General features: G+C 46.4%; 4 protein-coding genes across 4 annotated transcripts; 2 read left to right on the top strand and 2 right to left on the bottom strand.

Annotated features, from left to right (window-relative positions):
* The first annotated feature begins 454 nt into the window (after positions 1–454).
* Positions 455–47,618, top strand: LOC8029827 (beta-glucuronidase). The gene is made up of 9 exons (XM_042293891.1): positions 455–693; positions 12,144–12,386; positions 22,587–22,702; positions 23,059–23,204; positions 33,420–33,610; positions 35,355–35,495; positions 37,916–38,088; positions 44,292–44,520; positions 46,528–47,618. The coding sequence occupies exons 1-9, from the start codon at positions 490–492 to the stop codon at positions 46,993–46,995; spliced, it is 1,911 nt and encodes a 636-aa protein (XP_042149825.1). The 5' UTR covers positions 455–489; the 3' UTR covers positions 46,996–47,618.
* Positions 47,038–73,651, bottom strand: LOC8032759 (polypeptide N-acetylgalactosaminyltransferase 1). Its single transcript, XM_029984715.4, has 8 exons — positions 73,016–73,651; positions 72,655–72,824; positions 72,149–72,329; positions 68,977–69,304; positions 58,673–58,858; positions 57,070–57,204; positions 54,341–54,454; positions 47,038–48,176 (listed from the first exon to the last, which is right to left on the bottom strand). Exons 1-8 carry the CDS (start codon positions 73,444–73,446, stop codon positions 47,859–47,861), a joined length of 1,863 nt encoding a protein of 620 aa, XP_029840575.2. The 5' UTR covers positions 73,447–73,651; the 3' UTR covers positions 47,038–47,858.
* A 2,924-nt stretch (positions 73,652–76,575) lies between these two features.
* On the bottom strand, positions 76,576–78,122 carry LOC115308575. Its single transcript, XM_040217742.1, has one exon. The coding sequence runs from the start codon at positions 78,120–78,122 to the stop codon at positions 76,965–76,967; it is 1,158 nt and encodes a 385-aa protein (XP_040073676.1). The 3' UTR covers positions 76,576–76,964.
* Positions 78,123–95,215: 17,093 nt separating this feature from the next.
* LOC8032760 (bestrophin-3-like) lies at positions 95,216–108,602 on the top strand. The gene is made up of 3 exons (XM_002400257.3): positions 95,216–95,929; positions 106,530–106,682; positions 108,366–108,602. Exons 1-3 carry the CDS (start codon positions 95,216–95,218, stop codon positions 108,600–108,602), a joined length of 1,104 nt encoding a protein of 367 aa, XP_002400301.1.
* Positions 108,603–114,978: the final 6,376 nt, after the last annotated feature.

Raw genomic sequence — 114,978 nt, 5'->3', positions numbered from 1 at the left:
CTTTTTTTTTTTCTTTTTTCGCGCCATTGCGTTGCGTTGTTTTAGCTACGGAGCCTTCTTACCCTGTCATAGCGAATTTCTGGATGTTTGACGTTCACTCGACATCCGACCCTTTGTCCTTGAGATAACTCATACCACTGCCATTTACCGTCATAACTCAAAATATCGCTTTTCTAACGGCGGTTGTTCCGCCGCCACCTGTCTTTCCAACTGTTCCCGACAGGCACCCTTGCGTGGCCGGCATGGAAGCGTGCAATCTCGATGGTAAAGTGTGAAGACGCGGAGCGATAGGCAAGTGCAGAGGCGATCGAAGAGATTGCAGAAGAACCCGATCCGAAACTAGACCAGGCCAAGAGGCAGCTGCTGAGATAGCAGAGTCCCCGTGGCTATTTATCGAAAGAGCGCTATCAGCGGATACGAGAGTTCGCGTAGAATTTCTTGTGGCTCCCTCGCAGACGCCTCCACAGCAACAACGCGCGAGGAACCGCGATGCAGCGACAGCACGGTGTCCTGCCAGCGCTGTGCGTCATCGGGGCCACCGTCCTGGGTTGCGGTGGGTCCCTGCTCTACCCTCGCGAGTCTGAGAGTCGTGAGGTGAAACTCCTGGACGGTGTCTGGAAGTTCCGCGTCTGCACCCAGGAAGACCAGGATGCCGGATTTCGGGAGAAATGGTTCGCTCGTCCGCTCGAGAAGGTGCGTATACTGGCTACAGGTTCCGCTAAACCCACCAAACTATCTTCAGAGAAACAGAAAATCAAGTGATCCACGCTACATAATAGGAAGGTGCCAGTGTGCCAGTCTGTCCTCTCGTCGTAGGCTTCTAAGCCGTAGCATAGCCTCCTCTATACTCACAAAAACCTGGCAGTTCAACGACGGGGCCATTAGACTGCCCGGTCGCAAATTTGGAGCGCGAGGATCTAGTAGCACAGAGCACTTCTCGGGGAAGCTGGACGTCAACGCACAGCTTTTGGCAGCGGCAAGGACCCGAAACACACTTGTTCGCTCGCGAGAAGTGTGTTTCGGCGTCTCGCCGCTGCGGGGCGCCAGTCACGTGTCTCTCCTCTCATCCGTTGTCTGCCTCTCCACCTTTTCAATTTCGGCAACCGCTTCTCGTGGCGATCTGCTAGGCTTTATGGGTATATACGAGGCTATGCCTTAAGCCGCATTGCTCATATATCACAAAAGAGACGCGGTGTTCGCTTCGGACATGACGAGAGAATTATCCACAGACACACCTTACGAATTTTCGAAACATGTTTGCTTCATGTGTATAAAACATGTCTGCAGACAGTTTTTTTTTTTTGTATGACCAACATGACAGGGCCGTCGTGCAAGGAAGAAACACGCCTTAGAAAGAGTCTTTAGAGTGCCTTTTGTACAATGTGTCATCAGTGTTACCGCGGCTTGACAAGTGTACACAACGGATTTGGTCAAACTCAAACGGAAGTGTGTGAACGAGCATGCATTCCAGGCTCATCCATGCTCTCCATCCTTTGCCTCGTAGTCTGCTCCTTACCCTAAGCTGCAAGAACAGGCAAAACATTTTGAGGACTTGCGCGATGCCGCAGGCTCCATTGACTCGAAACTCGGGAGAAAAACGCGGAAGATGATGGCTTCCGCGTTTCCCTCCCGAGTTTCGAGCGGCAGCCCAGACGCTGAGAGAGCCAAGTCAGCGAGTGCGTGCAAAAGAACGGTCGAAGTTGCTCCGCCGTGCAAAAGGGAACTGGCAGATTTGTGCATGATATATGAAGTAACGGTGAAGACTACGTCACGACTTTGTAAGCATGGTGGCATCTCATGGTGGGCAAATTCAAACGTTCCGCGATCTTTCAAAAGAAAAAGAAGTCAGTTCGGTGAATCAACAATGCAGTATATGACTACCAGACAGAACCCTTTCTTAATATACTCAACCTTATTCCAGCCATGTTTACCTATAATTACACCTAAGACAAGCGACGAAAATAAAAATTAATATTCATTAATGGATCAGATAGTTGATTTCACACAAAATTCAAATTTTTATATCGTTCGCGATACAAATGTCTTGGGAAATACCCACACAGCAGAACAAATCACGGTACCTAGATGCTGACACAAAGATTTCCATCATTACTAAATAATTGAACGAGAAGCAACATCACTGTTGAAACGCTGACGCCACATTCCATCAAATTATGTTTGTGGAACATATCGATACGTGTATAGATTGTAACAATGCGTCTTTTCGCATATTTGTGCGTTTTATGTATTCTTTGTTTTGTTCTTTCGTTGTACGATCGTATCTTTTTATCGTCTGTCCGCCTCTGCCGAGAAAACGGGGATTGGCCTCGTTAAGCTAACATTTGTTGTATTCCTGTTTAAGACACGTTTACACGCTTGCAACCGGCTACGACCGACTGGGACAAGTCTCTTGCTACCGCTTATGACCGGATGAGCTGATGCGTGGCAGGTCGAAAGTTGTCGCAGGAGGCTTAACCCCTTAAGTTATTCCGTTCACACTCTTGCGACCGAGTTGTTCCGTTCACGCTCTTGCGACCGAGTAAGACCGAGAGAGACCAGACCGGTTTTTAAGTCTTTTGCGACTTCCTAGGACCGGATGCGCTGCCGCGGAGCTGGTCCTAAAAGATCGCAAGAGGTTTAAAGACCGGTCTGGTCCCTCTCGGCCTTACTCGATCGCAAAAGTGTGAACGGGCCTTTACGCTTCCGTCGTCCGCACAAATGTAAAGACAGATATGGACTGAACATAAATTTAAAAAAACATAAATTTGAATAGATTTGTATTACCAGACTGCACGTTGTCTACAAAACAAATGTATCACAAATACTGTAATATCTAGTGCGTTCTAACAATTATCATACATAGTTATATTAGATGTTAGTTTTGATGTGTCTAGAGCCTGTCAAAGGCGGCACCGGCACTGTTGTAAGAGAAAACGATAACCTACTGAGAGCGGTGAGCGCACGAACTGTCCTCCACTGCGGACTGATACGCCGTGCCGACAGTAGCGCATCGCGTTGAGAGAGAACCAATCTCACGAGCCCAGTCCCTTTGTAATTCTTTCCCTTCTGTTCACTCACACTCGTCATATATTGATTCGATTCGCTACAAAGGCATCAATATAAGCGCAGCAAATATAATGCCTAGCAATTCGCAAAAACAAAAATTTGAAGATGTGGATTTTGTTGAAGACAAATTAAATGTCCTATTCCGCTTTGATCAAGGAAATGACGCTACAAGGGTCGTTCAAGGTTGACTGGGGTAATTCTTGCTACAGAAGGAATGAAAAACCCGAAGAGCACTAAACTATATCACGTTTTTTAAAGTGTTCCTAGTGGACAACTGGGCACCGCTGCCATTGTTCTGGCAGCTTCCCGATTCTTTTGGCGTAGAAATAAATGTATAGCGGCTCCCATGCAGTCCCGGGCAGTTCATTTGTTACCGGCTGTCGTCCTTCGGAAAAATGTTGGCACCAACCGTACATTCTTAGTCGTGACATAGTTTTCTAACCCTACTCTGCTTCCAATCTTTTAAAAATTTCAGCTGGTTTTATTTTTTTTTTTTTGTCAAATACTTTAACATGCGCCATTTCTTCACACTTATAAAAGACGTTTCTCGCCACCATGATAGCTAGAATACCTGCGCAAACTACAAATACGTCGTTCAGGGAGCGGAATATTCAAGAAGGGTTACCCTAATGTCCTCCCCAAGTTTAACTATGCTACACTTTTTTGAGCGATTAATTATAGAGTAGAGTTTTAGTGAATTGTGGGTTGCATTTCATTGTATTTTGGCAGTCCTCAACATTATCGTTGATATTGAGGGTTACACATGAACACACGTGTAAAAAGCCGACCAAAAAACGCGCAAATATTGAAAGTGAAAAACATATTGCAAGAAAAAGACACCATATTTTTAAGCGTATTTGGCTGATTTCGCAATCATAACAGGAGCTTATTATTTTTATACACGAAATATGAAAATTGAAAGATAGAAAATCAGCATAAAACCCAAAATCTTTTTGTTTTGCAGAATACTGTCGTTTTTCGACTTGCATCGCCCGACAAGTCCTATTCGTCGTTGTAGTTTGTAAAGTGTTTCCCCAATTTCCTGAAAAGTCCACGAAGACCAATAATAAAGACTTGCAAAAAAAGAAGTCGACGAAGGTCAAAACAGAGATAGAGTTTAGAGTAATATATATATATATATATATATATATATATATATATATATATATATATATATATATATATATATATATATATATATATATATATATATATATATATATACATATATATATTCTATTTTCTGCGGTCCGACGTTATTGGTGCCTCGTCATTCATCGGGCCTCTTCTGTGAATAGCAATGATTGGCTCTTCTTGAACGTTGCAGAAGAAGAATACACGCGCAGGCATTGTTCATAATGATGTCGACCTATTTTCGAATAAATATTGTAGCTTGTTTAAGCAAGTTATTTTTAATTTCAGTAAATATAGTCGATTTTTAATGTCCGTTATTAAAGCGTGTATAGGAAACGCAACTCCTTACTTTGGAAACACATTTCTAATGAAAATAATATCCGAGAAAAGGACTCCATAAATTCCTGTTGCATCATCAAGAAGCAACCTTCTGGAAGCCTCAAGCCGGATGGTCTAAGGCTTCCAGGAGTGTTGGTATGGTAAGCAGTAAGACAGTAAACCCTAGCTCCTTGTTCAAATTTAAGCAACAAGCCCCTAAACTGCGGGAGAGAAAAAAAAAAAAAAAAAAAAATCTGTCTTACATTATAAAACATCCTGTGCGCCTACTTTCTCTCAAGCACGAAGTAAAAAAGCCAATCGCTGCGATGTAAAGGGGGCCTCGACAAATGAAGGAGCTGTAAATAAATTTGGGCCTAGATACAGAGTCTGCGATGTTGTACTCAGCATAACGTAAGCAAGCTGAAACGTCATGCTCTATATGTCAAAACACACTTTTTTTTTTTTAGGACTGAAAAAATTTTAGGGTCGCCATTTTGCCGAGCTTCGTCTGTAGACTGCAGCGATTGGATTTCCTTCGTGCTTTGCGAGAAAACAGACGCACTAGAAATCTCAGTGTAGAGACCTTTACATCGCTTATCCCCGGGGCGAAAAATGCTGAGTCACTGATCTGTGGACGCATGCGCAGCGTCTGATATGTCGCACAACAGAGCAATCGCACATGCTCATAAGGCGGTCCGCAGCCCAGCAGACAAAGATGGCAGCGCGCAGAAGACGATTTTTGCGAACTCTGGCGTCACGGCCCAGCGGTGGCGCCACTGTCGGCACTGCGCATCCGCAAACGCGTACTTCGAGTGAATCTGGTGTTTGGGCTCGCACAGTGCCCACTCCCGGTGTGAGGCAAAGGTGGACTTGTTTGTAAACTCTATGAATTGGTCTATAACATAGTAGTAACAAGTTCACCTATATGTCCTATACCAAGAAGACAAAGCTACGCATCGGACGTGTGTTCTAGTCTCCTCTATTTTGATTGAATATTTTGCTTACGTCGACTCTATATCAGCAAGTAGCTTCACAACGTCATCGGGAGGTCCCTATAGTCCCCTCCAGGGCCTTCTGACCCTTCGATCCGGTTTTTAAACCGGCGAGGTATGGACACCACGACCGCCCCTGCAACTGCCATGGATGAAACACCCGACCCGACCGCGCAGGATGACGCCGCAAGCCTGTCCGACTCGCTGATTGAAGACACTGAAGGTCCCTTCCAGGAAGTGACATGCAGAAAGAAGAGACGCTGCAGCAGTCACAACTCTGGCTCCAGCGACGCGACCATCGTCACCCTCCCAGAGCCGACAGTTGGTCTGGTGGTTCTGTTCACGCCACTGGATTTAGACGTGAGCATCGACTTCATTGATTCGGTCCGCGTCTCTTATACCCTGGAGACGCTGGTGCCCTCATGCGTCATTGAGGCTCGATTCAACAGGCGAAAAAATCTTCTCGCGGTTGACACCCGGAATGGCCAGACAACGCGGGTGCTTCTAGGCTTGACCACGCTTTGCGGCATGAAAGTTCGAGCCTTTGAGCCCCGTGGAAAAGTTTCCAGTGTAGGCATCGTGCGCAACGTTGACATCGCTCTCTCAGACACCGAGATCGTCGCAGCGCTACGGTCAAGTGTAAGCATCCGTTGTGTTCGTCGGCTTGGAAAATCAAGCACAGTTCGCATTGAGTTTGCATCTGCCACACTTCCCCAACACATCTACGTTGGCTTGGTCCGGCATGAAGTCGACCTGTACGTTAACAACCCTCTGCAATGCCACCGATGCGGGCTCTTCGGTCACGTTGCGGCTGGCTGCAAGAGGAAGTTGGCTTGCCTCCGCTGTGCGCAGCCCCACGCAACTGCGCAGTGTGACGCCTCTGACCTCCACTGCGTAAACTGCAACAAGTCGCATGAAGCAACGTCTCACATATGCCCGTTCTGGCAGGCCGAGCGCACCGTGTGCCGCTATCGCTGCGAGAACAACGTGCCGTTTGCGCAAGCACGAGCAGCATTTGACAAGCCTACTGATGCACAGGCTGTGCCGGAAGCACAAGCTGCACCAGAAGTCGTCGGCTCTTCCCCGGAACATCCACAAAGGCGAAGACATTCGCGACGACGCCAGGTGCAACAAAATTGCGCTGATAAATCGACCTCTTCACCTCTCCCCGAGACATCAAGTGCAGTAAACATCGATCCAGGTACCACGTCGGTCCCCGTGTCCACCGTCAACGAAAACGAGAAACGAAGCTTCAAAGACGTACTGTGCAGCAGCTCTAGAACGTCGGCTCCTCAATTGCAAATGCGGCCTACACCAAAGCCTGCACAGAAACTCCCAGACACCGCACCGAAAATCGCAGATTCATGTCCGCCTCAAATTTTCTCCGGCTCCTCTTCGTTCTCTAGCATCGTTCGCCAGATATTCATTGCAGTACGAGAATTTTTACCATTCATAAAGTACTCATGGGCAGGCAAGTTACTGCATTTCATTGGACTGATAGAACCTTTAATCGAAAGCTTCCTGCGATGAAGGTCCTTATCATGCTTAGCATTATCTATATGGCAGTCTGTCCCTTAATTTTACAATGGAACGCCCGCAGCATCGCCTCTAAACTACCTGAGTTGCAATATTATCTTGCCTCTACGCCAGTGCCTATACTTGCAATCTCGGAAGGCCGGCTCCCACCTGCATCTCGAATTCAGCCATATGTTCATTATGGAAGTGCCGTATCTGACCCAAACAGCCTGTCGCGAGCTTCGGTTTTTGTTCACTCCACCATTCAACAAGCTGCAGAAGATGTGTCACATCTGTGTACCGAAACAGCAGAGTTCGCGGCTTGCACTGTCATATTTGGTTCTTTTAGGATGACTATTGTATCCGTTTATATATCTCCTGCGGGTCGCTTCGATGCGAAGAGCATTCGAATTTTACGTCGACAGTTCCCCGGTTCTCTGCTTCTATGTGGAGTCTTTAACGCGCATCACCCTTTGTGGGGTAGTGAACGCACGACGCCGCGGGGCACATCTCTTGCAGACGCCATTGAATCTACAGACTTGGTGCTCTTTAATGATGGCTCTCCAACATTTTTCGGCCATCGCGGGAAGCCTAGCGTCCTCGACCTTAGTTTCGCCTCGCCCGATCTTGACGTATATTGGTCGCTGGACATGGACACGCGCGGAAGCGATATCATCTCCCAGTCTTGATGAGTATACCCAGGGTAGGCCGCTTGCCGCGTCGTCTGTACCATGTAACCAATTGGGACCTGTTTCGGAAAAGTCTTCTGTCTCTCGATCCGTCAGAGGATATCCTAAAAGCCATTCCAAGCTGCCTCGTCCAATCTACAATAAAAATCACACTCAGAGTATCGCAACCTAGCCCGGACTTGAAATTTCTTCGTCTTCGGGCAGCTCGCCGTCGTGCCCAGCGCCGTGCGCTCCGCTCTGGCAAGATCGCCGATTGGGTGGAGTGTCGCCGTATAACTTCAGCCTTACGCCGGCACACCCAAATACTTCGTCGCAGACAATTTCGCCAGTTCTGCTCGTCGCTGACCCCATGTACACCGAAGCCGAAGATCTATAAAGTGCTCAGAGGTATGAGTGGATCTCCGACACCTCGAGACGTGTTCGTTGCTCTTAGTTTAAAAACTGGCTTGGCATTATGTCAACTTGCCGACGAATTTGCGATACGCTTTGTCGTTGCTCCACGCTCTGTAAGGTCATCGCGGCCCCTATCGCTGACTGGCCCATCGCGAAGTCCGCAGAATCTAGACCACCCCCTTACCATGTCAGAACTGGAAGCTGCTCTTCGAAGATGCAAGCGTCACAGCGCTCCCGGGCCTGATCACATAACATATCAAGCATTACAAAATCTCAGCTATCAGTCACGCAGCTCCTTACTCGAACGTCTAAATTCAGTTTGGTCGTCGGGTGTGATCCCTCAAGAATGGAAACACGCATTAGTTACACCCCTTTTAAAGCGCGGCAAGCCCTCCTCGGAGTTGTCATCCTATCGCCCGATATCTTTGACATCATGCGTTGGCAAGCTTTTAGAGCGCCTGGTCCTTACACGCCTTCAGTGGTTCCTCGACGATACTGAAGCTCTTCCCCCTGAGCTCGCAGAATTCAGAAACGAACTTTGCACCGCTGACTGCATTGCGACTCTCACGTCAGCATTGGAAGACGCCCGTTCCCAGGGACATACAGGCTTGGCAGTATTTTTAGACGTGGAACGCGCATTTGACTTTGTTCCCCATGATGTTGTTCTTGCGTGCTTGAGACATCTTGGCGTAACGGGAAGGATGTTAAGATATTTCGAAGACTTCCTGAACGGCAGGACTATCAGTGTCCGCCTGGGAACGTTTCAAGGTGCTGATCGCCCACTGCTGCGGGGACTACCTCAAGGTAGCTGTCTAAGCCCGACACTCTTCAACGTCGTAATGGCAACGCTACCACTGTGCATGGACTCATCACCTCATCCTAGTGGTATGATAATTTATGCTGACGACATTTGTTTGTGGGCTTCCCATTCCGATCGCCGTATACTTCGCCCTTTTATGCAAACCTGCCTTAAGCGAGTTGCAAACATGCTGGAAGACCTCGGCCTCTCCATCTCGGCAGAAAAGACGGCTGTGCTCGCATGTTCCCGCCGTCCTCTTCGCCACGGGTTTCCACGTTTAACTTTATCTAGGATCCGATTGCCACGTGTGCGAAACTACCGTTATCTGGGCGTTGATCTCGACTCGCGGCTCTGCTTTCGTCGCCACGTAACTACTCTTGTACGGCAGAGCACGATGACAACCTCTCTTATTCGTAGGCTTCGTGGCCTTGATTGGGGACCAACTCCTCGAGCCCTAACTAACGTGCATCTAGCGCTGAACCTGTCTCGGATTCCTTATGTCGCGCCGTACTTGCCCCCTACTCGCTCTCTGTGGGATCAGCTGGAACGACGTCATCGCGCTGGACTAAGGATGGCCCTAGGACTCCCCTCTTACTCTCGAATAGAGGCAACGTGGATTGAGGCCCAGGAAATGCCAGTATCTTTGCACGCTAAGGAACGGGCTCTTCGCCATCTGGTTCGACTCGCCCAGTCGAGCAGCGGTGGTTCTCTTTACGAGGATATCCAACGGCGGCATTGTTCTCATTATGGAAGACGCTGCAACACTTTGATAGAGGCGCTCGGATCTACACCAGCTGTTCAGCGTTCTCCAGCTGATTCACCGTGGAGTGAGCATCTATTCACCGTATATGATGACATCCCTGGCTTTCATGGAAAATCACAGCATTCCTCGCTGGTCAGCCGCGCCTTGACGGAAGACGTCCTGGCGTCCCGCCACGCTTCATTTAAGATCATATTCACTGATGGCTCTGTTAATCTCATTAACGATTCCGCGTCTGCGGCATACCATGTCCCATCAGAACACCATTCTTGGTCAGGACGGCTTGATCACGCTGTTTCATCGACTACGGCCGAGCTTTGTGGAATTCACGCAGCTCTTCTTTATATCTCGAAAAGGCCACCAGAAAACTGGCTGCTCGCAACGGACTCCCAGTGTGCAGTGCGAAGCATTCGAAGTGGCAGAGGCGTTAATGCCAACATGACTCGTGAGATATTTAACTTGGGACGTCTACTTGTTTTCCGAGGCTGTAACATTCGAGTGCAATGGATACCTTCACATGTTGGCATTCTTGGCAATGAAAAGGCAGATCAACTGGCTTCCAACGCTCTGCTCCTACCTACTGCTACTTTACAGCTTCCGACCCAGACTGACTCAAAAATAGCAATCCAAACCTGGATACAGCAGAGACATCCGGTTTCAAGAATTGCAGCGCATGACCCGCCTCCCCCGGCATGTACGCGGGGCTTAACACGCAAGTTTGCTTCCCTTCTTCACCGTCTTAGATCAGATTCCGCTTATACAAACGTTAACTTGTACCGGGTTGGAAAAGCGGTCAGCCCTAATTGCCAACACTGTGACCAACAAGAGACAATTGAACACATATTTTGTTAAGTGCGAACACTACGCATCCGAACGAATTGAATTCTTGAACTGCCTGAGAGGGCTGGACATTCCTTTCACGCTCGAAGCTACATTATTTCCGAAGGGACCAACTTCCACGTGCATACGGCTGAGAAAATTTGTGTTTTGTTTTTTGGGCGCGTGCGAACTACTCTCAAGACTGTGACTGTGACGTGTAAGAAACTTTAGAACGGTAGCCTATACTTCGTTTCGCCTTATCTGCGGGCGGGGCCGGGGCTGAGAGCGCGGGACCAGCGCTTTTAGCGCTTCTCCCCAGCTCGCGTGCTCGAGCAGAGCCTGAGCGCGCGGAGCTTTCGTGCTCGCGCTTCCAACTTTGCCTTGGCTCGCACGTGGGGTGAAACGAAGTATAGTTAGGTCGATATAGACAATTGCAAGCATGGCGCCACAAGTGGTGCCCCATGCGTGCAAGCGCGTGCAACGCGCGGGTGAACGTAGCTTTGACAAGCTCGTAATCGCACGGGCGTGCCTGCTCGAGCAGAGACATGGCGGCGGCCAGTCGCCCAGCTTGCAATCGTCTATAAGTACTCTGATTATTTATTTTGTGCTTGCCGTTAAGACGAACTGTGACCAAAGTCACAGTTCGTCTTAACGGCCCTAATCATTTTTTTTTCGCCCGCGAAACGTGTTTAGTCATTATTTTGCTAACGCTTCCCTCGTCACCCCCGACCCCTTCATCACCATATTTTCCCTTCCCTCTCCCCGCATTCACCCTCATCAACCTACAATAACCCAGGCCCGTGAAACGTGCCCACCGTGAGTGAGGCAAATGTCACGTCTGGCAAACAATACAACCAACCAACCAACCAACCAACCTATACCAAACCACTATTCGCAAAGTTCAAAGCCATCGAAGACATTTACATTGCGTGGTGACTCTGAGAATCCTAAAGCCCATGCGGTACTCGGAACTCGCTAGACTGAGGCCAGCTTCCGCTGAACATTTCAACAACCTCAAAAATAATTCTTTTCATCACCTTTTTTTTTTTTTTTTTTTTTGCTGATTGTTGTCGTTTTTTATGTTATGAATATCAAAAGTGCAGACATTCAGACCTTCAATTGCCTTGTGATTGATAGAGAACTCTTTCTCTTTTATAAGAAACAGTGAATAAACGAAAGCAAGTATCCAGATAATAGCACTCTGTGGGTCTGGTCAATAGTCGCGCGCCAAAATGTTTTTTTCGGATTAGCTTAGAATTAATCAATGACTCTTTTTTTACGATGTGTCCCTTACGGGAGACAAAATAAACATAAACAAACGCTGGTTGCGCAAACGGCAGCAAAGCCCTAGTTACGCGCATGCTGACACATGAGCGAATAAGCAAAACCGTACGTTATTCTCTTTTTGGTGGCACTTATTCGGAGCCGAAAGCAAGATTCCTAACCGTACCCTTGCGTACATGCAATTCTCTTCAATTCGCGCTGTAAATGGCACTCTCTACGCTGTTGAAAATGTTTGCTCGGAAAGGCAAGATGCCGACAAATAAACTGACATCACTTCGAACGTCGTAATGCCACAGTTCCACTTAGCACAACCGACGATTGCGAGAAAAAAAAAAAAAAAAAAAAATCTCGCATCGCTTTTGGGAAATTTGCAGTCCGGACGGGTGATTCCGATGCCCGTTCCTGCGAGTTTCAACGACATCACCCAGAACGCGACCCTGAGGGACTACGTGGGCTGGGCCTGGTACCAGACAGAGTTCTTCGCGCCGAGCGGCTGGTTGAATGGCGAGGGCCGCGTGTTCCTGAGGTTCGGGAGCGTCCACTACACGGCCGTGGTCTACCTCAACAACCAGCAAGTCGCCAAGCACGTGGGCGGACACCTGCCCTTCGGCGCTGAGGTGGGTGCATTGCGGTAGCACTTGACGTCAAACTTCTTGCACGTACGAGATGATTCTACGGACGAGAACGTCCCTATAATCATGTGTGCCGTTATAGTCGTTGGAGACTTTTAGCAAACCGTTACCGTGTCCTGCGTACCGCACCACCGGAGCCTTTGAAGCACGCTTTTGAGCGCGCGCCCCGCGGTCACGGTATCACCCGGTCGCGCGCCTACAAGCAGGCTTCAAAGGATCCGGTATAGTGGGGTACGCGGATTACAGTAACCGTTTGCTAAAAGTCTCTATTTACAAGGTTAAAATACGGAGGAACTTCGATTGTCCCAACCCCGGCACGAGCCTCCAACCTTCGACAGCGCTTCCGCGTCTCGTGCACTCCGAGCGTACCCGCGCATTCAAAGCACTGCGGAAGGCCAGGCATTCGAAAGACGGGCCCTGCCGTTCTCACTCCGTCAGTGACCATATACGGATGGAAAGTGAGGGAGAGGAGGAAATGGAGTGCGCGAAGGGACGTCAGTACGCCGAGCTTTGATTGGAAATATTAATGAGTATAAACCCAAAGCAAGCTGCCTTTTTCTCTATACTGACTGTTCGGACAGTGCGTATAGGGACAAAAGCAGCTTTGCGTCTGCCACTATAATCATCCCAACCAGTGCTCTGCGCTCTGACGTCCCCGCGTGCTCTCGTCTCCTCCTCTCCCTCGGTTTCTATCATTAGAGCGGAAGTTTTCTGGTTGCTCGGGCGCCTGCACCTTTTCGTGTGATGGACTTCCCAGTCCAGCTGCCAGCACACGGAACCGCTTGCAGATGTTGGAACTTAGAGGATCTTATTACGTATCATGGGGGATTCGTGAACCATTGTGTATCCCGAGGGCCTCAGAAAGAGAATGTACTCGCTGTAATAGAAGAGTCCGGTTGCTCGTGCATGGTCCTCCGTATTTTTGTGTACTAGACGAGTTAGTATTTCAGGGTGAAGTGCAGTTTGAAACCGTAAACCCGGGGTTACACTGCTCGCATATCATACGAAATTCAGTCTGAAAATACGAGTCACCGCAATATCCATGGTTCGAACACGGCGCATCAAGTTTCGCCTTGAACTCATTGTCATGCGGCAGTCGAAGCACGGATCTCGCGTTGAGTCGCATTCGAGTCTGTACACAGGCTATCTTTTGTATGATGTACACAGGGTTTCCGAGAAACGATAACCGTGTTCTCCGGTCCGGGTAAATAAGCTATGCATTGCAGAAAGCTCAAACTTCGTGAGAATCTGACGCTAGCGGGGGATAGAACGCGAACATTTGAGAACATGAAGTTACCTCGATCAAAACATAAATTAGAAAAACAAAATTTCTCTAAGATCCTACGTCCACCTAAGCCTAATATCGATAGAACAAGAAATGACACGGTGGGAGCATGTAGCATCTATTTCAGTGAGAAAAAAATAAATGCTCAGCAAGAAAGAGCTGACATTGTTTTCTTTCTTGCAAACAAGTATTTTTTTTTCACTAACATAGATATTACAGGCACCCACAGTTTCATTTCTTGTTTTGACCATATTAGGCTTAGGTGGACGTCGGCTCATAGTAAAATTTTTATAAAGTAGTGAGTGCGCAGGCGAGCTGGTGGATGTTAACCATTTTGTTCTTAGCCCGAGACTGAGGCTCGGGCTAAGAACAAAATGAGTAAAATTTTGTTTTTCTTGATTATATTTGCATCCAAGTGACGTCACGTTCTCAAACTTCTGCGTTCTATACCCAACCTCCACCGTCACATTCTCACGAAGTTTGAGCTTTCCGCGATGAATAGATTTTTTTTTTTTTTTTTTTTTGTATAAGTTTATTTGAGACAGAACTTACAGAATGTCTCGGGGGACATGGCTAAAGGCACTTTGAAGTGCCTGACGAGGCCACGCCGCCCTTTTTGGCAACAGCGGTAGCAAAACAAAACAAGAGTGACATGCTTTCACTGCTATACAATAAAAAACAAACAGAAAAGAAGACAAATAACAAACAACCAGGGGTGTGCGAACACAGGTGGGCCAATTATCTATAATATTGCATTTTGCTACAACAGGTCAAAAAAAAAAAAAAACATTTTTGTGCTATTACATGCATTTATCATTCAAGAAGTTTAGGACATATTTTTCGTTGTTTTATTCATCCGTAAATAAAATTCCTTTCACACTTTTCTTATAACTAAGGAGTGACCTGGCGCTATTTAGAAAGTCTAAAATAGTTGGGTGTTTGTTCAAAAAATCTGGTATCTGAAAACTTAGCTTCTGATCTCCATAATTTGTCCGTGAACGAGATTTCATTATTACATTCTTTCTTAAATTGTACGGCCCAATTTTCACGGGGTACTTTGTATGGAACAGCCATTTGTCAGCATGAAATTGCCGCCAAATCTCGAGGGACAGTTTATATTTGTGTAGATCTCTTAAGTTTAATATTTGGTATGTTCTAAAGTATGGTGTGGCATTCCTAAAAAAATTTATGTTTCCAATTGCTCGTAATGCTCGCTTTTGTATAGATAAGAGACGATCTAAGTTTGTTTGGGACGTACTTGACCACACTAATAGACAATAACTTATACGGGAGTGTATGAGGGCGAAATAAATTTGACGTTTAGCTTTTTGGGGGAGATAATACCTTAATCTATTCGAAAGACCAACAGCTCGACAAAGATTTCCTATGATCGAATCAATATGGGGTGCCCATGATAAGTTTTCGTGGAATACAACTCCCAAGAAACGAATAGTTGAAGACTGCTGAATGAAAGAGTCCTGGAATTCTAATTTAAAATTTGACGGTAATGTCATTCCTTTCGGTTTAAATAGTAAGTACTTAGTTTTGTCTACGTTTAAATAAAGTTTATTTGATTTAAGCCACATGTCTAACCCCCTTAACCATTCGTTTGCCCTACCAAAGAGATCGTGTATGTCTACACCGGAGAAGAAAATATTGGTATCATCTGCATATAATACTATATTTGAACTACCATGTATGTTTACAATGTCATTGATATATACCAAAAATAGTATAGGTCCAAGAATAGATCCCTGGGGAACTCCATATCTGATGCGTTGAAAGTCTGACTTCACTCCGTTTATGGTTACATACTGAGTTCTGGACGCGAGATAGTTTTTAAATAATAATAACGCAACACCACGGACTCCATACAACTGAAGTTTCTTTAAGAGTATGTCATGTTGAACGCAATCGAATGCTTTTCTAAGGTCAAGGAATATGCCTAGCGTGTATACTTTTTGTTCTATGTTCTCAAGGATTTGTTCTTTTATTCCAAGCAGTGCAACTTCTGGTGACTTATTTTTCTGAAAACCGAATTGCTCCTTTACTAGAATATTATTTGAGGTCAAAAATTTAACAAGTCGTTTATTTATAATATTTTCAGCTAGCTTCGAAAAAACTGAAAGCACAGAAATAGGTCTATAGTTGTTTAAATCATTAACTGGTCCACCTTTGTGTATAACAGCCACACGTGCATGTTTCATTTTGTCCGGGAAGACGCCTGTAGATAGAATGAGGTTACAAACGTGAGCCAATGGAAAGCTGATTTCTTCACAAACGGCCTTTAAAGGTCTAGGCTTGATGTCATCAGTACCGGAAGCGCAGTCATCTTTTAGTGCCCTAATTAGGTCTATAATTTCACACTGATCAGTCGGATATAAGAAAAGAGAATCTAGGCAATTTGTCCTTATGAACTGTTCACATGGTAAATCTACGCGGTCATTTGAAGGAGCACCAGCAGTAACAAAGTGGGCGTTAAACCGGTTTGCTATCTGCTCTTCCGATAGCGCCTCATCGTAAAATGGCACTTTTCTAGGCGAGACGTTTTTAGAAGTTAACTCGTTTACTGTTTCCCACATCAAGCGGGGATTCCCCATAACTTCCGAAAACTTTTGCATGTAGTATTCACATTTTGCTTTTTTAATATCAGTGTTTAGTTTATTCCGTACTTTTTTAAACATGCGAAGGTCAGTTTCACTCCTTGTTTTTAAAAATATCTGATACAGCTTGTTCCGGTTTTTAATCCTTTGATATAATTCGCTAGATATCCATGGCTTGCGAGTTTTCTTATGTTTTTTTCGCACCTTTAAGGGAAAAAACGTGTTATACGCGGAAATAAAATGGGATAGAAAAACGTCATATGCCCTGTCTGCATCGTTTTCTCTCAAAACAATACTCCAATCTTGACACGAGATAAAATCCTTAAACCGCTGAATATTTCGTTTAGAACAATCCCTGAATAACGCTTCTTGTTTATAGCCGCGTGGCTGCTTACAAGGCAGAAGACAGTATATTGGTAAATGGTCACTTAGATCGCACATCAATGTGCCTGATCTCAAATCATCAGAAGGAAGATTTGTTATACAAAGGTCAAGAGTGGTTTCTGTTGTCGAAGTAATCCTAGTTGGTACATTTATTGTGTTTGTGCAGCCATACGATTCAAATATTTCTTGTAAACGCGTGTAAGATACATTGTCCGTGCCAGCATTAATGTTTAGATCTCCAACCAAGACAGCTTGTAACTTCATCGATACGCTTTGATCAAGTAACGTTTCTGAAAAATGAAGGAAATCACTCACGGATCCTGATGGAGGGCGGTACAAAAGAGCAAACAAGATGTCACAGCATTGTAATGCAATGCACTCAAAGTTGTCATCTACAATTTCGTATTCGGAAATTATGTTATATGAGAGCTCTGAACGAATATAAATGGCAACCCCACCACCACTCTTGAGCGGCATGCAGACACACAATCGTAGCCATCTAGCGCAACACAATCATCAGATAAGAACCACGTCTCACTAAAACAGATAATGTCAAAATGATGGTTGAGTTCGGATAAGAACAAGTTCACCTCATCGATTTTATTTCGTAAGCTTCTGGCGTTTAAGTGAAAAAGTGAAAGGTACGGCCTTTTCAAAGATGCAATGTCACGAGAAAAGTTTGACATAGAAGGTAACAGTGTTCAAATGATACGTCCTGCGATTTATTTCAGCCTGGCAAGATCCTCCTCACCGCGAACGACAACTGCTCGGTCACCGCTTTGTTTTCGAACTAACACTTTCCCATTCGCGTGCCAAACAAACGCGTAGCCTGACTTCTGCGCCCATTCCTTTGTTGCTGACAGAAGAGTGCGGGTGAGCCGTGTCATATTTTCACAAATGTATATGTTGTCTTTTCCTTTCTTGAGTGCCTGTTTTTTTCGGAGCCAAGAATCGCGAAGCTCCTGACTTGTAAAACGAACAATGACTCCTCGATTTTCGCCCGGTTTTGCTGGAAGTCTATGCAAAGCTGAAATGTCATTTTGGGCCACAGGCGGCACCTCCAGTTTTTTTGCCAGTTCATTTATTTTGTTCATCAAATCCTCGTTTTGTGTTTCTGGGATGCCATGAATTTCGACGTTCAAGCGACGACTATGCCACTCAAGATTATCCAAATCTTGCCTAATTTGAGCAAGTTTATTGGGTGAACCAACGCTCTCCAGCAGATTTACTCGTTTCGTCAGCTCCTTAGTGGCTTTTTCCTGTTCAAGTAACCGCCGTTGGAAGTCGTCAAACGTATCCGAGAGTACCTGTACAGACCTCTCAATAGCTCCGATCACACTGGGCGAGGTCATGAGCGAGTCAAGCTTGTTACTTATTCCCAGCAGCAGTAATGAGAAGTCTACCTCCGATTTCTGCGCTTTTGTTTCATTGCACCTTCCTTTGACCCCCCTGCACGCCTCACATTTCCACGTTTTCCCAACATCCTCAGGTTTTAGTTTCAGCGCTTCTTCGGTTTCACCAGAACAAGTGCCGAAATGAAACGTAAATTTACATTCAGAGCAACTGATCGATGGGCCATTATCGGGAACAGATAACCGGCATACGCAGCACCGTGACATGACAAATGCACAAACCGAGGGTACACTATCAGGCACCGCACTTTGGCAGCAGCGGCAGAGAGAGTAAAGCTAACATAAAATTATAAAAAATATTTCAACCAACCTGCAAAATACAGAAGCAGAGATTCAGCAGACGTGTCGACAGTTCGCTGCCGCTGCCGCCAAATGCGAAGAAACGCCCCGTAGAAACTTTTAGCGATGAGTGATGTCACTGGCGTCGCTGATGTCTTGGGCGATTTTGCTGCACAGAACAGCCTGACCTCTTGGCTCCCGCGATGAAAACTAAAAATCTTCGGTTTGACTTGACAACTTGAAAAGATGTCACACTGTTAACCAGGCCCTGGAGAACTTATAACTTGTGGGCCACCAGGCTTTGGCAGCTGCAAAATACAGAAGCAGAGATTCAGCAGACGTGTCGACAGTTCGCTGCCGCTGCCGCCAAATGCGAAGAAACGCCCCGTAGAAACTTTTAGCGATGAGTGATGTCACTGGCGCCGCTGATGTCTTGGGCGATTTTGCTGCACAGAACAGCCTGACCTCTTGGCTCCCGCGATGAAAACTAAAAATCTTCGGTTTGATTTCACAACTTGAAAAGATGTCACACTGGTAACCAGGCCCTGGAGAACTTATAACTTGTGGGCCACCAGGCTTTGGCAGCTGCAAAATACAGAAGCAGAGATTCAGCAGACGTGTCGACAGTTCGCTGCCGCTGCCGCCCACCTGGACCCCAAAAAAAAAAACGGTTCTTGTTTCTTGGAAACTCTCTGCATAAAAAGTACCCGCAATTCGCTCCCCCGCTGCAGACTAACCTCCCTGGATAAAGGGACTTTACTGCAGACGTGATGACAGAGGCATCTGGCGTGCACGCCTCAAGCACGTTCGAAGCACCTGTTTGCTTCACTGTCTCAAAGAACATGTCTGCAGACGGTCTTTTGTACGACCAATGTGAAAGGACTGCCACCTCAGCCAGTGTCTCTGCACACGGACTTTCGTATGATGTATGCTTGTTCTCTTCAGCGCATCGAGCTTTCAAACAACTGGACCAACTGGCCTCTCTAAAAGTAGCGCCATTGCCTTCACTGCCTGCTAGCCGGACACAAACGGATACAGACCAACATACCACTAGAAGCACTTCGTGTACCAGTTACGGAGCTTCCTATCTCGCCAAGGCTTTGTGCCCGAGTCAAAAACTTTCTGGCGCCAGCCCAATAGACGACGCGAGCGCCACGCGTGGCTGGCATGGGCGCTGAGAGCGCCGCGGGAGCCTCTGGTTTTTGTCAGCTCCGAGTTTTATCCTGATGCATGTTCTAGAACTGTAACAATTGCGACCTTGACCCGCGAGCGGGCGCAGACAGGAAAAGTTGTAGTTTTGGAATTTCCACATCACTTACGGAACCAGCTCCTATCTTCCTCGTTGTACCTCCAAAATGTCATTGACTTTTTTTTTTTTTTTAGCTGTCAAAACATCGCCGCTGTTTCAGTGAAGATCACACACATGATAACTTGCCGAGATGTGTTTAGTTTGTTTCGTCTTCTTTATTTTTTCGACGTCTGCCGGTTGTTTAAAGAAGTGCTATTTTTCTTTGTTGCTCCTGTAACCGCTCGTGCACCCGGGTACACAGCTCGTCGACACGGATGGTTCTACTTTTTTCGAGGGAATTTGGAGTCACGGAAGGGATGTGCTGACGCATGGAGGGTGGCATCATTAAATGTCGGTTGCTTGTCAAAAGAACTGTACTGCCTGTCTTCGTGCCTATCTGTTTCATAATTTCGTGTTTTCGATATTCAAGAATGTTTTACTGAACCGTACTTCCCTAGCTGTACATTATCGATCGATGCGAAGATGAACATGCGCGATATCGCTCGCAAGCATCCACGGCCGCCTCTGCATGACGCTGTTAGTACCAACGTACATAACCGTAACATGCAAAGGTTTGGAGCTGAGCTGACGGAGCCAGGTGGAGGCAGCGTCGCTCTTAATGCCCAGCCAGCCACTCCAAGCGCTAGCGTCGACTGTATAGGGTTCAACCCTAAAACATTTTGGTTTGGCCGCAAAGCGCGAGGATACAGACGACCAAACTTCACAGGTTGTTTGGTTGATCGGTTCGAGTTGCTATGGCCAATCGCCATTTCGGTCCATTCAAATCTTCGACGCTTCGAAAGGGTTGAAAGCATTCCTCGCCGATATAGGCGTTTATGCCGCTGTGCATGCAATTCATTTATCAATCATGATTATCTCCTCAGATATCTTACAATTGCATTGCTATCCTTGCGTATTTAAAGGCAGCAAATTTATTTTTTCAGTGCTGCCAAGCACCGGCGCCGCATATCGTAGCAGCGAGAAGATGTGCGCTTGTTTCGCCGGTGTGTGGATAACGAAATCTCGGCATTCAAGAAACGTCTATATAAAGCTACGCGTCACCAGCGAATCTAAATCGGCTCGAGGTCAAAGAAAACCTGCTCGTTCCATGAACCAAAATGGCAACCACACAGGGATCTTGGCTCTACTTTCCTAGGATCCAGTGACATTACCCTGGATTAAACCTTGGACGAGTGGTTCTAGACGAAACTGTACATTCCGTATTTCACTGAAGAAAGGAGCGATCCATCTCGGCACAGACAACGCCTTCAAGATAGCAATGCCATATAATGCCGGATGCAGAACTTCACATACCGAGGGCCACTGATCTGATCGAGGCAGGGACACGTGTCCTTGTTGACTGCACACGCGTGCTCCAGTCCCACGCTGACGAAGCAGCCTCCGGTTGGTGACGTAAAATTCTATAGCACTATACGGCCTTGCCATGTAGGAGGTGGTGGCAGAGCCGACTCTCTAGAGGTGTAGGCCAATTCGTATATTATTACGCGCGTAACACGCCCGGATAGAGTATATTTATCGATATGAGCGTGTTTTACGTGAAGTGCGTAAGCGATCGATGCGAAGCGTGGATAATGTGCCGTGACGTAGTGCTTCATTTACCTGCCTCTCTTTCTTTGTGATTTTCCAATTATCCCCTTACAGCTCATTATCGCAGACAAGCTGTTTTTCTTTCAGTTTCTACATATCGTTTCACAGAGAGTTACCCTTTCACTCAGTTTTGAACCAACACGCCGCTCCACCGAAAGACCAAACGTGCAAAGCAAAGTAAAAAAAAAAAGAAAAAAAGTGTTGTTGTTTAATGAAATAAATCAAATTTATTTTATCTCATTTATTAATTTGTTCTAAATCACTGTAGCACGAAAATAGAGAATTTTTATCACAAATTCACCAATCCCTCTTATCGCTGATACTATTGCGGAAGAAAAAATTCCTGTAAATTTCAAGTAGTTTAATAAACAACATTTTATTGATGTAAACTAGTCGCATTAAAACAAAAACTTATTTTTCCTTGTTTAAATAGTTTTAATAAGACATTACTCTCTAGTTTTCGTTTCTTCTTTCAGTGTTCTGATTTTCTTTACGCAACTAACGAACGCAGTGAAATATATAAAAAGGGCTGAACAAATGTCGGATTGCTCGGACGAGCACTGCTTTTTGCTCTTGTTTAGCCGGATATAAATACTTCTTCCCTTAGTGATTATTTGATTTAAATATAAAAAACCGCACAGAAAGAAACCATTAAATGATAAATAGACGGTAACTAAAAATATTTGCGCGATAATTCTTGAGCGAAAGCTTGAATTTAAATCATCTTGCACCCTGGTACAGGGTACAACGTCAAAACAAACCCAAAACACATTTTTATCTCCCAACATTCGTAACGTGGCACTAACAATTAATTAATCACCAAGTGGAATGCATTTCTCGAGTTTGCCATTATTAATATTACCATGGGACCGCTTGTTTTCGGGCAGTGATCCTGACCTTTAAGTTGCATGTTTGTAGCTTAACTTTGTGCGTTTTTTACCAGACTTTGCTGACATGTTACCCGTTCATATTTCACAGTCACACCCGAGTCCTTTTTATCTCTATTATTATGCCATAGCTGTTACATCATTTCGACAATGCAGGACGTTTCTGTAAATAGAAAATAGAGTTGGCATCTGCGCATTGTAACCTAACATCCAGCCAGGTCACAACCTGATTTGTGGTGGAACTGATCAGCAAAATACCTAACCATGTGCATGCATGTGTAAGGTCCGAGGAAGGAGGTGGTAACAGAGACCCCCACGAACTGCGACCTCTTTGACCCACAGCATCTACGTGGCACGATCATCTGAGCGACAAACTGCATAATTGTTGACGTCGGTCAAGCCTATGTCGTGGACTGCATGCCCTCCCCTGAACGTGCAGGTGACGAAGGCCCTGCTGTACGGCGGCAAAAACAGAGTCACGGTTGCCGTGAACAACACGCTGACCGAGAGCACCATTCCCCAGGGCTCCGTGTTCCGACCCCGGGACCCCAAGAGGTGCGTATACATAGCATCGGCGAAATGCGCGAATGGAGCTGACGAGACAAAAACAAAACATCCTTTTCAGTCATAATATATTTATGTTTCCCCCGTGTCACTCTTGCACACCGACTATAAAAGGATTTTACCATCGAAAAAAGCACTTTGTTTTTATATATAACATCGATTCTACGCTGCAACGCAAGTAATCTAAGATGTTTCGCGTGCTGAAGGATGAAAACTACCTCCTTTTGTCCGCAATTTTGCCTGACCAGCGGGCCCCCAATACTTCGCTGAAGTCATAAAACAGGTCCGTTACATGCGAGCGAGTAAACCCTTGCCTTTGGGCGTGTGTGTCTGGCCGGCGGCTGCAGATACCCTCCGGACTACTGCAAACAGAACGTGCCGTTCGACTTCTTCAACTACGCGGGCATCCACCGGAGCGTGGCCCTGTTCACCACGCCGAAGCACTACATCCGGGACATCACGCTGGTGACGACGAAAGTCTCAAACAGCAGCGGTACGTGCGCAACTTAAGACACACTATGATTTCTCTGATGATGTAGCTTCGATAAACATCGAGGACCAAAAGCAAACAGATGAGAAAACTACATCGGGACGCAGTTCACATCCAACGGACGATATCTTTCACACAAAAAAAAAAAAAAAAAAGTACTTTGGGGTGCTTGATGATAATGCAATTTATACAAGGGTGCAAGCGAGCTGAACAAGAATGACGATAATAATCCTTGGAGAAAGGAAACAAGGGGGAAAAAGGACAAACACAAAGCTCCAAACACAACTAGGTGACTGGTGAGCGATCGAAAAAATCCGCCTGGTTTTGGAATCGGTCGAGCACCAGTCACCTAGCTGTGTTTGGAGCTTTGTGTTTGTTCTTTGTCCCCCTTGTTCCCCTTCTCCAGGGATTATTGTAATCAACTCTGGGGTGTTTAATGGTTTAGTAATCTTTTTTTTTTTTTAAATCTCGATTTGTCCGTGCCGTCTACATTGTCTTCTATGACCTTCTTTCGTTTTCGTAAGAGGTCTCGCAGTGTTGTAAAACTGTTCTTCATCAACGCGGATTCGGTAAATTGTTTGCTGCCCAGCAACTTTTTATGTGTCTCGTTGCCTTCAAAATATTCATGATTACAGGCAACTGGAAGGGGAATTTCAGTTTAATACAATGGAAGTGACCGCATCCCCGCTTCGCTATTGATACAAATATGCAGAGAAACTGCTACATCCTGTGCGTGACGTCACCATCAAAAGTTGAGCCAGCATCTAAACCGGAGGTAGGAAAGCTCCTGGAGGCGACATGACGCCACCAAAGGTGAAGCCCGAGGAGACTTCCGGTTTGGAGGGACACGCCCCCAACGATGACCACAACCAAAAGACGCTATTGGACGGGCTTGGGCACCCTTGGGGCCGTTCCCACCGATCGTGATCTTTACTTCCGGCTTCACTCGGGATTTTCTCGCATTCCTCGTTTGGCTGGCGCAAGCCGCTATGTCGCCTCCTCTTATTCCGACCTCCATGATCTAAATCTATGTAAATCACTTCCAGAATTAATTTTAATTTTTACAGCATGGTTGACGCAATAGACCCTTTCCGAAATTCAGTCTGGCCACATTGATCACTATCATCATCTGTGGAACGGCATCGGTGTCCTACCAATGGCGGCCTTCTAGTGAGTGATAAAGGAAGACGTTGAAGATGCTCCTAAGCAGATGATGCGAGGCCTGTACATTCGTGGGGTTAGTACAACACGGCATAGGAATGGAACACAAGAGCTACGTAAGCGTTCATTTCTAACTTAGATTCAGTCAATTTGTGGGCGGCACACAATCGGCTTTAAGCCCCTTTGGTGGATAGAAATTTATCGAGGCATCTGTGTGGGTTGGACCTTTGTTCTGCAAGTTCTTGGTCACCATTGAACTGAAAGTGGTCGAGAAAGAACTCACAGTGAACAATTCCTCGCGTGCCCTTGACTTGCGAAAGTGACGGTGTCCGATGAAATACAAGTTCATTACCGCCATTGTTATGGCAAAAGCTAAACTCCTATACGAACCACGAGATGGCACTGAATTTCGGGAAGGGTCTATTCCTACCAAAAAAAAAAATCTCTATTTTATTATTTGTTTTTGTCGGGTGTATCTCAAAACGTCCCATTCGCATTTGAACCTTGCACATTTCCACCCATTCTCATTTGGTCCTTCTCATTTGGTCCTTCTCGTTTGAACAATCTCATAAGATCCGAATCGTGTTTTTTGCAAATGGACCCATTCTCATTTTGCCCGTTATCCCAAAACGTTCCATTCGCATTTTGACCGTGCGCATTTCGTCCCATTCTCGTTTGGTCCGCCTTGTTTGAACCCTCTCATAAGATCCAAATTGTATTTTTCGACTCTTGACCTATTCTCATTTCGCCCGTTCGTGCTACGACCGAATGGCACTAGTTCGGCAAGCCTCATAACGTCATTATACCTTCGCGGCTTCTTAGTGAGCCTTACCTTGCTTGGGCGCCCAACATACCATCAGATACATGTTATGTGTAGAGGTGCGCACTGAGAACCGTACAATGACGCCTGCTTCCCTTCCTCTAAACAAACGAAAAAAACAAAAACGATGAACATTTAATTTGGAAACTTCGTTTGAACAGAAATAGCATACAAAATAGCAGTGGTTCTCAACCATTGATGTTTCGCGGACCTCTTGTAGAAAGGCGGAGATGGTGGCGAACCCCGTTTGGGGTAAGGGTAATAGAAAGGTATAGGTTATGATGATAATGATTTAATAAATGGATATAACTAATTGCTAGTGTGAAGTAGACTTATCTTATTGACATACGCATGACAGTACTCACCCGAAAATTGGAACGCTCTTTCTCAGCGTGAAGAAAGACAACTAATAATGCCGTGCGTGACTGATGAGCTTCGCGGACCCCTAGGATGCCTTCACAGACCCCCATTTGAACACTGAATTATAGAAGGGGTGGCATTGTCCCAAGTCGAGAGACCTCAAACAACGTGACATTTCGGAATATGACCTGACTGCGATAAATAGTTGCTCTGTTTTATTGCCAGCTAGTAGCTTTTCACGACGACCTCGACGCACTGCTAAAATTCTTAGCAGAGAGAGTATGCCGGTAGCGTGGCGCATACAGACACACGCACGAAATATATCAATGCATTTATTAATATTACCCTAAAAAACGATTTTGGTATGGAACGAGTCAGGTGCGACGGGTCAAAGCGAGATATTTTGTGAGAATGGCTGCTTTGCAAAGGGTCAGGTGAGAAGGGCGAAACGAGAACGGGCCCAAATGAGGAGGGCAGGATTGCCGAAAGAGGAAACGGGAAAGGGCCAAATGCGACAGGTCCAAGAAAGAAGATATTTTTTTGAGAATGGTTGTTTTGAGAAGGGCCAAGTGAGAAGGACGAAACGAGAACGGACTTAAATAAGGAGGGTTGAAATGAGAAGGACGAAACGGGAAAGGACCAAATGCGACAGGTCCAAGAGAGAAGATCTTTTTGAGAAAGGTTGTTTTGAGAAGGGCCAAGTGAGAAGGTCGAAACGAGAACGGGCTCAAACGATAACCACCCGTTTTTGTCCAAAACGAATGGTTACAAGACATGCCGTAACAATACATGCCGGTACAAGACATGCCGTTACATCCGAGACTGCAGCCATGCAGTGCCACAAGCACGAGAGCTCGAGGTCGCTGCTTTGAAGCGTTCTGCCGCAGAAAGAACGCTCGCGCTAGAAATGCATGCCTCAAAGCCAGGAGAGGTGATTGTGGCTTTGGCTGCGGTCTCAGCTTAAAGGCCGACGATCAGTTCGCGCTTTCCACTTTTCTCTCGCTTCCTCCTCTCCCTTTCTACCCTGTCCACCATTGCCTTGTCCTCCTCCCCCATGGAGAGGAGGATCTTCTGCCGTGCAGAATCTCGAGTCTGGTCGTCGGCATTTAAGGGTGAACGGAGGCTAGGAGACATCTGGGCTGTATTCACGGCGTCCTTGACCCATCACAACGAGCAGTGAGGTTCACCGGGCATGCTTTAAAGCCAATGCACTTTATATATATATATATATATATATATATATATATATATATATATATATATATATATATATATATAAAAAACTGCTTTCTTTTTGTCTTTCGTGTTTTTTTTTTTTCGCTTTTATTTTCTACAATGTTCAACCAACTCGCCTAAGTACATACCCTTCTGAGGTTCACCCCTAAAGGCCGGCGCATACTAACCCGGATTCCAAACTGCTAACAACAACAAACGCTTTCTTTTTCTTTTTTTTTCTTCTTCTTTTAGAGGTGATATGACGTAGCTGGTGATGCTTTGCGGCTTACGCTCCCCGCATCCAGACTTGAATATTTTTCAACTTTCCGGGTCCCACAACGCATGGGCGAGAGCGACGATGCTAATGAAGGTAGAGGGACAGTTTCCGGGAGGGGGAAGGAGAAATTTCCCTTTTATCCAATTTTCTTTTATGTACTCAAACTGACCGCAAAACGTGCTTTCTACCCTTTCCCACGCCGCAATCCGGTTTGGTTTAAACCGGCCTTTACTCAGTTATTTTTTTTACTTATATTTTTATTAGATTTCGTCTGTAATGATTATCTATCTTTATCGTGCGAATAAAGCACAAATCCGTATATAAAGAAACTAATCTGTCCCTACAAAATAGGACACCTGGCAAAACGGTCAAATTTAAAATAAACGCTAAGAGCAGGAAGTCCTATTGCACGTAGGCTTGTAGACATTTGGCCTTTTTATGAGATATAATGAATGGAGGGGCTGATTGTAATATTAGGTGAAAAAATCGGTGCCTGCACGGAACGAGCTCCAATACTAAAGTGGCGAAGCGGGCGAGTTGGTTCATGATATAAAATTTAAAAGCGCTAACAAAGACGAGGACAAAAAGGAAGGCGAACAGGACGAGCGCTTACTCTTAACTGAACATTTATTTAAAAAACAGCTAAAGCAAACAACCTCCGACAAAAATACACTGAATCATTCAGTGGCGTCAGTCATCACCACGTGTCAATACAATCACTCTCTTTTGCTTGAAGCGCATGCAGTGCTTGAAGGAGGGCACTGAAGGCTGCGTCAGCCAGCCGTCAATTTTTCTGCACCAAAAAGAGAGTGATTTTATTGACACGTGGTGATGACTGACGCCACTGAATAATTCAGTGTATTTTTGTCGGAGGTTGTTTGCTTTAGCTGTTTTTAAATAAATGTTCAATTGAGAGTAAGCGCTCGTCCTGTTCGCCTTCCTTTTTGTCCTCGTCTTTGTTAGCGCTTTTAAATTTTATATCGAGCTCCAATGTTTTTCAAATGTCGATTTTAGCGGTGGATTTAACCTCATGAAATCTCAAAGCGCTCCTGTAAGAAAATAGAACATTCTTGACATTTAAAACGACGGTGTCAATGTAGATGACCAAGTCGCCCGACAGTAAGTCATGCTTACGGCGGCATCTACTGATAGGCACATAATAGACCCTTCCGCAAATTTGGCGCCCCGCCATTGGTATGGCTAGAGTGTCGGAAGCACTTGTGTTTCCGCCGCCGCTCCAAGGTTACTCGTAGACACCTCTTCGTTTATTAGTGTCATATTATTGCAACCACACAGGGGTAGCTGATAATAATAAAAAAAATACAATGTAAGGAATCATAGCTCTTGAATTAGTGTAAACAGCACGATCGTACTGCTTTAAGCTGCAGGAAGGAAATGCGCACGCGAACCTGGCGACGTACACGCGGAAATCTAAAATCCGCTACTTGGAAAGGGCAGATGTTCGTGGGATGCTGTTTGCATGACCGAAAATATGCTCTGGGCAGCAGTGGCGTAGCAGGAATTTTTTTCGGGGGAGGGAAAGGGGGGGGGGGGGGGGGGGCTGAGGTGGCTGGAATGTCAATGACACTTAGGGTGCGGAGAGGAGGGGGGGAAGCTGAAGCCCCATAAGCCACCCCCCCCCCCCCCCCCCCCCCCCCCCCGGTACGCCCCTTCTGGGCAGAACAAGATAGCGTAGCTGTAAAACCCTGCCAGTGCTGTAACAGCCAGGGCTGTAGGATTGTACGTAGACCTTTTGCGAAATCCCCCAAGTGCCCTGGCCCGCGCGCGAGGAATTGCAGGAGAGACTGTCCCTCGCCTGGCCGCTCTGCCTTGAGATCGCATTGCCTTGTCACTTGCCTCCTCTTAATCCTCTGTTTTTCTATTCCATTACCTGTTTTTATCTGTTCAAGTGCATTTTTTATTGTTTCTAAGTGCTTCTATTCTCTTCTCCGCGCAATATTTCTTGCATATATATAGTATTTGTGTCTTTATTTTGCCTTTTTCGACGGGAGTGCCGACGGACAACACGCCGCTTCGCGCGTCGTTCCCCGGGTGACTACTACCGTTGTCCGTTGCTACTGATTCCTATCGCGCTGTTAGCTGTTAATTTTGGTTCAATTTGACCCGCTTGCAGTCGAGAGGAGCCATTTATGAGCACCCGCGCACATGTCACAGGGGTATGCAGAGCTCTGAATCAACAATCGCGACGAGAGAGCCGAGTGCACTGTGATTTGACCGCCAGCGCTCGCTCCGTTGACTCGCGCTGCAGCGTGTGCCTTCGAGTGCCGCTCACTTGACCAAGATACAGCACGCCACTTTGCCGCCGCGAACTATTTGTCCGAATGTTTGCGAAGCTGAGGCATATGCAACGCTGCGGCGTCTGACAACTCCGCGCTGCGGCGCGAGCCCTTCGCAAGCACCGGTGGCCCAACGCCGCGGCTTGTATGCGCTTATGGTATGCCTTCTTAATCTATCTGCTAGGCGGTTGTCAGTTGCAAGCACCCTTTTCAAGTGCAGAAATGTGCTGTCACCCAGGCAGTTATCTTGAAACTCGTAGTTCTTTCGATAATTTTATTTCTCTAGTCAGGACGTCAGCTCAAAGTACTCAAAGTATTTTATTTCGTTAGGTCACCTTCAGCAGCAACATGCCCGGTGGTACAGTTTGCTGTGTACCAGGCTGTGCAAACAATACTGCCAGCGCACAGCACGTTTCCTGGCACCGCTTTCCAAAAGACAGCGTCCTGCGAAGCGTTTGGGTGAAGACAACTGCGTGCTGTTGTCAGGTGCCGCAGCGCAAACATTCGGACAAATGGTTCGCGGCGACAAAGCGGCGTACTGTATCTTCGTCAAGTGGAACTCGAAGGCATACGCTGCAGTGCGAGTCAACGGAGCGAGCGCTGGCGGTCAAATAACAGTGCACTCGGCTCTCTCGTCGCGATTGTTGATTCAGAGATTCAGAGCATAAACGGCTCCTCTCGACTGCACGCGGGTCAAATTGACAAAAATGAACAGTTAACAGCGCGATAGGAACCGGTAGCAACGGTAGTACTCACCAAGGGAACGACGCGCGAAGCAGCGTGTTGCCCGTCGGCACTCCCGTTGAAAAAGGCGAAATAAAGACACGATTACTATATATATATACAAGAAATATTGCGCGCAGGAGAGAATAGAAACATTTAGAAGCAATAAAAAATACACCTGAACAGATAAGAATAGGTAATGGAATGCGAGAAGGCAATGCGATCTCAAGGCAAGGCGGCCAGGCGAGGGACAGTCTCTCCCACAATTCCTCGCGCGCGGGCCGGGGCGCTTGGGAAAATAGCAAATCGTCTATTCGTTGCAGGTCAATTGGTAGCAGAGCAATTCGTCACATAGGGCATTTCGTCATAGGGACTTTTCCGCAGTGACAGTTCGTCAGGCTATTGAAAGAACTTTGATTTTCCGTTTCATTTTTCTAGTGTCGAGCATACTGCTTCCAAATAAAAAAAACCTCGGGTGAGGTACCATTAACACAAATGTTTGGAGTATCTTAAAATAGCTAGTGGAATCTATGTTACTTTTGCAATAGACGCTGTCTGATTGCCCGGCACTCCAGCACAAGCCGGGTACGAGTCGTCCCTTTAACTAATCGTAAGACAGCGGCAAATATGTAAGTTTCCTAAAACAAATTTATTTCGAGATGGTCACTCTACCCTATAGATACATCTATTCATTGTTAAATGTCTCGAGCGCAAGCCTCGAGGATGTCTGTGCTGTTGGTTCCGTTGTAGCGTTGAAGAACTGCTTGAAGGCGCTTGTCCCTGCTTTCTCCGACATCATTGCCGAGACGACTCCGCTTGGGACTTGGCTTCGCTTCCTCTCGGCCAGGGCCTACACTTTCTTGAGCGACTCCAGCTACATCCAGATATTCAGTGATGCAGAACCGACCTTGCTCTGCAAAATTATATTAGGACCATATACACCTTCCACGCTCTACAATTCCGTTCTTCAGTGCGTGGATGGTGCATATGATCCCAATACAATTTTGCAGAGCAACGTCTTTTGTTAATCACCGAACATCTCGATGCTCCTGGAGTCGCTAAAGAAAGATCAGGCGCTGGCCCAAATGAAGTTAGACCAAGCCACAAGCGGAGTCGTCTCGACAATGGTGTCGAGGAAGCAAGAAGCATGGGACAAGCGTCTTCAAGCAATTCTTCGACGCTACAACGGAACCGACAGCACAGGCATTCTCGAGGCGTGCGCCCGAAACATTTAACTATGAATAGATGTATCTACAAGGTAGAGTGACAATCTCTAAATAAAATCGTTTTGGGGAATTTGCATATTTGCCGCTGTCTTCCGATTAGTTACCGGGCCGACTCGAACCGGGATTGAGTTGGAGTCCCGAAAAATCAGGCAGCGCCTATTGCGAAAGCAACAGCGATTCCAGCAGCTATTGTAAGCGACTCCAAAGATTTGTGTCAAAGGCGCCTCACCCAAGGTTTTTCATTTGGGAGCAATGTTTTAGGCGCTAGAAAAATGGCACTGGAAAACAAAAGTCTTCGAGTGGTCTGATGAACTGCCACCGCGACGAATTACCCTATGACGAAATGCCCTATGTGACGACCTGCCCTGCCACCAATTCACATGCTACGAAGTGTCTTTCGAAGAACGGACCGTAGCCCCACACCCAGAACTTTGAAAGATGCTTGCACGCACGCGCTCCTTGTGCTGCAACGACAATATTTTCCAGGCCTATGAATAATCTCATTAACATCAGAACACTTTAGCATGGGCTCAATTCTGGTGAACTCTGCTCTTTTAAGGTATCCTCTTTTGTTTTTTGAGATTCGGTTGCGCGCAAGAAACTGATGATTGCCGTAAAACGTGACAAGGACAAGCATGTTACAAAAGTCATATATATTGGATACACAATCTATGAACATTAATATGGAGTACGCAACTCACGGTGATCGCTAGCGCAGAATTGGCATTTATCCGCGAAGAAATGTCGCTGTTTCAACCAATGGCAGCTCGAGGAAGTTTTTGGTGACGAATTCGTACTACGCCACTGTTTACAGTCCCTCATCTTCAGGGCGGCATGGTACTCGTTAACTTCGCCGATTATGAAATCATCCGTAATCGCAGCCAAGCTCCTACTCGGTAGGAGATCGACGGCAGCGGCGTTACCCGCACTCGCTGCGGTGACGGCCGTCATAGTCATGGCGGTCCACCCCGTAAACAGTATTGCCAGTTGTAGTCTTTAGCCTAGTTACACTTGCGTTGAGTCCGACCATGTGCGAGGGCTGCTATGGCAACAGTTGCGTCGGCTCTAACAAAACGGAGTCAAACCCGGTTTGGATGGAGCCGACGCAACTCTTGCCATAGCAACCCCCGCACCCGGCGGGACTCAATGCAAGTGTGTGAATCACATACCCCTTAGGAAATGTCTATTGCACTCGATCGAAAGCAGACGATGGTTACCGCGTTTTCTGCTTTTAACCTAGTGTTTGCAGCACCTATAACGAGGTTGCGCCATAAGCACGACACTTATGCGGCTCGGTCGTTTTCGTCGGCAGCTGTCATTAAAAACATCAAAACAAAAGTCAGATGGAGGGTGAGTTAGTTGTCCGAATGAGTCAAGAAACTGTATTGGTTTTGTTCTGCCGTGATATACAGACTAAAAGCCAGCCACAATCGGGGTGGCGACTGCCGTTCGACGTGGCGAGTTCGTTTGACGCGGAGATTTCCAAGTGAGCCTAATACACTATAGATAAAGTTACAATTGTTGCTCGCTAAAATAGTGCGGCGATCGGTTTTTAATGCGGATTTATTGGTGTGGGAAGTTGCTTTCGTAGACGCGGAAGATAAGCAAAACTACAGCCTACAATTTAAAGTGACGTTATCACCATAATTTGTTAATTAATACGTGTTCCCAATGTTTTCCAAGGATTGGTCGTTTTAGTAACCACATTTGACAAGGCGTGGGGAAATTATTCAGCCGTGCCATGCGACTTATTGAACAATATAAATTAAAATGAAATTGGTGCAACAGATTTTAAGGGGTATTTTATTTGTGTTTGTGCAAATGTTATATTCAGTGGCAGAAGTTAAAAACAGCACTGCGGGAATTCCGCTATAATCAAAATTGGCTTTTACGTAACGAGTATAAACCGATGATGTGCATCCAGGCAAACGGAAAGGGACACTGCTTTCGCAAAACATGCTTCTCGACATGCAGCATACACCTAACCTGCTAGTCAGTTTGGCAGTTAGAGAACTTGCGAGCGCAGCAAGCATCAATTAATTGGTAAGCCCGTAGTTACCGGATCACTCTCAACTGTGAACTGCCTATTACATAAGCTCGCGACCTCACAACCTCCGCGTCTCTAACCTTCGCATGCAGCCGCCGTGAACTACCAAATCGACGCGGTGCCACCCAGTCCCGAGATGACATGTCTGCTCACGCTGCTGGACGACCAGGGACAGCAAGTCCTCGAGGTGGGGGATTGCTCGGGGAACTTCACCCTAGTCAACCCCAGGCTCTGGTGGCCCCAGGGGACGCACCCGAACCCAGGATACCAGTACACAGTCAAGGCAAGCAGCAACGATTCTATACGCCTCCTCTACCCTATAAAGCCACAGTCAGATTGCTAACATAATACGTATCATACAAAAGACACTTTGCAGACGCTATCCGAGGCGTGTTTCTTGCTTCTATAGACCTGTAGCACTTAAGTTTTGAGCAGTGTCCCTGGCGAGGAAAGTCGGATAATTTTAGGTCGCGTTTCCGTTCTGCGTCGCATTGCGTCATTTCAAACACCCTGTTAGCGCCCGTGACGGGACGCCGAAGGACGCCGACCAGACGCTTGTATACGCAGATCGTACACTATTTGAACGCTAGGACACCGCTTCATGACAGCATTAAATGGTCGCGTCTAGTGGACGCTACATCGCCCCCTGTCCGAGAGAAACAAGTCTATGACGACCCTGAAACATTAGTCGTACAAAAACTATCTTTAGACATGTTCCAATCACATTTATGTATGAAGCAAACATGATTCGAGTATATGTGAGGCTTGTCCACATATTATTATGTTATCATGTCTGCAGACCGTGTCTTTTGTGCGATGTACGAGCAGTGCGACTGCAGCTTTAGCGTTTAAGTATAGAACTACGGCGCCTGGAACGCGTCTTCAAGTAGTGTGAGTGCCGTTTTACCCCGCTAACAAACTGCGTCACAGCATTGACCGACACGCGGCGCTGCTCTGTTTGCGAACACGGCCGGAAAGCCGCGCATGCGCAGAAGCTGTGTGGAAGAAGCGACCAGGATCTCCGTGTTTTCATCATAGCGGTTCCGGTTCACACAGAACCGTTTGCTTACGTTGCGTTTTGTTATGTAAGCTTACGTCTGCTTACATCGAAATACACCGGGGCATCTGTGCTTCGTATATCACGTGCAGAGCTACTTCTTCAATTGATTGCCACCCTTCATGCGAATTACGAATGTCCAGGTGACTCTGGACGTAAGCATGCCTAACATCTCGTAATAACGTTGCACAAACAGATGGAGCTGTGTCGACTGGCCTTCACCGGTTTGCTAAGAAACATATTTGTACACATATCGCGGGAGCGCTGATGAAGACTGGAAAATCGCAGCGGTTGACTGTGTTGCAGATCCGAGAAACCAGGACATCCCTGCTTCTCATGTCGCGTGCTATTCCTTGAATTGGATTCCACGCTTCTTAAGAAGCACAGATGTGCCGGTTACTCGCTTTCGCTTCTCGACGCAAAGCAGTCAAACGCGCTCAAACGCAACTGTATACGTAGGGGCCTCCAGAATTTTGGAAAATTTTGCGATGCGGCGCTTTGACGTCAGCTAAGCCGCGGAGGGGAGGGTGGGATGCTCGAGCGGCACAAACGGTTTGGCGGCGGATTTTGTTTTCAATACAATTTTGTCCTTAAACTACTTTGTGTCAAATGCAAAGCTCGCTAAACTCGTGTGCGGCGGTGTCAAGTGTGGAAACCGCTAAATTAGACTGCAAAAGCTGACCCTCACCCTTCCCTCCCCCCCCCCCCCCCCCCCCCCCCCGGCACTTGGCGGAGTGAACGGCGAAGCTGAAGAGGAAATTGCGCTCACCGTCGGCGTCACGCACATCTCTGCGCGGATTTCTCCCCCGTGTGAATACCGCTTTAGAAACTCCATCGAAGCTTACGCAACGCTCAATCACTTTACAGGTTCGAAGCTAGTGCGGTGTTGCAATATGACCGAATTTTTTAATAAACCATCATCCGCGCAGACACCCTCCCAGGTCAACAGATCGACTTCCCGTTCTCGCAGGTGGAGGCCACGCTCGACGGCGTCACTGACGTCTACTACCAGAAATTCGGGCTGCGCACTGTGCGGGCCACGAAGACGCAGCTGCTGCTCAACGAGCGTCCTCTCTACTTGACGGGCTTCGGCAAGCACGAGGACGCCGACGTGAGTCGATGCTATCCAGGCAGCGCCGCCTAGCTCGCGTCAGCATCGCCGCCAGCGTGTCTCGAAACGTCTCACAACACGCGGGACGCCAGCACGCGGCGACCACGGCTGTTGGCGGCGACGCCAAGGCCGTGCTCCAAAATTTACTCGACTTTGCTCCAGGGTAAAGGTTTTTTCGTACAGTGGGGCTCCAAAACCTACCCGCGTCCAGCGTTTTTCAATATGTGTCTCCTTGGTGCCTCGTCTCCTTACGTGAACCCGCCACATTGTTTATGTTTCAACAAGTTGTGGGATCTTCTCGCAGTACAGAGGGGATTGGCCTCGCGTTATAAAATTATTATGCTCTGCTGCGTGCATTCTCAAACGGTTTCCATGAACTTGGGAAACCTATATCGCTAAATACCGGATGTTTGGGGAAAAAAATAACCGTGCTTCGAATACACTATGTATCATTTATTGCCGAAATGTATGCAGCCGTCTTTCGTTTGGACGGCCGTGGTTTGGTTTGGACTGGATTGGGGTACACTGGTTTCGTCACGCCGTGGCGCGGTACACGGTTTTCGTCGCGCTCTTTCACTCCCTTCGTTAGGTCGTTACGTCCACTTTCCCTCTTGCGAGAGGAAAATATTTTTCTGGCACGCTTCCAATGACACGCCGCGGGAGCGAAAGACAGAGGAAGCTGTGGCGGCAGCATCTGAAACCTGCCAAAGCACTGGCTCTCCAAGGTTAGAATTCCCATCCTTCGCGGAGTCGGAACCCCTGCGCTAAATGCTACCCCATGTCGTCGGGAATCAGTGTAAGCGACATTAGCGATTCCGGCGTCATTGTTTCTTGCCGCAAAAATAAACAATAGCGCTAGTGGATCGGAACAGATGCCAAAGTTTCAGAACTAATCCTTATCTCATTCAAGAGTTATAAGTGACTTTTGAAATTTTTTAATGAACGAATGGGGCATGTTTCTGGTAGCGTTCGCCATTCATCCTCGTGTATTCGCGGGCTACGTTGATCAATATTTCCTCATTGAAAATTGCTTATAGCGTATAATTTTAAACGGTTGCTTACATTTGTTTTTAAGGCGAAAGCCTTATATGCCTCATCGTTCAGTCCTTGAGCGAAAACACGTCGGCGACACGAAAGGTACCAAAACCCACGGTTCGCCACTGGACCACGAGATGGCGTTACTTCCGCCAGAATCGGCGGAGGCGCGCGCGTGGCGCAAACCCAGCAGGAGAGGAGGACTGTGGAAATCCTCGCTCGGGCAGCGGTGAAGAGCGGGCGTGCGACATAGCGCGAGATTAACGGCGCCAGAAGTGCGTCGTTAGAGAGCGCGTTGCCTTCGGATATTTGTTGTTTACCAGGATCGGCGCTTGGGCTTTCGCCTTCAAGTCGTCTTAGAGATATCATAAGAGACCCCTGTGAGTTTTTAAATTATTTGTTTTTGCTTATTTTAAATAAATCTCAAAAATCAGCTGCATTCTGTAATTCGTCATGAAAGTGTCTTGGTGATGTATGACATTGTTTTTTTTTTTTAATATTTAAGTAAAAACTTGACTTAATCAGAATTTACCAATAAAAAGCAAAATTTTCCAATTACTTTATGAGGACTTAAGCTTTTGTCAACTCAAAGTGAAAAAAAAAAGTTGTTGTGGGCCATTAGGACGTTTGATTTAACGAAAACAAAAAGAAAGAGCAAGAAAACCGATCTGACATTAAACATTCCTTCTTTTGCTCAGTCAAATGCCAAACGGTCCACAAAAAGATTGATTTTCACATTAATTTGTCAAAATGCTTACCTCCAAATTTTGGTCTTGATTTCTGCTCAGTGAAATAATTGTTCCCTCCTTCAATATATCAACACAACGAATCCACGCCTAGCCTCCTTTTCATATGGAAAGTGATAGTGTCGTAGCATGCAAAGCAAATAGTTTCGAGAAATTTAAAGTTGGTTAAACTCATTGGGCCCACGCTGTAGAATGCAAGGTATCTATGAAGGCAAAACATTATGGCACATGGGTATAACGAGGAATTGAGGGACGGTAATTTATCCGCGTAAAATTCACAGCACGCACATGAATGTTCTTTAGAGCTCTTCTTCAACAACAGCACACGTTTAGTTTGTTTTCGCCGGCTAGTGATGCTCACGAGTATACAGCAAGGCGCACTTGGAATGTCTGAGAGCGTGTGTTGTAGATTCTCCTCGAGATTGCTAATAGGAGCTCGCGGTTGCTCAACATTTGTTCCTTCATCGGGATTTTCTTAATTTTGCGATTATTTCTAATACAACTAAAGGAGTTGAAATCATGTCCAAAAAGCGTCCCTGTTGGTTTGATAAAACAACGAATACAAGCAATTAATTATCTTGTAAAATAACCAAACTTCCATCGTGTACGTAAACTCCAAGGAGAAAAAAATCCACGCAGATCCGAGGCAAAGGCCTGGACTTGGCGCTCATTGTGAAGGACTTCAACCTGATTCGGTGGATCGGGGCCAACTCTTTCCGCACGTCCCACTACCCGTACACCGAAGAGCTCATGGACCAGGCCGACGCTCAGGGCATCGCTGTCATCGACGAGAGTCCCGCTGTTGCCCTAGGGTACGTTGCTAGTGGGCAAGAAAAGACACCATCATAAAATAGAGAGGAGGGGCGAACGTCAGACGATACGAGAACTATAGCCCGTTTTCGTGTGACAGTTGTCATCTTGTAATATGACTGACTGGGCAACAAGAACTAAAGCAGATATTTATGCACAACTAAAATAAATAAAAAAGTATAACCAGAAAAAAAAAAAAAAAGCAGCACTCTTGGCACGAATCCCTTGAACTCTAACGTCTTCGAATCGGCAAATAAAGTGATCACTGATTTGCTATTTTCCTCAGCTCAGCTTAGAGCATTACACGGGCCCGGGCCAGCCCGAAGGGCCGAGCCCGGCCCGGCCCGCGGGCCTGACTCGGGCCGGGTAGGACGCATTTACTCGGGGGCCCGGGCCGGGATCGGGCTCGAACTAAATATTTTTCGGGCTGGGCCGGCCCGGGCCATGGCTGAGCAGTCGTGTGCCGCAAATTTTAAATTGTAGACAACAAAAAGTGTGCTCATTGCTCTTTTAGGTTCAATAAAAACACTATGGCGCCGTTAAAAAAAAGTTTTGCCCTTGGAGCTTTTACATGGATAAAAAGAGAGGTATGGATTCCACCAGCATAGTGGAAAAGTGCGGTCAAGGAAAGGAGGGCACTCCAGTCGCAAGGTACACCATGAGTGTTTTTGTTTTCTTTGCATTTCAAATTAAAACAAAAAAAAAACGTGAGCTTGATTTTGTACTTTGTGCAGGGGGCCTTACTATGTCACCAAAGATAAGCTAACTACCAAATATAATTTCATGCTGATACAGCCTTTTGAAGATGCACTAGCGTGATTCTGACTGTTTATTCACAAAAAACATGTAGAGAGGAAAGTTCTCTGTGAAACGAATTGAACAACGAAAAGTCAATTATATCACTTCAAGAAACGCATAAATAAAATATTGCACACTTCTTTTTTTTTTTTCAAGATCACTTATCAAGTACATATTTCACCCATATTTTCGAAAATACATCGTCTAACTCGGGATATTTATCGTGTCAAAAAAACTCGGTCCAAGTCTAAAAGAAATTTAAATTAAAATCTTGGAAGACGGGCTTTGCGACATTTGCAAGCTAAAATGACGTGCCACGTCATTGCCGCAAGTCAGAACTAGCACGAGCCTTAAAATCAGCCACGGCTGTCGTCTATCCAGTAAAGCGAATTCGAAAACTAACAGTACACAAAGAGCCGGTCATAAATTGAGTCCGCCGAAACCAGTGGCCGGGTTCGATCCCCACTTCTGGCCAAATTTGTTGCCAGCTCTCTTTCCCTTCCCTACCATTAATGATATAAATTCAATAGTAACTCTCTCCACTCTTCGTTTACAATATTACTACGGCTGCACTTGTAAATTTTCGCTCACTCGCATTATATATATATATATATATATATACACACATCACGGGCATTTTTCATAAGCGTACGGCGATCTCCTAAGAGGAAATAATCAAAAATATGATGATGATGATTGAACCGTACCCGTACTTGATCGAATGAATCAATGTCTTACGAAACCCCCGAAAGCAAAAATACACGGCTGAGTCAGCACGCCGGTGTCCTGCGTTTGGTTTTCGCATTCAAACGCGTCTGACGAGAGCAGTGCAAACAAAGGCAGCCTTTATGTCTATTGCACTCGTCGAACGGGTTAAAACGCAGAACGCCGGCGTTTGGTTCTCGCATTCGACCGCGTTCGACTATTGCAGACAAAGGCAGCTGGCTTTAGGTCTACCCACCGATCATTCGAACCAAAGCTCGGTGTTCTGACGTCCCTGCAAACTCTCGTCAAATTTTGCCAGTGCTGTACCACTTTCACGTTCACCACGGAGTAGCGATACACAACTGCACGCATGCCAGAAAAATATATCTAGTATGTGCATGATAATGTCTGAATCGATCATCATGTGCATACGTTATCTTGCAGCGACATTGCGTTAATTCGAAATTATAAGAAATACTGTTGGATTTTCTTAAATTTTCTTCAGGCGCCTATGCGGAGAGCAGGTCGTCTGCTTCTATAGCGCAGGAGTTGCGGTGACGTCAGAAAAACGAGCTCTGATTGGCTCTGAATAAAGGATAGTGAATATACCTCAAAGCAATCTGCCCTGAGGTCTCCATTATCCCTCAATCAGAACCAATAAGAGCTCAGCGTTCTGACGTCACCGCAACTCCTGCGCTATAGAAGCAGACGAAGTTGCGCTCCGCATAGCTAGTCACAATGCAGCCGACGCTAGAAGCTGATAAGACCAATCAAACGGCGCTGAAAACAAAACAAACTAATGTCGTTTGTCGACTTAAAGTTCTTTAAAAGTTCAAAGAGCGCCCAAATTATCAACGAGTCACTTAGGACCATTTCGCCCGGGTTTGCGCTTGGAACCATTCTGTCCGGGACCATTTTGACTGGCCGGACCATTTTTTTTTTTTTTTTCGGGCCCGTTTTGTCCTACACCGATGTCAGCATCCCTGCAGCGTAGCCTAAAATTGTTTGCAGGAAAGGGACTATATACAGGGTGATCTTTTTTTAGCTGCATCAAATTTTCAAAAAAAAAAAAAAGAAGAGCTGCGTTATAGGGCACTTTTAGTAATGCCATTAGCATACCCGACCTGGGGCCCACTAGGAACAAAGTATTTCTGGCAACTAGGCGGCTAATTAACGGAGATCTCTTAATTAACTTTTTAATTATTGTTTTTAGAGGGCCTATTGCATTTAGGAAATTGAAGCCAAACCTTAATATGCTCCAACCCCACAGCGAAATAAAGGCACAAAAAATTGCTTCGCGCGTTTCTGGCTAAATTATTTCATTCCCGCATGCTCTTTCAAACCGAAACTGACCAGAACAAGAGCGTCAATGGCGTCGATATCTTCGTCCTCGTTTGGCATCACAGCAGTGACGTCACCTGTGATGCAGGCACTGCCGTCAGCGCTATTGCAATACGTTGCTCTCTCCTTGGTGTTTTGCTTACCGCGGCAGGTGTAAATCACGCTGTCCCAGCGGGCATCGTGACGCTACCCTTTCCTTTCGTTCATATGATAGAAGGTGCTTTGAAGACTTGTGCCAATGGTGCTACAAAGCGACGAACGCTGCGTCACATGCTTCTCTGTTGTCAAAGACACAGGTTTGCACCCATATCTTTGGAAGGACGAAGACTACAAATAACACAGGCGCTATGCGATTCATAGTGCTGTGCCTTTCTTTCTCTGACTGTGGCAGGAAACACATCTGAATGGTGTCGCTCATTGCGACAAGGCTTTTGGTTGAAGAAAAAACAGACATGGTGATCGCATATTTAACTATGCAAAAGAATGCTCGTCATGCTGCGCAACTTTATGCCGCTCAGCACCCAGGTCGCTTCGTTCTTGCCCACACTTCCTTCATACGCGTCTTCAACAAGTTTGCATCAAGCGGCACGGTGGCGAGTGGGAGAAGACAGAAAAAATATGTCCTTAGCCGCGAATTTGAGATTGACGTTCTCGCGCACGTAACAGCTAAGCCTGAAGCAAGCGTGCGCGATATAGCGAGGTCTTCTGGGACAACGAACTCTACAGTGTGGAAAGTGCTTGTGAAGCATCGCATGCATCCGTTTCACGTTAGCCTGCACCAAGAGCTGCATGGCGGTGACATCCAACGACGACTGGACTTTTGCTATTGGGCCCTGATTGAAATGGACCGGGATCCTGGATTCTTGAAAAAAAATAATTTGGAGTGATGAGGCTCGATTCTGCAGAAATTCAACGGTGAACCTCCACAATGCCCATTACTGGGCAAACGTAAATCCTCGTTGGCTCCGTCAGCAGAAACATCAAGTGGGGTGGTCTATTAACGTATGGTGTGGAATAGTTAATGATAAAATCATTGACCCATATTTCTTTGACGGCACACTGAACGGAAATCTTTACACGGAGAGAATCCTTGAGGGAGTCGTTGAAGAGTTTGTTGCCGGCCCGCCTCTCAGCGTGCTGAAGGAGACATGGTTTCAACAGGACGGCGCTCCAGCGCATTCTTCTTCGCGTGCTGTTCGATTTCTACACCGAACTTTTCCAGAGCAGTGGATTGGACGCAGTGGTCCAGTTTCGTGGCCGGTACGATCACCAGATCTGAGCCCGTTAGATTTTTTTTAGAGTGCAGCTCTTAGGGGCCCGTTCCCGGCTTGAGCGGCGTCGGCGTCGGCGTAACCAAGGTCACCCCAAGGTCACCTGACCCCCAGGGGTCACGTGACCCCTCTCCCCCAGGGTCACGTGACCCCCAAAGTCATGTGACACCCAAAGTCGCGTGACCCCCCGAAGTCGCGTTACACCCCCCGAGGTCACGTGACCACCCCCCAGGGTCACGTGACCTCCCCGATGACGTCATCGTCACTGATGACGTCACCGGTATCCGCATCGTCATCATCGCTGATGACGTCATCGGAGTCCGCATCGTCATCGTCACTGATGACATCATCAGCTTCGTCACGTGACCCCCCAAGGTCACGTGACCCCCCCCCCCAGGTCACTTCACCCCCCCCCGCAGTACCCTTCCCTCCTCCTCCTCAAGAGCTGCGCTCTAATTCGGTGTTACAGGGAGTTGCAAACGGCTTTCACTTTTTTCTTTTGGGGTTATGTGAAGAATGAAGTCTACGCCACGGAACCCACCAGCGTGGACAACCTGAAACAAAGAATCGTCGCCGCCTGTGCCGCAGTTCAGCCTGAAATGCTCGAGCGCGTGTTGTGTTCCATGCGGAGCCGACTGTTGATGTGCGTTTCTGTAGATGGACTCCAATTCTAGCACTTGCTTTGAACGCAACTGTTTCCAACTTCATAAAGCGGCCAGGCGGCGGCAAACGCTGGGCGGCTTCTTGTCACACGCCCAAATCCTTTGGCTGCCGAGCTTTCTTTTTTTTTTTTTTTTCTTTTTTACGTACCAAGATGCGCTAAGCCATATTTTTGCCTGCTTTTCTCGACGAACTAAAAGGTTTCCGAAGAAAATACTGGTGTTGTGAAAAGTGCTAATTTGGGACTCTAAGTTAGACGTCAGCGTGTTTGTAAACTAAATAATACTGAAATAATAAGCAGAGGGACGGACAGTGGAATAAACAGAGAGCTGGACGGACAGAGGCACGAAAGCACGAAAGATGCGTTGTTCTGTCCGTCCCTCTGTTTATTATTTAAGTATTATTTGGGGCTCTAAGTGAAGCAGTAAAACTTAGTTCTCAACAGTGCGCTGTTTGAGCTACACTTGAAAAAGCGCCGATGCCATGTTCACACTGTGCCGAGCACAGCACATGACTACCGTAAATAAGCCAGGACGCCGGTGCAAGGCTCCTTCCTCATTTATTAAGAGCTCATAAAACATAGAACAAAGAAAGATTATTTTGTTACACGCTGCAATAGTTTAACTGCCAGAGGGACCAACGAGTGATATTACACAAGCATGATTACTTTGTTCTTTGAAAAAAAAAAACTGGCTAGTTTAATGCATCAAAAAGCAAGAACTTAGAAATAAAGCAGCGGTGGCAAATAATAGGTAGCAGAAGTCTCCAGAATTAAAAAAAAAAAAAAATATTTTTCCCAAATAAAACGCAGGAAGCTCGTCTAACGTTGCCGGCCGTTGGCAATGCATGCAACAGCATTTATCGTACCAACAAAAGCGTCGCGTCGCCCACAGGTCAAGAGAGGGATGACACAGCACAGTTGACGCCGACCGGAGACGCTTAAATTACACCTGCCGCGGTAAGCAAAACACTAAGGAGAGCGCAACGTATTGCAAAAGTGCTGACGGCAGTGCTGTGACTTTAAGCGAGGGCGAAGATATCGACGCTATTGTTCTAGTCCGTTTCGGTTTGAAAGAGCCTGCGGGAATTAAATACTTTAGCCAGAAACGCGCGCAAAAATTGTTTGTGTCTTTACTTCACTGTGGGGTTGGAGCATATTAAGATTGGGCTTCAATTTCGTAAATGCAATAGGCCGTTTCAAAAACAATAATTAAAAAGTTAATTAAGAGATCTCCGTTAATTAGTCGCCCAGTTGCACAAAATAGGTTTCTAGTGGGCGCCAGGTCGGGTATGCTAATGGCATAACTAAAAGTGCCCTAACGCAGCTCTTCTGTTTTTGTTTTTTTTTGAAAATTTGATGCAGCTAAAAAAAAAGCACCCTGTATATATGCTAACGATCTTACAGTCGAACGCGTGCAACCTCCTCGCAGTTCCTTCGATTCGGCCCTGCTGTCCGCGCACAAGGAGCGCATGACGGAGATGATCCAGAGGGACAAGAACCGACCATCGGTGATCATGTGGTCCGTGGCCAACGAGCCGGAGTCCGCCAAGAAGCAGGCAGACAGCTACTTCGGCGAGCTGGTGGCCCATGTCAAGAGGCTAGACACCACCAGGCCCGTGACCGCTGCACTCAACGCACCCTACAGCAAAGATTTGGCGGTAGGAACTGGGACTTGAGGCAACGCCGATGCACTTGCTTCTGAGGCAAATGTGGTTCTACAGCACGGTTCGGTAAACTCAGGTTCGTGCGGGCTGCATGCAGCACGATCAAGAATCTTCGAGCAAACGTTTTCTCGCCTTTTCATCAACGGTGACTTTTTCTCGAACTGATAGTAATAGTTTTTGAAGCATGAAATATGCTTTCTTGCTTCCTTACTGCATTCACCTCAGCCTTCGGCGTCGAAGAAGGCGTTCCAAAAAGCATTAGAAAATTCACAATCCTTTGAGCGTTCCGAACTTGGAAGCTGCCACAGAGTTGGCCAGATGCCAAGTTCAGTGATGGAAGCGGCATTTGACCTTTTGTAGCTGGTTCTTTAGCAGGCACAATATTGGTTTCGTGGGGCCACTGACACACTTAGAGCAGATGCCAACATCTGTTTGCACGTCACTTGAGAATGAAAAACTGATTGCATCCCCAAATGAGTTCATTCATAATAGTGATCAAAAGTTCCTCTTTGATAGTAATAGAGCATATTATTAATTACCGTTGGTGATGAGACTAGAAAAGACGTAAAAAGAACAGTCTTCTTAAATAAGGCTCTAGTCAGAATAGGTTTAATTTATAATGGGTATTAAAATATGGTTGGAAAGTGTATTATAGCGCAACACTTCACTGAACTAAATCCTCTCTTCCCTCCCCATTTTACACTCGGTAGTTTGTTTAGCCTATGAATATAATTTCAGTAAAATGCCAGCAAGAACCAGCATATCCGCTAACACGTCTAACAATAAAAATTCGTCCTGTATCATTTTAATGAACCTAACAAACTCAAGACCCTACTCTCATAAACTGCAAAAACAACCACCCAAAAATTTAAAAGCTACACTTGCGCTTTAAAGGTGACACTGCGCTTTAGCGGCGTATGAACCAGAGTTATGTCAAAGTTCGCTGATCTTTCGATCGACAGCCGCAAGGGAATTACCGCGACTACCGTATTTATTCAAGTAAACATAGACCCGTGTTTTCCTCTCTCTCTCTTCCTGTTTCTTTTTTTTTTTGTTAGAGATAATTTACAATTAGGACAAAGGTCGACCTGTAATCATCCTGAGAATAATGTGCGTGTCTATCGCACTAAGCCAGGCGCTCCACCACGTCAGCCGCTGCTCCTAGCACTCCGGTGCAAAGCGGCAAAGCTCGACGCGCGCACGCTGATGAGAGGCGAAAGTCGACGGTTCACGGCGAAAGTTCACGGAACGAAGGCACGTGGCAGACACAATAATCAAGTGATCTTGTCAGGAGTACAAGATCCTGGTTCTGTTTTATCACAGTAGCTGCAATCTGCCGCCCTACTATTTTGCTAACTTTTCTCGGGACTATTAGTTCCTGACATCGACGATGTCGGCGATCAACCAGCATCATCGACTCTGGCCAGTTAATTCGCAGCATCAAAGCGCGACATCATGGCATTCGTCATCTCCTTCTACATGTTCTTTCATTGGCTAACCTAGTCAAGTGCAGCGAATGTCCCGTGACTCGCGCTTTTAGTACGTGTGTTTGTGGTTGTATGTGTTCGAGCATTCGACTGCCCTGACAAAATTTTTTTAAAGTAAACTCCATGGTTAACTACAGATATGCAAAGAAATACAATTTACAAAGAGGCATAAACAAACTTTCTGGAAATTCGAATGTGCAGTCATTTGACACCAACATCTTCTCAGCTTCCCAATAATGCAGAACTCCCCGTTTCTTTATGAGAATCCTATAGAAAACCCTGGATCACTCTTCATCCACACAGCGAAGTCCAAATATTGAGAAAAGCATGCGCGCAAAGCCGCCAGACCTGTACACCCTTGCCTCGAGCATTTTGATGTTGACACTGCGGAGTTAGCCAGAGATTTTCACGCAACGCCACTGATATCGAGAGCTCACGCTACCTCTTTGAAGCTCGCCGTCAAGTGTACACGCCCAGAGTGCACTTGACTAAGCCTTCCACCACTCGATTGCAGGGCCAGTACATGGACGTCATCATGCACAACAACTACGTGGCCTGGTACGGCGACCCTGGCTCGCTGCAAGTGATTGAGCCGCAGACGATCAGCGAATATGAGGCCATGTATGCCCACTACCGCAAGCCCATCATGATTAGCGAGTATGGAGCCGGTGCAGTGGCCGGGCTGCACGCCGATCCCGCCTTTGTGTACAGCGAAGACTTCCAGGCGCAGCTGCTCTTTCACCACCACAGCGCGTTTGACAAGCTGCGCAGCAAGGGATACTTTGTGGGAGAGCACGTCTGGAACTTTGCAGACTTCATGACCGACCAGAAGTCTAACCGCGTCTTGGGAAACCGCAAGGGAATCTTCACCAGGAACCGGCAGCCCAAGGCTGCGGCAAAGGTGCTCCGCTGCCGATACCACAGGCTCTCCGGGAGAAAAATAATGGACTACGATGTTTACTGTCCTCCGAGTGTTAAATAGATCTTTCTTGAAAAAAAATATCACCCGCCGTTGTAACCAAGGTAGAAAAAAAAATTACTTTATTGTGAAAATAGTGATATGTACAGCTCTGAATAATAACTAAAAAAAAAAAATGATTCCACGCAGTACAACTTGTAGTGTGACGCCGTGTACAAGAGTTGCGGAACCGATATTGAGGCAGTGAAACAGATTCTGTATGCGAGATTCTCTTCCCGTCTATGCCCAAGGTAGAGGAACTCGAGACATCAAAACAAACCCAATCGCAAGCACCTTTGTGACGCCTTGTGTGGCTGCTGGGGAGTAAGTCCAGCAGCCAAAAACAAGGTTGTAAAAGCACCGCAAGACATGCTAAAAGCACTTTCGTATGAAAAGCCTCAGCCAACCCCTTTCAATTCCACGCATGCAACACAGAAGCACTCTGCAAGCAAATGCCAGGTATGTCATATGCACACCCATTAACGAAGCCTTTGTAATCGGGGCTAGTTCGCACCCTCGTCAGCAGAGAATCACTCCAGTCTCTTGGAATGCCCCACTTTTGAAAACCGCCCAAAGAAATGTCTCCTTGGTGTTCCCAAAGTTTACAACAAATGCTGTCTGCATTAATAAAAAAAATTTACCCCCTTCTTAAGTAACAGAAGGTATTACGGAAGGCAAGATGGTCTTTCGGTTCTCCTCATATCTGAGAGGCATGACCGGAATTAACGGGAAACTTTTCCTGGCCATGCTTCTCACATAAGAGCCGATAAACGTTAACCAGGTAGTTGTCCCTCTCCCAGTGTAAAAGTCCCAAACTTGTACTTTAGCGCAGAAGGCAACCACGGCCGTCCCGACGTACTCGGCGAGACCGGTTTGCGGAGGGAACCTCAAATGCTACGCTCCACTTTCACTTTGGGATTGGCGTAGTGCTGGAACCACCAGACTTGGTTGTGACCCTTGGTGCAGGTCCGCACATACGCAGCATCCTGCTCCGAAGAGGCAGACTCGAGGCACAGTCCCGTCTGGCGGTTGACAATGGTGCCCCCCGCACTGTGGTCCCACACTTGGCCGGGATCCGGCCTGTCCTCTCCACACGGCGCCATCATTACTTTGCGGCGGGTCCCGGACTCCGAATGCTCCTCGGCACCCAACTGGGCGCAACTGTCCTCCTTGCGAAGCTCTCCTTTCCAGGTGTAAGACACGAGCTGCAAAGAGAGTGCCACAGCGGTTGGAGAGTACAGTCATGTCTTCTTCTTTACAGACACCTCCATTCCCACAAAATAATTGCCCATAATGCGAGCTGTACATATTATGCATGTACTTACCCAATTCGTCCCAGAAAATGCTGTCTATAAAGCAGGGTATTCGCATCAATGGGGTCCATATTAACAAAGCATGAAAGTATTCCCGTCACACCTGTGCACTGCTGCTGCCCTAAACAATACTGACTACTATTGGTGAGGGGACAAACTATAGGGGGTGCCTTGTCCAGCTTTTTTTTCTATAGAGCTTGGTTTCTAGAGAACCCAACACAAGGCCCTCGTCAAGTGACCTTTTTCAGAGATCACTGGGTGCATATGCCAACTCAGAGGGGAGGAAAGGGAAAGCCGCCATTTTGGGGGGCTCTCTTGTCGTCTCAGTCGCTCAGACAGTGCTGATTCGGCTTGACTCCCTCCGCTATTCTCGCGGCTTGGCTTCATAGTCGTTATGCCCCCCACTGTGCAGCTGTAGGTAGTACAAACAACAGCAAAAATGGCTCAAATTCAAGATTTTATAGAATTCCAGCAGCCTTTCGCACGTGGTGCACGAAAGCATGCAATGTCAAACACCCCAGTCTTTTCGCCCTGCTTTAAAAAAAAAATCCGTCTCGGAAGCCTATGATGAGAATCCCCCGTGTCAGGTGGCCGGGTCCTCAATGTGACGGCGGGACATTCTGCTTTTAACTAAAAGGTAGTAAGTGTGCATGAGAGGTTGTGTAACGTAATCATGTTGTACCTGGTACTCAAGTAAAGAATAACTGGATAAAGCATTTCGTTCTTCAGCCGTGCGCTATACACATTTGCATCTTGCCACGTTAAAAGTGAAAAAAAAAAGAAACAACACAAAAATTATAAGTCACTGGCAAAACATTTAAGGCGTGTGAAATGGATTCAAGCCCTACGGCAACAGAACCCTGACAGAACGCCTTGGCAATCAATTGCGAACTCCCGTTTGCCGAGTCCACTTCGTCGAAAGTTTGTTAACGTGCTGAATTCAAAGGAAGATTGTTTCTTACATACCTAACTTACTTTTTGATGGTGCAGGCAAACCTTCGCGATATCAAGACCGCCCAAATTTTACCCCACCCAAGTTTATTTACATGTTCCCGGGTGCAATGTTTGTAGTGACCGGGCCTCATAAACGGAGATCACTAGCTCCGCACAAGTTTGATAGTTGGGTCGGGATCGAAACTGGTCACCATTACTTTTCCTACATAACACTCTGCCTTGAAAGCCTTTTCAGTCACTTGCACGACGCGATACCGAACTGACGATTGAGTGACTCTGAGTTGACAATAGGAACCGATGCACTATCAGCGGAATATCAATCTTCAAAAGTATAAACACTAATAAGGTCATCTGTATTGTAAACAGTAGCTTTCGTTAATCCTCCAGGGTTATCCTCGGCCATTTCGAAGGAAAGATGCACGCAAAGCGACCACAGAAAGACTCGTTCGGAATGGTGAAAGACGGAACAGCACCACCAGAGAACACACATAGACACGTGGACCGGGAGACATGCCAGGCGCAGGCACGGACGACAGAGCTACGGTCCCAGAGCCCCCTAAAGTGTTTTGAGCGATTCCCGCAAGGGTGCGCCACGGTTGTGGCCAAACTTTGAAAAAGGCCCATTGAGAGTAGGGCACGGATTAGACACGCGTGCTGCAACGGCATTTGATTGAAACCCGTCTTCAATCACAACTTCACTTTCTAACACGAACCTTAGTCAAATGCTGACGCAGCGACAGACCTTTTGCCAAATTACCCAAGTACCAAGGAACATGGTGCAAGTATAGTTACACGCACTGCACATGCTGGTGTCTGCAGCAGTAACTGTTCTAAAGCAAAAACCTAAAACAAATGACATCTTGCATGTGCGTTCGTCAACGCTTTATTCAGGTTATTTACTTTGAAATGTTTATATGAAGGCAAGCATGTGCGGCATATGTACTTACATTCTCAGCATTCTCTTTTATGCTTGGGTGCTTTAGCAATAGATCTATTGACAGCGTCAGCCGAGCGACGCGTCACAAATATAAACTAATAGTACGTGTTGTCCCCCCGCGCGTTCAGTTCTCAACTTAGCCGCGAGGAGCGCGACTTTCGGATGTTCTTGCCCGTAGTCTGTTGAAGCATTCAAAATGCATGAGAAGCCCATCCCACAAAGCCCTCCACTCTTTCCACTTTAGCCAAATACTTCTCAATACAGGCGGGCCATAGTGCAGGGTTTTCTACGTCACCTACGGAAGGCCAGCACAGGGCACGGAATGGACTCGAGTGCTGCGTCGGCGGTCGGCTGAGACCTGACTCAAGTGAGTAAACCCTGGGAAAGTAGCGACATTGCCTTCCCTGCCTGCTAGCTGGACACAAACAAACACCAACAAACAGATGACTGTAGTGATGTGTAAAAGAGAAAGTTACGTCACATCACATCACGCGAGTTCACTGATTGGGTAGCAGTTCCCATTGTTATAAAATCAATAAAAGGCGAGCGATCCGGCCAATCGCTCGAGGACACGCTTAGACCACAACCAGAACAAACGTGTCTGTTGGTTTCGTCCTGCGGGATCTGATGTCGTAGGAGGAATCGCCGCTCCAAAATGACCAGCCGTTTCCCGGAACTCACACAGCAGCCCGGTGAGTCGGACCTTACGCATCCAGCGATGTCCCGGCGAACCTGCCTTTAGGTCAATGGCACCTCATCCAGCTACACCCCGCAGAATAGTTGGCCAGCGCGTGGTCTTATAATACTGCAATGACCAAAACCTCGCAAGGTGATTGGCTGATCAGTCTCTGTTGTTGTGACGATCGCCATTTCGGTCTTTTAAAATCTTCGAAGCTTCGAAAGGGTCGTCCTGAACCAGCCAAGCAATGAACGCTACGTAGCTTCATCTTACTAGCAGCTTTCCCCGCCAATACAAGCGCCGTTGGCACTTTGTACTGTGGGGACCGGATGTTCCTCGCATCACTGTCTGGGCTTAGCTGAGGCAGGCCGTGGGACGTCACTGTGTCAGGGTGTGTCTCAGATGCGAGGCTGCATTTCCTTGTGGACTCCCTCGTCTTTCTCGGGTGACCTGCCACTGGCACACCCTTTGCGACCATTCACACTTGGACACGTCTGCCCCTTCGGGGAGTGAACCTACTACAGGCAACCCCGGGCGCGTCCATTTCTGCAGGCTTTTAGCCCCGAGCGGGAGCGATTGAAGCACTGCGATCGCTCGATGGTGACGTAGTAACAAATATCACGTGACGATGCTAGGTATTTTCTCCGCTTTGCTTTGCTTTAGCTGTGTGCTTCAGCGCAAAGCAACAGAAACTATTTGCCAAGTGTATTTTGTTTTTGCTATCACGCAAAACGTGCATGGGACAAAACCTAAAAAGAAATCCGAATACTGTAAACGGCTTAATTTTCATGAGGACCTAATTTTCGAACATTTGCGAATGGCCTACGATTCGGGAAAGAAATAGGTCTCGCGAACAATTCCGGTAAAATGTAAACACATTGGAATCTATATTGAGATCCCGCCACGTCGCGAAAATTAGAACCCGCAAATTATTCCAAAACTTCAGCTTTGAACTAAATTGTGAAAGATTGAACCCGCAAAAAATAAGTTGTTTACAGTACGCCAAATGAAACAATTGGAAGTTGTGTGAAAGTTACGATGGAATTCTACAATAGCTTCATGGCCGCCAACGTCGCTCGGATACTTCGCCATGGAGACAAACAAGCATACTTCTAAGGCCCACTACGTGCGCTTCCCGACTTCAAGGAGCAAACGAAAACAAGTACGTACTCGAAACTACAATTCTCGGTAAAGACAGCTCGATTTATGGGTTCTGTAAGCAACGACAACAATCCCAACGACTTCAGCGGCAACTGAAGTTGATGGGAAAAACTAGCAAGGTGCTCGTCATTCACTGCCTACAACCAGCGGCCTCGTTAAATTATAATTGCGCAACCCCAATTTTTTTTTTTTTTAATGAATTTGTTTAGCATAAATAGTTTGAACATTGACCTATATCTTTAGGTTAGAAGGTCAGTGTTATCTCTTCGTCGTCCCCTCCTAATTTTCGGAGTGTTGTGCGGTGGTGGAGGATGGTCTCGTTGAAGTGACACACTCGTCAATTCTATTTGCTGCTTTCTTTGATGTAAAGCTCAAATAAACACGCTACAGATTACCCTCGTATCATCTGGTACATACAATTTATTTCTCATCTGTCCTTCTAAAACCGTGCGAGAAACCTAAGAAAGAAAACGCCGATTGGAATGCCAAGTTTAACGCCTGCACGGCAATCGTCGCGATTGGTTTCTATTTCCTCTGCCTGCTTGTTTCCAACAGGCCGAGAAAAAAAAAAGAAAAATAAAAGAAAACTCACTCCGGAAATTTATGTTGTCCCAGAATCTACCTGTTTGGTCGCTTGACAAACCTCCAAAACCACGATGACGACCCATCTGGTCAAAGTCCGTACGATAACACGAAACTGGATCCTGTTCCGTACCTCGCGATGCCACTGTTGCTGCACTGCTTGAGCTGGATTTTGACGAGAAGTTCAACAAAAGAACTAGGTCACCCGTAACCCCAAATTTTAGCCCAAATTAATAAATCAAACATGAATTATCAATGATACACCTCAACCTGCATGCTACCAACGAAGCGATCAAGCGGTCACGTAATACTTGGTACTACGTCACGACGACAAGCCGCCAGGTGGCGCTACTCCATCTTTCTTACGTCATTTGAAAGCACGGAAGCGGTGAGCAAGATAGAATTTGAGGATAGGTTGAGGCAAATGGATGGGGAGCATTGGGCACGAAAGGTTTTCAGCTATTTATACATGAGGAGTGTAGACACAAAGTGGAGACAGCGCACTAGGAAATTAAGAGGAAAGTTTTTGGGCTATAGCGAAGATACGGAAGAGCAAGTCTCAGTTAAGAAGAAAGTTAAGGCCACAGAAAGAGATCGGTGGCTAGAGGGAATGCAGACAAAGACGGCTCTGGAAAGCTATAGATTAAACAAAACAGTTATTGCCAAAGAAAGCATTTATGAGAATTCTAGGGGAAGCTCATTGTTGTTTGAGGCGAGGACGAATGTTCTGTGGAACAGAACATACAGAGTGAAGTACCAGGAAATGGATACAGTGTGCACTGCTTGTGGAGAGGAGGACGAGACGGCTGAGCACTTGATACTCTACTGTAAAGGGCTTCACCCTATGCCTACCGAAGATAACATAAATTTAATAAAGTCATTGGGTTTTAGAGACAGCGAAGGGAGAGTGGATTTCAAAGCCGTAGAGATTACCAAGCAAAGATTAAGTGAATGGTGGCAGAAATCGAGAGAAAACTAGGTATTTTCTTATTCATTGATGGCAAGGGGGTTTCATAGCCTCACTTTCTTTGCACTGCGGAGTGAATATAGATTTCACATTTAAATATTCTAAGCTTAAATGGTAAAACAAAATGGCTTGGTGGCGTAAGCTACCGCCCGATCCAAAGGGCTCAGCCGTATTCATCCATCCATCCATCCATCCACGAAAAGTATAGACTCTGCACGAGCTGGTTGCCTGTCCACCCATTATGGCAGGCGACACGGTCATATTGTTTGATCCAGCCCTCAACGTTTTCATACACCTTGTGTAAAATGGCGTCGGAGTGTGAGGTGCGACAGGCATGCAAGCAATGGTGGGAGCGGACGCGGTTTGCTGCTACACGTTTGTCATTGTTGGCTTAGTCAGCTTCGGTTTTTTTGGCAGGAGACTGATTACCGGTGGTTCTTCCAGGTAGCAGGGACTGGCTCGGGGGTCACTTTCGAGTGCAGACCGGAACCCCGGTTTATCACTCTAAGCCCCTGTACTTCGTTGCCCCGAACTCAATACGTATATGTGTCATGGCTTATATACACTTATTTCAACCAAATTTCCTTTCTTGAAAGATACTTATGCATTTTGTGACATAAATCGCCTATCCAGGCAGTTTACTTTTTTTTTTTTTAATATGTAGTGTTTTTTTAATAGTAACGCGCTCATGGTGTTGTGTAACCGAAAGTGAGGGTTAGTGGCTCGTTCCACGCACCCAATTCTCACTTCAAGTCGGCCATGGAGAAATCTTTTACCTGGTTGCCGCCGACATTGTCCTCCTTGTGACACGGGTACAGTCCCAGTGGTTCCACGTTGTCGTAGTTATGGCTCATGGAATCCAAGCACATGCCAGTCCAGGCATTCTTCACCTGTGCACGGAGGCAGAACCCTCTCAGACGCTAATGATGCAGCCGTCCACTCGGAAAGGAGCCACATAGGCCAAATGTAGAGCTGCAAATTAAGCTACGCTGCGAGCATCAACACTCCACTTCCCGAAGTCTCATTTGCACCGCCATTTTGTTGCTGGGTGCAGAGCAGGCGCAGTCGGCAACCGTTACAATTCGAAAATGCGACTTCATGAGCTTTCAGATGCGGTGCCGAAGCTCGGACTGTACCGCGTTTCTCTGTTACAGACTGTTTCGACATTTCTGGAGGACAGAAAAGCGCCTCCTGCGATTTCAATTCAAGTTTCAAATGACCGGCAATAACGATTTCAGGCAAAAAGATGGCTCGAGTGTTGTTACAACGAAGCGTAGCATATTTTGTGGCCCTAGGTCACGGTGTAACATATATGTAGGTGTGGACATCGCGCACGTCGAAGCTGCAACATAAAGACTTCTCTTCACCTTCATTACAAGCGGCGTCACCCATGTGGCGTACCAACCGGGGGGGCAAGGGGGACGCTCGCCCCCCAAGTTCTCAGAGTGTGTTTTGCCCCCCCTGAAACAGCCGCTACTGGGCAGGGCAAACTCTGGCTGGAGGTGCCCAAGGGATACCAAGGGCACCGACCCCCCCCCCCCCCCCCCCCCCCACCCCCCCGGCCCTGGGGGGTGTCTGGTTTGCACCCCCCCCCTCCCCCTCAAAAACAAGTTGATACGCCACTGGCGCCACCAGATGGCCCCTCGATGTGCGGAAAATCAGAACCGCATATGGGGAGAGTTTGGCTGGTCTATGATCTCGCCAATGTAACGCCCCTCTCCCGAGTGAGCCAGACAGCCCCAGGCGGAGAGCGAGAAGCGTGAGCATGAACTCTTGGCTGCTCCCAGCTGAGCGGGGAGGGCCGCCATTTTCATTCATTCGCCCGGCCGAATGCGAGGGATCGACATCCAAATTTCGGTTTTCTCTTTTCATTTGGCAGGCTCTGGCAAGAAAATGATATAGTGTTATTCCTCGGTGGCTTAAAAAGCTAACGATTAAAGTTTCTCCATGTTTGAATGATTAAGGCGAAAAAGAAATAAGCCCGTAACAGACGACGCATAGCCTCAACAGTGCTCGGCATGCTGACAGCGCTGCGTCAAAATGGCAGCTGTCTCCTCTTTGCTCCCTTCGTTCTCTCTCGCTCCTTTGGCGCCTCTTTTCCCTTCACTTTTCTCCTCTCCAGCGCCTTCGTCACTACACCCACTGGCCAGACTCTCCCCATATACGGCTCTGCGGCAAATGGCAGCCTGTCGCGGGCCCTGTTTCCCTTACTTCTCTGTAGGACACATGATTGTTTTTGCAGTTGTTTTCTGACTGCGCCACATCATGTAGAACTTGGGACTTGCACTATGCGAACTGCTTAGACACTGCTTCGTCGTTGATCCTAGTTTCGTGCCTCGGCAGCAGCAATAGAAGTTATAGACCTGAGTTGAGGTGGAGAGATTTCTCGCACGGTGTTCGAGCTAATGTCCGTCAAAAGTCAGAAAGATTGCACGCTCGAGCAGCATGGAAACGAGACACCTTTCTTTCTTGTTGTTTTTCTATTTTCTTTTTTGTTAAAATGAATGGCAGAGAAGCCCTCTGAGTTGAAGGCGGGGGGGACACATGAGCAATGAAAATGGGTACCGTGTGGCAGTTTTCTGAGCAACTTGCGCAGATGTTGTGACATGTACTTATGCCATGCTGCCACATCACAACATCCACGAAAGTTGCTATGGAAATTTCCGCATGGTGCCCGTTTTTATAGCTCATGTGCGCCCTGCTTAAGCCCCGTTGAGTGCGCTTCTCACCGAGCACCGGTACACTGCGGAGAAGCAACACCCAGGGAAGCAAGTGCCATAAGTGTTGTCTCTCTGCAGTGCATTGGTGCTCAGAAAAAAGCACACTCAATGGGGTCACGTGAACAAAAAAATATTAATTACACGAATATGCCATTTGAATTAAGCGGCTTATCACTACATTAAAAACATAGCGGAACAACCAAAATCTTCAAATTTGTTTGAATCAACCAGAAGTATGAAATATTTAAGTGTTAATTATCCCGAGCTTACTGGAGGTCCCCAAAACAATTCCCGTTGACAATTTACTGACATAACTAAGTGCATTACTAAATGCCCGGTACCGAAACAAACGGGCATGAAAACGTCCCAACCCCTTGTACAATGTGTCACATTTTTCGGTGGCATCAAGTTAGATCTATGCAACCCAAATTCGTTCCCAATGACACTTGCTGAGTTATGTCATCGACGGAGCCACTCGCCATGCTTTGGCATTTCACCAATGCCAAAAACGACGCCGATAACTAAGCATTTGCATCTAAAAAAAGTGCAAAAGTGGCGAACACTGCTCATCAACATGGCAGAACGCGGCTTACCAAAAAGGGACAAAGTGTTTCACGAAACCGTCCTATAAAAAGCTCATAATGTAACTTGAAGGGGAAACAATTGTGTTTCCCCAATCTCTGCACAAGACAAACAAGCTCCAGACTGCACCTGTGCGAGTTAAACATTGGACCGAGATTGAGGCAGAAAGAGAAGTAAAATGTTTCTCACAAATGGATACTTACGTTTCCAAAGGCATGCACCTTCTCATTTGGAACGAATTTGTCTGGGTACACGTTGTCCAGGTACCACTTGAAGCTCTTGCAGCCCAAGCTCTTCCGAAGGGCCTTGCGCTTTGAGATGTCCCCGTAGTTAGTTTTCTGCAAAATGTATCGCAACAGTTACAACAGGTGCGACAGCAGAGTCACCTGCAGACTGTATAATAACAGTTCCAATAGGTGCATAGCGAAGTCCCCTACAAAACATATCACGACAGTTCCAATATGAGCCACATCAAAGTATCACGCAAAATGTATCACAATTCAAATCTGTCCCACAGCACAGACTCTTGAAAAATGTATCATAATAGTTCCAATAGGTCCCATGGTAAACTCTCTGCAAAGTGCATGTTCCAACATGTGCCAAAGCAACAAAAAAATACAAACCGAAATTAAATCTGTCATTAATGTTTGATCCTAGTAAATAAACAGTGGAAAGTATAGCAGCGTCCCCGAGTTATATTTACACTGGAAGACAACAGTTTCGCCAACTGAGGCATGCAACTCGAGAAAGATGTGCTTTCTTTTATAGAGCCTGTAACATAATTTTTGAAAGGAGAAAAGCAGAAATAATGATATACAGGGTGTTCTTTTTAAGCTTTGCAGATCTGTTTTATAAAAGCCATGAAAACTACACAAATGGAGTCTTTGCAGGCGAGTTATATGGCCGGAGGAACATAATATAGGTGGATAATCATCATGATTAGTCAAATAATGAACTAATAATTGGTCATTAAGTTTTAATTAATGGGGGAAAAAACATATAGTTCTAATTAGAAACATGCCGAGAGTCATCAAAAACTACTACAATAGAAACAACAAAACAACTTTTAGAAAGAGTTAGCGCACGAAAAACGCAGTAGTGTGCTGAAGTCACCAAGCGTCGTACAACAGGCAGCATGCGGTGAGAAAATGCGGATAACACACAGGAAAACTGTGCGGGTGCATTGTTGCACTCGTAGCATTGCGCCTGCTGCACAGGTGGTAACTTTAGCGCTTCACTGTGCTTCTCACGTGCTATGTATTTCTAAAATGGAGCGATTTGGTGGTTTTCGATGGCGCTCACCGAATTTCTAATTGGAACCATATGCTTATTTTCACTAATTAAAAAGTTAATGAGTCTGTTTTAGTTAATTAGCAAACTTATTGTGATGATTAGCCTCCTATATTATGTACCCCTGGCCGTATATCTCTTGTCCCTCGTGCACAAACTGCAATTTCAGCTTTCACAGCTTCTTTTTTCTTTAACAATCTGTGAAGCTCAAAACAAAACACCCTGTATATTGTACGTACATACATAAAGAATGATTTATACCAATTAACTGGTGAATTCATTTCAGCAGGGTACCAACCAAACTGCAGCAAGGCCTTTATGTTCTTTTAGCAGCCCAACTTCCCCATTTGTTTGTAAAAATAAGTCATCACATAATTTTTTTTTTTTTTTTTCTCCTAAAAGTGTTTTTGCTAGAGCGCCAGGAGTTTCACACTATTTAGTGTCTACGGGAATGTCCCGTACAATTCCAGTGAGAATGCACCATTTCCAAGTTAGAAACTCGCAAGAACCTCCTACCTTGAGTTCGGGACGGTTCTGGTAGAAATAGTTCTTGTAGCCGTCCATCCAGACCTCGGCAAGGCGCACGGTGTTGATGCCATGCGTGTCCTTGTTGTTGGGGAACTTGTACGGGTGATAGTCGCGGAAGATGTGCCCCACATGAGAGCAGGGTGCTATCACCAGCTTCCCGCCACACATCCAAATCTGCACCAGAGACAAAGGCACTTATAATAATAATGAATTTATTTATTTTGCCAACAATATACAGTTGGAGAGTGAAAAAGGAAGAAAGCTGTAACACAGCTTGACTAGTCCTGAGCCAACCAAATAGCAGGTGAGACCAAGGGCACTAAAATTATTTACACATTATTAGGAAATAAATAAGAAACATGAAAGGAGATCCTTTATATGAGAGAAAAGGGACACTATACAAAACCACTAGTATCATTATATAATGCAGAAAATAAACCAGTCAATTTGAACGGACTAGAGCATTATGAGACAAACCATGGAAAAAAAACACTTCAATCCCCAAAAACCAACAGTTTTCTAACAGTTTTGTCTTGTTTGATTTGAAATGTGCATGATTAATTCCCGTAAGCCGCTCACCGATACATTTTTGATTTCTATATTTTCTCTACTGAACTGATTCAGTGTAATTGGAGGGGAGTATGATGTAGTAGTGTGTTGACCGTAATTAGTTCTAAAACCGGGAACTTCCCATGGTTCTACAATTCGTGTTGGATATGTATATACCTTTCTCGTTAGGTTTCGCTAAGAGCATAAGGTCTGGGTCGCTTCTGGAGGAAACACTAAAATTCACAGCTGTCATTTATTTTGTGCATGTGTGTGAGGGGGGAAAGAAAGGTATGTTTCTGGTCATAATAAAAAAAAAATTATTTCAGAGGAATGCCATGCAAGCAGCATAAAACGCTGTTGTATTCAGCCATTCAGTGCCCACACCAACTGCGGATCTAACGAACCGTCTTAGGCTCGAACAATGAACGCCCACGCATCATCAAAACTTTATGGGCCACTAGTCCCCACAGGCTATGAAGGAAGCATAAAATCAGTATTACGATTTATACATCCTAAACAACTTAATGAGTTCAAAGCCTATGATGCAATGGCAAAGTATAGGCTCCATGACATACCCAAGCTTTGCAAACCCATTTCGTTATCCCAACAGCTAAAACCATTCATTACGTTCAGTGTGTTTTAACAGAGGAATCCCCTGGCCACAACCGCAACACCAACTTAATTATAGCACGCAAAAAAAAAAACAACAGACATTAACTAATTCATTAACCAGGCTCAACGCTATTAAGGGGGTTACACACATTTAGTTTGCCTAAGGGAAGCTGAGAGAATGCTTTCAGCTACTAGAGCTCTGTTGTAAAAATGTACACTTCATGCGATAAGCGCAATGCAACAATCTTGCCACGACTCCTTATCTGAATAGGTTATCACAGCAAGATACACAAACTTCAAATTCAGGGGCTAACCAGCAGCAGACATGTCCCCAAGGACATGTAAATATCCACAACCCAACGAAAGTATTTTAGAGTAATATCGCACAGCTAATCAGCGTATTGGGGGGTGGAACTCAATCTTGTTTCTTATGCTAAGGGTTATTATATTATGGTAACTCTGGGTAGAGCCCGTCAACATTTGCCTTGTCTATAGATGTCCGTACTGTTTCGCAACTAGTTTGATGTTGTATTACAGGCCCAATCACATAGTTTCCAGACTCTGTAACCCTTTCATATGGCAGTTGCAAACCTACCATGACGATAGTGTGCTAAACACAACCCTTTGTTAATATTCTCCTGGTGCTTACAAAAAGCTACAGGAAAACCATGAGTGGTCTTGATTAAAATAAGGCACCTTAAGGCCACGGTCCCACTGAATGTGGCAGTTTAGGTACTTTTTGGCAGGCCATTACTCATCTCCTTTTAAATACTGTTTTGTGGGATTGATGTCATTCGAAAGACAATGCAATCCTCTTTCATTTGATATTATGTGTGTGTTGGTTTTCACTGTTCATGCGCATTTGTAGCGTTGCGAATATGATGGCGCAGACCCTCACTTGCTCCGCTAGTTCATGTTTTATGAATGATCTATTAAAGGTAGCACGGTTCCAATATAGCAGTTTTGTTAAGATGATGTCGGAGCAGAATGTAACGATACACTTTTTTGGTATTTGCACTATTTTGTTTTTTTCATCCCTCCAAATATTGCCCTAAAATTGACATTTTTCAGCACAAATATATTTTTAATGACAAGCGCTAGGAGAATGAAATTAGCTACTGATGTAGTGCTTATAATTGGTAATATGCAGAAAAAATTTAATGTTGTGTAAAATTTTTTTGTTTAGATATTTTATATCAAACGTAGCACTTTTTTGTGCTTCGAGTCACGGTACTTCAAATGCCGCTGAGGAAATAATTAAACTATGATAAAATCTTTTATAACATTTAGAGCTACAATGGTTGCCCAAGAGGTGGACGATGGCTTTTTTTCATTTTCAAAGTTATAACGCTCCAGGAGCCCTTCAAACGTACCTGCTTTTGACGCATATCTTTTTTGGACATCAAACAGATTTAGTGGCATCTAATAATATTTATTGTTTGGAATAGATATACATTGCGATGTATTAGATTCTCACAATTATCTTGCTTTGAGTTTTTAATAGTTGTAGAGCTTAGCTAACTTTAAAAACAATTAAAAACTGTTTGGGTGTTTTGTTGCGCTACCTGGCGGATGGCAGACAAACTGCTGATTTCTAATGTTCAAAAAATTTCCGAGGGCGGCGTTGGCGTCTGTATCATCATCAATCTCCGTGTCTTTTTACCTTCACATTTAAAAAATATATTGGAAGATTTACTATCGATAAATGAATGGTTTAAGTGCTGGGTCAGGTTAACAAATCTAAGACAAATAATTACACAAGCGTGGCGTGATATAATATGTTCATTATTCGATATGATTGAAATCAATAAACAATGAAGACGAAGAGGAAAAGAATACACCGGAGTTCACTTCATGCCTAGAGTCACTAAATGAGCTCTAAAGTATCGGCACTCCGTTCCCCAAAATTGTTCTGGGTGCCGCCATTTCGGGTCTTGTTCAGAGCAAACGCAACTGCCGATCGTCATGATTCAAAAGTACGACTTCCTCAGCATTAGATGCGGTGCAAGGAAGCTGATGCAATATTGCAATGCTCTGTCGCGGGTTGTTTAAACATTTGTGGGGGACGGAAAAGCGTTTCCTGTCATTTTAGATAAAGCTGCAGATAACTGGCAGCCATGGTTTTAAGCCACAATATGGCCGAGTGACGTTACTCTGAACCGTAGCTAATTTACAAGCGGGAACAATGACGAAGAGGCAAATGTCGAAAGGTAGTGGCTTCTGGAATCCACGGGGCTTACGTCATGGCCTCACCAGGTATTACGAGCCTCTTGAAAAAGAGCATGAATAGTGCCATTAAATAAGTTACGCTTCAGAGTAGCGACACTTGGCCATATTGTGGCTTAAAATCATGGTTGCCAGTTACTTGAAGCTTTATCTGAAATCACAAGAAACGCTTTTCCGTCTTCCACTTTAAACAGTTTGCGACAAAGCAAAGCAACATTACATGAGCTTCCTAACGCCGAATCTAATGCTGAAGATGTCACACTTTTGAATCATGACGATCGGCAGTTGCGCCTGCTCTGCACAAGCACGATAATGGCGGCGTTCACAACACTGTCGGGGAAGAGTGTGCCGATACTCTAAGCGCAGCTCATTTATTGGCTCTACTTCCCGCAAATCTCCTTTCCCCTGACTGAAACTGAAACTAAATATGAATAATACACTATTATTATAACTTATTTAGTTCTAACCAACTACACATAGTGAGAGGAGGAAGCGGCCGGGTAGGAAAAGCGCGGGTTTTATGTGCAACCGTTCTTACCGTCTCAAAAGAGAGAACGCGCGAGCTTGCGCTGGTTTAAAAAAAAATACTATCCAAAGAAAAGAGGCGGCACGCTGTGTTCTTTGTGATTGTGCATCTAATTGCATATTGTTGTGGGTATGTTTATACAGCCGGAAGTTAGTCTGCCTTAGTGGGCGTCTGGTGTCTCAGCTGTAGATGAACAATTTAGCCAGTGCGGCACAACCGCAAACCTGGGGTCTTTAACGTGCACCACGCAGTAGTGATACACGACCGCACGCCGGTACGATGCTCTTCCAGATCAAAACGGGCAGGGGCGGGGTGGGTTCTGCAGCGCGAGCTTTCGCTCCACGTGCTCCGAGCTGGCATGAGCTGTACTCCGTTTCACCTTATGTTGTACCGCAGAGAAGGCTAGAAGCGTTAACATACGAGAGCTTGTGCCGCCGAGATGTGCCCTAGAGCAAGGAGCTCGCGCATGTACCTTTCACTGCGGTACATCATAAGGTGAAACAGAGTATAGACCATGCACTCGGCCACCAATCCCCCCCCCCCCCCCCCCCCTTTGTGCGTCTAATTTATATACAGGTATAAGTGTTTGAAGATCGACGATGGACGTCGATCGTCTCGAGGTAATGTAACGTAATAACATTGTATAAACGATAAACATATTGGAAGACTGAACGACTCAATTTTTCAGTTCTTGGATCGTAATAAGGCGGCAGCCTATTGTACTTACTGTTGATGAAGAGCAATATGAGGTGACGAGGTAATGATTAAATGATGAGGCTCTATAAGGACGACGACATTAGTGGGTGTCGAACCACAACGTACATTGCCAGGCTTGCTTCAAGTATCGTGTACCCAAAGACCTTTCTTCACCCGCAATAGAATATGGTAGAATCAATGAGGATGCTGCTTTAGAACTGTATGTGGAACAGGAAAACTGCACTGTGCAGAAGTGCGGCTTATTCGTTAATATGAGGGACGGATTTCTAGCAGCACTCCCTGATTGACTACTTGGAACAAATGGCTTCGTTGACGTAAAGTGTCCCCGTTCCAAAAGATTCTTGAAGCCTGCTGAAACCGCAAAGGAGTATGAGGCGAAAAATAAGAAAAAGGAGCCTGGTGTGAAAGGTCCAAACACCACTATAGCTTCTACTACCAAATACAACGGCAGTCACACAATACACAAAGACAGTTTTGTGATTTCTTTATATTTACACTGAAGGGCATTGATATCCTACGTATTCAGAGGGATGACACCTTCTGGTCAACCAACAAAGAGCCTTTTCTACTCAAGTTTTACATCGAAGGCCCGACTTCCGCTGAAATTCCTCACGTAGACGATTTGTTTGACCGAATAAACGGCCATTACTCCCGATCTGGAAATCTGTCGATCTTCGTTTGTAGGCCATGAGATCGAGGGGTGTTGCTCTTCGTCCGCCGAACATTGCTTCGGCGGGTGTTTTTACCGTGTAAGATGAGACCGTCGCGTGTTGCTGGAACAAGAACCTGGCGATTCTTCACTGAACTGCTTCTTCCGTAAGCTTCAAGAGGGCTTTGTTCATTTTGCACACCATCTGTTCTGTTTGTCCGTTAGTTGGAGGTAGGGTGCCTTCATGTGCGCTTTGCTTAGGGTGGAGACATCTGGCCATTTTGTTCCCACTTTTACATTTATTTTTTGTTCAGAAGCGCGTGAAAGAGTGTGTCCCTGCACCAGTGTTGCCAGATGGAGAAAAAAAAAGTCAGCAGATTGATCCCCAAAAAGTCAGTAGATTTGCACAAAAATCAGTAGATTCCACGAAATATGTGTTTTGCGATGTTTTGTTATCTCCATTAATACACACTTCAAAGAAATAGTATAGAGTAACAAATAACATGGTAATAAAAACAAATAAAAATGAAAGAAAAAAACAAGACCAGTTCTCAAGTAACTTTATACGAATGACAAATTAAAATGGCACCATAAATGTTTTTGTTTTAGTCATTATTGACTGTTTCGAGGATTATTCTTTAGAATCGAGACTGAGGCACTTTTGGGATCACAGATGAATGCGACAGTGCGACGTTCACCTGTCGCTATTATTGAAACAAAACCGAAACAAGACACTCCGGCAAGTGCGCGCGAACATGTCCAATGGAAGTCTTCTGCATGCTGCCATCTTTCCTTACTGGGCTGTGGAAGGTTTTTGAAGCAACGCTGTTGGTCCGGAGCACTGTTGAGGCTACGCGTTATCTGCTACGGGCTTATTTCTTTTTCGCCTGACCCAAAGTTTGCGTTCAAACGTGGAGAAACTCGTGGAGGCTGCCACATCCTGCCAAATAAAAGAAAATAACTGAAATTTGGATGTCGATCCCATGCATTCCGCCGAACGAATGAATGAAAATTGCGGCTCTCTCCGCTCAACTCGAAGCTATTTTAGTAGATTGTATCATACTTGGGTAGTAATTCAATTACAGTAATTAAATTACTGTAATTTAATTACTTTTCCTAGTAATTTGTAATTGTAATAATTACTTTTGGTTGAAAGGAATTGTAATTTAATTACTTTCTAGCATCAGTAATTGCTAAATTTCAGGCACAATTACAATTACTTTTGCAAGATTTTGCGGCGGTGGCGCTTTTCCCCCCTGGCCACGGCGACGAGAGCACAACCGAAGCAATAAAGGGGGAGAGTCTCCCAACCTGCTCAAAAAAAGGGAAAAGAGGGATGGGATAGAACGGAATGAAGGATTTTGTAGACTGCAAAACGTTTTAATGAAGAATTTGAGAAATAATTTGATAAATGAGGGCTTCATTCGCGTCCGTTTTCGTTCCTGTCGTAGTTGAATCTGACTCTTCGTCTCGTTCGCTTCCTGTTGCTCCTGTTTCTAGGGGTCTTTCTTATTTCTCATTCCCACACGGGGGCATGGGGGTCGAAGTCGAGCTGGTTGGCTCCGATCACATCATCCGGTCGAGGCGGGGAGGTTCGAGGTTTTCCTTACGCGTCTTCGCCGCTAGCATATTCGCTTACATATTTCAGTCAAGTTTGGGGACTTTTTTGTTCATGAAATTATTCTCTTTTCTTTATGAGTTTTTCACGTTTTTCTCCTCTATCTCGTATGTTGGTACCACTAACAGAGGGTCGTGCTACTCTAACATCGAGGCGAAGAAGCGCAGTTTAGCAACAACAGTTGGAAGTAAGGCAGGGTGAGTCGTGTTAATGAGACCTGCTGCTTCTTTGCTTCTTCGCCTGACATGACGATCCTAAATTTATTATATATCTCAGGAGCTTTTTTTTGGGTGTTACCGTGCACTGAATTAACCCAGAATCCCTGGCAAGAGAGTTGCTGCTATTGTGACACTAGTTTTGTGGAAGCGACCGCAGTTCGCGTGCTACGGTTACCCACGTCCGACATGTTACAAGTCCACAGACAGGGAGAGGCAGCGAATCATCGAGTTTTATGATACCAGTACTGTCGCATATTTGTTTCCTTGTATTATTTTTAAGTTTATTTTTCGTTGGTTTGACTTGGATACCATTTGCACAAGCTCTAAAGAGATTCACCTCGCACCTGTGAATTTTGTCGCCATTTATTTTTATTTTTTGAGAATATAAGAAATCATAAGTTCATTACTCCAAACTATTAAGTTCTATAATCCATTTAACAAATTTCATAAAAGGAAAGTACAATGCGTGACATTTATACAGCGGCCATATAACTCGTTTACAGTTATATGGCCCAAGGTGGGTAACTCTCAGAAATAAGTAATTGTAAAGTAATTGCATTACTTTTAAAAAGTAATTTGTAATTTCAATGAACTACTTTCGCGTAGTAGTAATTGTAATTGTAGTTAAACTACTTTGGGAGCTAAGTAATTGTAATTGTAATTAAATTACATTTTGAAAGTAATTTACCCATGTATGGATTGTATAGGAGCAGCCGAGAGTTCAGGCGCATGCGGAAACACCTCTCGCTCTGCGCCGCGGGCTGATTGACTCACTCGGGAGAGGGACGTTACGGCGAGATCATAGACTAGCCAAACTCTCTCCATATATGGCTCTGGCCCGGATGTCACCGTCGAACCTGCCGAACCTGCTCTGGGTGAATAGATAGATGAATATACGGCTACGTCACTCGAATAGGACGGGCTTCTGGGCCATCTAGCCAGTGCTTCGTTTTTAATTCTGGGACATTATGAGTTTCCTTTGATGGGCGACACTGGGAACTGAAGGGGCCATATAATAAATTTTTAATATGTTTACTAAAAAAAAAGTCAGTAGATTTTCTTGTTTTTCAGTGAATCAGTAGACCCGGAACGAAATCAGTAGATCTACTGATAAATCAGTAGACCTGGCAACACTGCCCTGCACGCGTCTGTGGCGCTGACTGTGCTATGGCGACATTTTGTTTTTGTCGATTTCTTTGCATTTTCCCCGTGAGCGCGCGCTGTCGGCATCGGGTACTACAAAGGGTGGCATCACTTTAAACAGAAGGTCATTGAGGCACCCTAGTTGGAGGATGGTATGGTGCTGCCGGTTTTCTTTTTTTTTTTTTACTTTTTTATTTTATTTGAAGCAAGATTTGGCGCGTTATCAGAGAAAAGTATTTTCGGTAGGGCAAATGTTAGGAAAAACAGAGCTTAGAACGTCAATGACGCGTTTGGAGGTCGTGGCAGGCATCGTGTAAACTTCCAACCACTTAAAGTATGAATCGACAATGACTCCGCAGATGCGGATACGTTTCGCCACCCACCGACTGAATAATAGATCGTTCTCAATTACTGTTCATGATGGCGCTGGACTCGAGGAAGACTTCGAGTCTTTCCACAAAGTTAGCCCAGGTGCAAGCACTTTTGTCGAAAGCGGTAAGTGTTCGAAAAGTCGACAACGTCGGTAGCCACGTGCTGTGCTTGATACTGGACGCTTACCATTCGCTGAGAAGAAACTTGCTTGTTCGTCTGCCACGAGTCGTCCGATATCAGGTCATCACCGCTACTCCATCTCCCGACAAAACAGGTCTTCATTGTCCGCATGTCCATAGTTAGCAATCACGTGAACTTATATATTCCCGAACGCTCATAACCTGTCGTCACTAAACGCCGTTCATTCATAGCCTCTTCATTGCAAATAAACGTCTTCCTATTTATTCTGATGGTTTTCATCATATTCCTCGTAAGCTGTACTTACAACATTACGTGTGTCGGTACTTCCGAAAATATTGGAACGGCGTTTGTTTTCTGGGAGCTATAATGTAACAACCTTTACAACATCTTCCGGATCCCGTGAAACACGATATTTCGTGACATCGCTTTTCAGTCGTCGTTATAATGGTGAGGTAACTACCGTAAATCGCGAAGCAGTTTACTTGAAGTCCGCTTTCACTGGTGTCCTGGAAGATTGAGTCTACTGAGCGTGCATTCCTGCAGAAGGTTTTCGTTGAAGGGATATTGACACGTCAATCAGCAAGTGATTCCTTCTTGGTTAGATTTATTGCGAAATCCCGTGACAACCGCCGAACCGCATTTATACCCAGCCTGACATTCTCGCATACAGGAGCTCCGGACTTGGAGCGAAAATAAAGGTTTTCTCTCTCTCTCTCTCTCTCGCATACAGGAGTTTGCTGGGCCACGCTACTTGAACCAGCTGAGCACAGCTGGCAGCGGCGCGAGCAAGGCCACGAGGGGAACGTGATGGTGCTCGAGCCATCCCACCGTGAACCAATGTTTCGGCCACCCCACGGGTGCGTGTCGCCATCTATTGGTTGAACTAACGCCTTGTTCAAGATGGCTGCCGTGGGACCGCAGCCTTAAAGGGATGCTGAACCGAAATCTGGATTCCACAAAACACGCCGACAAAAGCATGCAACGGGATGCTACAAACACCAAAACATCCCTCATACAGCAATATCGCAAACAGATATCCATTTTTTTTTTTTTTTTTTCTTAAAAAAGGACGCCCATTTGACAGATATGTTGACGTCTTGTTTCTCCGAGAAGAGTCGAGAAAGGGAGGAAACGGCCTCGCCTCTTGTCCGCCTCACTGCCTTGAAGGGGTGAAGCGAAAAGAGGAGGAAACAAGATATGCTGACGTCAGGCGCCTCGTTGGCCTCAATCCAATTTGACCTCTTCTTCCAAAAATGTCCATTCGAGGTATCACATTACGAGTAGTGGCATAGGGATTGTAGCGTCCCGCCTACAGCTCCTGCATTGTTTCCTGAAATCCAAATTTTGGTTCACGATCCCTTTAATATAAATAAATATTCACCAGTAAAAACCTAAAATTTTCTTAGTTAGAAACTAAAGGAAGTATGCCAAATTAGACAAAAATATAAACCGAAAATGCCAAAGCCCAGCTATAGACACTGTAAGATGCGGGCCCAGTCGGACCAGGGGGCAAGCACATACCCTGAAGGACATCTCGAGGTTCTCGCCGCCCCAGCCCTCCATCTCGTTGTCGTAGGAGCCGCTCTCCCAGAAGTACTTGCGGTCAATGGCAAACAGCCCGCCCGCCATAGTCGGCGTGTTGACGGGGTCTGCCTTGGTCTTGCGGGCCACCTTCCACCCCGAGGGCAAGTTGATCCACACAAACTCCCCCTTCCAGTTGAAGCCCCCGATTTGGAAGTAGTCTGCTCCGTTGCCCATGTACTGCAGGCTCTTGTCGTCCACCACGTCAATGATGGGGCACACCACCGTGGTGCGGTCCTCCCGGATCGGCTGCAGGAGGGGCTCCAGCCTGCCACAAGAGAGAGTGGACGCTACAAGGTTGCGCTACCCAAAACAAACAACTATACTCTGCTGCAGGTTAATAGCGAGTTTGTTTCACGGCACTCGTGGCCACGCGTGCCCACTTGCAGTGTGGAGCGGGTTCATTTCGGACGGCACTCCACGAGTGGCTGCACTCCCCGAGTTTGTTTCTGCGCCGACACCCCACGCGTGCATGCACTCGCTGCACGAGAAAATTGAGCGAGCCCACGACGGGATTGCCAAGATGCAATCCCGTCGTGCCTCACCCCAGCGAGGAGCGGAGCAGACGATAAGGGTTTGTCTGCTACGATGTGTCATTCGTACAGCAAAACCGAAAGGAAAAATACATAGATTTACTGATAGAAATCGTGTCCCGCGGGCAACGGAATCAAACGCGAGCTTTAATTGTGAGCGTCTGCTATTTCATGAAGGAAGCAATTGACAACCCATGCTTTATTTGCAAGCTTTTAGTCGCTCTGTTGCTGTACAGACCCTGAAATATACGAGTGTGTGAAGAAATGCTCAGAACAAACGCATCGGCGGCCCCCGAGATCTTTATCACCAATCATGTGTCAATGAAAAACTGAACATTTGTCGACAAAGCTCCCACAGCAGAAATCTGTCACTGTCCAATACATCCGAGACATCTAAACATAGTGACTTTACCGGGCCTAGGCTTTGGCAACATCACCACCTTTAACATTTACCTACGTCAGCTATCTTGTTCTGTCGTATTTTGTTTAAGAAAGCTCTCGTTCGTGACACCCACACCAAGGCTAAAATCAAATACACCTGTAACTACAATCGAAATCGAAAGTCCCACGAAAACTTTTTGCTGCAAATTCTAACAAACTAGCTTTAAGCCATAACCTTTCAGTGATTCACACATAATACCATGCTCAAACGGATCAAGCTTCTGCGCAGACAGCATCATCAGTTTTCTTAAGTGTAAAGACCAGCTGCTTTGGAGTCATACACCGTCTGTAAATATCTCTACGACAGCCGAGTTGTTTGAAGTCATTGTAAATAAAAACTACAGATTGCAGCGACCAACGTTTATGGATAAACGTTGGTAGCGACTGCGCTCTCGCATTCCCACCCATCACGTCAAACAGAAAGGCGCGAGTTTTAATTTGAAATAGGTACTTTTTCTACAACATAGGTGGCGGCCCAGCATCAGTCTTCTGCACTCGGTGCATTTGGCAAGTTTGTTTGAGGCCAGTTCTCCGTGCGACACTCCGCGAGTGCAATGCTTTCTGGGAGAGAACTCAAACAGTGCCAGTGCCATGTGAAACAAGCTCGTTATAAGAGAAGCAGGACGGGCCCCTCCAGCAAAGCCTTCCGTTCCTTCCGCTTTAGCACAGCGAACATCGGAGGGGAGGTTGGAGAGGAGGCCAGTCCACTTGCCTCCTCTCCAGCACCGCCCTGCTTAAGCAGAAAGAGCGGAGTGCTTTGCGGGAGGAGCGTGTCCTGCCTTTCTTTACTTGCAACAGAGTTTGGGGGGCCTAGACATGAGTGTTTCAAACAGCTCGATCGATGTTGCGTGGTTTGTGAGGCGCGTTTGCAACGCAAGGTGTGAGGAGGAGTCAAAAGTCTTGATCACCTGGAAGCGTTTCTGCCTTGCTCCCACCTCCTCTCCACTAAATAGCGCACGCATGCACCCAATTAGTGCAGGAGGCATCCGCCACTAAATTGCGAAAGTTCTCTATGGTTTCAGTTGCTTGCTCTCTAGCAAGAACTGTGGAGGCCCATTCACGCCGTAGCGTTTGACTATGTTACGTTGAGATACATCTACGAGTAACCGGATCCTCCACGTTCCAAATGTCGTGTGCCTCTTTCTTGGATTGGTTGCAACGCTTCACATAAAGCAGAGATGTCCCAGTAACTTGTGGTCGTACCATGGCACGAGTCCCTGAATGTAGTAAATAGCGATCAAACGTTACTGCCTGAATGAGACTTAAGACCTATTTGGTTTGTGAAATTAAGCTCTTATTGTGTAATAGGATGCAAAACTGCCTGATTGAAGTGCACTTGTGAACTTCATATTTGTGCCTTCCTGAAGGCCACAGCTCAAGTGCTGTAGGCGAGATGGGCGCATCATAAGAAAACTCAAGCAAAAATTAGCTAAATTATGATCTGCAATGATTCAATAAAGGTACAATTCAAGTGAAAACGTTATGCAATGATTTAACAAAGGTACATTTCAAGCGAAAATGTCATGTGTGAAAATGTGAGCGGAATAAATATAATTAATCTTACCACACAGCAGTATGCCACGGTTAGTCCGAGATTAAATGCTCTGATCTTTCAACTGCTTTCTGAAAGGCTTCACCTACGCTGCCTGACAGAATATGGCATGTGCACAAAATTGAAGATCTATGGAGACTAAAACGCTGCTTCGACTATTGAGGACATCTTTATCATCACTGCCAGAGGGGAATAGCTCTAATCAACAAAAGATATGTGAAAATATTTTCCAAACATAGGGAATGGTGGAACCATTCCCTACGTCACAGGTTATAAAGTATTAACTTCATATCTCACCATACTCTAGTAAAATCAGCCTATCACAACGGTCGCTAGATATGCTCCTAGCTAGTGAAAATTGCAATCCCAGTGAGGGGGACATAAGATTGGTGAAAAGAACCTAGGGAAGTCTAAAATTATGCATAAAATTGATGGGGCTAGATGGTTTAAGGGAAGATGGAATTTATACCAAAACTCGGGGGTAGTGTGAATGCTGTGGCTAGATGGCGAAAACTGTCATCCAACACAGATGGTATGGCCACTGTCAACCATCCATAGATCCGTCCAAAGCATTATACGCTCTCACCAGTAGTCCGTCGCCTCGCAGTGAGAGTCTAGGAAAACCAAGACATCTCCTGAGGCAGCCTGTGCCCCAGTTAGCCGTGCTCGTATCAGGCCCTGTCGCTGTGGCAGGCGAATAAGCTTGACCAGGCCAGGCCTGAAGTGCCGTCGGAGGTACTTGTCAAGTCGCTGATTGGCCAACTCCTCTGCAAAGGAAGGCCACTGGCCAGTCAGATCTTTTCTGGCTACCAAAGTACCTTCTTATCAGTCAACCGGCAGCAACAGCCACGAAGACAACGATAAGAGCCAGCAAAAATAGCACTCTTCTGGAAGCTTTGAATATGTGTTCCCACTCATCCAAAATTTTCAACCACCCATAACCACATAAATGCCAAGCAAGGACATTGTGCAATTCTCATTCCCAAGCATTTTGCTTCTTGAAGCCGTAGCTTCCGAGGAGCATTTCCGACACTACAGCTTCTAAGAACGGCCATTGACGCTGGGTTGCCCGTGTGAACGACCAATGCTCACCTATGCTGCTTGCATCGTCGACAAGGATCACCTCCCTAAGCAACTTGGCCGGCGTCCGGTTCACGACGCTGTACACCGTTCGTAGAAGCGCCGAGAAGATCTCATCCGTGAAGATTATGATCACCGAAGCGGATGGGAGGTCCTTGTCGTCGAACCTGAGGCGCTCGCAACTGCGGAAGGAAAAACAACAGGAAACGCATCACTGCCGGCGCGCCTGATCGGAAGTGGAACCAAAAAGAAGGTTAGGGTTGAGAACTAATTTCATCGCCTTCGCTAGGCATTTTAACTGGCGATCGAAATTCCGGGGGCGCGAACTGTGTCTCGCACTGCCGTAGGACAGCTAGCTGCAACTAGCTTATACCTGGGATTACGTCGATTTCCGAGACTTCTGTTGAGCGGAACCCGATCGGAGATGTAAGCGTTGAACCCGGCCCTCTTGAATTCGATGTCGGCCTGCTTCTTTTCCTCGCCCTTGAGGTAAACGCCCAGTCCCTCCGCACCCCAGTCGGGCTTGAACTTGGCGAAAAACGCCGCTTCGTCGGGATCGAACACATTCTCGAGCACGGGGCTACCCTGCGGTGGTTGCCACTTCGCTGGGGCTAGACGGCCGCTGGATCCACTTCCGTCGGCGGCGGACTGCCGCTGTGCCTTCGGCGGCGACGTGTCGAGGTCGGACCGAACGTCGGAGCCCGGTCGACCGCGCAGAAGAAGGAGTGTGACGCCCGCAATGCAAAGTAGGGAGACCAGTCGGATGAGGCTGGGCCGTCGTCTCCGCGAAAAGATGGATGCCATCGCCGCCGTCGGCCGCACTCGAGGCCCATCAAACTCCGTACCGATGCCGCAAATGCTAAGCGTCGTCCGCCGACACGGGCCGTCTCGTAAGGATCACTACACGTAGGTGCTCTTTCGGGTGCTCCATGACGCTCACGGCGCTCGAAAACACACGTGGCAGCACACAGCGCGCACCCAGCTGGGGGCACGAAGGGCACAGACTGAGAGTCCCTCAAACTAAGCGCAAGAGGAGCGACAGCTTTTCTCCCAAAGTTAAGGTGACCACGTGACCTAGATCTCGATGTGCCGCCATGTTTCTTCATCTTCGATAGTTAAAAACCTATGTTAAAAACTTAAAATATATATACGTTGACCACTTTAATATGTACCAACTACTCAACGTCGCACAAAAACCTGTTAATTTGTTTTAATGCCTTATCTTTCGCTATTTAGCCCCCTCAACCATATCTAAAACTTGGAGGCCATTTTGTCTTGTTTGTGGGTTTACGATTTAGGAGCGGGAGTTTTGACTGTGCGCTCTGGAGAAATGTGCTTCGTAGAATAAAAACAGCTCAATTAAACGGTTTGGTAATAGAGTTTATTTCATTTCATTTCATTTTATTACCTTAAAGACCCCGTTAGGGGTATTACATAAGGGGTGGGTTACACATAAAAGCATTTTTAACAGACATTCATGTCGGAAGGTGGTTGACGACAGTCTCCATGAATACGGACGGACATGTGATGGCGGCGACGTGGTGGGGAAGGCCGTTCCAGTCTGCAGCTGCTTGAGAAAAAAAGGAGGCTAAAAAAGTAGTAGTGCGGGCACGTGGGAGTGTTACTTGAAGTGGATGACCAATGCGCAGAGATATGCGTGATGGGGGCACAATGTAAGGTGCATGGTTGAGCGAGCTGTAGTAAAACTTGTGAAAGAGGGAGAGGCTGGAAGTGCGACGGCGAAGAGAGAGAGGTGTTAGGCCGCATTCTGCTTTTAAGGATGAAACGCTGATATCGTATGAGTAGGCAGAATGAATGAACCTAGTGGATCGATTTTGAACAGATTCAAGTTCGTTAGTAATATATGCTTGGTGAGGGTTCCAGATGGCAGATGCGTATTCGAGTTTTGATCTAACAAGTGATTTGTACGCAAGTAAACGTACGTGCTTCGGGGCATGGCGTAGATTACGTTTTAGAAATCCAAGGACTCTGTTTGCGGCTGATATGACGTTGGTGGTATGCGCGCGCCAAGATAAATCGTTCGACAGTGTTACACCTAGGTATTTAAATGATTCTACAGATTCGACGGTGACGCTAGCAATTGTATACGTAAAAAGAAAGGGGTTACGGCGACGATGGAATGATACAAGTTTACATTTGCTGGGATTAAGGGTCATTTGCCAATAGTCGCACCATTCTTGCACATGGTTAAGGTCATTCTGCAGGCATGACTGGTCGGAGCTGTTAGTGATTGTACGATAAATAACGCAGTCATCCGCAAACATACGAATGCGGCATGACAGATGCGATGGTAAGTCATTTATGTATATTAAGAACAGGAGCGGGCCGAGGACAGATCCTTGTGGGACGCCTGATGTTACTGGGAGAGGGTTAGATGAGTGGTTGTTAACAAAGACAAACTGAGACCGATTAGACAGAAATTCCTGGACCCATTGAACAATAGCAGTGTTTAGATTTAATTGGGAAAGTTTTAGTAGGAGGCGCTGGTGCGGTACTTTGTCGAATGCTTTGGCAAAATCTAAAAAAACAGCGTCGGTTTGAAGGTTATGGTCAAGATTAAAATGCAAGTCATGAACGAAGAGTGCAAGCTGAGTTTCGCAAGAGAAGCCCTTACGAAAACCGTGCTGGGAGGGGTGGAAAAAGTCTATAGAGTCTAGGAAATTAATTATATGAGTGTAGATGACGTGTTCCATGGCTTTGCAGGGGACGCTTGTTAAAGAGATGGGACGGTAATTTAGTGGGGAGTCCTTGTTACCCGATTTGTAGACCGGAACGACCCTTCCCACCTTCCAGTCGTCCGGTAAGATGCCTGTAGAAAGTGATTGTGAAAACAACATGGTCATGTACACAGCAGATACACGTTTGGTATTTTTTAAAAGTTTTGAGTTAATTCCGTCAACGCCGGCTGACGATGAGAGTTTGATATTTTCAATTAATGATGAGATGCCATCTACAGAGAATGTGAGAGCTGGCATAGTAGATACTGCGTTAGAAGGTATTAAAGAGGGAGGGACATCGGTTTCTTCGGTGAACACGGAAAAGAAGGCGGAGTTAAAAGCGTTGGCGCACTCGGTGTCAGTGACTATTTCGCCCGCTCCGTTCGTCAGGCTAATGATGCGCGTCTCTTGGGGATTTATAACTTGCCAAAATTTTTTAGGATTGTTAATTAAGATCTTTGGTAAGTCATCATAAAAAAAGGAATGCTTTGCGTTACGTATAGATGCCAGATAGGAGTCTTCAGCTGCGTAGTATTTTTCCCATGCGCAGGGGTTTCCATTCCGCTTGGCCGAGCGGAAAAGACGTTTTTTTTTGTTACCTAGTTTTTTCAAAGACTTTGTAAACCAGGGTTTCTGTCGATTCTCACGGAACGTAATTAGTGGGATGAATTTATTTGCAAGTTCATTTAATTTATTTCTGAACATTATCCAGTTTGTATTAATAGAGCGATTAGAAAATGATGCTTCAAAAATTGGAAGAAAGGCGTTTAGCTCATTGTTTATTACTTCATAATTTCCCTTATCATATAGACGAATTCTTTTATCGCTTGTTTGGTGTCGTACCGGGCAAAAGTTGAAGGTAGCATGGATTACTTTGTGGTCGCTGACTTCGCGGAGATAAGTAGCCGATGATAGGCTTTCGGGATGACTGGTTAGTATTAGATCTAGGATGTTTGCAGAATCCCGTGAAACACGTGTGGGTTCGGATACTAGTTGAACAAGGTTAAAATCAAGACATACGTTAATAAAATCTCTTGCGGCTTCATTGCCTATAGCTGAGGGGATCTGGTTGCTCCAGTCTATTTGCGGGTAGTTAAAGTCTCCAAAGAGAAGGATATGCGCATTCGGGTACGTTAAGGCGAATTCATTAAAGATGTTATTAAGTTTACAAGAAAAGTCAGGAGAAGAATGGGGAGGCCTGTAGCAGACTCCCAAAAGAACCGTCTGAGGTGAAGCGCGACATATGATCCATAGTATTTCAAGGTCGGATGTAATGTTAACAATAGAACATGACAACTGCTGGTGTACGGCGATGAGAACACCTCCTCCTCGTGTGGCTTGGCGGTCATTTCTATAAAGGCGGAAGTCCGGCAAATCGGCCAGAACTTCAGCATCAGTGATTTCTTTAGACAGCCAGGTTTCGGTTAATATCAACAAATTACTACAAGAGGACAACACGAGATTAGACAAAATTTCTCGTTTCGGAAGAAAGCTTCGCGCGTTGGTGAAGATTACGGAAAATGAAAGATTAGTTTTGGTAGAATTCCGAGAGGGGGCTGTTATTTTCTTCTGACGGGGCAATTGCTATGCTGTTTCCCTTACTGTCTGTGATGGTTCATCAAAAATATAGCGTTTCGGGCCCATAAGTAGTGTTTTAAACCGTAAAGAAAACGGCGTATTTTTGCTTTTTGCAAACGCAAGTAGGTGTTTGCGAGCATTTTGGACGGGCCGAGAAAAGTCTTCGCCAACACTGAAACTTGTTCCTTTGAACTTGCGGCCATTAGATAGTATGGTGTCTTTTGTCTTATAGAACGTGAATTTAACGATTACTGGGCGAGGGCGGTCAGATGTGTGATGTCCAAGACGATGTGCACGCTCTATTTCTTTGGGGTCTATGGTTATGTTCAAGTGATCACGACAGTGCCGGATGACGAGCTGTTCTGATTGGGCAAACGTTTCTGGTCCAGTGGAGTTAGGGATGCCATAGAAAATGAGGTTGTTGCGTCGAGAATGATTTTCGGCATCGTCGAAGCGTGCCTCCAAGCCACAGACCAAACGGGCCGTCTGAGCCGTCTCGATTTTTACATTTTCTAATTCGGTGCGCACGGGGGCGAGATTTTGATAATGGTTTTCGAGCGCAGTCATGCGCCCGCTTAAATCTGATATCGCTTTATCTGTTGTTAATAGCTGGGTTTTAAGGTCTTGTACCTCTGCAAGTAATTTCGATTGACCGGTGGATAGTTTTTTTAGCTCGGCTAGTATGGCGTTAGTATCAGGACCAGGATTAGTTTCGATGTCCCCCGATTGCAACAGCAAGGAACGGATGACATGGAAGCACTCAATCGAAATGACAACGCAACACTGCGGGCTCGGCAGCTGTATCAAAAAGTAGTTACTTGTTTTTTTAGAGAAAAGACTGCACGATTTACTAACCTGCACGAAAAAGTTGAACGGATTAGTGGTCTGCGTTGTGGCACAGCCACCGAGCCCACAGAGCGACATCGGCTGCGTCGGCTGGTTTATAGTGGGCGGGTAAGCGGCTGTTGATGACGATGGGGCCCTCCACACTTGGCCGAGGATCAATTGCTTGAGTGACGAGTCTGCCGGACGTGACGAGGCGTTGCTGATGGCCGGGTGGTAGCTGCTTGCTTGGTCTTCGTTGTTCCAGATTGTGCATGCTGTCGTGCCGTCCGAGGAAGCCAGCACCGGGAGCAAAGCGCGGAGGAGAATGAAGGAGAACATCTGCACGAAAAAGTTGAACGGATTAGTGGTCTGCGTTGTGGCACAGCCACCGAGCCCACAGAGCGACATCGGCTGCGTCGGCTGGTTTATAGTGGGCGGGTAAGCGGCTGTTGATGACGATGGGGCCCTCCACACTTGGCCGAGGATCAATTGCTTGAGTGACGAGTCTGCCGGACGTGACGAGGCGTTGCTGATGGCCGGGTGGTAGCTGCTTGCTTGGTCTTCGTTGTTCCAGATTGTGCATGCTGTCGTGCCGTCCGAGGAAGCCAGCACCGGGAGCAAAGCGCGGAGGAGAATGAAGGAGAACATCTGCACGAAAAAGTTGAACGGATTAGTGGTCTGCGTTGTGGCACAGCCACCGAGCCCACCGAGCGACATCGGCTGCGTCAGGATTTATTCAAGAACAGGATATATCGGATTCTTATCAGGAAAGAGAGAAGATAGAGTTGGCTGCTCGATACTGGGGAAAGGGTAGGGCAAAGAAAGGCGGGGTGAAATGGTTGAACTCGTCAATAAGGGTGGACATGGTAATAGACCCTTTCCGAAATTCAGTCTGGCCACTTTGATCCATAGAGATCATACATACTAATAGCGAGTTCGTTTCACGGCACTCGTGCCCACGCGTGCCCACTCGCAGCGTGGAACGGGTTCGTTTCGGCCGGCACTCCACGAGTGGTTGCACTCTCCGAGTTCGTTTCACCGCTGACACCCCACGCGTGCATGCACTCGCTGCACCGAGAAAATCGGGAGTGCGCCAAAATGCAATCCCGTCATGCCTCGCTCCGGTGGGGCCGGCGAGGAGCGGGAGCAGACGACGAGGGTTCGTCTGCTACGATGTGTCGCGGAACCGAACGGAAAAAAAGTAGATTTTCTGATAGAAATCGCGTCCCACGGGCCACAAAATCAAACGCGAGCTTGAATTGTGAGCGTCTGCTATTTCCCGAAGGAAGCAATTGACAACCCGTGATTTATTTACAGGTTTTAAATCGCTCTGTTGCCGCACAGACGCTGAAATATACCAATGTGTAAAGGAATGCTCAGAACAAACGTAAAAGCGGCCCCCGAGATATCTATCACCATCCGTGTGCGGGTGAAAAATTTAACATTTGTCGACAAAACTCTCTCAGCAGAAACCTCTGACTGCCCAATAAGCATCAGAGAAAGCTAAAGATGGTAACTTTACCCGAGGATTGGGCAACATCATCATGTTTAACATTTACCTACGTCAGCTAACTTGCCCCGTCGTATTTTGTTCGAGAATGCTCTCGTTCTCGACGCCCTCACCGAGGCATTATAGGTGGATCATCTGATCCACCTATAATGACGATCCAAATCGAAAGTCCCAGTTTTGCTGGATATTCCAACAGGCTAGTTTTAAGCCGCACCCTTTCAGTGGTTCACGCATAATACCATGCTCAAACGGATCATGCTTGTGCTCGGACAGCATCGTCAGTTTTCTTCAGTGTAAACGGTTATAAGAATTGAAAGATCGGAACCAGCTGCTTTGTAGACAGCTGGTTGCGGAAATTTACGCCGTCTGTAACTATCTCTACGGCAGCCGAGCTGCTTGAATTCATCGCAACTATAAACTACAGGTTGCAGCGACCAACGTTTGTAGATAAACGTTGGTAGCGACTGCATTCTCGCATTCCCACGCATCACTCCTATCAGAAAGGCGCTAGTTTCGGTTTGAAGTCGGTACCTTTTCTACAACATAGATGGCGGCAGCATCAGTCTTCTGCACTCGGTGCATTTGGCGAGTTCGTTTGAGTCCAGTTTTCCGTGCAACACTCGGAGAGTGCGATGCATTCTGGGAGAGAACTCGAACCAGACTCGAACTGTGCCAGTGCGTGTGAAACGAACTCGCTATAACTCTCAAGGAGGTTAGAAGTACTAGGAGGGGGCACGTTGCAATATTGGTGAAGTCTAGTCATAAAAGTTTAAACGATTTTGTGCCCAGCGTGACCGCAGATCTTTCTGGCGATTGGTGCGCGTGACATGTCACGTGTGAGATGGATGAAAGAAGTTGCTGCAACCGCTGCGGTTCCGAGGGCGATACCCGGCGAATGAGCGTCCGCTTCAGCGTGCTGTACGCATCCTCCGCCGGTGGGGAGAATAGCAGGTCGCGGATCTCGCTCGCCGTTGCGGGCGGCAGGCTGCTCACCACGTGGTGGTACTTTGTGAGGTCCGCGGTGATGCGCCTGGATGATGGATGGATGATGGATGGATGGATGAATACGGCTGAGCCCTTTGGATCGGGCGGTAGCTTACGCCACCTAGCCATTTTGTTTTACCTTGCGGCGAACTGTGACTCCACCTGGAGGAACCATAGCTCGGGGTCCGCGGTCCAAAATGGGGGCAACTTGACGTCGACGGCGGCAACCATCGGGACGTCGGAGCTGAGTTGATCATTCATTGTGCGATTGAGCGTCGCGGGTCACCAATGTTGGGACGCAGCCTGGGAGAAGTGATACCATAGGCGTCCCAAACTCAACTGATCTTTTTATTTCCAAGTGCCCGTTTCCGGGCAGGTCTTCCTCCTCGGCCTCACCTCCCTTCCCCGTCTTCTCCCCCGCTCCCCACATTCCTCAGTCACCGCGGTCCGCGGGCGAGGGGAATTCTCCCGCGCGGGAAAAGGGGGGACATATCCGGTTGGCAGGCTAGGCCAGGTTCGTCGGGCAGCCATGTCCGCGCGTGGCGTGATATGATCACCACAGTAGTAGGACTCCTTGCAGGTTTGCGCGCGCTCCGTCCGGTAGTTTTTATCAGATCGAAGGCTAGACTGTGGTGTATTCTAGTAGCCTATAGTAAGACGAAGGCTAGCTACGGTCACGTGATGTGGTCACGTTGGCATGGTGAGTGAGGAGAGTAAGGAGGGAAATGAGAAAGAGGCGAGGCGTCAAGGGAGCATGGCTTGTGGAGGCTACTCGGCCGACGTCATGCCCTCTCCTACCCTTCTATTCTCCATGCTAACTCTAGAGGAAAAGGTCCGCCATTTTCCCATACATTCTGGCTGCCGCAAGCGGCGGATCATGCAGGCAGACCCTCGGGGTCCCAAACACGGTTTCATCATCAGAGCAGTTTCGTGAACTTCAACAATCCACGAACTTACCGGTGGAAAGATATTCGCGTTCCTTTCGAAGCTTTCTTTTTGCATAGCGCGCAGATGTACGGCCTCGCGTTAACGCTAAACTAAACCATATACCCGGCTTCCCCGGCTTCGCCGGTGGGGCGCGAGTGGGCGCGGTTGAGGAATACGAAACTGCGCAACCACCACATTTCCGAGATTTCGACAGAAGGGAAGTTAATGCAGCGTAATGACTTTATTGTTTTTTATAAGCGTTAGAATAGCTCAGAATTTAGTTTACAACGTTAAATTATTACTGTTTATATTGCTGAGAGTTTTCACTCTTCGCGTTTACCATGGCAACGTTGCTTTCTTTCTCTCGTGTTCTGTCGCTCTCTTTTGCGATCGTTCACTCGGGACCCCGGGTGTCGGCGCACGGGATTTGCCACTCCTCCTCACCCACCTTTACCCCCCTGCTTTGATCACTATCATCACCATCTGAAAAATGGCATATGTGCCATACCGGGAGGCACTCACTTGATCGAATGACGTTTTAGCGAACGCCCACGTTTCATCGAACGACACTTTAGCGAATAGTCGGACGCCGCGAAGCGGCGTTTTCGGGTGGGCCAAGTGAGTTCACATTTTTGTAATGAGTTGCCGCAGACTGTCGCCGCGAAGCGGCGTAAAGCGCAGCGCGACGGATGGGTTAACGCGCGCCCCCGTTATTCGCTAAAACGACCATTCGCTCAAATGTCGCCGTTCGCTAAAATGTCATTCGCTCATGTGATATGGACCCGTGCCATACCAATGGCGGCTTTTTTTTTTACTGATGAAGGAACATGTTGAAGATACTCCTAAGCTGAGGATTCGAGGCCTATACATTCTAGACGTTAGCACGTTGCGAAACCGGAATTGAATGCAAGCGCTGCGTAAGTGTTAACGTGTTAGTGGCACAAAATCGACTTCGAAACCCCTTGACTTATAGAACTTTATCAAGGCGCCTGTCTGGGGTGGCGCTTCGTTCTGCCTGGTTGCATCGTTCTGGGAATCGACACTGGAAGAGTTGATCCAGAAAAACCTGTTTAGCGAAAAGTTTATTCACGTCTGCCGTTGACATGCAAAAATGACGGTGCCCGATAAAATACTGCAGGCTGCGGGTTCATTGCCGCCATTCGTATGGCAAAAGTTAAACCGCCATTTCAGCCACCAGATGGCACTGAATTTCGGAAAAGGTCGTGCAAACAAATAATATCTTTTTTTTTTTTTTTTTTTTTGCGACATTGCGATTTTTGTTTGAAGCAAATACTGAACTTTACAGAACTTCATAGATTACCGGGCTTGTCCCGACAAATTAAAGCAGTTGGTTAATTTGACCTTGACTTTTTGCTAAGGATTGATTATTATTTTATAACTCATAAATTTAAAAGCCCTCGCAGAAGGGCGAGAACTTTTAAATCTTGCACAATGTTACACACAAACCGTCGTAGTCTGCAGCAGGTGTATAACTGCTTTTTGGGGCACTAAAGTGTCACCGACTTACTAGTAAAAAACACCCCCCAAAAATTTATATTTCTAGCCAGGCGATTTGTTATGATGTCAAAAGACTAACCAATCAATATTTTACTACAGCGCCACGTACATTTTAATAAAGTGAAAACACGCAACAGCTCTAAATCGAAACGGGACTGCGGTGGAAGGAGGAATGTAGAGGGAGGGGAGAGCTGCTGGAAGTCACGTAGCCACACCCGACCGCGTTTTCTTTTTCCTTTGTTTTTTCAGACGTGCGAGGCAGATGAAAAATTCGTACATCGCACGTAGAACTCCAATGTCAGGCACGAAATCACCAAGTGAGTGCTTGACGTTTGCGCGTTGATGATTTCAGTCAAAAGGGACGACTCGGCGGCGCCTTCGTACGAATCAGCTCAGTGGTCGGGCGTGTCGTACAGAATAAATTCTAGGTGTTTTGATCTGTAAACGATTTCTCTTTCGAAGCAAGACAGATTCGCCTGTACCGGGAACAATAGTTTCGAAATAGAAGTCCCACGCCCGTCGTCCGCCCTCATCGCTTTGTCTGCTTCATTCAGCCGTCCAGCCCACGAATCCCGCGATACGACGCCATGTTGAGAATTAAGCAGAGAATGCACAAACTGCTCCCGGTTATCTGTGCAACTTTTTTTTTTTTTTTTTTCAATAGTCGTATTTGCAGTTTTTAGAAGCAACAAAAAAGGGGTATCATATTTTTTTTCTGTTTTTAATACTGAATGTGTGCCTTCAATGACCCACGACTTTGATTATATTGAGTGTGCGAGTCTAAACCATATAGAGAACTGCACGTGACCGCGGAGAAGAGAGTGAGTGCGACTCAAACCGGCCAGTTCTCGATCGGCGGTTTTCGGGCGGGAAGAAAACGAATTTCGAGCCGCAAATTGTGTTCTGGGCAGGGTGTCGAACCGGAACCGAACCGAACCAAAAACCGGAACAGAACCGTTATTTTTAGCCGAACCGGAACTGAAACGAACCGAAATCTTCGCCGCCATCTTGGAACTGAACCGGAACCGAACCCCCCCAAAAATATAACGGTAACCGGTTCAAAACGGTTTAAGGGAATATTTCTTTTTCTTCTTATTTTTTTTAGTATCACAAAATTAACATATGGGAATGAAATATTGGCGGCTGTATTTCTATCCATGGATCAAATCGTCATATACAGAATTGAAAAGTATGGTAAGTTGTGGGTTTTAGTGGCACTGTGATTAACCATGTGTCACGTTGTCACGTGACGCCATGGTGTCAATACATGTTGTCACGTGACCTCGTGACGTCACGTGAATCACTGCGTCAACTCGATATAATTTGAGGAACTCACTAGATGTATTAACATAGTTGACAGCATGACGTAAAATGGCATCACGATTTCGTACCGAGAGTCACGTGACACCGTGACGTAAGCGATTTTCATAACCCCTAGTCGAGTGCTCGGGTTCATGACAATCAGCACCGCCAAACATTCGGGTAAGGGCTCATGTCAGTTACATATAATAATAGCCCAACTCTAACAATATATGAAGCTCAGCCCAAGCTTTTGCTTTCCAGACCCTAACCGCCTAGAGCATGACTGTGATGAACACTGGCGGTATCAGATGACGCGGCCGCTTGTTCAAATTGCGAGTTGAGGAGGTATCGACAGCTGTCTCTTTCCTTTATTTTTTCTGCATCTGCTATTAGGGGAAAACTAATGGATGTTTCCGCAAGCTATCAACGTTAGGGGTTATTTCTTAATACTATTTATTGAAAGTACAAGAAAAAATGTTGCAAGACCCATTTTACATTATTGAGGCACCGAAATATTTTTTCTTTGTTGCTGAACTGCACCCGAATGATGTACCTAAAGATAGAAGTACTGAAATTACTAAATGCGACTTATTAATATGACGTTACATAAAACTACACGTGTGTACGGAAGGAATACTAAAAAAAAAGGATATTTTAGTGATTTCAGAGACACAACCGAACGTTGGCCGTCGCTGTAAGTCCCACACGAGCGTCGTTCTCAAGTTATTGCCCAAGTTTCGATTTCCTCTGTACTTTGGTTGAAGGAGCTATAAAAATATTTCTATACATCACTAAATACTACTCAGGATCACTCCTTAACGTTAATAACTGCTTGAACTTGGCTTTGCTATTTTTTCTAGGCAATGGCAGTCGCCGAAAAATACGAGAAATATGAGCATCGTTCATCCCCTCAACTCGGAGCCAGAAACGGCCACGTGACCTGGTGCCTGTCTTATGCCGCCAATGTTAATCATACCCCGGCGCTGGGGTTTTAAAGGAAGAAAACGCGTGCTCAGCTCCAGGCATTGTTAGAGTTCGCCTATTCTCATCACCGCAGTCGTCCTACACGAGCCAATACCCAAGTGTCTGCCAAGACATTGATTGTTACGAGCCGATGAACGGCGCTCACGCAGTCCTCCTGTCCAATCCATGAGCCGCGCTCGACTGTCGTCAGGCGGGTGGTTTTGATTCCACAATTGCGACATCAATCTTTGGGAAGGCAAGACTAAAAGAAAGAGCCTCATTTAATCCTCGCAATTTCACCCCGACAAAGAAGCTTCTGAATCAGTGGCGGCCTGCGCGAGTATACTTGGGCCAGACTAGGACCAGTACGCCTCGGAAAAGTCATGAACATTCCAACCCGATGTCATTTTATGACCCATCTAAACTTCACGGGGTGCAAAATAAAAGCAATGAAGGGTTGCGGTTAACGAGTGTCAAATAAAATTGTCGAATGAACACGCACCAACGGAGGAGGCAATTCCTTAGGAATACTTTCAGCCTTTCCACCTTGGTGAAGAAGGAAGACCAGCGAAGCTGTACTATGGTGGGAATGAAGTAATGGCCGGCCGCAAGTCGCCAAGCCAGAGTGGAAAGGCTGGAGAGGTCGCCGCCATCTATGCGCGACGGCGGCAACCAGACAACCGGCAAGCCGGTTGTCTGGTTGCCGTTGTCATTTATAGATGGCGGTATCTGCCCAGAGTTTAGTGTCATCATTTGTTTGCTGACGGACACGACAATGGGAAACTAGCCCTTAACAGCCCCGCTGTATAAAGAAGTGCGCGCGTGTGTGTGTGTGTGGGGGGGGGGGGGGGTGGCTGGGAGGAGGGGAGGGGAGAGTTTTAAATACATACTGTGTTGTAAAGGTTCCTCTTCCCTGCATCTTTGGCGCAGACGAAAAAGCGTGACTCCGGAAGCTACTTTGCTTGCAAAAACGCTCTTACCAAAAAACAAGTTTTTGTCGTGCCAGACGCTCGCGCCGTTTCTAGTGAAAAGCGTCTGACTCGCAACTAAAGGGTCGTGGGTTCGCATCCCGCCTAAAATTCTTATATTTTTTTAAGGCAAAAAAAATTACTTTCAAAAGTGAAATCATTTGAGACATACGGCGACCTTTAATTCGCATTACATGTCATGTTTTAATCACTCTCATTCCACGCGTGATGTCACGTTTCACGTGAGCATTGTGGGTTGCTTGAAATTCTTGCTTGAGAAGCAAGCAAGAATTTCAAGATCTCCGACGTCATGAACCTATCGACCAATCAGGATTTTCCAGTCACGCCACCGACATCGGATTTCCTGCGACATGAGCTCCTTAACGCTATCGAGTTAAAATCATCAGTTAGCAAAGGTGATGCTCATTTGCAAATTAAATTGACCGGCATCTTGTCAAGAACAAACCTCAACAGCCAGGCTATGCCAGCTTATTCTGCATAAGAAAATGTTCACTTGGGCAAGCGCTATTTTGGGCCAGATTCGATCTGAGTGCGAAGGTGCGTCTAGATTAGAGTGAACAATTGCGATTACTTCTTGCTGCATGATTAGTGGCATGCATGCGGTGCTGAGTAGAACAACAAGCATTTGGATTGCCGCTCGGTGTTTCTATAAAAAATAGACTGAAAGGAATTCTAAAACTTTTGTTAGATTCTGAAAATTTCATTGCTCTTAGCTCAGTTGTGCCGTCATCAGATAAATATATATTGTGAAGTGTACTTCGTAAACCTTATTTCATAATTAGCATGAGCACCGAGGTGCTCATTTCATAATTTTATGTAATGTAAATAATTTCTTAGTTCAAGGACACAATAGAGATTTAATTTTTAACACTGCTACACAAAGTTGTACCAATAACAGGTATTTTAGGCGACCTACCACACTTAGCGACAACATTTTATACCGTGTAAATAGATCAGCTTGAACTTAAGAATTTTACTTAAACACAAAGAAAGCACAATAAAATACAGTATAGTTTTAAATTTAAAAACTGATCTATTTACAGGTATGTACCAACTAGCTGAACTCTTGTACTTAAACATTTTGATTCAGGTAAAAATATGTTACTGGTAAACAAAGGGATGTGGAGTGATATGAACACGACGTTATGTATGTTAATGTAGATTTTTTCTACCCTTGCGTCGGAATTAAATAACTGAATTTAATATTTTTGGCACCTAAAAACAAAAGTCGATTGCGCGGACGATCGAAGAAACTATATAGTGAATCGTTTCACGGCGTAAATAGTGTATATTGCCAGAACAACGCGAAAAATATATTCTCAATTTAGCGGTTCAAACCGGTTCGAACCGGTTTGAACCGTTATTTTTTGCTCCCCGGAACTGAACCGGAACCGAACCGAAAGCCGTGAACCCGAACCGGAACCGAACCGATAAAAATTTCGGTTCGACACTCTGGTTCTGGGTACCTCGGCTCTCATATGTCATGTACAAATACAAACCTTGGCGAGCATAAATACCCTGGTTCGTTCACACAGCTGCGTCGATTGCGTTGCGATACGTTGCTTCGTGCCGCACAGCGCCTTTCAATTGGCTCGTCGAAAATGTCGCCGGACCAATACAGAATTCAGCCAGCGACGAGGGAATTTCGCAACCTGTCTCTAAAATCCGCTTGCCCCCGACGCGGATCCGCCCACGAATTCGCAAGTATAAACGCACCATTGTGCACGTTTCGCGCACAGATTCGCGCAAACAAGAAGCGCATTTTGGAGCCGGGTGGAGAAGTCGACCCGTCGTTGGCGTAAAATCTGGATATGGTTCCCAGACGAATTCAGATTTTTACAAAACACAGTGGAACCAACAGGGCATACAAAGTCGTTTGAATTGAAGTATTTATTACACAGGCGAGTGGTTTTCGAATGTGGTTTGCCATTTTCAACTTGATGAGCCATTCCTTCCTCAATTTACTCTCGTTCGGATAATAAACATATATCGTACCCTGTTCACCGTGGGAGCTGTTGTACTGGGGTAAAGTGCTGGATATTCTGTTATCATTATCTAGCGCCTTTAGTCGACAATTAACCCGCCAAAATGCTCGCTTAACCCGACAACACGTGTCACGTTTTCACACTATAATAAAGTGGTATAGGCTACCACAACACAAATACCATTCCACAAAAAAAATACGCCGAAGACATTTAAGTTTGCTTACCTGTGGGAATGCGAAAACATTCCTGCACCCAGCGCATCCCTACAAGCAGCGCGCCACGTCTTCCTTTCGCACATGGCGCTCTGGCGGTGACATCACGCTCCCTGCGCAGGCGCGGCGCCCTCGCCGGCTTCACGGCGTCCGTGACGAGGCATCAGCGTTGCTGTGCTTTTCTTTGTGTTTTGTAGCGTGAGCTACACTGGCCGAGGTTGAGCAGTTTCGCGTGGCTCCCAAAGAGCCGTGCTGCGCATGCGCGAGGAGCAGTGACGTCACACGGCGCACAACTGGCGCGCCGGAGCCGCCGCCGCCGCGCGCGCGTCGCTGGTCTTCGCATTTTAAAGGAGTGACGTCATAGCCGTTTCAGACGCACTGGCGCCGCCGCGTGCCCAGCTGTGTGCCTCCGTTGCGCAGTAGCCAAGTCTGACGCTGCACCGGAGCCGCTTGATAGCACCTCTCATTCTGTGCGCATAAGCTCACGCTACGTATATCGTGGCATAGCCGAGCTAAGCCACCGCAATTCTTTTTATTTTTGAGGCGCGTCCGGCCTAACCTTGAGCGGCGCGTGCTCGATGAGGTATCGTTGTTATCATGTTTCGGGTAAAGTCCCTAGATAAGAGCCACCTACAAGTAGCGACATTCTTTGAAGCGCCGACTGTGTGACGGTGCAAGTTTTAGGAAGCGAATGGCAGAGCACAAGAGGGGTTTGAACTGAATGCCGCCATTTTGTTCCAGCGGAATGTGCTTCGTCACTTGTTTCGGGTGTCCTTTCTTGGAAAAGAAGTATCATGGGACTTTAGTTTCGGTTACATGCCGACGCCTTTTCTCGTAATGGGACATATAAATATAAGGCTCTCGCCTTAAAACACAACACGTGAAAAAGGTTTTTCCGTTTTACCCGAACAACACATGTAGAGAACCCATGGACCGAAAAATCTGCCCCGCGTTACGTACGCAAATCATTTTTGCGTTCCTCCAAGGAGGGAGGATTCGTGAGGTGTGAGAAGTTGGCTAGACGAGACTGGCACAGTTAGAAAATGGGGGCTCCGGCCGGCGTTATGAGCGCGACGCCGTCGGCATCCTCGCGCCTAATATACGGTGATCACGTGGCGAAGGGTCGACGTATGACTGGTCCAACGCGCTCGTAGCTTCCACTGCGTTACACATGACGTCATGACGACGCGTGCTCCGATAAGTTAAAGAGGGGCGGACTGACGTCGCGTGCAAGCAATGCCCTACCGGGTCAGCGGAAGCCGGAACAAGTCACCAATAACGTCACCTATTCTTAAAAAAAAAACAAAAAAAAACGGGTTTTTGTTTTTTGGATTGTGGACTGATTTAAACCGCCGTTGTACTAAGCTTTTGTGTGTGTGTGGGGGGGGGGGGGAGGGGGGGGAGGTAAAGAAAAAAAATAAACAAGCTCTCGGAGAGCACCTTGACCGCGGAAAGGAAAACATTTGAAACATTCTAGGAGTTACATTTTACTTCAAGCAGTTTTTACACGTACTTTACCCACCACTGCGAAGAAAGAATAAAAATATCTCCAATAGAAAACGCGTTTTGTGTTTTAGCCTCCATCATGGTTTCATTGTGCACGACATTTTGGCAAGGTAAACTCCGCGGTCTAATACACGTGACTAAGGAATGTAAAACCAATAGAAAAAAAATGAAAGCCGTTTACAAATCTCTGTAACGCCGAATTGGAGCGCAGCTCTTGAGGAGGAGTAGGGAAGGGTACTGGGGGGTCACTTCACCTGCGGGTAGTCACGTGACCCCGGGGGGGTCACGTGACCTCGGGGGGGGGGGGGGGTCACCTGACCTCGGGGGGAAGGTCACGTGACCTCGGGGGGAGGGGGGGGGTCACGTGACCTCGGGGGCGGGGGGGGGGGTCACGTGACCTCGGGGGGTCTCACGTGACCCCCCCACCCGGTTACGCCGACGGCGACGCCGACGCCGCTCAGGCTGGAAACGGGCCCCTAAGAGCTGCGCTCTAAAAGTGGAAGCCGTTTACAACTTCCTGTAACACCGAATTAGAGCGCAGCTCTTGAGGAGGAGGGAAGGGTACTGGGGGGGTGAAGTGACCTGGGGGGGTCACGCGACCTTGGGGGGTCACGTGATGATGCCGATGATGTCACCAGTGACGTCACTGATGACGTCATCAGTGACGATGACGATGCGGACTCCGATGACGTCATCAGCGATGATGACGATGCGGATGTCGGTGACGTCATCAGTGACGTCACTGATGAAGTCATCCGTGATGATGACGTTGACGATGCGGATGTCAGTGACGTCATCATGACGTCACTGATGATGTCATCAGTGATGATGACGATGCGGGTGCCAGTGAGGTCATCAGTGACGTCACTGATGACGTCATCAATGATGATGACGATGCAGATGCAGATGCCGGTGACGTCATCAGTGACGATGACGTCATCGGGGAGGTCACGTGACCTCAGCGGGGGTCACGCGACCCTGGGGGTGGTCACGTGACCTCGGAGGGGTGTCACGTGACTTCGGGGGGTCACGTGTTCTCGGGGGAGGGGTTCACGTGACCCTGTGGGGGGTCACGTGACCTCGGGGGGTCACGTGACCTGGGGGGTCACGTGACTTGGGGAGTCATGTGACTTTGGGTGTCACGTGACCTTGTGGGCCACGTGACCCTAGGGGAGGGGTCACGTGACCTCTGGGGGTCACGTGACCTTTGTGGTGATCTTGGGGGTCACGTGACCTTGGGATGACCTTAGGGGTCACGTGACCTTGGGGTGACCTTGGTTACGCCGACGCCGACGGCGACGGCGACGCCGCTCAAGCCGGTGAACAGGCCCCTAAGAGCTGCGCTCTAAAATGAATGCCGTTTACAACTCCCTGTAACGCAGAATTAGAGCGCAGCTCTTGAGGAGGATAAGGGAAGGGCACTGGAGGGGCGGGTCAAGTGACCTCGGGTGGCGGGGGGTGACGTGACCTTGGGGGGTCACGTGACAATGCTGATGACGTCATCAGTGACGTCATCAGTGATGATGACGATGACGATGTGGATGCCGGTGTCACTAATGACGTCATCAGTGATGATGACGATGACGATGCGGATGCCAGTGACGTCATCAGTGGCGATGACGTCAACGGGGGTCACGTGACCTTGGGAGGGGGGTCACGTGACCTGGGTAACCATCGTGACTCTCGTGAGGGTAACCCTAGTAACCCTCGTGAGGGTAACTCTCGTGACCCTCGTGAGGGTAACTCTCGTGACCCTCGTGAGGGTAACTCTCATAACCCTCGTGAGGGTAACTCTCATAACTCTCGTGACCCTCGTGAGGGTAACCCTTTTGAGGGTAACTAACCCTCGTAACCCTCGTGAGGGTTACGAGGGTTATTAACCCTCGTAACCTTCACGAGGGTTAGGAGGGTTAGTCGCGGTTACGCCGACGCCGACGGCGACGGCGACGCCGCTCAAGCCGGGAACGGGCGCCTAAGAGCTGCGCTCTAAAATATAAGTAGGAACTCCACTTAATTAAACGTTATACCTGAGTTCTAAACACCTAGCGGACATGCAGAAATAATTTCCATCTCGGAAGCCATGATTTGTAATCTAATTGAAAAACAGAAGATACCAAAAAGCGTGCTTCCTTTGCCCATTTAATGTAGAGCTAGTGAAAACTCTAGGTACAACGTTGTTTTTTTGTTTTTTTTTTCTTCTTCTTAGAAACAAGAAAAACAGCATTCAATTCCTTTTTCAACGAAGAGGGAGAGAGACAGAAAGATTGAAACCTTTGTTACACCGACCGGTGATACCAGTAAATTATGAAATTAAGAACACGACACTTGCTTTTTTTTATGAGACCATCAATAATCATTCGGCAGCTCCACGTGACGTGAAATGAATGCGGACTGCTTAAGTGTGATTGTAAGTTTGTATCCCAGACACCTTTGGTATATATGCGCACATACCGAAGCACTGTGAAGCTCTCATTGGCAGGCATGCCTGCCATTGCGAGCCAAACAGGACGTGTCTACGGTTACAACGGGGTTTGCGGAATGAGCACCTTTATTTCATTCCAACTCTATTTCGGGAAATTAAAGTTTTCGGGGATTCCATTCCTTTCAACTTCCAGGTATGGGGACACGGGGCCCATCCCCACCCCTGGAACCGAGCTTATTGTGTTACCGCAGCCAAAGCAGCGTAAGCTGACGTTATCAGATGCATAGTCAACTCCAAATATATGCAAAGCGCCTCCCCAGGCCACTGATTCTACTAAACCGAGCGGTGGTCGCACAAAGCGCTTGGTGGCACTGGAGAGATTGATCACGTGATCTGCAAAAGGCTCGCCACGAACGGCAAACACTAAAATCACTTTTTTACAGCGGAGCTGTTAAGGGTTAGTTTCCCCAGGATCGCGTCCGTCAGCAAACAAATGATGACACCAAACTCTGCACAGCTACCGCCATCCATGAGCGACGGCAGCAACCTTTCGAGCCTTTCCACCCTGGCTTGCCTACTCGCGGCCGGCCATGACTTCATTCCCACTATAGGAAAGCTTCGCTGGTCTTCTTCAGCAAAGTGAAAAAGCTAAAAGATTTTTTTTTTTTTGCAAACAGACCGTATACTTTTTGGCCGCTCCATTGCCTTTCATTTTAGTGCTGTACTGCCATTTGCTTCCAAGTGTCGCACAAGGCACGGGATCATGCATAGGCGCATTTGACGATTTGATGCCGCTTGCAAGACAAGCAAACACATCAAGGGGCTTTACTGAGGGCGTGCGACTCTTCGGCGTGACCTAGGGACTCGCTGAGCTCGAAGTTACGTGGCACGTTCTTACAGTTAGATTGGCTGCATAGGTCGTGGCATCGGCCGTGGTCATTTTATCGTTGAAAGTGAAAGCTCGGTGCGCGGCGGCGCATTCCCGTGGCATCACTACGCCATACATGTGCTGCCTCTCATTTGTCTTCTTTTTCTTTGTGACGATAGAAGTTTTGTTTGTAGACCATTTACCATTCACCGGCAAGACTGCAAAAATTGATCTCGGCAGTGTCAAGCAAAGGACTCGTGCCACGAGTCGCCGTCCGCGCAAGCTCGTGAAAACAGAAACAACAAATGCTCTGGCTTGAGGCGTTTAGGGAGGCTCAAGTGAGGGTGGGCGCAACTCAAAACCTGGAGAGCGTTTGCAATTTAATGGTGGCGCCTGAGGGAGAGGGTTCGATAAAGGATATGCGCCAATGTTGCCTGCACGAGAGCAGGCGCCCGCTCTGTTGCAACTCTGTTGCTCCATGCGCTTTTCCTCCTCTCTCCTCCTCCCATTGCAAGCAACGAACGCCTTGGCGCAGCCTCTCTCGCTTCCTTCTCGCTCCCAGAATTGCAAACGTCGAGAGCCAGACAAGAAGCAACGTCCAAGATGGCGGAATTTCCCATTTTTCGTGTTAAAAAAATACTTCACCTATCGCAACAAAACTGGTGGCTATGGAAATGTAATCATTTATACCTTGAGTAAATTATTCAAGCACCTTAATAGGCCTCTATGACCTGAGTTAGGAAAGAAAACGACCCTTTGCCCCATAGACTCCCAGCAAAAATTAGCAATTAAATGGCGTCCATGTCCCGTGATCCCCGATCTAGCAGTTGCACCCACCCTCACTTGAGCCTCCCTAGAGGCGTTTGGTGCCGGTGTCGCCATCTCGTTGAACCCACTGAAAATAAATCTAGCGGAAACGACCCTGTCAAATTTATTTACACAAATACGCAATACCAAGACGTTTAGGCTTCCCGTCAGGATCTTAAAATTAAGATATTAGACACTTCTACTACGTACTACCATTTGTTTTGCCATTTTTGTCATCTGACCAATTTAAATTTCTAGATTGCCTCAGAATGCGCTAGAAACAGTCAAAAGGGTCATATTTCTGGATTTTATTAAAAATCCCCAGCGCTCTCAGGGAACATTCAAGGGCCGTACGACCTTCATTACATCTTCACAATTAACCTAAAAAATAATCGATGCTCTTGTGCGTTCCTGGAACTCAGGTTTGCGTAGCGAAATTTGCCCATTGAGTGACGAGCGGGAACGACATCTTGTCTTTCTACAACTTTTCATTTTTTGCTTGCTTCACTGCGGTCGCCACTTTCACCATCGAAGGAGCATGAGCCGGGCAGACAATTAAGCCCTCATTAAGTGCAATAATGCTGTTACGAAAGTCACTTTGACCGTGCGATACCGTGGCGTCAGCAGACCGTAGGAGAGTCAACTGTCAAACATCGCTACACTGTGCAACATTGTCAACAAGGCAAACGTATCTTCGACGGTGTTGCAGCTTGCGCGGGCGCGTGCGATTGCAAGAGGAAGTTACGCTGTGGGAGCTGCCCGTAGCCTTGACAGCGTAGCACATACTAGTTGATGCCCAATTGTTCCGGAATCATTTCAACTTCGGAGGGACAACTCCGCAGCACTGGTCTACAACGCTAGTATTATTTTTTTTTATCTCATTACTGCTTCTTTGAATTTTCCATAGACTACATTCTGAAGAATATATTCAGGAATCAGGCATAACTACCAAGAAGTAACTATCACGACGTCATGGAGTGATTTACTATTTCAGATACCGCGCACCTGAGCGGTGGAGACGAAACATTTGACAAAATGCTATCGGGAACATTTCATCTACCCCCTCCCCCAATCCTAAGAAGACGAAAACAACAACACAAGTACTGAAGTCAAAGAAGCGGCACCAGTAGCCAACACGAACAAACACCTCGTCATAGCTAGAATAAAGGTTTTTCTATCTCTATCTTTTTCTCTCTTTCGTCATAGCCGCGCGCCAAGAATCTGCGTGTGTCGAGGCTTCAGCTCTCCACGTGGCTCCTGAGTGATAAGCCATGCCGCCCGGCAGTTCAGCTTGTAGATCACAGTGAGCCTTTGCACCGAGCTGCCCGCGCGTGCACCTCAGCGGCATCGCACGTCGGCCGCGGCTTCTGCCCGGGTGCCGAAAGCAGCACCAGCCGCTGCCCTCGGCGGACGCCAGCCATATCTCGTCCTCTCGGGCCATGACGATCGCGTACCAGGCGGACGTGTCCACGAGTACGCTCCTGGGCTTCTGGAAGCTGGTAATCCGATGGCGCGGTTCCGTCTACAAGCTCATCTACAAAGAGCTGCTGGTCTACGGCGCGGCCTTCACGGCTATCGCGGTATGGTACCGGATGATCATGGACAAATCGCAGCGTAGACTCTTCGAACAGCTGGCGCTGTACAGCGACCGCGCCCTGGAGCACATCCCGCTGTCGTTCGTGTTAGGGTTCTACGTGACGTTTATTGCCGGTCGCTGGTGGGACCAGTTCACCAGCATTCCGTGGCCGGACAAGTTGGCCTACGTTGTGCTGGCCTACGTGGCCGGAGGCGACGACCACGGTAGACTCTTGCGTCGCACCATGATGCGCTACGCCAATCTGGGGCTGGTGCTCGTTCTGCAAGCAGTCAGCGGTGCCGTCAAGAAGCGCTTCCCGAGTACCCAGCATTTGGTGGAGGCCGGCTTCATGACAACGGACGAGCGGGTGCTGTACGAGGCCATGCCCAACAAGGCGAACCGGCACTGGTTACCCTGCGTGTGGTTCGTCAACCTGGTGAACATGGCCGTACAGCAGGGCAGGCTGCCGCCCGGCCCTCCAGTGAAGCATGTGCTCGAGGAGTTGAACAGCTTCCGCGACAAGTGCAGCCTGCTCTGGTGTTACGACTGGGTCACCGTTCCGCTGGTTTACACACAGGTCAGAATCGCGCGTTTCTTTTTCTCTTTAGTATGTTTGTCCCAAGTTCGGGTGTATCGTAGGGGTGTGCGAATGTTACTTCTAATCGACCAGCTCTCTTTCATCCTTACCTCCAACACGCCAAAAACATATGCCGTGGCTTGCCCTTGTGCTGTGAAGGGTATGAATGATGCAGCACTATTCCGATTGGATTCACTATTCGGACGTCTCTGATGTATCATCTTTTTGTATATTAACCATGGTCATGCCTTTCTCCCAGTGCACACGTTTACGACCTTTTTTATCTCCGCTTCCTTAAATTCTCTGATAACAAAGCGTTCTTGAAGTGTTTCAATTCATCCATAGGGCAGCTGAAAAGCGTATTCAGAATTTGAATGGAATAATTCGATCGAGTAAAAGGGAAAGTTCAAAGCCTATTTATTTATAATTCCTGTCAGTAAAAGAGCTGAGGGAAAAGCAGCAAGAATGGGTATTTGAGAAGAAATAGCTTCTTATTTTAAAAAAGCCAGTTCTCTGCCTACGAAAGAGTCAGAACTACATAAAAGAAGAATATTGCTGTTTTTTCTTGTAAATTTGAAGTCATGTTCTCATGGCAATAACGTGTAACTGCCTCACGTGTAAATTTTAGAAGAGGCGAGCAGTTTAGACGGAAAACCGAATCTACGAGAAAATATGTTGCATTGAACCGCGTGTGTTGACCACAGTGGTGGAGCAAAGCTACGGTGGGCTAGAAGGGGAGGTGTGATTATTGCACAGGCCAAAGCGGTCCGGCACTTAATTCCCATAAAGCGCAGCATAATTGGTATGCTGGAAGCAGCGCTACCTTGCACTCCATGGCTATGCGGGTAGAAAGCGAGGGATAGGAGAAGGCGGTGGCGCGTGCGGACGGCAGGACACCGAGCTCCAGCAACACCGCCTAGAAGACAAGGCCGTAGTGCTGACATTTTTGCGTCACCAGCGGTCGAAGGAAAACGCTGGACGCAGATGGGAAACGAGTGCTACTTCAGCGCTCGGCTTCGAGTCAAGTTTGAGCCGAACGTTGACGGAATCGTCGAGTTCAATCTGTGCCCAGCTTTGGCCTTCGCTGATGGCGACATCTCTGTCAGCACTACGGTTTTGTTATCTAGGAGGTGTTGGCTCTGGTTAGAATGACTAGTGAGTAGACGCAAAGCTAGCTGCCTTTGTCTCTACTCACTCTTCGAACGCCTTCGAACGACCTAAGCCCGCGTCTGCCATTCGGCGTCCGAACGCTTTTCAACAGCAGGTAGAGCTAGATAGACGAAGGCCGCTAGCTTTTCGTCTACCTACCAATCGCTCGCCAGAGCGCGGCGCTCTGGCGCCATCCGTAACACCTCCTAGATAAAAGAGCCATAGCGCCGATAGAGATGTCATCGGCGAAGGCTAACGCTAGCCACAGATTGGACACGACGATTGCGTCAACGTTCGGCTCCAACTTGACTCGAAGCCGAACGCCGACGCAGCACTCGTTTCCCATCTGTGTCCAGCGTTGGACTTCGCTAATGAAGCAAAAATGTCAGCACTACGGCCTTGTCTTCTAAGCGGTGTTGCACCTGCGCTGTCTCATTTCTATCTCTCTTTCTCTCTCTCTCTCTCATTTTCTTCCCACATATAAAGAAGAAAAGGCAAACAAAAATGGGCAGACGGGGCATTTTATCCCTGTCTGTGTAGGCATTGGTCAGAAGTAAATATAAACACGAGCCCTTAAATCTCTTAAAATATTTGGCCTGCTCCGTTTCATTTGGAACCCAATTTTCAACAAATTAACTGGTCTCTGCCATTGTGACGCTGCTGCCAGGTTACCGATAGTAGCGCGGTGATAGGACACATGAGGCATGAATCGTAGGACCGCTGTCGGCCGCCGGGAGCAAGCGATGGCCACATGATAGCGCGGCGGAGGCTACGTGCTTCCGCGCAAAATTACGTGACGTGGCGAAAAATCGACGAATTAGTGGTCCAACGATCATGTAGCATCCACCACCATGTTAGCTGCGGAGTGAGCGGAAGATAGCCCGCCATAACAAAGCCTCGTATCAGCAGAATACCTATAGCATCATGCTAATACGCACGCATATATCTCCACCAGGGGCCCTACTCTGGACATTCGGCGAAAAAGTTGGCGAGAAATCCGGCGGCTATGATTTGCCGGCGCCAAGGCCAAGTGCGGCGTTGGCCAATGACGGCCGCCGAGTTTGTCGCCGACTTTTTCGCCAAATGTCCAGTTTATGCTCCGTTCACCCCTAAGCTGAGTCTGCAGTGGAAGCTACGACCTCGTTGGACCAGTCCTACGCCTCTTTCGCAACGTCACCACGCTCCCGGCCATACCCACGCGCGAAGAGTTGGGTCAGGTGATAAAAGGGAGGCGGCTGATTGGTCCACCGGGCACGTGGTTCCCACCGTAATCTCAACTTAAAGGAGCCCTGCAACGACTTGTTGACTTTTTTTTTTTTTTGCACCGAACTTGAGCGCACTGAACGTAATAACTTAATGAAAATTTTCTTTTCTCGAATTTTGCTTTACTTTAAAAGTTAGGGGCAAATTAAAATTACATAAACAAGCAAAAAATAACCTACTCCATGACGTTCTTGGTCCTGGCTTGAGTGGCCGTGAACTAGAGAAGGGAGCTCAACGAGCGCTCACGGCTGCCGCACTCTGTGTCGACGTGCGCAGGATAGGCTGTATGAAGCGGGCGGCCAGGGCGGCTCGCATTGGATTTGCTGCGCGACTAAACACTAATTCGGCATGACAGTTCATTGGTCACAAACGACAGCAAACACGGGGTAAATATCAGTTCAAAACGGGAGCAACTTCCCGCTGCCATTCCGCCAAACGTCCAAACCGCAAGCCACACCTGCTCGCCGAAGGCCTTCGGAACACTCGGAACCGGTAAGATCTTCAAGCCCATACGACCGCAGCGCGAACATGTACATCCGGGACCTTTCTACGCTCGCCGCTCGTGTGGTACCTGATCCCACTACCCTTTTCTAGTATGCGCCGCCTCTTCCGCCGCTTGGTGGCGGGTATGTCGACGGGTCATTTCTTGCTTCCGTACTTTATAAACTACATTTATTTATTTTCTGATCTAAAATACTGAACAAAAACTACTTTCATAAAAAAATTAAACGGTTCGCGCCACTTATCTGTTGTATTTCGACTAAAAAAAATAAAAGCTTTTAGTGGTTTTGATTAGTAATAAGGCCAGAACCAGGGTGTCGAACCGGAACCGAACCGAGCCGAAAACCGGAACAGAACCGTTATTTTTAGCCGAACTGGAACTGAACCGAACCGAAATCTTCGCCGCCATATTGGAACTGAACCGGAACCGAACCGAAAAAAAATATAACGGTAACCGGTTCAAAACGGTTCAATGTAATATTTTTTTTTGTTAGTATCACAAAATGAACATATGGGATTGAAAAATTGGCGGCTGTATTTCTATCTATGGATCAAATCGTCATATACAGAATTGAAAAGTATGGTAAGTTGTGGGTTTTCATGGCACTATGATTAACCATGTGTCACGTTGTCACGTGACGCCATGGTGTCAATACATGTTGTCACGTGACTTCGTGACGTCACGTGACTCACCGCGTCAACTCGATTTAATTTGAGGAAGTCACTTGATGTATTAACATTGTTGACAGCGTGACGTAACATGATATCACGATTTCGCACCGAGAGTCACGTGACACCGTGACGGAAGCGATTTTCAAAACCCCCAGTGGAGTACTCGGGTTCATGACAATCAGCACCGCCAAACATTCGGGTAACGGCTCATGTCAATTACATATGATAATAGCCCAACTCTAACAATATCTGAAGCTCAGCTCAAGCTTTTGTTTTTCAAACCCTAGCCGCCTAGAGCATGACTGTGATGAACACTGGCGGTATATAATTAGGGTCAGATCACGTGGCCGCTTGTTTGAATTGCGAGTTGAGGAGATATCGACAGCTGTCTCTTTCCTTTATTTTTTCTGCATGTGCTATTAGGGGAAAACTAATGGATGTTTCCGCAAGCTATAAACGTTAGGGGTTACTTCTTAACAGTATTTATTAAAAGTACAAGGAAAAATGTTGCAAGACCCATTTTACGTTTGAGGCACCCAAATATTTTTCGTTGTTGCTGAACTGCATCCGAAAGATGTTCGTGAGAATAGAAGTACTGAAATTACTAAATGCGACTTATTAATATGACGTGACATAGAACTACACGTGTGTATGGAAGGAATACTAAAAAAAAAATATATATTTTAGTGACCTCAGAGAGACAGCCGAACGTTGGCACTGCAGTCGCTGTAACTCTCACACGAGCGTCGTTCTAAAGTTATTGCCCAAGTTTCGACTTCCTCTGTACTTTGCTTAAAGGAGCTATAAAAAGATTTCTATACATTACTAAATACTACTCAGGATCACTCCCTAACGTTAATAACTGACTGAACCTGGCTTTGCTATTTTTTTTCTAGGCAATGGCAGTCGCCAAAAAATTCGAGAAATATGAGCATCGTTCATCCCCTCAACTCGGAGCCAGAAGCGGCCATGTGGCCTGGTGCCTATCTTATGCCGCCAACGTTAATCATACCCCTGCGCTGGCGTTTTAAGGAAGAAAACACATGTTCAGTTCCAGACACTGTTAGAGTTCGGCTATTCTCATCACCGCAGTGGTTGGACAAGAGCCACTACCCAAGTCTCCACCGAGGCATTGTTTGTTACGAGCCGATGTACGGTGCTCACGCAGTCCTCCTGTCTAATCCATGAGCCGCGCTCGACTGTCGTCAGGCGGGTGGTTTTGACCCTACAATTGCGACATCAATCCTTGGGAAGGCAAGACTAAAAGAAATAGTCTCATTTAATCTTCGCAATTTCACCGCGACAAAGGAGCTTCTGAATTAGTGGCGGCCCTGTGCGAGTGTACTTGGGCCAGAGGACCAGTACGCCTCGGAAAAGTCGTGAACATTTTAACCCGATGTCGTTTTATCACCCATCTAAACTTCACGGGGTGCAAAATAAAAGCAATAAAGGGTTGCGGTTAACAAGTGTCGAATAAAATTGTCAAATTAACATACACCAATGGAGGAGGCAATTCCTCGGGAATACTTTCAGCCTTTTCACTCTGGTGAAGAAGGAAGACTAGCGAAGCTGTACTATGGTGTAAATGAAGTAATGGCCGGCCGCAAGCCGGCAAGCCAGAGTGGAAAGGCTGGAGAGGTTGCCGCCATCTATGCACGACGGCGGCAACCAGACAACCAGCAAGCCGGTTATCTGGTTGCCGTCGTCCTTAATAGATGGCGGTAGCTGTCCAGAGTTTAGTGTCATCATTTGTTTGCTGACGGACACGACACTGGGGAAACTAGCCCTTAACAGCTCCGCTGTATAAAGAAGTTCGTGGGTGTGTGGGTGGGGGGGTGGGGGGGAAGGAGGGAAGCGGGGGTGCTTTAAAAACATACTGTGTTGTAAAGGTTCCTCTTCCCTGCATCTTTGGCGCAGACCAACAAGCGTGACTCCGGAAACTACTTTGCTTGCAAAAACGCTCTTACCAAAAAGCACGTTTTTGTCGTGCCAGACGCTCGCGCCGTTCCTAGCGAAAAGCGTCTGACTCGCAACTAAAGGGTCGTAAGTTCGAATCCCGCAAAAATTCTTAATTTTTTTTCTTTAAGGCAAAGTAATTACTTTCAAAAGTGAAATCATTTGAGACATACGGCGACCTTTATTTCGCATTACATGTCATGTTTTAATCACACTCATTCCACGCGTGATGTCACGTTTCACGTGAGCATAGTGGGTTGCTCTAAATTCTTGCGCGAGGGTATGCAGCTCTGACGTCATGGACCTATCGACCAATCAGGATTTTCCAGTCACGCCACCGACATCAGCTTTTCTGCGACATGAGCTCCTTAACGCTATCGAGTTAAAATCATCAGTTAGCAAAAGTGATGCTCATTTGCAAATTAAATTGACCGGCATCTTGTCAAGAACAAACCTCAAAAGCCAGGCTATGCCGCTTATTCTGCATAAGAAAATGTTCACTTGGACAAGCGCTATTTTGGGCCGGATTTGATCTGAGTGCGAAGGTGCGTATAGATTAGAGTGAACAATTGTGATTACTTCTTGCTGCATGATTAGTGGCGTGCATGCGGTGCTGAGTGTAAAGAATGTTTGGTTAGAACAACAAGCATTTGGATTGCCGCTCGGTGTTTCTATAAAAAATACACCAAAAGGAATTATCCTAAAACTTTTGTTACATTCTGAAAATTTAATTGTGTAAATTTTCTTTTGTGACACCCTGTAGATTTGTTTCTACTCTTGCGTCGAAATTAAATAACTGAATTTCATATTTTGGCACCTAAAAACAAAATTAAATTGCAGGGACGATCGAAGAAACAATAGAGTTCAGTTGTGTCGTCATCATATACATATATATTGTGAAGTGTATCTCGTAAACCTTATTTCATAATTAGCATGAGCACCGAGGTGCTCATTTCATAATTTTATGTGATGTAATTCATTCCTTAGTTCAAGGACACAATCACGATTTCATTTTTAACACTGCGACACAAAGTAGTACCAATCACGGGTATTTTTGGGCAACCTACCACACTTTGGGACAACATTTTATACCATGTAAATAGATAAGCTTGAACTTTAGAAGTTTACTTAAACACGAAGAAAGCACAATAAAATACAGTATAGTTCTAAATTAGAAGCTGATCTATTTACAGGTATGTACCAACCATGGCTTAACTCTTTACTCTTGTACTTAAACATTTTGATTCAGGTAAAATATATGTTACTGGTAAACAAAGGGATGTGGAGTCGTATGAACACGACGTTATGTATGTTAATGTACAGGGTGTCACAGAAGAAAATTTACACGGTCTTTTTTGTTACAAAAATAAACTAGCATCGCCCAACGCTCATTCTCCGCCTGAAGGTAGCGCTAGAGGCCACAACCAGGTGCCAAAGTTTCAGCCCGATTCGATAAGTTAATCAAAAGTTATAAGTGATTTTCTGAAGCTTTGAATGGGAAAATGGCGGCCGACAGAGTTTTCGAACACATGGGGCTCTATGGTACCACAAACCCAAAACGGGCAAAAATGCGCTCCATTTTCCCATTGAAATTTTGAAAAAATCACTTATAACTTTTGATTAAGTTATCGGATCGGGCTGAAACTTTGGCATCTGGTTGTGACCTCTAGCTCTACCTTTGAGCGGAGAATGAGCATTCGACGATGCCTAGTTTAATTTTGCGGTAAAAAAGACCGTGTAAATTTTCTTTTGTGACACCCTGTAGACTTGTTTCTACTCTTGTGTCGAAATTAAATAACTGAATTTCATATTTTGGCACCTAAAAACAAAATTAAATTGCACGGACGATCGAAGAAACAATAGAGTTAATCGTTTCGCGGCATAAATAATGTATATTGCCAGAACAACGCGAAAAAGATATTCTCAATTTAGCGGTTCAAACCGGTTCGAACCGGTTCGAACCGGTTTGAACCGGTTTGAACCGTTATTTTTTGCTCCCCGGAACTGAACCGGAACCGAACCGAAAGCCGTGAACCCGAACCGGAACCGAACCGATAAAAATTTCGGTTCGACACTCTGGCCAGAACCAAAAACGTCATATGCCGTCACACATAGCGCGCTTTCAACACCGCGGGTCGCCCCCGTATGTGGAGGAGGTTTCTGCGTCGTCCGGTTAAAATATGACTCACTAATATTTAGTTACTTTCTCCGGGCCCGCTGGCTTGCCCGAACCTCAAGAGACGTAAAAACCGCAAAAAAGGACGCTTAAGTATGATTGCAGGGCCCCTTTAAGGGAGACCGGAGCTGTTTACAGGCCGCCAAGTGCTGGCATAGCTGCGATGTATGAGCTTCAAGACTTCTTACAGGAGCAATCTAAGAATTTCATGAATATAATTATGGGGGGGGGGGGGGAGACTTCAATCTCCCAAACATCAATTAGCCTTCGATGACCACAGTGGCCTCTTGGAAACATTCCGATGCTCTAATAGATATTGCCTTCGCATATAATTTAACACAAATAGTGTCAACTTTCACGCGCATCACAGATTCTACTAGTTCGATTCTTGATCTTGATCTTGTTTTTGTTTCTCAGAATTTGTATGTTGCCGATGACAATCATATGGTTGTTTTTGACTGGAATTTGTGTGTTGCCGATTATCACTGTGTGATCACAGAGGGCTTATCCGACCATCATATGGTTGTTTTTGATTGTACGCGAATTGTTCCCAGATGTTGTCCTCATTAAAAATCGGAGTTTAAGGGCTATAATAGACCACAAGACGAAAGTATAATAAATTACCTCGATCTATCGTTCGGCAGATTTGTTTATAGGGCTTCAGTTTTGGGATGGAATGTAGACGAACTATGGTGCACTTTTCAAAATGCGGTGGTGTATAGAAAGGTTTGTGCCATCTCGTAAGAAGCGATCTAAAAAGAATAACCCATGGGTCACAAGGGAGATTTTACAAATCGAAAGGAAGGCCAATAGGCTAAGAAGAACACGCGAAAACAAAATAGAATTGACTGCCCTTGTCATAAATTGAGAACATTCATTAATAATTCCAAGTATGAGTATTTCAACGTTCAAATGTCAAACTTCCTTCGTCACGATCCCCAGAAGATTTGGACGCATGTGTCGGGTTCAAGACACTCAGTTAACAAGATCATTAATCATGGGAGTGAATTCGTTGATAATAGTTCAATCGCGAAGATATTTAACGACTACTTTGCCTCTTTGTACACCACAAGTGACAACTTCGTTCCCGAGTTCTCGATTAAACTCGCTCACGTACCAGACATACAAATATCAGAGGAGGGAATCTTCTCTGCTTCACTAAATTTGAATACAAAGAAGTATTGCGGTCCAGACAAAATGCCTAATATTTTTTTTTAATACGTTGAGGGGCGTTTTAATTTCTTTTTTTCTAATTTATAATAGTTTGCTAGAGAGAGGGGTGGTACCTAAACAGTGGAAAGTGGCAAAAGGTATACCCATCCATGAGAAAGGAGATAAACATGACGCATCGAATTATAGGCCCGTTTCCTTGCTCTGCTCGTGTAGCAAGGTTCTAGAGCATTTTAATTTAGTCAGCTCATGTCACAATTTGAATCTGAATATTTTTTTTTATCAGAGCCAGCATGGTTTCCGGTGTGGCTACTCTACGGTAACTCAGCTCCTTTATATAGTAAACAAACTTGCGAAAGTCGTTGTCAAGGGTGGGCAAATGGATGTAGTATTCCTAGATTTCGCCAAGGGTTTTGATCGCGTGTCACACAGCAAACTACTTATCAAGTTAAGAGTGATACTAGGAAACGATCAGCTTCTTGCGATGGTTGGATTCTTACTTGAGCAACTATCATCAGTTCGTTGAGGTAGGTGGGACTGTTCCCCAATTGTACCAGTCATCTCGTGAATTCCACAAGGATCGGTGTTGAGCCCACTGCTCTTCCTTGTTTTTCTAAACGATTTGTCGGTTGATGAGCATATACACTGCCGGGTTTTTGCAGATGATTGTGTGCTGTTTACTGAAATAGCTTCGAGCAATGACCCACTTAGTTTAAACAAGTGCCTCGTTCAATTTCTCAATGATGTAACGAATGGCAAATGTTGCTAAACAGCTCGAAAAGTATACAAATGAGAGCAACGCGCAAAAGGTCATCCTTGGAATTTAATTACCGTATACAAAACTCCCCTTTACAAGTTGTGCACGAATTCAAATACGTAGGTGTCATAATCTCTTCGAACCTCAGTTGGAATAGCCACATATCCTGGACTGCTCACAAGGCAAAGCTATGGTCATTGAAGAGGCGGTTGAAGCACTGTAATCCTGCAACCAAGCTTGCAATCTAAACGACAATAATACGACCTGTTTTAGAATACACGGATGTGGTTTGGGACCCTGCGACTAAACTTAATATTAATCGACTCGAGGGGGTACAAAAGAAAGCACTACGCTTCATTTATAACAAATACAAAAGAATGAGCTCTATCACTAACTTGTACAATAGGTCAAAAATTGAGCTTCTTTCGACCCGGCGCAAAATTAATCGTCTAAGGCTTCTGTATACCATTGTACACGACTCGTCTCGCCTTTCATTCGACAGATTTATGCAATTTATTCCATCCCGTCACACACGGCATAAGCATTCCAACACAATCCTGGTACCTTACAGCAGAGCCCAATGTTTAAAAAACTACTTTTTTGTACGAACCATTAACGAATGGAATAGTCTCCCTGCCAACATTACTAATGTCGCGTCCGTCCAGGAATTTACTTCATCATTACGGCGTTATTTCTCAGATGTGCAGTCCTAGATGTTTTTTCTTTCACTAGTGTGTAATGTGATTTTCTTGTGTGTTGCCCTGTATGCACTTCCTGCCTTGGCTGCCAAGTGGCAGCCTGTAGTATGTATAAGTAAATAATAAAAAAGGTGTGCTTCCACTGGCAACCCCCACCTCAGCCCGTTGAGGTTTGCCTTTTTAGGCTTAGGCTATAACGTACATACATCAGAGTAGCCTCCACATCACCTCAGACTGGCACGTGGTTAACCGCTGCAGGTGGTTACCCTAACGACGCACCTGTTCTTCGTGACGTGCCTGGTGGCGCGGCAGAGCCTGGACCCGGCCATGCGGTATCCGGGACACGAGTTGGACGTCTTCTTCCCCTTCTTCACCTTCCTCCAATTCATCTTTTTCATGGGCTGGCTCAAGGTAAGCGCACCGGTGGACACGCGCGTGCTTGGTAGAAATGACGCCATTTAAAATCAACGCACGCCTTTGACGTCACGACGCCATGATGGCGCTGCTGCTGCTGTCGGCGCCGCGCAGTCACTTCACCCCACACGAATTACGCATGCGCAGTGCCAAAACCCTGTCTGGGCAAACGCGGGGTTGTTTGTAAACAGCGCGTAGGGGGAAAAGCAAAAATAAAACTAAGCTAGGGACAGCGTGACTTTCTATAGTCTACTACGAGATAGCTGCAGCACTTTTTTTAATTTTGACGTGCATTTTTTTTACATTTAGAGAAATGAGTCGCGTTTTGAATGAACAAAACTACAATAATGAGTAAGCACAATTTTTTTTCATAAAATGTATTTATAGATAGATGGTCACCGATATTTTGCTCAGAATGACGAGGTGACGGCACGAAGAATAAATAAGGAAACTGAAACGTTGATGTGGCGAACTTGTGCCAAACCAAAAAGAAAACAAGGTAACTACAGAGCGTCGCGGACGTCGAAGTCGGCGTAACAGCAGGTTCGAGCGGAAGACTGACTCCACACTGCATTGCGGAGCACCTTTTGTATGCCTGCGTGGGTTTCTGGAACATTCTGCGTTGAACGGTCGGCGCGTACATTCTTACCTCGATCAGACCACAAGGTCCTCGAACGTGCGAGAATGCTTGATTGAAAGAATAAATAAAAGGAGCGTCCGCTCCCATGCATCGAACCTGGGGCCTCCGCGCGAAAGCCAAGCTTGGTAACCATTCGGCCACGCATGCGCTCGATTGACGACCTGCGTGACGATATTTTGCGTCGTTTTATATAAAGTAGTACTTTGGTGAATAATTTGTAAATGTGCCTATAAAACGTGTTTCGTTTTTTTTATTGCATAAGAATATCTTATTGTATTTCTTAATATTATGTTTACATGTCGTAAACCCTTCATGAAATAAGTAGAAAACATTACGACCACGTGATTACTTCGGTGGGAAATTGACGGCTGTGCAGAGTACCATAGCGAAACATTGCCAATTTCTACGCCTCGAGCTTCAAAATTTGACATCCCCGGAAGCAAAATAACTACGGAGTTCGCATATAGCCGAATGCTCCTCCTACAAACATGACTTTAGCGTATAGTTTTTACATAAATATAAAAATATGACCCGGACCAACATTGTATCATCTGTACACCCTAAATTCTACGGATTTGTAAACATCAAAATAGTGCAGTCATATACTGCACATTGGATGCAAGTTATCTAATATACAAAATGCTGCTTAAAATTATACGTTTTCTTTTTATTTATTTTTTTAAATGAGGTAAAGCCACTTTATTGCAGTCCATTAGGGTGAGTTATGACGGTTAGGGGAACATAATATGGGGGGCTAATCGTAACGATGAGTCGGTCAATTAGCTTACATTTGTTGGTTCTTTTTAATTAGTGAAGGTGGTTCCAAATATACATCGCTGAGCTTCATAAAAAAACGCTAAATTAGTAATTTTGAGAAAGACCGAGAAACACCCGTAGGAAAGGCGCAAACTGGCGGTGTTTTCTTCTTTTTGTGTTTTATTATTTCTGTTATCTGGTACACTTTACCAACACGCTCGGTGGGATTATTATAGAGTTTTCAGCTGACCTGCAGCCCAACTGGACCGAGCTTTGTCGTGCAGGTCGCCGAGCAGCTGATCAACCCGTTCGGCGAGGACGACGACGACTTCGAGACCAACTGGCTCATCGACCGTCACACGCAGGTCTCGTACCTGACCGTCGACGATATGTACGGAAAGCTGCCGCGCATTGAGCGGGACCTGCACTGGGACAGCCAGGAGCCGAACCTTCCGTACACACCCGCCGCCATCGTGCACAAGATCCCCACCTACCGGGGATCCACCGTCAACATAGCCTGAGCGCTTCGATGGAACATTCAAGGTCAGGCTACGGCCTGTCGTCGACGCCCAATACGATGGCGCTGAGCGCGACGACGTCACGAAGGGAAACCCGATACAGAGCGGGATTGCCCCAAAGGCACATCGACATAATAGAGAGTTTGAGAATGCGGGGCCCACATTTTGGGTGCTTCAAACAGTCGTCGCACTGAGCAAGCTCAGACCTCATGCAGTTCGAGCTGCTCGAAGTACCCAAAGCTTTGGTAATATGCGTATGGTGAGAGAAAAGTTTTACCGGGCCGTTCAGTAAACTACTGTTATGGCTGAAATCAGTGCGTCGCCGTCATTGGAGATTTTATTTTTAATATATAGTTTTTCAATTTTTAGCAAGTAGTTAACAATGTCTCCGAGAAACGCCCGGTAACGGCGCTACACCTACCATTACTGCAGCAACGCCCCAAACGACGACTCGGTAAAACTCGATTTTGAGCGTTCGCAGTGATGGGGTCTTGGCGATCTAGTCGTGTCAGTCACTTGCTAAACAATCTTCGGTGTCTTTTTCTCACTGGTCAAGAAGCAGTAGGGCAACCATTTTGTTTGGTCTGTCCTCATGAAAACGTATACAGCTCCTCATATTTTTAATACTTATGGTAACGTCGACCAATACGGCGCTGATCGGCCGGCCAATCCACGATTTCGTGATATTACATAAACGAAAATGGAGGTATATCTTTCGGCGCGCTTGCGCATTAAACAAGACCAAGCGTGTTATTCGAGCGAGCGCGCTCACTGAGGTCAAGTGAAACGAGCTTGACGTTCTACTGTTTGCCCTATTCGTTGTTTCTTTTTTTTTTTTTTTTTTTTTTACTGTGGCTTTTGGTTCATCTTGCATTACGTTTGGCATGCGTACAAAACGCAACTTGGCAGCATGCATTGCTGAAGGTCTTTGTTTTATAAAGCATTGCTCGTTGCGCGAACTCTTGCTCCGGCTCTCCGTTTGCACGCGTCACACGTGGTGCTTACGAGCTTGTCTTGTGCGAGTTGTTTTTATCCCGAAAAGCGTCGCGGTGGCAGCCCCATTCTTAAATACGCGCTGTGAGCGAGATTGTGTACACCTGTTTATGTGTGCCTTTCCTTTTTTGTTTACGCGCTCTCGACTGTGCTTCATTGCGCGAATTGGTTAAATAAACAGTTCCTTTTATTTTGAGGAGTCGTGTCAATTATTCTAACTCATCAAGCATTCGTTGAAGGCTGCTTCATAGAAATATCAACATCTTATGAGGCGGGAATAAGGAACTTTAGACAATTGTTTTGTTTCATCGCGTCCTCCCTCTTTTGTTTACCTAATTCCGGTTCTCCTTCGTAGCACAGACTATAAGTGTGACACTCGGTGAGTAAGTCTGCGAGACCGCCTACAGCCGCAATTTCTCAGTGCCGCGCTTGGCTTTGGAGCTTACTTAGCTCGGAGTGGCACTGGCCAATCGAACTTCGCTGACTTTCTCACCGAGTCCCACCACGATCAGTTAGGTTGATTTCTCACTTTTTTTTAATACTTGCACCGCCCTCCCCCCCCCCCCCCCCCCCCCTCCCCGGTCTGTTGGTCTTCCCACATATTTCACACTTTTCAAAACTTTTTTCTTAATGATCGTTTCAGACATTAACCTTCCAAATATATTTGTCGAAATTTCAACAAAATATTTGAAGATATGCAGGTAGTCGGCGCAGATGAAACAATGTCGTGGCTACGCGTCGTTTTCCGACGATTTCCCATACTCCGTTTTACCGCTACAATTCAATGAGGCAAATCAAGCTTCTAGAAAAGTGCTACACGACTTTTTTCTGTTTCTATGCGTTTGTTATCGACAATTGATCAAATCGAGTGCCAAGAATGCGTCGAGAAAATGCAAATTAATGCAAAATCTGCATTGTTACTTAATTATAATCTCTTCTTGAAACGTGAAACGTGCCAAGGTCGAAAAGAGTTCGCCGCTGCCAGAGACTTGCACCAAAATCTTCATTGGCAACAAAAAAAAAAAAAAAAGATGGGGCAGGAGAAAAGACTCCAATACACTTCAAGAAGACTTGACCAGCTGTGAAAGCTTCGAAAACAATCCAGATAGAAAAGGAACGGCACAAAACGAGGACGGGACGACGATTCACACGGCATCGCTGGAGTTAGCGTCCGCTGCGTTCTTCATAAAACGCAATTCTGCAAATTACTTTTTCATCGCTGCTACAAATTGTTTTCTAGAATACTAAACAATTTGCAGGTTTTTTTTATGGTTTTATGCTTGATATATTAGTAAAGAAAGTGGCTCGTTTAAAATGCTCTAATCCGAAATTAGAGCGCAGCTCTTGAGGATAAGGAGGAGAAAGTATGCCTCCTCTCCTTCCGTGCCCTCCCCTCCTCGTCCTCTCTTCGCCTCCCATTTAGTGGGAGATTGCAGCTTAGCGTTAAGTTTTAGAGCTGCGCTCTAAAACCTAACGATAAGCTGCAATTGAAGCTTAAGGCATGGTTCACACTGTTCACAGAGCCCTGTTTTCTTACGTTGAGAAAGCTTAGGCTTACTTTGAGAATCGCCGGGAAATCTGTGTTTCATGTTAAGCGTGGAATCCAGTTCAAAGAGATAGCCTCACACGCCATATTCGAGAAACGAATGTTTCGGTGACTTATACGTAACGTAAGAAAACTTAACAAAACAGGGTTGTGTGCCTTTATAGCGATAAAATTTTACTAAACAAATATAACAACCATGTTCTTTAAGGAACGGAACCTTCCTTTTAAATAAGGGTGTTTAAATAAATTGCCCAAATGTCCCACTTATAATAACAAAAAAAAAACTGTATTTTCACTTCAGAGGAGTGAGGTGGACAAAAGAAAAGGTTGCACGATGAAAAAAGCTTGACGAGGCCTCCGTCCCCCATCACTTCCAAATTAAAGTTATATTAAAAGAAAAAAAAGGGAGAAAAGATCTTAAATGCATGGAGATATTTTCGGTTATTCGAAACAGAGTTGCCCCATGTGTGATATATCGCCAAATAACCCACTGTCAAACATCCGCGATGCCATGTCTTTTCTACGTAGCAATACAAAAACTCCATGATGAACCGTCCCACTTCAGGCAGCCTGCAAAGGGTGCACCGCCGCAAGCTAGGTGATTATGAGGGAAAGCCGAACACCACGATGTGTAGGAGGCGCACTGGGCTTAGATGCGTGCGAGCGGCGCCTTGTCAGTTTTACGCGTTGGAACGTCGTCATGAACGTTTTGTACCAATATAGCAAAATAAAGTTCTGAAAAAAACCCTATTAAACGCCGGCGACAAAAAGAAAAGGGGGGAGGGGTGGGGACACAAATTGTTATAGAGCGCCAAACTAGATGTCATCGCACCGAAGACGACTCTGACGCCGCGGCAACTCCGGGAGCGACACATACTGGAACTGCTATGTCTGGAACGCGTCCTGGACTGGTGTATTTTAGTGTCTTACCCCACCCATACATCCATCGTCGCGGGGTTCAAACTCTTGGCTGCTGAAGCTTTCGTGGACTCTTAAACTGGAGAGGGACATGAGGCGGAACAGGCGTCGCCCACATGCACCACTGCTGCCGTGACACCACAAAGATGGCAGCAGTCGGCAACGACACGACACTTTTATGACGTCACCAGGCGTAAATTGTGGGACAACTTTTTTTCGGACGCGGTAAATACACCAGTCAGAGACACGTTCTAGGCACCGGACCGAAACTATAGCGTCCCAGGTGACTGTGCCTGACCGTAGAAGGCGGAACAGACACGCCGTGCTGCGGCTTCCTCGTCAACTGACTAATAAAAAAACAAAAAAAAAAAAGACTTGCCTTACTCATTTTGTTAAAGCAGGAAAGCGCAACATGTGTCGAGCGTGTATTATGCGTGTGTTTTAATTTGCCATGCTTGGGTGCGGGGAGCTTTGGGTGATTTCGGGTGCGCTGCCTTGTCACGTGTCACTTTCGTTATGCTTGCCCAAAATTATATTCTTCGGGTCTTCTACCACGGTTGTCAAATGATTCACCTTCTCTAAGCGTGGGGTGCGCATTAAAACCACCGGAAATACCGAAATCAGGTTTACGTTGCTCGGATCAATCTTAGGAAGTCAAACTGCTCACTCTGATATAACTGGATATGACGAACTCGGCATCGGCAGCATTTCAAGAATCGGTTGAAATTCAACACTGGCATGCAGGCAGTGTTGGGTAAAGTAAATCTAAACAAATACTCGAAGTAGAAAGTAAATGAGAGGTTATGTAGTTCAAGTAAAGTTGTAAGTACACTGAGCTCGATGTAAGTACTAGAAGCAAAGTGTGCTTTCAAAGTAAAGTGAAAGTACTTTTTTTAACACAATATTTCATGGTGGAGAGGGCATGACTAGGACTGCTCGCGGAAGTTCCTTAGTTTCCGCAAGCAATTTTTTTCGTGGAGGAGTGTCCTCTCCTCCTTTCACTTTCACATTCAAAACTTGTTAAACTTGAACTCCGGATATCGTGACCACTAGGGGAAACTGCTCGTTCCGGGTGCGCGTTATAAAGCCAGTGCAAAATGTGATTTTCATACTCATAGAAAAAATTGCGGTGGCTTAGCTCGGCTATGCCAGGATATACGTAGCGTGAGCTTATCCGCACAAAATAAGAGGCGCTATCAAGCGGCTCCGGTGCAGCGTCAGACTTGGCTACGGTGCAACAGAAGCGCACAGCTGGGCACGCGGCGGCGCCAGTGCGTCTGCCGCAGCTATGTCGTCACTCCTCTGGAATGCGCAGACCGGCGAGGCGCGCGCGGTGGCGGCTCCGACGCGCCAGCTTTGCGCCGTGCGACGTCAGTGCTCCTCGCGCTTGCGCAGCACGCCTCTTGATAGCCACGCGAAACTGCTCAACCTCGGCCAGTGTAGCTCACGCTACAATATCACTTCGTAAGATGCACGAGAGATACTTCTGTCTGTACTCGGGCTGCCAAGAATTACACCGCGGTTTCGTTTGCCTCCATTGACTCCAAATAAATATGTCTGGTGTCCCTGAGATCGACACGAACTGCGCAAGGCGGAAGTTTCTTCGAAAGTAATTGAACTACATTTTTAACTATTTGTACGCTACTCACGATAATCTCTATTGAAGGAGGAGACAGGTTGACGCCCATGTCCGCATGTTTCCCTAGATGGCGGGGGAACATCGCCGAGATTAAAGCGCTGTTCTACGCCGATCCAACAGCGCCTAGAAGACAAGGCTGTAGTGTTCCTCCATTGACGTCACGGGCGTTGGCTGACGGACGCCGCGGTACTGTATGGAAGTGAGCAAATCACGCGCATATTACCGTCGTACGAACAGGTTTTTTGTGAAGGGAAAACGCGTTTAGTGAGCTAAAAGTCAATATATAAACAATTAACATTTGGGCTTGGAAACAAATTTTATTGCGCAGAGGGCAATCGAGCATGTCGTGGTACGGCAAACAAAAAAAATATATTTTTAGCGTGGACGAACCATCGTATGAACGACGTTTGAAAGTCAAAACTTGTTTCGTTAGATCAAATGCCAGCTATAGACGATTATTGGAACAAAATATGTTTAACGGTACACAATACTATTACTTTGCAACATCGTTGTCATAATTCATAATTCAGAAAACAATGCAAGACAAAAATGCGGACACAATGACTTCGAAAAAACAGATAAGGGTGGTTTGTTTAGGCATTAATATGGCGTAATTTTCGCTGGACATGAGGGACTTAGTTTATTATGACATCGTCCCCAAACTGGAGCAGGAGGGAAATAATTTTACAATGCCATAAAAATTAAACAGAGAAAAATACAGTACAGTATATGGGACACGATTGAACCGGAAATAAACAAATTCAGCGTACGTACTCGTCACGCGCATCGGTTCAATCATCTAGCATCCGCCCACGTGACCATGACGTCATGTTCCCACGCCCACGCCCCCCTTCCCACGCCCACGGCCCCATTATTTCGGCCCCAAATTTAGGGGACCTGACAATCATGAGTTGAGTCATTCGCCAGAGGCAACGTTCAGTTGCGGAACTCCGCCCCCCTCGCCTTTTTCCCCCTTTTCCGCGGATATTATAAAAATGTCCTTTCTCCTAGCTGGATTCCAACTCAGAGAGTCGGGATTACTAGGCGAGCACGATACCAACTAAAACTAATACCAACTAAAAAAAAAAACGTGACACGAGTTGTTTGACAAATAAATAGGACAGCCCAAACCCTCCGTGACGTACCCTGTGAAAGAGGATGTCTCGCCTCATGCGTTCCCAATTAGATCCCCAGATGAACACAGCAGAAGCACGGTGAAACTTCCGAACATTAACGCGGTCACAATGCATGACTCGCAATACATACCAAATCTTCGAGAAAAA

Source organism: Ixodes scapularis, unplaced genomic scaffold, assembly GCF_016920785.2.
Source record: "Ixodes scapularis isolate PalLabHiFi unplaced genomic scaffold, ASM1692078v2 PGA_scaffold5__190_contigs__length_132052651, whole genome shotgun sequence".
Lineage (NCBI taxonomy): Eukaryota > Metazoa > Arthropoda > Arachnida > Ixodida > Ixodidae > Ixodes > Ixodes scapularis.
The sequence above is the reverse complement of the archived record's forward strand: the minus strand, read 5'-3'. Positions and strand labels throughout refer to the sequence as shown.

What these genes read in the sequence shown, in the direction of transcription:
- LOC115308575 (XM_040217742.1), bottom strand. Translation starts at nt 78,122, where the DNA reads ATGTTCTCCTTCATTCTCCTCCGCGCTTTGCTCCCGGTGCTGGCTTCC.
- LOC8032759 (XM_029984715.4), bottom strand. Translation starts at nt 73,446, where the DNA reads ATGGCATCCATCTTTTCGCGGAGACGACGGCCCAGCCTCATCCGACTG. An exon ending in CGACGATGCAAGCAGCATAG is followed by an intron (nt 72,330 to 72,654) that starts GTGAGCATTGGT and finishes CTTCCTTTGCAG; the next exon opens with AGGAGTTGGCCAATCAGCGA. An exon ending in AGAACCGTCCCGAACTCAAG is followed by an intron (nt 57,205 to 58,672) that starts GTAGGAGGTTCT and finishes TACATTTTGCAG; the next exon opens with AAAACTAACTACGGGGACAT.
- LOC8032760 (XM_002400257.3), top strand. Translation starts at nt 95,216, where the DNA reads ATGACGATCGCGTACCAGGCGGACGTGTCCACGAGTACGCTCCTGGGC. An exon ending in TTCCGCTGGTTTACACACAG is followed by an intron (nt 95,930 to 106,529) that starts GTCAGAATCGCG and finishes TAACCGCTGCAG; the next exon opens with GTGGTTACCCTAACGACGCA. An exon ending in TTTTCATGGGCTGGCTCAAG is followed by an intron (nt 106,683 to 108,365) that starts GTAAGCGCACCG and finishes TTTGTCGTGCAG; the next exon opens with GTCGCCGAGCAGCTGATCAA.
- LOC8029827 (XM_042293891.1), top strand. Translation starts at nt 490, where the DNA reads ATGCAGCGACAGCACGGTGTCCTGCCAGCGCTGTGCGTCATCGGGGCC. An exon ending in TCGCTCGTCCGCTCGAGAAG is followed by an intron (nt 694 to 12,143) that starts GTGCGTATACTG and finishes GGAAATTTGCAG; the next exon opens with TCCGGACGGGTGATTCCGAT. An exon ending in GAAAGTCTCAAACAGCAGCG is followed by an intron (nt 23,205 to 33,419) that starts GTACGTGCGCAA and finishes CTTCGCATGCAG; the next exon opens with CCGCCGTGAACTACCAAATC.